The following is a 144,179-nucleotide window of genomic DNA, read 5'->3' as shown; positions in this document are numbered from 1 at the left end:
ACTTGCCTAGCACACTTTGCAAGAGCCTGGATTCCATCCCCAGCACTGCAAAAATAAATAAATAAACAAACAAACAAACAAAAGTTCTTTTTAAAAGTCAGCTATGCCCCCTAAATCTGTTGAAAAACATGACAACAACAACAACAAAAACCTACTTACTGATGATTTGAATCTATTCACATAATTTTTCCACCCCCTGGGTATCCAACTCAGGGCTTCACAAGGCAAGGCAAGCATTCTACCATTGAGCTGCACCCCCAGTCCCACCCCTGTCACTTTACAGAAGAGGAAAGGGAACGTCATCTATTCTCTCCATATACGGAGCAGGAGAAAGTGGAGAGGGCAGTCCCTGAGCCTTGTCCTGAACTCTTCACCACACGAACAAAAGAACCTTTTAACTGCAGGTCTCTGGAGCTCATTAAATGAGAGGAAGTAGGAGTGCATTTGAGGCGCAGAAACTGTTCCTTTGCAAAGAAAATGAAAGCAATAAAGCCCGGGGCAAATAGAAGACAGCCGGGTATAGGAAGAACGGAACCAGAACAATATTTGAATAAATAGCAGTAATGACCCGCTGGGAGCAATCACCACAGAGGCCCGCCAGAGGGCGCTGAAGAGTGCAGACGGCCACTAGGGAGCCCAGGCCAAGCCTGGAGGGCGCTTCGGGGAGATGGGGACAGCCAGATCATCTCATCTAATGATGATCTTGAAAAGCAAACAACTGAGCAAAGGTTCAGGTGACTCAAACGATTGAGCAAAGGTTCAGGTGACTCAAACGATTAAGCAAAGGTTCAGGTGACTCACCCACACACCTACCAGTGCAGTAAAGACAGAACGATCCTTCCCACTCCCAATGGCAGTTCAAAGTATCCTTCCCTTTCTTCTTGTGCCTAATGTCCTTGCTCCACGCCATTTCCAGGGGGCAATCTCCTTCCCCACCGTCGTGCACTGACCTCTCCAGAGGCCCAGCCCTACCTTCGGGCGGTGGAGGATCAGAGGCCACAGCAGCCTTGGGGAAACTGCCCATCTGCAACGTAGTACTTTTAAATTCTGACTCACCCAGAGGCTGAGCAGGGCTTCTCTATGTATTTTTTTTTTTTTCTACCTCACTGTGTCTACCAGACTGAGATGGGCCCTGGAGGGCTTTGTTCATCCCTCCAAAAATGAATTCTTCAGAAACGAGTTCACCAAATGACTGACTTTGCTAAAAACCAATCTGTTGGCTTATTGACGGGGGCTCACACATTATTGATTAGGACTCGCACATTATTGATTGGGACTAAGCCAGCCAAGACCAGGGGCTCCTCATAGGGTTGGTGGGGGTGCAGACATGTAGAGTCATCAACAGATTTTCCTTTGGGTCAGCACATCCTACAAGAGTAGGTGCCCCAAAAGCCCGTGGATAGAGTTGACTCCTGATTTGGGGGTTTGGGGATTCTGGTTACCCACTGTTGCCCTCTCAATCTGTTTCCCAGGAGTTGTGGTCTCCCTAGTGACTCTGGTATTATTTGTTAACAGCCTCCCAAGGCCTCTGAGTTGGAGGTCCAGGATGCTGATCACCAAGAGTCACGAAACCTCCATTTGCACAACAGCCTAAGGAGGTCATGCAAAATCCTGCTGTTCTTGACAGATTAAACCCAGACTTATTAGTTTGAAATGAGGGTAGTTTCCCTGGCTGACTTCGGCCTTTTATGACTCCCACATGTCAGATCCTTTATTGCTCCTACCTTCTCTCTCTTGCCCTCTATTATACAGTCTCAGCATCACAAGAGAGAAGTCTATATGTATATCATATAAATGATAATTCTAAAATATGTCCTTGGCTGCACTGGAAAGATATTCTGAGATTTTCTCAAGGCCTGCTCAGAACACTGCCCTTGTCTCTGGATGTTAAAAGGGAATTGGTCACTTAGCGCCATCATCACTAGATCTGACCAGTACCAAGCAAGATGGCTTCCTACAGTTTAAGCAGCATGGAGATATATCCCATCACATTCTGATTCAGGCTGTGGGACCCTCTCTGAGGACGCGCTCACACTGCCTGTACCACCTCCTTGAAGGCTTCTGTGGTCTTGAAGAAACTGTCCCGCTGATTTCTTTCCTGGCTGGTCACACATTGCTCAGAGTCCCCCCTTCCACCCACATACCCTGACTTTTTGTGACCTATCCCAGCACCAAAGCTTCCTTTATTCTCGGGTCAATTCCATTTGGGAGACACTCAACTAAATTCATTTCCCTCCCGTTTCCGTTTCCTCTAGCTACTTCCTCCCTGACACCACGGCTTGGTGTTGCTGAAGGCTGTCACCCAGAGACCAGCTTTCCTCCTTTCCTGTTCTCCTTGGGCTCCTTTCCCCTTGGAAAGGGGGAGCTGACCTTGTATTTCAAAGCTGTGCCTGTCAAAAAGCATGATGTCTCTGACTTCTCCAATTTTTTTTTTTTCCCTCGGGACTGGAGATTGAACCCAAGGGAAGCTTAACCACTGAGCCACATCCCCAACCCTTTTTTATACTTTATTTAGAGACAGCATCTCGCCGAGTGGCTTACAGTATCACTAAGTTCCTGAGGCTGGCTTTGAACTCACGATCCTCCTGCCTCAACCTCTGGGGCCGCTGGGGTTACAGGTTTGTGCCACTATACCCGGTTCCTCCAAATTTCTTACAGCAGAAAAAGAATGAACTTGGCAAGGCTGGGGCTGTAGCTCAGTGGTACATGCTTGCCTAGCGTGCGTGAGGCACAGGGTTCAATCCTCAGCACCACATAAAAACAAAAAATAAATAAAATAAAGGCATTCTGTTCATCTACAACTAAAAAAAAAAATTTAAAAAGAACGAACTTGGCAATGTATTAGAATCAGAGAAGAGTCCTACAACTTAGAGGGAAAGGATCAACTTCTCTGTTATTTCTAGAAAATGCTCCCCAGGTGTAAGCATTAGGTTTTCTTAGAAGGGACAAGAACAACTGCGGTACTTCAATCTGGGTGCCTCTGACCATTGAAAACATGGTTAAATCAGTGTGTTGAGATGTAAGTGTCTCAAAGGGCTGCTGTTTTCCTGATCTTTTAGGGTCCCTGGGAGGTTTGGAGTGGGAGAGCAAAGTTTAAGGGCACACAGAGTGGACACTGGTATTGAACTTGGTTCCCACCACAGAGATTGAGGAAGGACTTTCTTGTACTTTGTCAAATACTGGAACAAAGGGCTGAGGTCTGGCACTAAGAGTAGGTGCTCTTTCAGAGAGGCAAAAAAGTCCTAAAACAAGTGTTAATATTATTCTAATTTTCCCCAGACCATGCCATGTTGGTGCAATCAAGGACTTGAATGGCGACCCCCGCTATGACTTGTCCAGCAGCTCTCAGCCCCCTCAAGTGTGGGGACCTCAGATGTTTCTCCTTTAAACTCTTGTTGTCTTTTAGGAGTTTTGTTATCATCCCCTATACCCAGGTTCTGCCTAGCCTCTGTTATTCCTAAAAGTCAGGAAGAATTCCCTTCAATCATTTCAAGTCTGGCTGGTCTATGGGTCGCCCCTTTGCTGAGTCTCCTTGTGAGTGGACGGTGTGAAAAACCCAGGGCCTGAACCTAGGTCTGTAGGCCGTCTAGCATGCAGGACCATTTCTGCCTCTAATATCCTTAGTATTCTCAATAGGACTTAATATTTCAGATCTGTAAATCCAGCTGCTGAGAAACATCAAGGACGATGAAGTGAGAACACCACTAAATCCTTAAATGTATTCCTCGCAATGCCGACCAGCCCCCTGAGCAAGGTGACAGAGAACCCTCTCTTATTCTCCAGTGTTTATTGACTCATAGCAACTAAGTGCCCCAGAGATTAGGACAGAACATTTTCTTAGTTATAGGTGACAGAAACTTCATCTAAGCTGTTTCTTAGGAATTTAGTTATTTATGATAAATTATTTGTTAAATACTGAAGAATTTGTTGGAGGAATCTGCTTTGGTTTAGATGTGTTTGTTCCCCCAAGTTTCACATGTTGGTCCTCAGTGTGGAGATGTAAGAGGTGGGACCTGGTGGGAGGCTCTTAGGTCACTGGGGATCTGCCTTCAAAAGGAATTACCACGATTCTCATGGAACTCCATTCTTGCTGTGGCTTCCAGTGTTTCCATGTGATCTCTCCCTCTCACATATACTCCTGCCATGATACCATTCACCATGACAGAGGTATCCTTGATAGAGCCAGTGCTATGCTATTTGGATTATCAGCCTCCAAAATTTTGAATAAACTAAACCTCCTTTCTTTAGAAGTCACCCAGCCTCGGGTATTTTGTGATAGTAACAGAAAATGGACTAATTTATGATCCAACAGAAGAGTTGACCAGCAAACCATGAAAACAACAGAGATGTATTTGTGTCTCAGGAACAACCAGAATCAAAATGTGGATGCCCCAGGACTCATCATCTTCCCCTGCACCTCCCTTCAGAAGCTTCCACTTATCCTCCCTGCCAGGATAGCTTTCTCCACAAGGTAAGAGGCACAATCCAAGTCTCACATCATACTGCTCTAACCTCCAGAAAAAGACCATGTTTCACTGACAATTCATACATTCTGGTAGAGGGTTCTACAGATGCAGTACGGCAGGGTGCCCACCTGAACAATCTCTGTGGACACTTAGCCCACACATGACTCTACTTCCAAGGGGCAGGGGAGGGTTCTCCATGAATCCAGTAGCTCCCAGGAGAACCTCAGAGCTGGAGGGAAGGAGCAGCCATGGCAGGAAGAAGAGAAGGGGCAGGTGTCCCATAACACAGGTGCCCAGTGCAGGCTCCGAAAGTCCTCTCTCTTCACCTGGAAAATGCCCAGGAAACTTTCTCTGGCCCCAGTCTCGACCAGGTGCCCTGGCTGTGTGCTGTGCACCCTGTGGTACATCTCCAGTGTGTTTCTGGTCGGTGGCCTGATTTCTCCCTCTCCACTCCGGCTGTCGTTGCTGGAGAAGGCAACTGTGGCATGCACCTGTGCATTTCTCAGACCTAGCTCAGTGCCTGCCCCACGGCCTGTTCTCAATATATTCCTTGAAAGGAATGTGGAAAACCCAGGGCTCATTCACTCGTGACAGGAACGAGGCCACACACTGGGCAACCACAAAGCCACTCTAGGGCCATTTGGTACAAAAGATAAGGCCACTTGGGAAGGTCCTGAGAGCACCATCACTTGCCTGCTCCGAGCAACCAGGTATATCCACAGAGTCATCAAGAGGAGGCTGGAATCGTTCAGTCTGTGTTGTTTAAAGCAGAGAATCTGTGTATGTTTCTTAAAGCTTTTCATTGAAAGTGTGGAGAAAGGTTTTTATTTGCTCCCCATAAATATCCATTTCCTTGATTTCTGTACAACAGTGTTTTCTTGACCCTCCTTTGTTGATTTTTAATGGAGGAATACAACAAGCATTTATCACATGCTTTTTATGGGACAGAGACGGGGCTAGGCATCAGTGCTACAAAGACATTCGTGGCCTATAGAGACCTGCGGTCAGTGTAGAACTGCAGAAAGTGCATTGACACAAGCTCCCACAGACCCCTTGGGAACAGAGGACAGAGCCTTTCTGTCAGGCTAAGGGACCTGGAATCTTCCGAAGCTTCTCTGTAGAGGGTGGGATGTGCATTGACTTGGAGTTTTTGATTGCAAGCACGGTTTCTGACTGTCTTACTCCATTTTCTGGTGCTATGTCAGAACACTTGAGACATGGAACTTACAAAAAAAGAGGTTTATTTTGGCCCACAGTTCTGAAAATCCAGGAGCATGGTGCCAGTATATGCTGGCTTCTGGTAAGGGCCTTGTGGTTTACAGCATGGAAACATGGTGGATGTCATCATATAGAGGGACTACGTGCAAGAGGCGTGGAGCAGGCATGGAAGATAGGAAAGGGGACAGAACTCTCCAAACAGCTAACCCTTCCCTTGAGAAAAGTGTGAATTCATACAGCAGGGTGGATCCTCATGACCCCACCCACCCCATGAAGGCCCCACCACCTCTCAACACCATTACACCAAGGACCAAACTTCAACATGGTGGCTGCAAGCCATGTTCAAACCACACCACTTCTGGCCAAGTCAAGCAACTTGGAGCCATGTGATAAAGAATCTAATGAAAACAAACTGAGGCAAGGCAGAAGTCAAGCCAACCTGGGGATCCAGCCAGCCAGAGCTACGGTGCTGGGAGAATGAGCTCCTGGCACTTTGTACCCTGGAAAGGAGATGGGAAGCCATCTTTCCAACTCTGAGAGGAGAATCCAGGGCCTAGGCTGAGTTATATCCCTTCTCCTTGGCCAGAGGAGAGCTCTGCCCCACATTCAGCCTTCAAGTCCTAGAACTCTCCCCTTTCAGTAGCCCTTGGTCCTGCCCCAACTCACCCCATCAACTCCTGCCTGAGCCCCTAATCATCATCACCTGGGTCCTGCAAGAGCTTCTTAACAGGTACCCCCAACCCCACCACCACCACCAAGGCACTTCTGTCTCTGCCAGGGAATCTTCTAGAGACTCAAACTGCATCACGGACTTCCCTGCCTCAAGCCTCCCAGTGCTCTCCAGGCTGTTGGGACTCGGTGCAGATGGCAACAGGACTCACAAAGTTCTCTGTGGCTGGCCCAGGCCCATGGGTCTTGCTCAGTGCTGTCACTCCCCAACACTGGCCTTTTTGTTCCAATTGTGCAGTCAACTGCATCTCCACAATTTGCAAAGCTCTCCTCTTCCTCCTCAGTGAGCTAATTTCTGCTTAACTGGTCATTTCTTGTTTTATTAACAGCTCTTACTCTTTTTTTTTTCTTTAGGAGCTATTTTCTAACATCAGGGTTACTGGCTTAAGTATCTGTTGGCAGATGAGGGCAAAGACAGAGGAAGGGGTAAAAGTGAGCTCAATTTTGGACATGTCCCATGGGGTCTTAACACTCCAAATTCTACCCACCCTTCAATTATAAACAACCACACAAGTTACATTATTATTTATTCATTCATTCATCAAACATTTAACAACCACCTACAATGTGCAGGTGTTGAGAATGTAGCACTTCACCTAATTGTTCTCTTCAATGACTCACAGTCTGGTAGGGACAAGTTAACAAAGGACTATGATACAGTAAGATAAAGTGCCATTATATAAATACTAAGATTGCTAATGTTACCACAAAAGGACTGGGCTGGACATGAACTTCACCGATCATCTCAGCCTTTTATTCAGGAATGAAGTTTCATATAGGAACAGGGTAATGCTGGTGGAGACGCTTTCCTGGTGGAAAGTGAATCATCGATCAAAGGAGGGGAATGGGCTTATGTAGGTTATACCGACAGGTGACTTAATTAATAAGTGAGTCAGTTTGGGCACTCAGGAATTTGGGGTCTGTTCTATTGGACGAAATGGAAGGGAGTCTGGGGTCAGTGGTCAGTCTCTGGGATTTATCTTGCTGGACCAGATGGAGGGCCTGGGGTCAGTGGTGGGTATCTGGAAAGGATTTGTTTAGGGAAGGATTAATGCTTTGGCCTCTTCCTAGAAACTGCCTTTCTAGGTTTGATGGACACCTCCTCCCCAGGGTTTGTTTTATCACTGGAAAAGAATGTACTGGGAAAGGATCAACGCTCTCAACGTATGGCTTTCCTTCTCACTCTGCTTTTCCCAGGTCTCACTATTTTGGGGGGTTTGTCAATTTCTATATCTAAAAGCTGACATAAATTTCCTTAAACTATTTGACCTAAATCCAGGCTTAGGTGGGGAAAAATAACCAGTAGAGATGATTTTAAGTATTATGGCATTCCTGGTCATTTTCTCGTAACGACCAAGTCACAACCTTTCAACTCTCCAAATATCTTCAATTTTCAGACTATCACTACATGAATTTAAAAAAAAAGACTTTTTCCATAATTGCTTTCAGTTTGTTTCAACTGAATAAGTATATTTACATTCACATGTGGATTTGTGTCACACCAACTGGGCACAAAGCAACCAAGAAGAGTATGCGAACAGCTGTAATAAAAAAAAAAATTGGATGCTCCATTTGTGTACAATGTGTCAAAACGCATTCTACTGTCACTATAACTAATTAGAACAAATTTTTAAAAATTGGGGTGAGGGTGTCGCTCAGTGGTAGAGTTCCTGTGTGAGGCACGTGTGAGGCCCTGGGTTCAATCCCCAGCAATACAAAAACAAAACAGGTTGATGAAACCATAGTTGATAGGAAGCCCAGTGGCTTCATGAACCCAATCACTCTTCAGACTGCCCCACTCCATGAGACCAGAGAGACCAAAGACGCATCTCTCCTGTGCAAGAAGGAATTCTGCCAACAGATCCCCTTGGACCCAAATTGCAACTCTTCCCTGGATCTGAGAGGTGACTTAATTAATAAGCGAGTCAGTGTGGGCACTCAGGAATTTGGGGTCTGTTCTATTGGACGAAATGGAAGGGGGTCTGGGGTCAGCAGTCAGTCACTGGGACTTGTCTTACTGGAACAGATGGAGGGCCTGGGGTCAGTGTGCAGATTTTGCGCTTGCCAAGCCTGCACAATTTCATCAGCCGATTCCTTAAGGATTCATTCATATTCTCTGTCTCTCCATCCGGTTGGTCCTATTTCTCTAGAGATCCCTGACTTCTACATTTGGATTATTTTCAACAGTGTTGCCCAGATATTTTGTCTCCAAGACCTGCAGTCAGCTTGCTGCCTTAATTCTAACATTTCTGACCCTGCCACTTGGTGGACCAGGAAAGGTGGGAAGTGTAGACAGCTACAGTGTCACCATGTCAGGCAGGAAACCCCTCCCTCAGGCACTGAGACCCTTTTCTCCCCCAATGCCCATCTAAGTCTGCCTGGGAGAACTGGGGGTCTTCAAAGCATTTTGCATTTAATTTGATAGAGTGGCAGGGACTACCAGAAAGTTCCAATCAAACCCAGACATCCATGGAACCCCTAAAAAGGACCAATGTGTCTGACAGCCCCTTACCCTTCCACATTCATAAGCATTTATTAAGCACTTACTGCAACTGACTGGAATTGGTACAATGAACATAAGAGATTAATAAAAACACAGCCACTGCCCCAGGAAGCCAGAATTTCATGCTATTTTTCTTTTATTCTTCCTCATAACTGCAAACATCATCCAGACCTCAGGATTTTAACCTTTTTAAAAAAATTCCTTCAGAAACCAATTAAAGGAAAAGCTATAAATCACCACTGAATTCTGCCTTTCCACAGCTCCCACCTTTGGGTGACTGACTATACCCAGGGACATAAAGGAGATTCAATGCTAAAGCCCAAGAGGCCCTTTTAGATAATGTAACAGTGTTTTAAGAGAATGTATCTTTGTCTGCACCCTGAATTGTTGGCTTATCTTTTATGTTCTTCAAAGAAAAAATAAATCCCTTACAGGGAACTTCTAAAAAAGGATACGCATAAAATTTGACAAGGTTTCAAAAGCTGAAAAAGCAAATTCGATTTTAGTCAAAATGGAGCATCAGAAGAGACTTGAAGGCTTTCTTTTGGAATGTGACTCAAAACTCTTCCCCAAATACACTGTGCAACCGCATTCACACTTTTTTTCACTAGGTGGCAGCAGAGGGACCTCTCTGACTTGTGACCACTGGCTTTTGGAGGCCATGGGGATCAGAGAGTGGAATCACTTTATTTTGGTGTGTGTGGGGGGGGGGGGGGGCTGTCCCCTTTGACATCAAACATGTCAAACCATCATAGTTGACATTAATATCAAATAAGTGACCTGCAGTGTAGAATTAATGTCAATTCAATATGTGGGCAGGAATAGGGGAGGGAAGTGGGAGAAGCAGGAGCCATTGGCTAGGGCCCAAATGCACTTTGTCCCACTTGGATGGTCTTTCTTTGGTGTTCCTGAACGGCAGCCAGGAGCCAGTTTTAAAGCTGGTGTTGGCCACTTCGCAGTGGTGCACGCCTGTAATCCCAGAGGCTCAGGAGACCTAGTGGCTCAGGGTTAGGACCTAGTCTTCCCTTCTCTCTACTCGGACTGCCTTGGTACCGCCAAGTATATTGTCCCCAACTTCCTGACTGTGCCTCAAAAAGTCTTACTAAAGGAATAGAGAGCCATCCCTTAGTATCTACAGGGGGACTGGTCCCATAACCTCCCCACAAATACTAAAATCTGTGGATGCTCAAGTTCCTCATACTAAATGGTGTAGTATTTGCAAATAACATATGCACAATCTTCTGTATACTTTAAGTCATCCCTTGATTAGTTATGATACCTAATACAATAATATACATAGCTGTTATACTGTATCATTTAGAGAATAAATAAAGAAAAAAAGTCAGAGCTGGGCACAGAGGCACATGCCTGTAATCCCAGCAACTTGGAAGGCTACAGCAGAAGGATTGCAAGGTCAAGGCTAGTCTCAGCAACTTAGTGAGACCCTGTCTCAAAATAAAAAAATAAAAAGGGTTAGGGGTATAGTTCAGTGGTAAAACACCCCTGGGTTCAATTCTCAGTGCAAAATAAAAAAGTCAGTACTCTTAATTTGGTTTGAGGTGGCTAAGGGTACAAAGCACCAGGCAACCCTTGTGCAAAAGAACAACCAATCAGGTGCCGACAGACAAGCAGTGAACCACCTGTCAATCAGCGGGGTCTCCTGACCAATCCTGGAAAGACACCGGTCTCAGCAAGATCCCCCGACCAACCCCAGGAGGACAAGGAACTCTAAAAACCTCCCTTTCCTGTCCCAAGCCCTCCCTTCCTGCCCTAAATCCAATAAAATTCCAATCCGGCTGAGCCTGGGTGCAATTCCCCCAGACCCACTCTGTTGGACTGGAGGGTTTCACCCAGGAGCGAATCTCAATAAAGCCTTGATTAGCTGCTTTTAATCTGCCTCCTTTTGATCACCGGTGCCTGACCTTACATGTACCTGTTCAGTACAGATGCAATTTTTATTTTCCAAATGTTTTTTATCTATGGATCCAATGTTTTGGATATGCAGATGTGGAATCTACAGATACGGGAGAAACATAGTTTAACTCTATCCCCTGTGCTTGGTTGGAAGCAACCATATCCCCGCTCAGTTAGGGATCCGTTGAGATGTTTACTGGATGGGAAAGGATGAATAATTGAATCTAGGATTCCCTGGCTCTTGAACACTTGGCAATTACAGTAAATGAGCACTTCGCCATGATTCGCAATGAGTGTTTGTGGAAGCAGGTTCCATTCAGGCAGCAGCTACTGTTTATCCACTCAGCCTTGGGCTAGAGAAGCTGCTTCGCTGGCTCCGTTCTCTGTTCCCCACCGCTGCACGCACTCAGGGCTCCATCGCCTCCACGTTTTTACTGTTATCTGAATGCTCACTGCATCAGTGCCTATCCCTGTCCTTCACTAAAAGCTGCCAAGGGCAGAGACCAAGTCTGACTGTGCTCAGCACTCTATCTCCAGGACTTTGCACACAGAAGAAGCTCGGGATTCAATGAATGACTGCATGAATGCCCCCGCAGGTCCATTGTTTTTTACAGATTGAAGTCCTCTGTGGACTTGGATGTCTCCGTGTTCATTTCTCAGTTCAGTGAGCTGCTCCTGGCTTTTGCAGCTCAATTGAATGGCAGGCAACTGGTCCTTGAAGTAAAGTTGATGCTTTTGGACCTGCTAAAACAAAAAAACGTCTCTTGAACCTGTTCTGTCACATTGTAACTCATTGTTTCCAGATGCCACCTGTATGGAAGAGAGACTTCTTATGTCTGCAATAAACACACATACCTCTCTTCTTTTATCAAAATCTATCAAAACATTGCCACTCTTACTCAACTTCCAAAGTTCCTGAAATGGGTGAGTTTTGCCTTAAGGGACTACATCTACCTTTGTAGCCCCCAGGGGACAGCAGGACAGAGGGAAGACCAGACAGTGTAGAGGACAGAGTACCAGCGAGATTTAGGATGTCAAGTGATATGACTTTCAACAGGCTATTTCTTCACTCAGCTTTAGTCTCCTCTTCTGTAAACAGAGATTTGGTCAGATAGAGTCTCCAGTCCCCTCTGCTCCTGAAAATCTATAATGAGGGCTGGAATGTGTGCACTCAGAGAAACCTCCCCAGGTTACAGGCTGGACAACCATAAAAGGAAGCCTCGAACCAAGCCCATCCCTAGAGACACTAGTTCAAGTCCTGCTTTAGTAAATATATCTTAATTCCCAAAGAAAATAGACTATAATAAGGGCTTTTACCTAGATGCCTAGTCTTCTCCCTAACATGCCCTGGCTAAGCCTCTTGTAGACATACACTGACCAAGGCCTAGTGGAATTATTTCTCAGAATGACGCCCAAGTGGAGATTTTTCATCTTGTTAATTAACATTCATAGTTTTGAATTCTTGCAAGCATTTCAAAAGGCCTACATGACATGGAATAAGGGGTGATTTTTGTGGGGCTAGTTCCTTCAGTGAGCTGCTTAGACAGGAAAAGGCCAACTCAGCTCCACTTCTGCCTGTACAGGGGCCTAGTTTTCTTAGTATATTCAGCAACTATCCGGTAGTGATCGAAATTCCACTTATGTGATGAAAACAGCCACAAAAAAGGAGAGACTACCTGTTTATTTTGTTAATGAAAGACCCCCCCCAAAGAGGGGTTAAGTATAAGAAAATAATTATTTTTCCAGAAAGTAGGAGTTTTAGCTAATTGTGGCAGGACAGCTGCTCTGCGCTCCCAAGGCACAGAGTGGGGGGGAAAATCCCTCAGTGTTTCTACTCTCCTTTTACTCCATTTTCTAGTGTACCGACCCTCAGGCAAGTTCACAGCAGGGTTCATGCAGCATCTAGAGGCCAGCAAAAGGAGCCACAAGTCTGAGGGGAAGGAAATCTTGCCCTCAGTTCTACAGAGCTGCCCCTTCAAGATGGTGGCATCAAACACTGTTGCTTCTCTCGATATTTTCCCACTGCTGCAATGCAGTCATGGAAGTAGGTGGTTACAGGCTGGACAACCAACCGTAAAAAGAAGCCTCGAACCAAGTACTGGGTACTAGTACCTAAAACTAAGTACTAGAAAGGTGGTGGAGAAAGAGGAGCTTGAGAAGTCTGTGAATCCTGGGCTGACCCTGATATAAGCAAGGGTGGACCTGGCCCTAATTATCCTTCTAAAGACTTTGAGAACTGAACTCACAGATGGGTCTTCCCAGGTCCCAGACTGGAGCACTGGGGCAGGGGCTGCATGCAGGGACAGATCTGAGCAGCATTGAAAGTCTTTGAAAATGAAACTGGCATTGGGATCACAGCCCAGAGAAAGTAGGTTGAAACTTGAGGCCTGAATCTAAGCAACAAGTGCACAGTATGCCAAAACAGATGTCAACCTTCTCCAAAGGGGATTGAAACAAGAATCAAAAATGACTTGTAATGCCAGATTCGTGGGACCCCAATAGACCTCCAGGAGCTGAATCCGATGCAATCACACAAGAGTCTTTATTGCAAGCTCGAGCCTGGACTCACAACCGTTCCTGACGCAGCAGTCCCAGGGAGTGAGTCCTGGTCCTTTGTCCAGTGAGATTTTGTAGGTTTTGGGGGGATACTCTATGCGTCACAACATCACACAGCAAATCATTCCATACCACGGGAAAATCAAACAACTACTCTTAACATTGATTAGCACATTCATTGGCAGGAACAAGTTGGGTAGGGGTGATTCCTTTTAACTGATTGGTTTAGGCCACGAGGGGTGTTCGGACTAAACTACATGGTTTCCCAACATGTTATCAACCACCATAAACTACTGGGGGGTCATCTGGCATCCCAGGTATTTTCCTTGTCTCCTGCTGATTGGTGGTTGCTAGGGGGTGGCTATGGGTCTTCACCTAGCCTGACTGAGTCAGGGACGCCTGGCGCCATGGATCGCTCCTGTTATTTGCAGACAAACAACTCAGCAGGTGGGTAGGTGCTTTGGAGTGCTCTGTGGGTTTTTCCAAGGACAAGGGTCACGCCCCCTTCCTTAGGACAGGCCTTGAGGTAGAAGCTGGTTTCTCAAAAATGGAGTCACATCAGTTTCTCAGACTCAGCATACAAAGAACTGTGAAAATCTCAGCACACATGAACACAGTTGAAAGACACCAATAATACCATGACATAAATGTTGGAGTGACTGACAAAGCTTTTGAAATTCTTGAATGAGTAGTCATGAACACTCGTGAAACAAAAGTTAAAATACGAGGTCTCATTAAGGAAATAGAATATACAAAGGAGATCAACAGGAATTTTAAGAGTTGAAAATATGATAACCAATATAAAAGAATTTTTTAAATGACCCATTAAATGAGCTCCAAATCACAAAAGATACGATCGAAGAAAGAGTGAACTTGAAAATACATCAACACAGAGGAAGAAGTTTGAAAGAAAAAAACCTGAGTCTCAGGGACCTGTGGGACAATGGCACGAGTTCTAATATTTGTGTTGTTGGAGTTCTACAGAAGAGGAGAAAGATTTCAGTGCTGCACAAACATGTCAAGAAATAATGTCTAGGGGCTGGGGGTGTATGTAGCTCAGTGGTAGAGCACCTGCCTAGCATGTGTAAGTGTTAGGTGCAGAATAGGCTGAACTATGTTATCTGCAGGGCAGGCTGAACAAATGTTAGCTGCAGGATGGCCCACGCACTCAAAACCCCTCTGTCTGGTCCTTTATCACCTGTTTGCGTCAAAGCTGAACATTCAACCCCCACTCAAGGCTGAACACTCAATACCCCCTTGTGCCAACAAGGCAGCTTGCAGACCCAGAGGCCCCATTAGATTTGGGCTATAAAAACTCCCTCCTGCTGGGCCCCTCTCTCTCTTGCTCTCTTGTTCTCTTGCTCTGTCTCTCTCTCGATCTCTCTGTCTCCCTTGTGTGCATGCTCTCTGCTCTCTCCTCTCCCTCTCTCTCTCTCTCTTTCTCTCTCTGTCTCTCTTTCTCTCTTTTCTCCTCTGTTGCACTGCTGCGAAAATATCTCTAGGTCACTCCGAGTGTTGTGGTCACTTCAGTAAGACCCTGGGTTGCATCTCTAGCACCAAAATAATAAATAAAAACAACAAAAACTTTCCTAGTTTAGCAAAGATTTTTAAAGGTGAAACAGAATAACTGTAATAAATGCAAATAAATCTATAACAACAGTATTAAAAAACAAAGATATTTTAAAAATCTTGAAAACAGCTAGAGAAAAAAACACAGTGCCCACAGAGGATTTTCAATTCAAATAACTACGGATTTCTTTCAGATCACATGGGACCAGAAGGAAGTAGTAGAACAACATTTTAAGAGTACAAAAAAAAAAAAAAAGTAGAGCCAGAATTTGGTAAAATAAATTCATTTTTACAAGATGGGAAATGAAGAATCCATGACCACTAGACAGGCTTAAGAACATACACATGTGTTCTTTCTCACCAGACTGAGATAAGTTGATGGCCAGTGTACAATGAACTTCCTACTTAAAATGTCCCAATAACTTCCTTCTATTCTTAAAATCTAGAATCTACATAACAATCTAAAATCTAATCTCTGAATCTATAAGGTCCCAAATGATCTAGCCATTTTCTACATAATATAATACCTATAATCATTTTATTTGTCTGCCTGTTAATTTTCACCTTTACAGAACTTTTGGGATCTGGTTTGCCTCCATTTCTCTGGTGCCTAGGACAAGCCTGGCACATGGTAACTGCTCAATTAAATATGTCTTGAAGACATAAAAGAATGAACTCCAATTCTGAGCATCTGTAATTTATCAAAGAAACTAATGCTTCTCTCTGTGAAGTTTCATAGGAAAAAAGGTTAGATTAGAGCACTCAACAGTCCAAAATCTCAACATAAAATCAACTCAAAAGAATAAAGTTACCTAGAACACAATATATTTTTAAAAAAATTTTAATACTTTTTTTAGTTGTAGTTGGACATGATATCTTCATTTTATTTATTTATTTTTATGTGGTGCTGAGGATCAAACCCAGTACCTCACATGTGCTAGGGGAGTGCTCTACTACTGAGCCACAACCCCAGTTCCCACAGTATAATATTTTAAGTGGATAATAAAATCAGCAATTAGTACTTGATAGGAGTTCAAAAATATTTAACAGCAAATGAAAAGCTGATCCTGGTGTAGGTAATTAAGCTGAGTGTAAAGTTTAAGAAACCCATAGCCTACAAATCAACAATTAAACTAATTCTCCCCAGCTCCATTAAAAAGATTTATAGCCTTACTTGTATCTGCCATTACTTTATTTGAGTTGAGGGAATTTATTGCCTATTAATATCCAGCATTAATGACAGAAAAGGTGAAATAGCCCATGGATCATCTCGTATTTTATCCACTATTTCTTTTTAAAAATAGTCAACTGAGCATGCTCTCTGGGATGTTTGAGTAGAATTCTCTACCAGAGAGTCTTTATTCTAATATACCGAGTCTTTATTCTCTCAAATTTATGATAGAGTAGAATTCTCAACAGACACAGGTAACTTTGGAGCTCTCTAGATTCTATGGATTTCCTAGAGATCAATGGTGCCTACTGAAAGAATTCCCCACGCAAAGACACTTCGCCGGGAGAATTCCAATTTTATTGCAAAAAGCTGTGTGCTTATATAGAACTAAGGGGGAGATGGTAGGGCTTAGATAAATGGCAGGCAACCCGTTTATTGGCAAGTACTTTCAAATATCAGCTCCGGAGCCCAGGAATTAGTTCTCATTGGGGCTAAGTTTCCCGGCCAGCGAGATTTGAAATTGGCGCCGGCGGGAGAGTTCACACGGGCGGGAACTTTTCGCTCCACTGCAGAAAAGAAGAAGGTAGGAAGAAGAAGTCCTTAGGCGCCATGTTGGGGTTTTTCTCTGGGGTATGGTTGCCGTTTATACTTTTCCCAACACCTACTACAGTGCTCATCCTACAATATATTACATACTACTGAGCCAACAACCTGCTATTTGCAATGTAGCTTTAGCTCATCAAAGAAAGTAGATAAAATATCATCTGAAGAGAGAGCATGTCCCACAATCTTCACATATCCCGCATTCCTGAGGCCACCCCTGACCACTTCAGTCCATGATGGCAGCCCACATAGCCAACTCTTTCAAGTCTGCCTACACAAAGAGCTCCTCATTGTTTGCTGAGCCAAATGATATGCACTTTGCTCTATTACCAAATATTTATTGAGTCTCTGTGTGTACAAGACAATTGGGCCTCAGCATGTCCAGAACAAGCATAGTTGTGCAAGTCTTCATTGCCCAAGAGAACGGATGAAATGGAAAATGTGGGGCTAAAATCCAGCTAGTTCAGTTTGCAAAGCCAGGGGCTGCCCACACCTGACAGGGTCACCCTTTTCAATTCATATATGATAATGTATTAGTATTGACCCTGATCCTCTTTTTGAGGAGAGGAAATAAGTCCTGCTTCCTGTGAGTCATGCACTGAGAAGCTTCCCTCCACCATGACCATCTGCCATGAAGTTCTGCCTCACCTTAGGCCCAGGGTAATAGCGCCTGCTGAGCCTGGACTGAGAGCTCTGAAATTATGCGTAGGAGATAAGCCTGTGCTCTGGACCTCTAAACTTCATGCTCACAAGACTTAGTTGCTGAAGAAGCTGAAAGAGAAGAGCTGACAGGAACGAGAGGAAAATTGGGACTGGCAGTTCTTCCATCTGTTGGGTAAACATACAACGGCAGCAGCACCCCAGAGAAAAAACCCCAGCATGGCGTCTAATGACCCTCTTTCTCCTCTTTGTTTCTTTCACTGGCGCAAAACCTTCCTGCCAGTGCCAATGTTCAAACCCTGCTGGTGGGAAGCCTTAGCCCCAATTAGAATTAACTTCTTGGGCTCCGGAACTGACATATGGAAGAGCTTGCCAATAAACGGGCGACCTGTTATCTACCTCAGCCCTGCAACCTCTCTTAGACCTATATAAACACACAGCCTTTTGTAATAACGTGGGAAACCTCTTTGGTGATCTGTGTCTTCCAGTCTTACACCAACAGGAACATGAAAACAAGCAGATCAGCACCAGATGAATAAACTGCAATCGCTCCCAAACTCACATTCACCTTTGGAGGATTAACCTGAGTGCTACTTCTCTGGGCCATAGTTCACACCCTACGCAAAGTGCATTTGTGGCCGATTTGAACTTGGAAAACTATATGGACGAATATGAAACATGGAGTTTCAGTTAAACTAAAAGGACACACCAGAAACCCACAACATTTCATTTAATTCTGTAGTTTTAATGTAATTATGCTTATAATTATTGACTTCAGGTTAGAAGTAAAATTTTAGAAAGTTGAAAGAAAAGATTCTCCAACAAACAACAAAAAAATTCATTCCAGAAAATTTGCAGATATTAATTTACTCTCCTCATTTACTACAAACACATAGCTTATATTCTGGAAAAGCAGAAGGTATTTGGAGAAACTTGATTAAAAACAATTAACAATTGAATACATACCCAAAAGAACCCAAACCACTAGATACCTAGAGTATTCAAATTCATAGAGACAGAAATAGAATAATGGTAGCCAGTGATAGGGGAAGAGAGAAATGAAAAGTGGCTATTTAATGGTGACAGTTTTAGCTTCAAAAGCCGAAGAGTTCTGGAGATTATATGCATAAGGTATTTGGAGCTCTCTTTATTCTATGGATTTCTTAAAGATCAATGGTGCTTGTCCTACAAATAGTGCATAGTACTGAGCCAACAACCTGGTATTTGCAATATAGTTTAGCTTATCAAAGAAAGTAGATAGTATATCATCTGCAGGCATATGCAGGCCCATGAGACAGGATTTGGCTAGCACCTGGCTTTGCAAATGCACAAGTGTGAACATACTTACCACTGCTGACCTGTAAAGTTAATGTTAGACCACGACGCAAGAAAAGACCACTGACTCCAATTAAAATCAAATTAAAGCAAGCTTATTATTTCGACTGGCCGGGCTGCCTTGCCCATCAAAATCGTGGGAGCCAAGGACAGCGGCGAGGCTTCTTTGTGGCCCAGTTTTATAGCCCAAAAAGTTACACAAAGGGGGGTTACAGATAACAACACTCTGAGGAGCATAACACAAGTTTACATTTTTGCTGGCCCCGGCATCAGAATTTATGGAGATCTTAGAGACTCAGAGAGGGTCGTTATCCGGCCAGGGAAGGCCAGAATTTATGAGGCGTCACTAAGGTTTAGGAAAGGGTTGTTATCTGGTCAGGGAAAACCGGACATGGGTGAGTTCAGGGCACGGGCAGGCATTCCAATCAGCTTTACAACATCAACTAATGGCCAGGCCATACAGACATCCTGATATTTTTACAGAAAACAGAAATGAATCCTTCATAACTTGTGACAAGCTGGCTTCTGATCTAATGAGATAACTAGGCTAGGTATATCAGTTAACAATGATTAAGATGGATAATTTTATGTTATGTTATTTTTTTACAATTAAAAATATAGTGAATAATAATTTATAGTCCATTCATTCCATCTGCTTCTCTTAAAAAATTTTAAAAAGTCTCCACACAGGAATATCAGATGGTCTTTAAATACATTTTCTGAGAAATTTCCCATCACATCTCTATAATCTTTACCCATTACTATCAAATTCATCTACCCACATTCATTTTAACATTGATTAGTTTCATTCGGATCAAAAGAATAAGTGATTTGATTTTTTTTTGACACTATGTTTGTATTTTCTGAATTAAAGGATTTCTTATCTGGAAGTCTGCATGTTTTCATATAAACTTTGCTCTTAGCTCTGTTCACCCATGTGAAAAATTAACCCAACACTGTGCTTCTATAAGTTGAGCTCACAGATGAGAGAGCTACTTACTAACTCTGAGATCTGGGCAATCCCTTTAGACTCTCTGTGCTTCAATTTTATAAACATAACAAAAATAATTTTACCTATCCCCAAGATGACTTTGGATAATACATGTGGCCTGTTGTGGTTTATGACGTTGAGCTTAAGTGATGGAACTTCAGAATCGCAGAACTCGTATCAATGTTGTAAAGACACAGACTCAGGACTCTGCCTCCCCAGCATGCAGCTTCCTGGAACTGGTTCCACTGGAAACATTGTAGCATCCCTTCTTGTTCCAACAGAAAGAGCACATTCCACAGTTTGCCATTCCATAGCAAACTCATCACTCATAGGTACCCAGGCCTCTGTCAGAAAGCCTCATCTCCACTCCAACAGTGCCCTCTGCTACTGCCTGGCATATAATAGATGATTAGGAATGAATGAATGTATGCTATCAACTTTCCAGCCTTGTTAAGTGTTGCCTATACCTAAATAAAGGCAGTGACCATGGCAGTTCATGTACTGTAGATCAATCTTGTCAATAAAGTATTTTTCTTAATTTCCTGTGATTGATAGCATCCCTCTGAAACTTTAATTCTTTCTGGCCTGGCAACCTATGGAGTCTGTAAGTTATGTCATTAGATTTATAAGGATTGTCTGCAACAATGATCTGGTTTAAAATGTTGGGAGGTATGAAAAAGGCACTAAATTTTTGCTCCATGAAACTCCACAGATGCTTAGGATGTAAAGAGTTGTTCCAGAGAATAATCACCTGGTAATAAAGTAATACATTGGCTAGATTGTTACTGCAAATTTTCTACCAACGACTCCACTTTAACTCAACTCATTTTAAAAACAAAGACTGTCAGACTGGATTTGGAAGAAACAAAACTGTATGCTATCTACAAGAAACCCACTTTAAATATCAGTTATCAGGAAGCTGAGGCAAGAGGATCCAAGTATGAGGACAACCTAGACAACTAAGGGAGACCCTGTCTCAAGGTAAATAATAAAGAGGACTGGGGATATAGTTCAGTGACAGTGTTTACCTACCATGTGTGTGTCCCTGGGTTCAATCTCTGATTCTGGGAGCAGGCAGTAAAAGCAAAGATAAATAAATAAATAAATAATAAACAATACAAACAATACAAAAGTTGTTTTGTCTAAGATTCAGTTAATTAGATTCATATCAAGGAATAAGGAACAGTACATAATGATAAAAAGATCAATTAGGGGGCTGGGGTTGTGGCTCAGTGATAGAGTGCTTGCCTAGCACCTGTGAACCCTGGGTTTGATTCTCAGCACCACATATAAATAAAAACAAAAGTCCATTGACAGCTAAAAAATATATTTTTAAAAAAAAAGATCAATTCATCAAAAACACATACAACCATCAATGTGTGTCTACCTAACAACTGAGCTCCAAATACATGAAGCAAGAATTGATAGAACTGAATGGGAAATAAGAACATTTGTTCACAGTGAATGTTCACAATTACACTTGGAGACGTCAACATCCACCAAAGTAGAAGACAGAATACCAGGAAGTGCTATTTAAATTCATCCAATGAAAACAGAATACACATTTTTTGAAGGCACAGGAAATATTCACCCAGACTGACCACAAACTGGGTGGGCCACACAACACACTTTAAGAAATTTAAGACAACTGAATTCGTACAAAAATGTTCTTAGAATAAGGAAATAGAAATCACTAGGAGAAAGATGTATGAATAATCCCCCAATTCTTGGAAACAGGTTTCCTCCCTCCTCCCTCACAAGCATAACTCTGAAGCACCTGGTCCTCAGTGGCCCTCAGGGTCCCCAGCAGGACTGAATTTCAGGTGTCTACAGAAGTAACAGACTTGATAATTCACCCTTTATTTCCTGCTTTCCTTCCTTCCCCACTCTCACATGAATATGGGATCATTTTCCAAATAAATTCCTTTCTTATTTTTTTCTACTTCTGGGAGAACCCAAGCTAAGTCACCTTCATATATAGTTATGTGTCATTATTCAGGGAACCCTGCGCACCCATGGCGTGTACACAGTCAGCCCTGAACATCTATGGGTTGTACATCTGCAAACTCAACCAAGTGAGATCAAAAAACCTCTTAAGATAAATAAATAAATAGCCATATGACAAGGGAAAACAATACAGTATCACTATTTACATAGCATTGATATTAACTTAGGTAGCATAAGCAATCTAGAGATGATTTAAAATACAAAGGAGGATGTTCTTGGGTTTCTTGGGTTATATGCAAACACTATGCCATTTTATATAAGGGGCTTGAGCATCCATGGTATTAGTGAGGGGTCTTGGAACCTATTCCCCATGGATGTCAAGGGACAAACTGTACTGAACCCATAACCCTAGTGGGAATACAGGGTTAGATTCCTTTGAGTCTTCAGTTACATTTTAATCCACCAATCAATATGTGATCTTGCCTTATCATAATAGTGATACTGTATGTTTTCTATTTCAAGTCAACTTAATTAATATATGCTATGGATTTTTCAACAATGAACTCACCAACAGCACTATAAATCATGTCTAAGGCACATCATAGCCTTCTCATGGTAGGAACACTAGATACACAGCACTTTGGCTTTGTGCTTGGGGACCCTACCTTTTTTTTTTTTTTCCTAGTACTGGAGATCAAATGAAGGGAGCTCTATCACTAAGCTACATCCTCAATATTTTTTATTTATTTATTTTTTATTTTGAGACAGGGTCTCACTAAATTGCCTAGGCTGGCCTTGAACTTGAGATGCTCTTGCCTCAGCCTCCAAAGTAGCTGGGATTACAAATGTGCACCACCATGCCCAGATCGATGACCACCTTACATATCAAAATCACTGACAGAAAGCACATAAATTTGAAAAAAAAAAAAAAAAAGTGGCGCTAAATAGTCCACAATTTGTTTAGAGCTTGTTAGACATTTGTTTAGAGCTTGGCAGTTGAAACAAGAAATCAGTATATTACCTGGTAGGACCTTAGCTGTGAGCATGTACTTGCACTAAGTCAAATTTTCCACCATTCTGGACATGTTTGTGAATGACCATGAAAACCCTGTATTGATTTTGAGATTATAAATATGTTTTAGCAAGTAGGCAAGTTTGTAAATAAAGAATTTGGGAATAATGAGGAATGAATGTGTCTTCTTAATAAATTTTAGTCTTGAGCTGGCAACATTTGAACAGAATTTTCTTCTTTCAAGTACACCAGGGAGGAGGCTAGATCACCTTTGCTTAGTCAACCAGGATGTCACCTGCTCCCACCAACCACGGATGCCATACTTTATCATCTTTCTCAGTCCCTGAATGAATGAAAAATTGGATAACACTGGAATATAATACATATCTTATGATTCTCTTTGTGGCCCTCCTTGGCTGATTTTATTTTAGCTGATCTATGCATTTGGACAGACTATAAATTAAACTTTGGTGTAAACAGGAAAAAGTGGAATGTCTAGAAAAAATAGTCATTTCTTACCCAGAAATATCTATCAGTTCCAATCTTTCTCAGAGGGGAACACCTGAGGAATATTTCCTTCTTAGAGAAAAGTAATTGAAAAGTAATCTTTGAGTACCAGGTTGGATTAATGATTTTGCAATACCTAAAAAGAGCCTTAGGTGAATGAACAAATTATACAGGTATAAGCGAATCAGGCAGAAGTGATAAAAAATGAGCCAAATGTTTACTTCTGAAATATCTTTCTTTTCTGAATTATAATAATTGGAAACAAGAAAGAACACTCATAAGTAAAATTCTAGCATATTATTTTTTAAATCTCTGACATAAACATATACATTTGTGTGGGAAGATGATATCAAAATTATTTAGAAAAAAAGAGACTATTTTGTAAAGAAAGCATAACAGCAATGTCATCAAACTAAACCAGGAAATAATTATAATGCAGAACAAAGAATATGTACTGATAATATTTAATGACTCATAGAAGAAGCTATAATAGATTCTCCCCTCCTGCAGTAGACATCACACTTTTCTTGGCACCCCACTTTTCCTTATTCAATTCAACACAGGAACCTGTCAAATTCTTTGCTTCCAGCTACTACTCACTGAAAAAGAAAAACTTCAAAATACCAGAACACTCATGTTAACATTTTCTGACAGCTTAATAGAAACATAGCACTTGGCCCAGAAGCTATCATCACATGTGGAGGCATAAGCTAGACAGAAACTTTCAATGTCAAGTGTGTTGTTAAGAGACAAGAAATGGAACTTAACATAGGGTAGCAAGACCGTAGGATCTCAGAGGGAAAGAATGTAGCCAGAGGGCGGTTCAGAGACTTCCTGGATCAGCTAGTGTACACACTGAGAAAATACGGCAACGTGGAGACTCAGAAACTGAGCTACCCAGATTCATCTGAAATAGAAAGTGCACAGATGGGGTTGAAGAGAGACGACCAGGCAGGTAGGCAAGGGCCTAATCTTGGGGGCCTTATATGCCAGGCTAAGACGTTTGTCTTTGTTCAAAAGGCAAAGGGGACCCATGATGACATTTTCAGTCATGGGGGAAGATCAGAGAATCATGAGTGTGTGTCTTAGTCCATTTTATGTTGCTATAATAAAATATCACAAACTGAGTAAATTATAGACAATAGAAGGTAGGATCCAACAAACTATACATTCCCTTCTCCAAGATCTTCACAAAAGCCAGGAGAACCTAACATATAACAGAATGGAGATTAGAGTTTTGGATGAGGTCTTGACTGAGCTACTGTAGTTCATATATATATCTTTATATCTTTATTTTATTTTTATGTGTTGCTAAAGATATATATAATATATATGTATATATATACATATATATATATATATATATATATATCTTTATTTTATTTTTAACACATAAAAGTAAAATAAAGATATATCTTTATTTTATTTTTATGTGTTGCTAAGGATTGAACCCAGTGCCTCATGCATGCTAGGTGAGCACTCTGCCACTGAGCCACAACCTCAGCCCCTATAGTTCTTATTCATATATCCAGAAGCATTATATACTCTGAGAATGTACTGGGAGCCTATGGTTGTACTGAACACTGTGTAGCCAGGTATGCAAGTTGTATCTTCAGTGGCTCTCCACTGCTCTCAACACAGAATCCAAGCTCCTTAGCATGGAGCACTACCCAACTCAAAATGGGTCCTTTACACTGAGAACTGCTCCCTACTAATCCCAGCCACCGCAGCATGTTAATATGGCTTAGCATGGACTCCAGGTAAGAGTTTGGTAGACCAAAGGTGGTTCCAATGTGACCCTCTGCCAGGAATATTTATCACCTCAACCATCTCCCGTCCCTCAAATACTGAGATAAAATGAAGCTTTAGTAAATGACAGTGGGCATAGGTGCAAATGATATGTCAAAAAGGAAAAAACTGCTCCACAGGTTATGGTTTTATTGATCTGTGGCTACTAATCAGGTTTATATCTAATTTTGCAATCTATTCTAATGTTCTTTTTTACATTGAATATATAAACAGATCTTTCAAATTTTTCTTTACCATCTTATAAATCTTTGATGAGCTCTATTTTTTAAGTTATAGTTTGACAAAAAGCTAACTTCCTACATACTACATTTCTATATGAAAACATGGTAAAAATAGGCCTGAGAAGAGTTCACTAAGACAGTGCAAAGTTTTAACTCCAAAATGCTTATCAGCAAGAGACTTTTACAATGTTTCCACAAGAGATGCAGTTCTCCCTGTATCTGCAATTTCTGAGAGCATTTTCCTGACCTACCAGGGTCACTTCAGACTGGTATAAGTCAGGATCTTTGAGAGACTCAGCTCAAACAACCAACTACCACTTTATCGAATCCGAAAGAAAGTTTAGAATAAGCCCAGATTGTTCTACCTGGCTTCCAATCTTGTCCCCACTTACACTATTACTCACATCTGCCTGATGAAACTATAGGGCCATCGACTTGGAATCATAAGTTAAAGATAGGACTCTGCTCACTTGCAACCCTCAGGTCTTTGAGCAAGTCCTCAACTAGTTAATTCTTCTGGATCTCAATATCCACATCAGCACAACAAAGCGATATCATTTTACTTTTCAGGATTGTTGAAAAAAATCGCAATCAGCCGGTAGTTCACACGTGTCAGCTACAAAAATCTTAAAAACAAACAATCAAACACCAGTCTTACTTGGATCCCATAGCTTGAGCACCAGATTTAAAGGGCATTCGTGATTTTTTTTTTAATTCTTTCCCAAAGAAAATACTTTGTAAGAGCTTTGGCAGAACTCAAAAATAGGCACAGATTTGACATGAAAATGTTGATTTAAAATATTTCAGAGGCCATTCCTGATCCTCAGGCAACATTCCAGGTCTGTAAATCTCTCCTGCTTGGGGGTGAATAACGAGGTTATTTTTAACCCCTCAACTGTGACCCCCACTGCCTATATCTAAGGCTGGGACTGCCCATCAGAGCTCACGGCTGGACCACAGGGGGAAGTGGCCCCTCCTTGCGAGTCTCCGCAGGACACTCGGACTGAACCCTAGTAGGGCGCCGGGTGCCCTGGCGGTCGCAGCGTTCGCAGGGTCCGGTGTTCCGTAAACAACGTCCTCTTCTCCCGAGCGCTAGGGCGCCCGGGGACAGCGCGCGCTGCACCCATTGACGCCTCCCCGGCCTGAGCACCGTCGCCCAGTGCCCGGGGGCGCCTCTGTCACGCGCCGGGGACCCTCCAGCTGCACAGGTCAGCCAGTCCGACCCGTGCGCCCCGCGGTCCCTCCTTTCCTGGCAGCTTTCCCGCGCCTCGGCCCCGCCCCAAACCCGGACCACGCCCCCAGCCTCGGCCCCGCCCAAGTCGCGTGCTACATCCTGACTGCGCTCCTGTCCCGTCCCCGTCCCGTTCCGTCCTCGCCGGGGCTCGCGATAGCTACCATGGCAGGGAGGCTGACCCGTTCCTGGAGTCCGAGGTAAGGTTGACGCCTCGGCCGCCCGGCCCAAAGTCGCCTGCCGGACACCGCTGCCCTTGCGGGGTTGCCTCCCGCCAGTCTCGCGGGAGCCGCGCTGTTGTCTGGTCTGGGCGGCTGCAGGGTTTCACCTACGTGGTTCTCCAGCGAGAGGGTGACCTTCACAGCGTGCCTTCCTCCTCCGCTGGGCCCAGGAGAGTCAGGATGCATCCTCTGGAGGCCGGGGACTTCGGAGGACCTCTCTTTGGAGGGTCCCCCAGGCCTCCGCCTGCTTCCGCGCCTCGCGCACGCGCCCATCCGAAACTGGCTCCCGGTGGGAGGGCCGCCCCCGCTGCTCGGGTGCTTACCCGGGTGCCCGGGCCTGCCAGCTCACCCTGGGAACTTCTAGGGTGCACAGTGTCTTTTGATAAACTGAGTAGAGCGATGAAACACGGGTTTGCTTGTTTGCTGAGCGCTGTAGAAAAGCCCTTGTCACCAAAGTGGGCTGGAAACTCTGCTTCTTTTGGAGAACACACGAGTTATAATGTCAAACAAGTAATGTTACATGTCCTGACTGTAAACCACCCAAAAAGAATCTGTGTACGAAACAAAACCTGGAACTTGGTGATTGCTTTGAAGTGGTGGAATTATGAGCGATCTTATTATCTTAAATGGTCGTAATTTTGCAATATGTTTTTAAGACCCAGGCTTCATTTTAAAATAGCTAAGTTGACACCACATTTGATGGGAAGTTGCATATTTAAGCCCATTGAAGACATTTTAAATTGTTCTTGATTTTCTACTTGAAATTTTCCCCGTGCCAAATTCAGGTAAATTGAGCCCCCCCCCCCCACACACACACACACTTTTTTGTGGGGAGTGGGGGGAATTACTGTAAGCGGATTTTACAGAATTCCTGATATCCCAGGATTTAAACCTTGAGGTCATTGTACCATTTGCCAGTAACATAAATGCAAAGAAGGTGATGATGATTGCTAGGTTTGGGCTTTATTTGTATCTATTATTTTAATTATTTTTAATGCCCTTAACTTTATTATTCAGGGTCATCATTGTGAACGTCCAATTTTTTGCTTCTGGCCTCAGTACTGTGCTTTGAAGTTCACCATCTCACTTGGGTTCTTAAAAACTTAACCCCCTGCCTTGCTTGCTGTTTCTGCTCTGCGCCTGTCTGTCTTGTATCCTGACTGTGAGGATGGAGTACACTTGCTGAGCCTGCTTCACTGACTACTTTCCTGCACAGGTAGATTCCTTCCTACCTTCCTGAGAAGAGGTGTGTGGAATGCCAACTGTTCATCTGTCCTTTTGGACATTTCTTGTGTCTTCCTCCTTCCACTGTGTGTATGTTGGGACAAGTGTTTTGTCGCCTAGAATTGACCTGATAATAGTTACATATGACTAATCAGTGAGTGCAGAGGCTGTTTCAGGACCTTAGGACTCACCACTAAGTTCTGTGCATCCTAATCCCTTGTTCTGCCAGCTTCTGTCTTAAGTGCATTTCATTTATTTCTTGCCTGTAACAAAATTTACATGGACAAACTTTCCTGCTGGTGGTTTTGAATTGCATACAAATGCCTCGCTGAATTGCAGATTTTTTTTCCATTATTTTAAAATTATGGGCTGGGAATGTGGCTCAGTGTTCGAGTGCCCCTGAGTATAACACCCAGCATCACTGCCCCCCCCCAAGAAAAAAACAAACCTCCATGATCTTAAAATTACTACAATTAGCTTCTATGTTGGTTTCTCTTCCTGGGACAAGTATAAAGAAAATATTTACACAGCATTTTGGCATGTGTATGTGGTGAGAACAGTAAGATATAAGACTGCAGAAATATGACTGGAAATAAATAGAATCAGGCTATTTGTAGTCTTCTGCAGGTCCTTCGCTTCCCAGTAGTTCAGCTGCACATGAACAGAACAGCAATGAGAGCCAGTGAGAAGGACTTTGAAAATGCAAGGAATCAATTGAAACTCTTGACGAAGGATCCAGGAAATGAAGTGAAGCTAAAACTGTATGCCCTGTATAAGCAGGTAAATGCCTAAAGTCTGACATTATTTAGAGACATTTTGAGCAAGTGACTCCTTAAATACATTTGCTGTAGGTCTACTAAAATGCAATTTAATATTTTGAGTGTATGGTTGCCTTTTGTCTGAAGAGTATAGATGGGCTGTTTGTGTGTGTGTGTGTGTTTTGGGACTTGAAATACTGGTAGGGCATAACGTAACACCTCAGGGTCACTCCAAAGCATAAGAGATTTTAAAAATATAACATTCAAATGTGTAGACCTTATTTGACTCCTGATTAGAATAAATCAACTAAAAAGTTACTTTGAGACAGCTGGGGAGATTTGAATATAGACCGAGTTTTAGAAACTATATAGGATTTATTGGTTTTTTTTATTGGTTGTTCGAAACATTACAGAGCTCTTGACATATCATAATTCATACATTAGATTCAAGTGGGTTATGAACTCCCATTTTTACCCCAAATACAGATTGCAGAATCACATCAGTTACACATCCACATTTTTACATAATGCCATATTAGTGACTGTTGTATTCTGCTACCTTTCCTATCCTCAACTATCCCCCCTCCCCTCCCCTCCCATCTTCTCTCTCTACTCCATCTACTGTAATTCATTTCTCTCCTTGTTTATTTTCCCATTCCCCTCACAACCTCTTATATGTAATTTTGTATAACAATGAGGGTCTCCTTCCATTTCCATGCAATTTCCCTTTTCTCTCCCTTTCCCTCCTACCTCATGTCTCTGTTTAATGTTAATCTTATCCTCCTGCTCTTCCTCCCTGCTCTGTTCTTAGTTGCTCTCATTATATCAAAGAAGACATTTGGCATTTATTTTTTAGGGATTGGCTAGCTTCACTTAGCATAATCTGCTCTAGTGCCATCCATTTCCCTGCAAATTCCATGATTTTGTCATTTTTTAGTGCTGCGTAATACTCCATGGTGTATAAATGCCACATTTTTTTTATCCATTCATCTATTGAAGGGCATCTGGGTTGGTTCCACAGTCTAGCAATTGTGAATTGTGCTGCTATGAACATTGATGTGGCAGTATCTCTGTAGTACGCTCTTTTAAGGTCTTCAGGGAATAGTCCTAGAAGGGCAATAGCTGGGTCAAATGGTGGTTCCATTCCCAGCTTTCCCAGGAATCTCCATCTGCTTTCCAAATTGGCCGCACCAATTTGCAGTCCCACCAGCAGTGTACAAGAGTACCCTTTTCCCCACATCCTCGCCAGCACTTGTTGTTGTTTGACTTCAGAATGGCTGCCAATCTTACTGGAGTGAGATGGTATCTTAGGGTGGTTTTGATTTGCATTTCTCTGACTGCTAGAGATGGTGAGCATTTTTTCATGTACTTGTTGATTGATTGTATGTCCTCCTCTGAGAAGTGTCTGTTCAGGTCCTTGGCCCATTTGTTGATTGGGTTATTTGTTATCTTATTGTCTAATTTTTTGAGTTCTTTGTATACTCTGGATATTAGGGCTCTATCTGAAGTGTGAGGTGTAAAAATTTGTTCCCATGATGTAGGCTCCCTATTTACCTCTCTTATTGTTTCTCTTGCTGAGAAAAACCTTTTTAGTTTAAGTAAGTCCCATTTGTTGATTCTTGTTATTAATTCTTGTGCTATGGGTGTCCTATTAAGGAATTTGGAGCCTGACCCCACAATATGTAGATCGGAGCCAACTTTTTCTTCTATCAGACGCAGAGTCTCTGATTTGATATCAAGCTCCTTGATCCATTTTGAGTTAACTTTTGTGCATGGCGAGAGGAGGGGATTCAGTTTCATTTTGTTGCATATGGATTTCCAGTTTTCCCAACACCATTTGTTGAAGATGCTATCCTTCCTCCATTGCATGCTTTTAGCCCCTTTATCAAATATAAGATAGTTGTAACTTTGTGGATTAGTCTCTGTGTCCTCTATTCTGTACCATTGGTCCACCCGCCTGTTTTGGTACCAGTATCATCATGCTGTTTTTGTTACTATTGCCCTGTAGTATAGTTTGAAGTCTGGTATCGCTATACCGCCTGATTCACACTTCCTACTTAGAATTGCTTTTGCTATTCTGGGTCTTTTATTTTTCCATATGAATTTCATGATTGCTTTCTCTATTTCTACAAGAAATGCCGTTGAGATTTTGATTGGCATTGCATTAAACCTATAGAGAACTTTTGGTAATATCGCCATTTTGATGATGTTAGTTCTGCCTATCCATGAACAGGGTATATTTTTCCATCTTCTAAGATCTTCTTCTACTTCTCTCTTTAGGGTTCTGTAGTTTTCATTATATAAATCTTTCACCTCTTTTGTTAGGTTGATTCCCAAGTATTTTATTTTTTTTGAGGATATTGTGAATGGAGTGTTTTTCCTCATTTCCATTTCAGAAGTTTTGTCGCTGATATACAGAAATGCCTTTTTTTATGCGTGTTGATTTTATATCTTGCCACTTTGCTGAATTCATTTATTAGTTCTAGTAGTTTTTTTGTAGACCCTTTTGGGTCTTCTAGGTATAGAATCATGTCTACTGCAAATAGTGATAATTTAAGTTCTTCTTTTCCTATTTTTATGCCTTTAATTTCTTTCGTCTGTCTAATTGCTCTGGCCAGTGTTTCAAGAACTATATTGAATAGAAGTGGTGATAGAGGGCATCCCTGTCTTGTTCCAGATTTTAGAGGGAATGCCTTCAATTTTTCTCCATTCAGAATGATGCTAGCCTGAGGCTTAGCATAGATAGCTTTTACAATGTCGAGGTAAGTTCCTGTTATCCCTAGTTTTTCCAATGTTTTGAACATAAAGGGTTGCTGTACTTCGTCGAATGCTTTTTCTGTGTCTGTCGAGATGATCATATGGTTCTTATCTTTAAGTCTATTGATGTGGTGAATAACATTTATTGAATTCTGTATATTGAACCATCCTTGCATCCCAGGGATGAATCCTACTTGATCATGGTGCACAATTTTTTTGATGTGTTTTTGTATCCGATTCGCCAGAATTTTATTGAGGATTTTTGCATCTAGGTTCATTAGAGATATTGGTCTATAGTTTTCTTTCTTTGAGGTGTCTTTGTCTGGTTTTGGAATCAGGGTGATGTTGGCCTCATAGAATGAATTTGGAAGAGCTCCCTCTTTTTCTATTTCCTGAAATAACTTGAAAAGTATTGGTATTAATTCTTCTTTGAAGGTTTTGTAAAACTCCGCTGTATACCCATCCGGTCCTGGGCTTTTCTTGGTTGGTAGTCTTTTGATTGCTTCTTCTATTTCATCCATTGATATTGGTCTGTTCAAATTGTGTGTATCCTCCTGACTCAGTCTGGGCAAATCATATGACTTAAGAAATTTATCAATGTCTTCACTATCTTCTATTTTATTGGAATATAGGTTTTCAAAATAATTTCTAATTGTCTTCTGTATTTCTGTAGCATCTGTTGTGATATTGCCTTTTTCATCCTGTATGTTAGTAATTTGAGTTCTCTCTCTTCTTCTCTTCGTTAGCATGGCTAAGGGTCTGTCGATCTTATTTATTTTTTCGAAGAACCAACTTTTAGTTTTGTTAATTTTTTCAATAGTTTCTTTTGTTTCAATTTCGTTGATTTCCGCTCTGATTTTAATTATTTCTTGCCTTCTGCTACATTTGCTGTTGTTTTGCTCTTCCTTTTCTAGGGCTTTGAGATGAAGTGTGAGCTCATTTATTTGTTGGTTTTTTCTTTTTTTGAGGAATGACCTCCAGGCAATGAATTTCCCTCTTAAAACTGCTTTCATTGTGTCCCATAGATTCCGATATGTTGTGTCTGTATTTATCTCTAAGAATTTTTTGATTTCCTCCTTTATGTCTTCTGTAACCCATTGATCATTCAGTAACATATTGTTCATTTTCCATGTGATGTAGGATTTTTCCTTCCTTCTTTTATCATTGATTTCCAGTTTCATTCCATTATGATCAGATAAAATGCATGGTATTATCTCCACCCCTTTATATTTACTGAGGGTTGCCCTATGGCATAATATATGGTCTATTTTTGAGAAGGATCCATGTGCTGCTGAGAAAAAAGTATATCCACTTGATGATGGTTGATATATTCTATATATGTAAGTTAAGACTAGATTATTGATTAAGATATTGAGTTCTATAATTTCTTTATTCAACTTTTGTTTGGAGGATCTGTCCAATGGTGAGAGGGGTGTGTTGAAGTCACCCATAATTATTGTGTTGTGGTCTATTTGATTCTTGAACTTGAGGAGAATTTGTTTTATGTCGCAGCACCATTATTTGGTGCATAAATATTGATAATTGTTATGTCTTGTTGGTGAATGGTTCCTTTTAATAGTATATAATGTCCTTCCTTATCCCTTTTGATTAACTTAGTCTTGAAGTCGATTTTATTCGATATGAGGATGGCCACCCCTGCTTGCTTATGAGGACCGTGTGCGTGGTATATTTTTTCCCAACCTTTCACCTTCAGCTTGTGTATGTCTTTTCCAATTAGATATGTCTCCTGGAGGCAGCATATTGTTGGATTTGTTTTTTTAATCCATGTTACCAGCCTATGTCGCTTTATTGGAGAGTTTAAGCCATTAACGTTTAGAGTTACTATTGATATATGGTTTGTACTTCCAGCCATGTTTGATTATTTAGCTTTTTTTTTTTTAATTTAGTTTGTTTCTCCATGATTAGCTTTCCCCCCACCCTCTGTCTTTACTGAGGCACTTCCCACTGATGGTTTTGGTTATTGTTTTTCATTTCTTCCTCATGTAGTGTTTTGCTCAAGATGCTTTGCAATGCTGGTTTTCTGGCTGCAAATTCTTTTAACTTTTGTTTATCATGAAAGATTTTTATTTCGTTGTCGTACCTGAAGCTTAATTTTGCTGGATACAGAATTCTTGGTTGGCATCCATTGTCTTTCAGTGTTTGAAATACATTGTTCCAGGATCTTCTCACTTTCAGCGTCTGTGATGAAAAATCCGTTGTTAACCTTATTGGTTTACCCCTGAATGTAATCTGCCTCCTTTCTCTTGTAGCTTTTAATATTTTTTCTTTGTTCTGTATATTGGATATCTTCATAACAATGTGTCTTGGCGTTGGTCTACTGTGATTTTGTATGCTTGGTGTCCTGTATGCATCTACAATTTGTATATCCGTTTCCTTTTTTATTTCTGGAAAGTTTTCTGTAATTATTTCATTCAGCATGTTACTCATTCCCTTGGTTTGAATCTCTATACCTTCCTCTATCCCGATGACTCTTAAGTTTGGTTTTTTTATGTTATTCCATATCTCTTGGATGTTTTTCTCGTGATTTTTTACCAGCCTTTCTGAGTTGGCTAGACTCTTTTCAAGATGATATATTTTGTCTTCATTTTCTGACGTTCTGGCTTCTACTTGCTCCACTCTGTTAGTGATACTCTCATTTGAGTTTTTAATTTGGTTTATAGTTTCCTTCATTTCTAGAATTATTGTTTGATTTTTTTAATAATCTCTATCTCCTGATAAAGATGCTTAACTTCTTCTTTTATCTGTTTATGTAATTCAATTTCAATGTGTTCTTTCACTGTTTGAATTTGCTGTCTCATATCCTCTTTAAGGTTCCATTCCATCTGTCTAAGGTGTTCCTTGAGTTCTTTATTTGACCATTTTTCTGATGACTCTAGGTCCTCCTGAATATTTAGGCTGTCCTGCATTGTTTGTACTCCTTTTCTTCCTTGCTTTTTCATGCTGCTCATGTTACTTTTTGTTCTGTTTGACTGCTGAGTTACTGTTTACTCCTATAAATTTATTTGATGCTTGGGAGGAAAGGTATTAGAAGGGAAGGGAAGAAGTCACTAAAGAGAATGAGAGTAAGCAGGTAGAATTCAAGAAAGGGGGAATAAGAAAATTGAAAAGAAATGAAAAGACAAAAGAAAAAAATAGAAAAGAAAAAAAATTTAAAAAATAATAAAAAATTAAAATTAAAAAAGAAATTTTAAAAACAACAACAAAAAAAATGAAAATGAAAAAAAACTCAAATTTAAAAAAAATAATAATAAATGCAGTCTTAGAGTTTGATTAACTTCTCTTCCAGTAGGTGGAGCTGTGCCCACCGGGCCAAGCTTCTCCTCTCGATACGCGGGAACCAATCACTGTGCAGCAGCTCCTCCTCCCAGACTGGGCGGTGTCCAATCCTGAGTGCCTAGGGCCTTCTCTTGTGTCTAGTCACTTCCCCACTTTTCCTCAAGCCAGGCCCAGCTCACCGGTGACGCTCACCACAATACTGGCTACACGCCAGGTCTGCTGCTCCCGGGAGCCCTGTTTTCATGAACGACTGGGCACACTCTCCCTGTTTGCCATTCCCTTAGACCCTAAGTTTGTAGAGCTTGGGGCTGACAACGCTCAGCGAAATTCGCTTGCCCTCCGGTAGCCACACCCCAGGTAGCTGATGCAAGAGACCTCAGTTGTCAGCACTGGTAGGAGCGGTAGCCGGGAGTTCCGCGCTGCGGGTCCCGCGCCACTGCTGATTCCCTTGGTCTGACTATCTCGCTCACGGGAGAGCTGGGAGGGGCCCTTAAGGTTTCCCCGCTGTGTGGAGAGGGAAGGCTAGGGGGTTACACACCTGTCACCACTGGTTTCAATGAAGTTATCTCCTCCTCCACATTCTGGTGACGTCAGTTCTCTGCCATGGTGGTATCCCATGCAAATAGGATTTATTGTTAATGATGTCATGGTTATCTAAGAAAATGTAACTGTTTTATAAGAAATGTATACTCAATGTGGAGGGGTGAGGTAGCCTGATGTTTGGGATTCATTAAAAATAGCCAAAAAGAAAGAAAATAGATGAAGCAAGGAAAAATTTGAAAATCGTTCAATTTGAGCAGTGGAGTATTAGGGACTCATTTTAATATTATACTTTGGTTTGTGTGTGAAATTTTTTATAGCAAATTGAAAAAACCAAAGCTTTGAAGGTATAATGCCAAAGACTTCCCTGGCACGTCTGCCACTCTGGTCTCCTGTGTTTTTTTTTCTGTTAGATGATTGGCATGAACTTTGCCACACAAGGTTTTGCCCCCTCTGATTTGGGGAGATAATCTCTAAACCCTTGAACTATATATTCTTGATTGGCATGCCTTTGTGTGCCTGGACAGTCTCACATTGTGGTAGGGCCTCACCAGGTATAAACAATACAGGGAGGGGCTTCAGTTTGTCTGATGATGCTTGCATGATACAGACCTGGTAAAAACTCTGGACATAAAAGCTGAAATGAGCTTCTCTGGTTGGCAAGACTCTGTGAATATTGTCACACATAGATTCTGAGTTACACTGTCCTGACTCTCTGAGGAGAGGACAACAGAATTGCCACATTTGCTTCTGCTATGAATTCTGTCCTGTGTGCTTTTTCCCTTGACTGATTTTAATCTGTATCCTTTTCTGTAAAAAACTGTAACCGTGAGTGTAACAGCTTGCAGTGGGTTCTGTGACTTTTTCTAGTGAATTATTGAACCTGAGGGTAGTCTTGGGAATACCCGCCCCCCATACCTCAAAAACTGGTGTCAGAAGTGAGAGTGGTGAGCCAATAAGGTCAAACCCTTATCTTATGGATTCTGTTCCCTCCAGCTTTTCAGATGGCTCACTTGCAGGATGACTCAGTCATTATCCTTTACTCCTTTTCCTCTTTTACTGTCTTACAAAATTTAGAAATTTTTACATGGAATTTTAAATTGCAATTTCTAAGAAGTAGCTGAACAGGATGTTTTATTTATCTCAAGACACCCACTCCACCTAACCTCAAGTAAATAAACTATAATTGCTCTTTGCTTTTCACTGACATGTCCTTCAGTGAAGTTTCCTGAGAGCTAGTGGTTCCGACAGCCCACACCCCTCCCTCCACCAGCTACAATTCTGTTGTCCAGTTACCAGAAATCTGCCACCCAAGCAGTGTGGTTTTTGCTCCTATAGATGGGCTTTCAGAATGTACTGTGGGTTTCCAAATGTTTGTTGGCTAGTTCTTTTGAAAATGGTTGGCTTGAATGTTATTGTGAAATATATGATCATCAGTGTAAAAATAAGGAACTATTAGAATTTTTCAGATAGCACTTTCCGAGAGCCTTTTTCTTGCATTATTTCCATATGCAGGTAGTTATAATTTATTTTAGGGACTAATCCAATAGCACCTTTTCTCTCTCCAGTCTTTTTTTGTGTGTGTTTTAAGCAACAATGTTTAAAAAAAAAAAAAAGAGGGTGAGAGGAGAGTTCAGGTGATTCTATATAAAATATATATTTTATATTTATATGGGGGGAGACATTCATGCTATCTGTGGATTTTATGGATCTTAAATATTTAGGGCTCCAATTTTCATGGACATTTGGCCATTAATCACCCCTCTCCTCTTCATAGGCCACTGAAGGACCTTGTAACACACCCAAACCAAGCATGTTGGACTTCGTCAATAAAGCCAAATGGGATGCATGGAATGCCCTTGGCAGTCTGCCCAAGGTGAATTTACTTGTTATACTCTGTGGGGTTTTTTTGTTTTGTTTTGTTTTTGTTTTTTGAGACAGGGTCTCACAAATTGCTTAGGACCTCTATAAGTTGCTGAGGCTGGCCTTGAACTTATGATCCTCCTGCCTCAGCCTCCCAAGCCACTGAGGTTACAGACATGTGCCACCATGCCCAGTTGCCTTTTATTTTCTTTGCTAGACATCTAAAGAAGCTTGGTGCTTCTCACCAAGCCATCATCAACAGAGCCTTTGAACTCTTTTATTTATTGCAGCCTGCTAATCGTTAGCATATTATGTTTCTCAAAGTGCTTATTCATTGACTGTCAGCTGAACCTCTTTGTCATCTACTCTTCAGGAAACTGCCAGGCAGAACTATGTGGATTTGGTGTCCAGTTTGAGTCCTTCGTCCGAGTCTTCTAGCCAAGTGAAGCCTGCAGCAGCCAAAGAGAAACAACCGGGATCTGAAAACATCATAGTGACCTCTCAAGATGGCATCACAAAGATCATGTTTAACCGGCCCACCAAAAAAAATGCCATCACCACTTCGGTAATGTTCCCTGCCCTGCGAGTGTGTCCTGTTTTTCTTTTCCTCTTCTTTTCTTTGTTCCACTCAAAAAAAAAAAAAAGAAAAAGAAAAAGAAACTGTTGAGCTTCAACATTATTTCTACTTTAAAAATGTCTCTGGTTTGGTTTGTTCAAGATCATTAATAGTGGCCACTGTTTTCTTCGGATTGGCCATGTTTTGTTGAGGATTTGTGAGTTTTGGGTCGGAGCAATGTATCCAAAGGGCACTGAGATTTTCCTATGAATAGAAGCACAAATCAGTTAATATAAATGAAATATGTGTTGATACAAGAGCATATGCAGAGAGGCACTCTGAGATTAATATAAACTGCCCCCCAAAAGTGTCTGACTATCAGTTGGACTTTTCTGCTCTTACGGATTTTATTTTATAAGAGTAGAGGAGAAAAGGACAAATGACTTTATCTTCAGTAAACCAAAACCCCACTGTGCTCTACCAGGACAACTTTGAATTTGTCCCTGAACTAGAAAGATAACAAAATAAGGACTTCAGCCCCTTCCCCCATGAAATAAATTACAGGGAATTTATCCAGTGCTCAGTGGGATTATAACGATTGTGTTTCTGCAGTGTGGAACAGAGAACATACTGATCTGAAATATTCTTAAGTAAGCATTTCATGATTGTCATATAGTTGATAAGGCACTTAATTTTCAAAATTGTATTTCTGTTTACCCTAACTCGTTTCTATGTAACCCTGACACTAATAGCTAGTCTTCCCAGGTGCCTAATAAGGGTCAGCACTTTCTGCACAGAGCTGTATTTTTCACAAGAAGCCTACTACCGTTATTTAACAATTAAATAGACAAGAAGACACTTAAGTTCACATAGCTAAACAGCAAGAAAATCTAAAGTTATACTTATTCTAAATCTGGATTATGTCATTACTGTAGTAAAGGAATTATTTCTTATTCCCTCCCTCAGTGGAAATGACTACATCTTTGTTCATGCATTATGTAAAGTCTATACCTTAACTTTTTTCAGTGTTATTATATCCGTAAATATCAGCCCTCTTCATCATTCTTTCCCACATGGAAATGTCATCTACGATAGAGACTGCACCTACTTTATTTTTGTTAATATTTTTTAGTTGTTGATGTACCTTTATTTTTTTATATTTTATTTGCATATGGTGCTGAGGATCAAACCCAGTGCCTCACAAATGCTAGGCAAGTGCTCTGCCACTGAGCCACAACCCCAGCCCCCTGTACCTATTTTAAATGCATTAATAGCAATAGCAACATGTCCAAGATTTTCAGACGTGTTGCTGATTTAAAATTTAGAGGGCATTGTCCTTGAATACTATTACAGTGGTTGGACATCTCAGCCTGTGGCATTCTTTACCACTTCCCAGACTGTCCAGGACACCTATTCTTTCTTGAGGTCACAGCAGAATACTGCTTTGTGGAAAATTTTCTCTGACCATCTCCTACGTCACCCATCCTCAACAAACCTCAGCACTTCCCATGAGCTTCATGCTGTTTCATGCTTTAGACCCGTGGCTCCATTTGAGCACAGTAATCTCCTGTATTAATTCTAAAATCTTAAGGTCTGCATCCTTTTTGCTCACTTTAAAAACAAAGTGGTTTTAGCTCCTCTGCATCTATCAAAGTGCCTGGTATATTATATGCATCAAATAATTACAAAACAAATGAAAATCCTTTTAGGTATCGTGGTCCACTTTTTTTGGAGTGGGGGAACAGGTACCAGGGATTGAACTGAGGGCACTCAACCACTAAGCCACATCCCCAGCCCTTTTTTATATTTTTTAATTTAAGAGACAGGGTCTCACTGAGTTGCTTAGCACCTTGCTGTTGCTGAGGCTGGCTTTGAACTCATGATCCCCCTGCCTCAGCCTCCCTAGCCACTGGGATTACAAGGGTGCGGCACCATGCCCGGCATATTGGTCCATTTTTTGGCTGTTAAAATATAATCAATATAAAGGTTTGGTGAGAGCAGACTTGTACATTGACAGAGTGAGTCCATTGACTGATAGTTCTTATTTTCAGTGTTCTTTTCCTCATTTTCCCCTTCACATAGATGTATAAAGAAATTATTCATGCACTCAAAGCTGCAAGCACGGATAACTCAGCCATAACTGTTATTACAGGTAAGACATTTTCTTGGACTTCTTAATTAAATTTCTATTTTCGAGAGTCTTCCACTAAATAGGAAATAAAGTGAAAAAGTGTGAAGATGTTTTCCAGTATTGCAATGCTTTAATTTATAAATATATAACCATATAATAGACATGGGCTACCCACTCCTTAATAATTCAAGGATAAGCATGTATCCTAACATGGCTTGAACAAGAACCATCATGATGGCCTGATTCACAGTAGCCAAAGCAAAAGATGTCTTAAACCAGCTGGATAAATAAATCGTTGACTATTCATGCAATGGAATGCTACTCAGCAATAAAAAGTAACACATAACAGACACAAGAACATGGATGAGTCTTTAAAGCATATTTCAACAAAATAAGCCAATTACAAGAGTACATATTGTATCATTCACTTTATATAAAGGTTTGCAATAGACAAAAGTTCTAGTCTAAAGTGGTTGATGTCCTAAAGTGACTGCCTTGAGGCAGGTGGGATAGTGTAACTACAGAAAAGCCCCTGGGAACATTCTGGAATGATGGTATACCCCAAGTAATACCAAAATCTGCAGATGCTTAAGTTCCTTATATGAAATGGCACATTATATGCATAGAACGTATACACATCTGTCTGTAAACTTTAAATTATCACTTGATTATTTATAGTGCCTAATAAAATGTCAGTGCTGACATAATTGTCATACTATATATTAAGGAAAAAGAGTTGGTACGTGTTCAGTTCCTAGGCATTTTTTTCCAAATATTTTCTGTTGGTGAATCCACAGATGTGAAACCCACAGATATGGAGGGCTGACTGGGGAACAAAATATTATATACTAGTTTGGTTCTATTGCAAGGTTTGAGGCATCTGTGGAACATCTTGGAGGATAAGGAGTGGGGATCACTGTATCTTGTTTTGGATGGTGATCATGCAGGTAAATACAGTGATCAGAACTCATTAAACTGAACATTTAAAAACTGATCATTTTATTGTATGTAGATTATACTAATACTAGTGTGGTAATGTACACTTGTAATCCCAGTAACTTGGGAGGCTGAGGCAGGAGGATCACAAGTTCAAGGCCAGACTTAGCAACTTAAACCCTGTATCAAAATAAGAAATTAAAAGGGCTGGGCATGTGACTCAGTGGTGAAGCCCCTGGATTCAATACCCTGTACAAAAAAAAAAATAAAAATACACACTCAGGCACACACACACACATCTTCAATATATCTTAAAATAAAAAAGGACTTTTTAGTAGGATTTAGAAAGCCCAACAGTCTTGTCCTACTCATCTTCATTCTCTGTCTTCTTCCCCTGGCTATTTCTACGTCAGCCATGGTTATTTTTTCCAGCCCATTGTACACATGGGGTACACCCCTTTGTAGACCCTCAGCACATTAGTTCCCTCTGTATGAATTTATTTCCTATTCTCTCCCTATCTAGCCTTGCCACTCCTCCAGATCTCAATTCAATTTTCCCTTTTTTTAGGAAAGTCCCTCCATTAACTCCCTGACTAGACCAAACTCATGATCCTTATTCGTATCATCAGACACCTCTCTTTTGTCTCTTAGTTACCTTCTCTACATTTGTGGGGAGTGGTTTTGGTTTTGCCATTATTGGGAATTAAACCCAGGGGCCCTTTACCACTGAGCTACACCCTAGTCCTTGTCATTTTTTATTTCAAGACAGGATCTCACTAACTTGACCAAACTGACCTCAAACTTGAGATCCTCCTACCTCAGCCTCCCAAGCTGCTGGGATTACAGGCCTGCACCTCTGTGCCTAACTTATTATTGTGTTTTAAAACCAATGTCCAGCTAATTTGCTGGTCTGTAAATTAGGACAAGAACCATAGCTGGTTCACCAGTGTATTTTCAATGCCTAGCACCTAGAGCTTGTACATAGTAGATTCTCGGGTGTTACAGAGCGAATGCATACATAAATGAATGGTGGTTGGTTTTCTTGTTTACAGGAAATGGTGATTATTACAGTAGTGGGAATGATCTGACTAACTTCACAGATGTTCCCCCCACTTCAATAGAGGAGACAGCTAAAAATTGTAGCATTTTACTAAGGTAAGAGTGACATTTGTCTGATCATGGAGTTCATTTTTATATTTATATCTTTATTTATAATTTATTTTTATGTGATGCCAAGGATTGAACCCAGTGCCTCACACGTACAAGGCAAACGTTCAACCACTGAGCTATAGCCCAGCCCCCTGGGGTTCATTTTTATATATCAAAGTGGTATTTACTTGAGCAAAAGTGAAATGCCTACTTCTCTGCTGATACAGTTAACTGTGACTTTGAACAAGCTTATTTCTCCAAGTCTCTGATAGTAGGTGGGCATTCATTCTATCATTCTATCACCTGGACTTCTGTCCCCTGTCCATCCGGCCACTCTACATGAGATTGACTAGAAGGCAGGAAGTGAACTAGAATTGGAAATAAAATTCTCTCGTAATGAGGCAGGGGAACTTAGCACATTCTCCTCAGGTCAGGGCAGTGGATGATTTCCATGAGTGCTGGTGACAGGAGACTGAAGTAGTCTTGAAAGACACAGAAGACCTCTGTGAGAGCTTTGCTCTTCCTGTCCTCTCTGTCCCACTGAGTCTGAGTCCCACCATGCCGGGATAGCATAGCGTGTGCTCAGTCACCTGTCGTAATCTCTGAACTCACTGCCCATGGTACAGGATCTGAACGAGGTTTGGCCTGTGGGATTCGCTGCCGAGCTTCCATCAGGAGCCATACAGGGGGGTGTCCTTAGTGACTCTCGGGGGAAGACCAGGGAAGTGGCCAGGCAGGGAGCACTGCTGGCTGGTGTGTATATTTTATTTTGAGCCAGGGTCTCAAATTTATTCTCAGATTCAAACTTCCTTGCCTGCTTGGAACATTTAATGCTTTTCTGTTTCTTTTTTCATAGGGATTTTGTAGATGCTTTTATAGATTTTCCTAAGCCTCTGGTTGCAGTGGTAAATGGCCCAGCTGTGGGAATCGTGGTCACCCTTCTCGGGCTATTTGATGTCGTGTATGCATCCGACAAAGTAAGTCAGCTCCCAGAAACGTGGAGGCCAGACCACTGGAATGAAGTGAGATCCTCCGGATCGTTTTATCATTGTTGGTAGTAGCTGGTTACACGTGGCTGTAGTAGGATGGACTGTATTTAGATCGATCTCCAAAAAATTAGCTCAATTGGATAGATTTTATTTTTCCTTCATTATTAACTTGAATTTTGCTAAACACCAGTATTATGGTTGACAGTGTCAAGTGCTGATGGTTCTGTATTCTGATCAAATGATAAAGTAGTTATTCAACATTCCATTTTCATATTACTCTGAAAGACTAAGGATACACTTAAAAGCTGGTTTTCAAAAAGCAAATGGCATCATTTCAGGTTGTGCAAGTTGACTATTTGATCCCTAAATGAATCCTAGTATTTAGAATTTTAGAATAAGAATGATGATTATTATATGTGCTCATTATTGTTGTTATTACATACTCTGTACTTTGGTTTTCTTATAAGAGTACTGAATCTCTGAGAAATTCCTTCCCCAAAACACAGTATAGCCAGGGCTGGGGTTTTGGCTTAGGGGTAGAGCATTTGCCTTGCATGTGTGAGACTCTGGATTCGATCCTCAGCACCACATAAAAATAAACAAACAAAATAAAAGTATTGTGTCCTTTTGCCACTGAAAAAAAATTTTTTTTAAAAGTATAGCCATATGTTCACCACTGAATTAAATATTTTAGTTTTTGTACTTACCAGAGTTTGTTTCTATCATAGTGGAAAATAAGATTTTGAAAAATATAGAAAAGTACAAAGAAAAATGTTAAGTTAAAAATCACTCCATGCAGCTGCGTGTGATGGCACAAGTCTGTAATCCCAGCAACTCAGGCGGCTGAGGCAGCAGGATCAAAGTTTGAAGTCAGCCTCAATAGCTTAGCAAGGCTCTAAGCAACTTAGTGAGACCCTGGCTCAAAATAAAATATAAAAATGGACTGGGAATATGGCTTGATGGTTAAGTGCCCCTGGGTTCAATCCCTGGTACCCAAAAAAAAAAAAAAAAAAAGGTGTGTGTGTGTGTGTGTGTGTACTTTTCTAAATTTTTCAAAATTCCACAGGGACAGAAAATGGGAAAGTATAGGTCAAAGAATACAGAGTAGGAAATACGTAGGATCAAAAGACCCCATGTACGTGAGGACCATAGTTAATAATAGCATATTGTAATCAAGATCTTTGCTAATTGAGTAAATTATACCTGCTGTTATGTATGTGTCGGGGTGGGATAAAGGTGAGGGTGATAGATTGTTAATTTGCTCACAATAGCAACTATTTTACTACATATGTATTTTATTATAGCATGTCATATGCACCTTGCATATACACAGTCTTTTTTTAAGTAGTCTTTAATTTTACCTCTCAGAGATAAACAGTGCTAGTGTTTGGTTTATATAACTACTCTAATGTAACCAGTCCCTGACTGCTGGAGCCACAGTCCGTTTCCAGTTTTCATCATTGTAAGAAAGACACAATAACATTTATTTCAGAACTTTGACCCTAGGATATTTACTGTAGAACTGATAATGACTCTAGAGTTGTCAGATTCTTCAAATGACTTATGTACTTCAAATGTTTATGTGCTGGTAAAATTTTCTCATCTGCCACCTTGTGAGAGACATCTGATTTTTCACTACTGAAGAAATTCCTTAGGATTTATCATCATTGGCTTCATGAATAAATACCACGTTAAATCATGGGCCCATATTTAACCCACATAGTCAAATAGTGATTAGTTCACTCTAGCCATTTTTCCTTATGAGCTGTGGTGAATAATGCTTGGTAGCTTTTCTGTTAGCAAATGAGTTAATGCACAGGGAGAAGTTATGTCATAATAGTAAGGATCTGAGTGCTCACTGTGTACTAGGCACTCTGTTAGTGCACATCACACATGCACACGTTCACATATTCCACCAACAGCCTGGTGAGATAGTTACTTTCATACCATTTTACAGATGGGAAACTGGCTCAGAAAAGGGAAGGAACTATCCCAAAGGCACCAAGCAGTCTAGTTTACACCCTAACTACGTCTGCTGCTTTATCAAATAAACATTCTGATTGCTGCTGATCATCAGTTTGTTTGTATGTGTCTGTGGCCCCCTAGGTCTGGTTGGTATTTTCATTCAGTTTTCAGGTGATATTCCTTAGTCTGTGTCATCTCACTGTTTTTTCTTTTTTGTACCAGAGATTGAACCCAGGGGTGCTTAACCACTGAGCCACATCCCCAGCCTTTTTTAACATTGTATTTAGAGACAGGGTCTTGCTGAGTTGCTTGGGGCCTCTCTAAGTTGCTTAGGCTGGCCTCGGACTGGTGATCCTCCTGCCTCAGCCTCCCAAATCACTAGGATTATAGGCCTGTACCACCGTACCCGGCCTCACTTATTCTTGGAATAATACTTCTTTATGAGGGGAGAAAAAGATGAATGATATTAATAAGAACATGTTCTTTTATATTTTTCTTTATATGTTGCATACATTATACATTTATATCTTCTGAGAAATATGCATTAAAAAAGACCATGCTTGACTATAGGAAATAAAATCTAAATATTCTTTTATATCTTATCAGTTATAAATTAATTCTCCTTCATAAAGATTTATTGGTCATCAAGAATATAGAAAAAGGGGCTGGGGATGTGGCTCAAGCGGTAGCGCACTCGCCTGGCATGTGTGCAGCCCTGGTTCGATCCTCAGCACCACATACAAACAAAGATGTTGTGTCTGCCAAAAACTAAAAAAAAAATAAATAAATATTTAAAAATTCTCTCTCTCTCTCTTTAAAAAAAAAAAAGAATATAGAAAAATACTTAATACTTTAATACTTAATACTTTAATACAGTAAATCTAGAAAAATATTAAAAATGATTGTATTCCAAATAAGCAATATCAAGATTGATTTAGTATCTAATACCAGTTGGGGGTGGGGGTTGGATTAAAAACTCTTAAGTCACCAAGACAAACGAAAGATTGAGGAAATTGAAACAATTTTTCAACCCACATAAGAGGCTAATCTCTCTTAATATTTTAAGGTATATCTATATAAATTACCAACCTAATATAAAAACGGGCAGTAGAGAGGAATAAATCCTTCACAGAAAAGAAAGTAAATGACTTTTGAAACTATATGAGAAACACCCATTATGAAAATGGAGAGAGAGGGCTGGGGTTGTGGCTCAGTGGTAGAGTGCTCACCTAGCACATGTGAGGCCTTGGGTTCAAGCTCAGCACCACATTAAAATAAAGGTATTGTGTTGTGGCCAACTACAACTAAAAAATAACTTTAAAAAAAAAAAAGAAAATGGAGAGATAATCCACACCAGAATATTATTATTTGCATGAGATTTACAGTGAGACTCATAACCTGAATATAAAAGACAACTTACAAATCAATAAAAAGAAGGTTAAGAGTCTAACTTTAAAAACACCAAGAAAAATACATAAGCAGTTCTTCACCAAAGATGTGAATATAACTAATATAAGTACATGAAAAGATGTTCAACATCGTTGATAATTAGCAACATGTAAACTAGGACAAGGTGAGACTGCTCCACACCCATGAATATGGTTAAAATTAAAAGGACTTTTAATAATAAAGTATAGTGAGGAGGTGGAGCAAATGGGGCTGGTAGTAGTGTCCAGACTCTGCTATTCTCTTAAGTTCAGCGTAACTTTCCACACAACCCAGCAATTACACTGGTGGGTATTCACCAACAAGTACTGAAAACATGTTTACCCAGAGCTACCTTTTCACAACAACCTTATTTTGTTAGAATTATCTGAAAAATATTTAATTTTTCTTCAGCTTCATTGAGGAGTAATTGACAAAAAGAAATTGTGTATATCAAAACAACTTGATATTTTTCTAAACAGTTTTGTGCACAAAGTACTGGAAACAATACCAGTGGCATTTCCAATGGCAAATGGGTAAGCAAATTATACAAATTATCCCTACAGTGGATTTCTACTCAACAGTAACAAGAAGTAGGCTAATATGCAACAGTGTGGTGATTCCCAGAAGCTTTAGGCCAGGGGACAGAAGTGAGACTCAAAGGCTTTGGAACATAGGATTCCATTTATATAGCATGCTAGAAAAGCCAGACTACAGGGACAGAAAGCCAATTAGTTATTGCACAGGGATGGCAAGAAGGAAGGGATTGACCACCAAAGGCCATGTTAAAAATATACTGTGTCATTGAACAAAGACTTGAAAAGAGTGGATTTCACACTGCATAATCCTAATCTACATTTTTTTGTTAAGCATTTTGAAATTATGATTAAGTGGTGATTTTTAAAAAATGGTTTTCTTTTCTTCCCCCTCCCCAAATAGGCAACATTTCACACTCCATTTAGTGAACTTGGCCAAAGCCCAGAGGGATGTGCCTCTTACACTTTTCCGAAGATAATGGGCCCCGCCAAGGTAACTTCTGGGAAGCTTAAAAGTAATGTTTAATGTTTCATTCCTCTTCCAAATATAACCCCATACTCTCTCTTCTTTCCCTTACTGATATGTACAAAGAGATAGAAACTATTTGACCTCCAACTCTAAGGGTTTTACAAGTGGAGGAACCAAGCTTTAGGAAGTGTCTGGTCTTAAAGAAAATTGGAAATTTTCTGCAACTTCCCAAACTGGGTCACTCCTTTCAGCCAGTTGCCTGATGCTGTCTCATTGCAAGCAGCACAAGATCTTGTTCTCCACAGCTGTGGCATAGTGGGAGGACAAGGACTGTGCCCAGCCCCCTAGGTCTGCTCAGCTGAGGGCCACTTAGTTACTAAATGGATGAGCCACATCCACTGAACATGGTACACCAGCATCTTCACTTTCAGAGTCATATGAAATACTAGGAAATGTGGGGCCTCGTGGATGTTTCCAAAGCCACTCCCAATAGCAACAGCCTTTCTGTCAGCCTGTTTTGAAAGATATTAAGAGACTCCCAAGCCACTCCCAAGTGGCTGCTCAGGTCTTTCCCTGTGGTTATGGAAACCTAGTTACCCATGCTTGGTACATGACTCCAAGGGATTGTGACACAGCTGGAGAGCGTGGCGTAGGGAAAGGCTTAGCCAACATGCTTCCTGATCTCAGAGGCCGGGGGTGAGATTGTGCCTGTTCATTGGCTGCTAGGTTTTTGATGAAAATATTTCTTCTTTTAATCTCATTTTGCTGCCATATACCCCAAATCATTATACAGGTTTGGAAAGTGGAGCAGAACCAACTTGAAGGCTTAGAGCACTTGGAATAGTGTTTGCTTTTCTGGAAGACAAACTGCAAACAGAGAAAGGACATCCACTTAATCATCTCATGGACTTTTTATTTTTAGTTTTTTTTTTAAGAAATGCAATTTGAGTCATCTTTACTTCTTTAAGTCAAGTAAAATAATTTGAGTGCCTACATAGGTAAAGAAAACTGTCAAAGCTAAACCAGGTTTATCAGAGCTAAACCACGAGGTAATGGAATTTTGAAAATGTCTAGCATTTGACCCAAAACTGTGAGTTGTTGTTATTTAACCCTTTTTTGTAATCATTATAGTTTATAAAGCAGTAGGTCATCTGCCGTGGTTCAGGTCCTTTCTGCCTTTGCCCATTCTTACCTCTTCAAACCTGGGTGGACAGAAATGGTTGCCCGTCTAGCCCTTGCAGAGATGGAAGCCTGCAGTGGTCTCCAGACACAGTTTGCAAACTGTTGCCCCATTGAGGTCATCAGCTTCTCCCTCATTGAGAATATAAGCAACTTTAAAAGACCATGAACAAATCTTTGCCTTCTGAAAGCAGTCAGTTCTGCAGTTAACTTAAATTTTGTTTTTATTAAGGTAGTGTCTTAACTTTGCTTTTTATTTCAGGCAGCTGAGATGCTTATTTTGGGGAGGAAGTTAACAGCAGGAGAGGCATGTGCTCGAGGCCTCGTTACAGAAGTTTTTCCTGAAAGCACTTTCCAGAAAGAAGTTTGGACCAGGCTGAAAGCATATGCAAAACTCCCCACAAATGTAAGTCTTCACCTTTTACTTGTAGAAACCTTGAAAATAATTTCCCCAGGGGAAAAATGTGTAAACCTTAAGGGAATAAGTCATAAAGAAAAGACATTATCTTTTGTTGATTTTAAGCACATCGAAATTTGAGGTTAAAAATAATTACTGTTAGTGCTGGAGCTGGAGCTCAGTGGCAGAGGTCTTGCCTAGCATGTATGAGGCACTGGTTTCCATCCTTGGCACCACATAAAAATAAACAAATAAAATAAAGGCATGATGTCCATCTACAACTACAAAAAACAAATCTTTAAAAAAATAACTAATGATGTTGGAAATACTGATTTTTATAAAACTTATGAAATAGATATTTCGTTCCTATGGTACAGGGCCAAGGGGCAATTCTTTGTGGAGATAACTTTAGATTATAAGCAGTAGTTTCTGAGTTCTTTTACTTTGGAATTCAGATGAAAAACCAGAGAGGAGAGAGGTTTCACAATAAGGAGATTGTTACTTTTTTTTATATGGGGTAGTTAATGACTGACTGCTCTTTTATTCTTGCTATTCAAAATGTGATCCTGGAATCAGAAGTTTTAGCATTCATCTGGAACTTTTTGAAAACATATAATCATAGACCTGCCCCAGAAGTACTAAGGTGATTCATATGCACATAAAAGGTTGAGAAGCACTGTCTTATTATTACACGTGTCTTACAGGATTAGTTAAGTGAACATGGGAGAAATAAGAACCAGAATTACTGAATATCCCACTGCTGTTAGAAGAACTCTTAATCTTCCTGTTGGTTTTGTTTTATCAGTCCTTGAGGATTTCAAAGGAGTTGATCAGAAGTAATGAGAAAGAAAAGCTACATGCCATTAATGCTGAAGAATGCACTGTCCTCCAGGGAAGGTGGCTGTCAGAGGAATGCATGAATGCTCTCATGAACTTTGTATCCAGAAAATCAAAACTGTGACAACCACTTAGAGAAGAGTTAAGACCATCAAAGGAAGGGTATGCGGTTAGTGCTGATTTTAACTAAATAAACTTCACTGGGCCTTTTTCCAGTGCTATATGTCAATTATGATGAGAATATTTTACTTACAGCCCTAATGAATAAAAACTTATGAAACAAGCTTTAAGAATTCACGTAGGTTATTGGAACTAGAAAGTCTTACATCTTTCGACATGAATCGATGCTGCCAGGAACAGTGGAACATTGTGCCTGGGATCCTGCTTTGGAAAGCGTTCACGGCTTTACACGCTGAAGTTACATTCTTGAACACCACTACAGCACTTTGATGTCCACACGCGGTGACTGACTGAATCGGGCCAAACATTGACATCCTTTGAATTACTGACTTGAGATCCTCGGTGGGTTGCATGTCCTTTTTCAGCCATCTAGCAAGGGAGCAAATGCAAGGAGCGAGTTACTAGAAAACAAATAAGAATCTTAGTTTCTTTTTTTCCCCCAATTTAATAAAGAGGCATGGAGGGGAAATGGGTTGTGTCATTGGAGAGCAGTGCTCCTTATTGGTATGGAGCCCTCCTTCTTGTTCAATGTGGTATTTTATAAGAGACACCTGACAAGGACTGGAGATGCAGTTCCAAGGGCTACAAAATTGGCATGGAATATTTTGCTTTTTTAAATACTTTTTTTTTTTTTTTCCTTTTTGACCTTTCCTTCCAGAATCAGCTTCCAGGTAAATAACCCACCAAACCTGTAACTTTTTATTTCTAATTTTTCTTTTTTGTTTCACTAATCATACATAAAATGTCCAGTCCTATAGAAAATATATGACTAGAAATAACCATTATGTCTGTTGGGCACTTACTAGTGCTTAATGCTCATCATTATATTTAATCACCCCCTACCAAAAAAAAAAAAAAAAAAAGATGCCAGAAATCTAACATGAGGTAAGCACTGTTGCTTTTATAATTGTCGATCTTAAGACCTAGAGATTGAAGAGATGGCTTGGATCTGGAAAGCCCCCCGAAGACTGATGTGTTGAAGGCTTAGTCCCCAACATAGCAGTTTTTAGAGATGGGGTTACCTTAAAATTGGGAATGTGATTAGATCGTGAGGGCTCTGACCTCATCAGTGGATTTATCCATTGATGGATAGTTTGATGGCATTATCGGGAGGCAATGGAAACTCCACAAGGTGGAGCTTGGTTGAAGGAAGCAAGTCACTTGGGGCATGCCTAGAAAGGCAAGTATTGTCCTCGGCTCATTTCTGACTCTTTGCTTCCTGAGTGCCATGAGATGAGCAACCTCCTCTGCCACATGCTCCCGTCACCTTGATATTCTTTATGCCTTGCTTCAAGCCCGGAAGCAGTGGAACCAGTCAACCTTGGACTGAAACCTCTGAAACAGTGACCCCGAATAAATCTTTCCTTCTCTGTGTTGATTTTCTCAGGTACCTGTCACAATGATGAAAAGCTAACTAACATACTTTCTGAGGTAAACTCCCAGTAAATACCAAATATGCAGACAAAAACCCAGAAAAAAGATAAAGTATGTTTAAGCCTATGTAAACGTTATACAATATATTCATTGTGATGAAACATGACATTATCCCATTAATATGTACAATTTTATGTTTTCATATACCAGTGAAAAAATTAAAAACCCAGGCAGAGTTCCAATACCACTGTGACAGTATGTGTTAACTATTATCTGCCCACTAATTACAACTAAACCTGGGGAAAATATGGAAAATAACTACTTAAGGATGCTGAGATTAAGCAAAAGTAGGTGGATTGTGAAAAGCACCAAAATTCAGAAAAGCCACTGCATAGAGATGATCTTCCCAGATTGTAGGAAGTAAATAGTTGGCTGAGTTTTCTCCTGAGTATGAGAATGCTACGTCCAAGGCAGAACCTCATTGTGAAGTGGAACTATAGTAACCATGGAATGGCCAACTAAGCAGAGGTTGAGGGAAACAAAAACAACTTTCTGGCCAAGAAGAGAACTCCTTGGGAGCTCAAGAGTGAAAGAAGAGAGTCACAGAGCAAAGAGAAAGAACTTCCCCCAGTTCTCTGTATGAACCAGTCCCAATCTTACGTTGAGGAATGAGACACACAAATCAACAAAGCAAAAGCTTTGAGAACCAAACTGGGATTTGAACGACCACCCAGAGGAAATCAAGACCATTTGTCCAAAGCAAACCAAGTTGCTAAAACACCCAGAAAGAGGAAACATGCCCACAAAAGACCTGGGAAATCCTGGACTAATCTTAAGGGCTCATGGTCCCATGAACTAGCAAAGGTCTTGCAGTCTACAAAGACTGGGAGAGGGGCTATTTTTTCAAATGCCCAGTTTTTAATAAAATGTCATAAGGAATATAAAGAAGTAGGAAAAATAAACAAAATAATTATACAGATATTATCTTAAACAAGTATCAGGCACTCTAGACTTTTAAAAGACTTTCAAACAACTGTCTTAACTATGCTCAGAGATTAAAGGAAAATGCAGAGAATTAAGAAAACCAGGAAATCAATACATGGACAAAAAAATAGAAATTATAAAAAAATTGAAATTCTTGGCCTGAAAACATAACAACTGATACCACAGGGATTCAGTATAGTTTATAAAAGCAAACTCAAGCAGAAGAAAGAACTAACAAACTTGAAGACAGGTCATTTGAAATTCAAAAGGAAGGAAGAAAGGAAAAAGAGAACAGAGCTAAGGGACACTATTAAACAACCAATAAATGCTTAATGGGGGTCCCTGAATAAGGAGAGAAAGGAGCAGGAAAATCTATTTGATGACAAAATAATGGTTGAAAACTTAACCAAATTTGAAGAAAGGCATGAATATACAAACCCAAAACCTAAGGGAACTCTGTGAATAACCCAAAGACTCACACCAATATACATAAGACCTGAGAAAGGATAGAAGCAAAGATCATGAAAGTAGCAAGAGAAAAGTAACTCATCATTCATGAGGCCTCAATAAAACTGTCATGGATTTTTATCAGCAAAAGGCTTGCAGGCCAAAAGCAACAGGATAGTATGTTTAAAATGCTGTTTAAAGGGGGAAAAACTGTCAACTGAGAATTTTATATCTTTGAACTGTCCTTCAAAGATGAGGGAAAAATTAAGATTTTCCCAGACAAAAGCGGGGGCGTTTAGTACACTACAACTGCCCTATAAGAAATACTAAAAAAAGGGAGATCCAAGATGGCAGAATAGAGGAGGTCATGTATAACAAATTAGAATAATAATTTAAAGAAAAGTTCCCCAAAGTTATTGCTCATAAAACCCTAAAAATGACAGAGCACTGCTGATGAGTCCTAGTATTCTGAGCTCACTATTTTTACATGACTATATATCTATTAATTGTATACATCTTTCAGTCAGTATAAGAATAATTTTTCTTCTTGATAATTAAAGCATCTAGTGTTAAATGTTTCATATTTATTATCTCATTTAATTCTTACAGTAACCACCCCATTTAGCACTGATTTTGCATTTTATAGATGAAGAAATTAAGGCTTATAAAGCTTATGTCACATACTAGCACAGGTGGAGCTGGGATTTAAGTTCACTTCTGGAATAGTGTAATAAAAAAATGTGGGGAGGTTCTAAACAGACACTTCTCATAAGAAGATATACATTCAATCAACAAATATATGAAAAAATTCAACATCTCCAGTAATTAGAGAAATGCAAATCAAAACTAACATTTCATCTCATGTCAGTCAGAATGGCAGTTATCAAAAATACAGACAACAATAAATGTTGGTGAGGATATGGGGGGAAAGGCACTCTCATACATTGCTGGTGGGACTGCAAATTAGTCCAACCAATCTGTAAAGCAGTATGGAGATTCCTTAGAAAACTTGGAATGGAACCAACATTTGACCCAGCTATCTCACTCCTCAGTCTATACCCCAAAGACTTAAAATCAGCATACTACAGTAACACAGCCACATCAATATTCATAGCAGCTCAATTTACAATAGCTAAACTGTGGAAGCAACCTAGATGCCCTTCAATAGATGAATGGATAAAGAAAGTGTGGCATATATACCAAATGGAATATTACTCAGCATTAAAAGAGAATAGAGTCATGGCATAAGCAGGTAAATGGGTGGAGTTAAAGAATCTCATGCTAGGTGAAGTAAGCCAATGCCAAAAATCCAAAGGTTGAACGTTTTCTCTGATAAGTGGATGCTGATCCAAAATGGAGAGGGGGAAAATATGGGAAAAATGGAGGAACTTTGGGCAAAGAGGAGGGTGGGTGGATAGGGTGCATGAGGGCAGGAAAGATGGTGTAATGAGATGGATACCATTACCCTAGATACATGTAAGACTGCACAAAGGGTGTGACGCTACATCGTGTACAGCTAGAGAAATTAAAAGTTGTGCTGCAATTGTTAATAATGAATCAAAGTGCATTTTGCTGTCATATATACCTAATTAAAATAAATAAATTTTTAAAAAGATATACACTGGAAGATTGGATTAAAAAACAAGATTCAACAGGGGCTAGGGTTGTGGCTCAGTGATAAGAGTGCTCACCTCGCACATGCAAGGCACTGGGTTTGATCCTCAGCCCCACATATAAATACATAAAATAAAGGTAGTGTCCAACTACAGCTAAAAAATATTTTTTTAAAAATAAAAGACTCAACAATATGCTGTCTCCAGTAGACTCACCTCATAGGCAAAGACTTCCACAGACTGAAGGTGAAAGGATGGGAAAAAACATCACTCACATGGATTGCATAAACAAGCAGGGGTTTCTCTCCTCATATCACATAAAGTAGACTTCAAGCCAAAGTTAATCAGAAGGGAGAAAGCCAGCCATTTCATACTGCTTAAGGGAATTATACATCAATAAGACATAACAATCATAAATATATATGCCCCAAACAGTGGAGCAGATGCATACATCAAACAAACTCTTCTCAACTTCAAGAATCAAATAAACCACAACACAATAATACTTAGTGACTTTGACACACCTCTGACACTACTGGACAGGTCTTCCAACCAAAACTAAACAAAGAAACTACAGAACTCAATAATACAATTAATAATTTAGACTTAACAGACATATATAGTATATTTCACCCATCAATGAGCAAATACACTTTCTTTTCAGCAGCACAAGGATCCTTCTCTAAAATAGACCATATCTGATGCCATAAAGCAGCTCTTAACAAATACAAAAAAAATAGAGATAATACCCTGCATCCTATCAGATCATAATGGAATGGAATTAGAAATAGACAATAGAATTAAAAATAGAAGCTACTCTAACACCTGGAGACTAAATAATATGCTATTGAATGACGAGTGGATACCAGAAGAAATAAAAAATGAAATTAAAAAATACTTAGAGGTAAATGAGTATAGTGATACAACATATAAAAATCTCTGGGATACCATGAAGGCCGTGCTAAGAGGAAAGATCATTGCATCGATCTCATTCATTAAAACAACAGAAAGTCTGCTGAGTGCGATGATGAGCACCTGTAATCCCAGAAGCTTTGGAGGCTGAGGCAGGAGGCTCACGATTTCAAAGCCAGCCTCAGCAAAAGCAAGATGCTCAGCAACTCAGTGAGACCCGTCTCTAAATAAAATACAAAATAGGGTTGGGGATGTGGCTCAGTGGCTGAGTGCCCCTGAGTTCAGTCCCAGGTACCCGAAACAAAACAAAATAATAAGTCAATGAATAAAACATTGTATCTCAGCCCTAGAAAAAGAAGAAGTTAACACCAAAGCCAGTAGAAAGACAGAAAATAATTAAAATTAGAGCTGAAATCAAGGAAAATGAAACAAGAAACAATCCAAAAAACTGACAAAACAAAAAGTTGGTTCTTTGAAAAAAATAAATAAAATTGATAAACCCTTAGCCACACCTAATGAAGAGAAAGCCAAAAAGACTCAAATTACTAAAATTCATGATGAAAAAGGAAATATCAAGACAGAGACTACTGAAATACAGATGATAATTAGAAACTATTTCAAAAATTTGTATTACAATAAAATAGAAAATCTTGAAGACATCAACAAACTTCTCAAGACATGACCTACCCATCTGACCCAGGGGGCATACACAGTATGAACAGGTCAATCTCAAGCAATGAAACAGAACACCATCAAAGGCCTACCAACTAAGGAAAGCCCAGGACCAGACAGATTCTCAGTCAGGTTCTACAAGACCTTCAAAGAAGAATTAACACCAATAGTTCTCAAATTATACCACAGGATAGAAAAGGAAGGAACCCTTCCAAACTCTATGAAGCTAGTATCACTCTAATACCTTAACCAAAGGCACATCAAGGAAAGGAAACTTCAGACCAATATCACTGATGAACATATATGAGAAAATTCTCAATAAAATTATGGCAAATCGCATACAAAAACATTAAAAAGATAGTGTGCCGAGGTCCAGCCCCGGCGGGGGGTGGGGGGAGTGGAGTTCCAGGGGTCCTGAAGGAGGAGTGGTGTCCTGAAGAAGATTTGGGACAACAGGTTGCTAGTTAGGAGCAACCTCTAGAAGAAATCTCTCTGGCCCTAGAGGGATCTTTATTTTTATACCTTTTTACGGGTGTTTTTTCAGGTAGTTAATGGATAGCTTCAAAGCCAGAAACTTTTTTGATTTACATAATTTTCAAGAGTTACAATCTTTTCTGACCTATATTGATTACCTAAGATACTGAGTACATTGTTCAAAGTATTTTTCTGTAACCTTAGTCAATCATGATTAAGCTTTTAGATTTTTACCTCAATCACTAGGTGCTAGGCGATGCAACTAGACTACATGACTCCTGACCTATTATTTGCATCTAACTTTAAAGCATACCTATAATTATTTCATTAACCTTTAACTTTAAAGCATACTTATGATTATTGGTAAGCTTTCTTACTTCTAAACTAAAATCCCAGTAAAACACACTTAAAGTAGTGAAAGTCTATTATTTAAAAGCCTACTATTCTGAAGTGCCTCTAAAATATATCTATGTTAATTTTACATTATTCTATTTTAATTTCCAAGGTAATTCCCTTTTTTTTTCATATGACCTATTCAGCTACTTTCTTAAAGAACTTCCTTGATCCTTGGTCAAAGCACACCAATTCTTATGTCTTTGTAATCTTTAACTAAAGGGCAGGCTTTACACCTCAACCCATTTGTCATTTATATTAACTATGTGTTTTCCATTTTCATCATAAGTTTCTGCGTAAAGCAAAGGAGGGTCTATTGGTTGGGGAATGTATTTTTATTTTAGCCTCTTGTCCTTGAGGGGATACCATAAGCTACATACAGTGGTCCTTGTACAGTTGTCACAGCAATTGTTTTTCTGTACCTGGGCTGTTTTACAGGTTGTGGCTTTAGGATGGGGTTGAGGGGGTCTAGTATAAATTGTTAACCATGGGATAAATATTTCTTGTTGTTTAAGCTTGAGGAATAACAGCATTGTTTGTATCCTGAGAGATATTGAAACGCATCTTATGGCATGTCTCAACTGTATCCTTAGTCTCATTCTGGGAATTTTCCTGCAATTTCAGGCAATATGTACTTTTATTATTGATTGATATATGCCCTGTTATCTATATCATGAGTATCACAAACAAAACACTTAACATTCCTAATGGTTCCGGTTTCCAGATGGAGCGGCCCTGCCACAGCATCCTCCACACCATGACCCTGTCAGACAGCAGGTGCAGGAACACCTTCATCAATAGTGCACCATAATTGCTCATTGATGGGTGAAATATACTATATATGTCTGTTAAGACTAAATTATTAATTGTATTATTGAGTTCTATAGTTTCTTTGTTTAGTTTTTGTTTGGAAGACCTATCCAGTAGTGTTAGAGGTGTGTCAAAGGCACTAAGTATTATTGTGTTGTGGTTTATTTGATTCTTGAAGTTGAGAAGAGTTTGTTTGATGTATGCATCAAATGGGGTTCATCCCAGGGATGAAAGGTTGGTTCAACATACAGAAATCCATTAATTTAATTCGTCACATCAATAGGCTTAAAGACAAGAATCACATGATCTTCTCAATAGATGCAGAAAGCATTTGACAAAGTAGAGCACCACTTCATGTTCAAAACACTGGAAACAATAGGGATAGTAGGAACATATCTCAATGTTGTAAAAAGCTACCTATACTAAACCCAAGGCCTACATCATTCTAAATGAAGAAAAATTGAAAGCATTCCATCTAAGAACTGGAACAAGATAAGGATACCCTCTTTCACCACTTTTATTAAACATCATCCTTGAAACTTGTAGGGATTCTGACTGTGGAAATATACAGGGAAGTGTTCCTCTGGTGAGCAAACTCCCAGGGAGTAACAGGCACCCTGTATCTCACGCTTAGGATGCTCTGCAGTTTCTCCTAGAAACTAGCAAGATAACTAATACATGTGCAATGTCTAGCTGCTATGGCAGTGCCCTGCATGAGGAAGCGCTATGCTAAAGTCTTAGCCTCAACCTTGATCTCCGGCACATCGCTCCTGGGAATAAAGGAACTTGCTTGCCAGATAACTATAATGTTTCACCAAGCCCCAGTGCTCCTGGACCTGACCACCTAATGCCTAATGGTAATTTCAGACAATGGATTTTCTTGAGAACTACACAAAGCTCCTAACATGAGACACTGTAGCTACAGTATGTAACTGAGGAATAAGCTGCATAATGTTGCTAACTCTGTAACCTGCCTCATGACACAATGAACAATAATGTACTACTGATGCCAATGACTTAATGTAACCTATTGCTATAAATAAAGCTAGCAGCTTGGCCATTCTACCATTCTGCAATCTTTCCTGCCTCTGCATCTTGTCTCTGTGTCTCTTTTTATTTTTCCTACAGAAACTCTAGCCAGAGCACAATTAGAAGAAAGAAATTTAAAGAACACAAATAGGAAAAGAGCCGGGCATGGTGGCGCATGCCTGTGATCCCAGGGGCTTGGGAGTCTGAGACAGGAGAATCATGAGTTCAAAGCCAGCTTCAGCAACTCAGTGAGACCCTGTCTCTAAATACAATGCAAAATAGGGCTGGGGATGTGGCTCAGTGGTCAAGCACCCCTGAGTTCAATCCCCAGTACCAAACAAACACACACAAAAAAAAAAAAAATAGGAAAAGAACTCAAACTATCAACAAATGGTGCTGGCAAAACTGGAAACCCATATGTAGCAATATAAAATTAAATCCTATCTCTCACCCTGCACAAAACTTAACTCAAAGTGGATCAAAAACAGGCTAGAACAGAGACCCTGCACCAAAGAAGAAACAGTAGACCCAAATCTCTACCAGGTCGGCTTAGAAACTGACTTCCTTAACCAGACTCCTAAAGTGCAAGAAACAAAATCAAGAATCAATAAATGGGATGGAACCAAACTAAAAATCTTTTTCACAGCAAAGGAAACAATAATGTGAAGAGAGACCCTACAGAATGGGAGAAAATCTTTACACCATGCATCTCAGAGCATTAATCTCCACGATATATAAAGATCTCAAAAAAAACAAATAACCCTATCAATAAATGGACTAGGGAATTGAACAGACACTTCTCAGAAGAAGATATACAATCCATCAACAAATATATAAAAAAATATTCAACATAATTATAACATCATCAAAAATAATTTAACCAAGGAGTCAAAGACTTGTACAATCTGGGCACGGTGGCACAGGCCTGTAATCCCAGTGACTCATTAGGCTGAGGCAGGAGGATTGTGAGATCAAAGCCAGCCTCAGCAATTTAGCAAGGCCCTAAGCAACTTAGTGAGACCCTGTAAAGTTCCCCTGGGTTCAATCCCTGGTACAAAAAAAAAAAAAAGTACAGTAAAAACTACAAAATATTGCTTAAAGAAACCACAGAAGACATAATATAAAGTTATTCCATATTCATGGATCATAAGATGAATTGGTATAAAAAATGTAGTCTATACATAGAATGGAAAATATCACCCTTGAAAAAGAAGGAAATTCAGACTCATTCTGTGACATGGATGAACCTTGAAGACATTATGTCAAGTGAAATAGGCACAAAAGGACAAATATGGTCCCACTTATTTAAATAGACATAATAGGCAAGTTCTTAGAATCATAAAATGAAGCCAGAATTAGAAAGGCAGTTGGTATAAAGAGGTAAATCGAGTCAGGTAAGATCAAGGAGGCCAATTTGAGTGAGTCGGGGAAATTGAAGACTGCCCCTTTTGGGGGTGAAATTCTTCAGAGCCCTTCCTCCACCCTATCAAGAATCTGCCCCTGAGCCAACCTGTTGCTAAGGTAACCTGTTGCAGGAATTGCCCCTTCCCTACATTGAGTTGTGAAAGTTGTTAATTAATGATGGATGCTCCATCCTGCCCTTTCCCCTCAGTACACCTGTTTCCCACCCTTTTGGTCATCCCTGGCATTTCCTGGGCCTAGTCACAAATGCAGGGAGAAAGATAATGGGGAAGAGAACAGGAAAACAAAGAAAGCTTAGGACATATAAAAAGGCAGGACACCTCACTTCTTGGGATATCAGGACACCAGCTATGGCCCCCTTCTCCCTCCTGGGAGAAGTTATGTTACCCCTTTTTAAGTAAACCCTGTTTTATATGCTTGCCTTAGCGTGCTGCTCTAATGTTATACTTCAACATGTGAGGGAGCAGGACTCCTCACCCATAAGGCCGCATCCAGAGTGGAATAGCAATCACCAGGTGCTGTAGGGATATGGGAATGGAGTTGTTTGATGGGTACAGAGTTTCAGTTGGGAATAATACAAAATTCTAAAGATAGCTAGTGATGATGGTGACACAACAGTGTGAATGTACTTAATGACACGGAACTGTGACCTTTAAAATGCCTTATATGGCAAATTTTGTGCTATATACATTTTATGTGGTTCACCAATAAGCAAGATGAAGAATTAGTATTTTTCAACAGATTCAGAAAAAGCAATTGACAGGGCTAGGGATATAGCTCAGTTGTGGTAGAATGCTTGCCTTGCATGCACAAGGCCCTGGGTTCTAATCCCCAGCACCACCAAAAAAAAAAAATAAAGAAAAAGAAAAAAGCAATTGACAAAGTTCAACATCTATTCATGATAAAACTCAATCCACACTAGCAACAGTAGGAACTTCCTCAAACTGATAGAGGGATTCTACATTGTACTGACTTGTTCTCTGCCTGGGATTGAGAACAAATCAAGATGCCTGCTTTTATCACTTCTGTTCAACATTGCGCTGGAAATTCGAGCCATTGAATAAGACAAAGAAAATAAAAGGAGTAAAGATTGGAAAGGAAGATGTAAAAACATCCTTTTATTTGCAGATTATATAATTACTTGCATAGAAAAATCCCAGGGAGTCATATAATCCTGCAATCTCACTCGTATTTTTCCAAAAAAATTAAAATCAGGATCTCAAAGAGATACTAGCACACCTTTATTCATTGCTGCACAAGTCACAATAGACAAGATTTAGAAAAAAATATAAAAGTCCACTGGCAGATGAATGGTTAAAGGAATACAATATACAGTCTTTAGAAAGATGGAATTGGGCATGTGTGACATGGACAAATCTTAAGGACATTATGCTAAGTGAAATGAGCCAGTCAGAAAGAGTACATGATTCCACTTATAAGAGGCATCTAAAATAGTCTAATTCATAGATCAGAGTAGAACGGTAGTTATCAGGAGCTGGCAGAAGGATGAATTGGGAAATCAGTGGGCAACCAGTTCAGTCAAGCAAGGTGAATAAGCGCAATACAGGAGGTATACAACATTGTACCTGTTCATCAATAATAATGTACTATGCACCTAAAATTTGTCAAGAGGGTAGACCTCATGTTAATTGTCTTAGCACAATAAAAGAAAAAGGACCTGGGCACAGTGGTGTACACCAGCAGCTTGAGAGGCTGAGGCAGGCAGATCACAAGTTCAAAGCCAGCCTCAGCAACCTAGTGAGACCCTAAGCAACTTAGCGAGAGACCCTGTTTCTGAATAAAATAAAAAAAGGGCTGGGAAGGTTGGTCAGAGGTTGAGTGCCCCTGGGTTCAATTCCTGGTACCCCAAAAGAAAAAGCCCCCTCAAAAAATCTAAAAATAGCTACTAGAACTAATAATTTACAAGTTTGCAGTATACAATAGTAATAAAAATCAATTGTAAACAAACAATAAATGCTGGTGAGGCTGTGGGGATAAAGGACCACTTGTACATTGTTGGTGGGACTGTAAACTAGTATAACCACTCTGGAAAGTAATTTGGAAATTCTCAAAAAACTAGGGATGGAACTATCATATGACCCAGCTATCCCATTCCTACACATTTTCTTTTAAAGATCTAAAATTGGCATACTATAGCAATACATCCACTTCAGAATAATTCACAATAACTAAATTATGGAATCAAGCCAGATGCCCATCAATAGATGAATGGATGAAGAAATTGTTACACACACACACACACAATGGAGCTGTTAAAAATAATAAAATCATGATCACTGGGCATGGTGGCACAGGCCTGTGATCCCAGTGGCTCAAGAGGCTGAAGCAGGAGGATCATGAGTTCAAGGCCAGCCCCAGCAAAAGCAAGGCACCAGGCAAATCAGTGAAACCCTGTCTCTAAATAAAATACAAAATAGGACTGGGGATGTGGCTCAGTGTGTAAGTGCCCTGAGTTCAATCCCCAATACCCCCCCCCAAAAAAAAGGAATGAAATTATGGCATTTGCTGGTAAATGGTTGGAAATGGATAATATTGTGCTAAGTGAATTTAATCAAACCCCAAAACACAAAGGTCTAAAGTCTTCTCTCATATGTGGAAGCTAGAGTGAAATAAAGAAAAGGGGGAGGGAAGGTTAAGATTACATAAAGAACCAATTAAATATAAATTACTAGACAAGCTAAAGGAAATCTAGTAAAGAAAGGAGACAAGGGGCAGGAGGAGGGGGGGAAAGCGGGGATCGTGAACTGAAACCCATATCCGTGCACGTATGAGTTTTTCACGATGAACACAACCACATGTATAACCATGAAGCTCTAATAAAGATCTTATTTTTTTAATTTCCATGTATAGTAGTGTTATAAGACATAAAAACCTAGTAATAAATATATTAATAGATGTCCAAGATGTCTACTTTGAAAAAAACTACAAAGCTTTGTTTAAAGCAATCAAAGACCTAAATGAATGGACAGATATATTCTATCCATGAATTGGAAGACTCTCATTAAGGGGACAATCTCCTCTGTTGATCTACAGATTCAACTCAATTCCAACCAAATCCTAGGTAGACTTTCTAGAAATTGACAGGCTGACTCCACATTTTTATGGAAACACACAGGACCTAGAATATTATCAAAGCCAGTTTTTAAAGCACAAGATCAAAGTTGGATGACTTGCCCTACTTTATTTCAGGACATACTATAAATAAATGTAAGATAGTTTGGTTTTGGCAAAGACATATAGATAAGTGGAGCAAAATAGGGTCCAGAAATATACTCAGATGTGCACATTTTTTTACAAAATTGCCAAGGGAAAGAAAGAAAAAAAAACCTTTTCAAACTAACAGCAGTGAGTGAAAATAACAAACAAAATTTAAAAAGAGCAGCAAGCCATAACAATCAAAGTAAACTCAAAATGGCTAATCAAATTTAAAATGATCGAAGTTCTGAAAGAAAATATAGGAAATCTTTGTGACCTTGGGCCTAGGTGAAGGATTCTCGGAAAATGTACAAACTATAAAAGAAAATGAATTGGTGAGTTGGTCTTCAACAAATTTAACCGTTGTTCTTCAAAAGATACCATGAAAAAGGCAAGAGCAGCCGCCGTGAGGGAGAAAACATTGGCAGTGATTCCATCAGACATAGGGTTTGTATTGAGAATACGTAAAGGACTCCTGCAACTCAGTCATAAGACATAGAAACTTCAAAATAAGTGGATTTCAACCAGCCATTTCACAAAAGATATGAATGGCTGGTAGGAACATGGCGTGTGACTCAACATTTTCAGGAGATGCTGATGTCTCATTTGTGGGCAGGTGTGCAAAGTCTCAGGCATTAACCCAGGACCTGTCTCTAAATTCCAAAAATAATGGCACACTTCCCTGATCAGCCAAATCAGATCCATCCATTCATAAGACCACGTGCAAATTCCTTAGAAGGGCTTCCCAGTACCAGGAGCATCCCTCTCCATACCTGCCTTAATTGCCTGTCACATGGTCACCCAAGGGCCATTTTCTTGCCTCTCCATGTAGAGTGGTTTGCAGTTTCTGCTCCAGGCTTTCTATCCCATCTCTGGAGACAGCATTATTTTTTCAGGTCTTAGTCAGAGAGTCCTTTATTGCTTGTAAAGTTTGTTTCCCTAGAAATTATGACACAACAGGTGCCTTCGTGCACACCTACAGTCCCAGAAACTTGGAGGATGAGGCAGGAGGATCTCGAGTTCAAAGCCAGCCCCAGCAACTTGTGAGGCCCCAAGCAACTCAGCAAGACCCTGTCTCTAAATACAATATTAAAAAGGGCTGGGAATGTGGCCCAGTGGTTAAGTGGCAGTGAGTTCAATTCTCAGTACCTAAAAAAAGCAAACAAAAACCAAACAACAACAACAATACTCTATGACACTAAATTCTAGGGTTTTTTTCTTTGGGTTGGGTTGTTTTTCCCCACTGTGGGTGACCCCTTTTTTCTCATTAATCACTTCAGACTGAAAAACATTTTTTCAAGACTTACTTTCCCTGCAAGCAGTCAGGCAGCTGGCATCTGGCAGATACCTGGTGATTGTCCTTGGAATAATGAAAATGGCAGGCTCTACCCATCACAGGAGAATGACTTTGTCCTCACCTCCTGTTTTGGAAAGCTTCACTTACTCTCATTCCTGGCTGAACACTATCATCACCTGGGAACATTCTAAAATTAGCAGGATCTGGCCTCCACTCCTCAGATGATGGCTCAGGTGGTCTGGGATGGGCCCAGCAGGCACCGGGCAATTCCAATCTGCAGTAAGGCTTCAGAGCCGCTGGAAGGTTAATGGTGAGAATGGCTGCCTCCTCTCAGAGCTCTGAGTGCATCTCCCAAATCAGGTCAGTACCATCTCATCACAAAATTCTTATCCTGAGGCTTCTACTTACTTTGCATCCCAGCATCATTCCCACAGACTGCAGCTGTTTCCAGGAGAACAAGGAAGGGGACAGAAGAGGGAGGTGTGACAGCCGAGGATTGCCCTCTTCCCTCAGGAAATGCACAGTCCCCTGCCGCAGTCTGGCTGCAGCAAAATAACGGGGGGGGCGGGGGGGGGGGTGACGAACAACTTGTGTACATTGATACAGCAGGAGTGGGAGCCGTTTATTGTAGGACAGGAGCAGTATTTATACATTCCACTCGCTGGCGTTACTTCACAAACCACTCCCTCTGGCATTTTGCCAGGCGCCATCCAGACTTGTTTACAGACTCTAACATTTGCCAGGCGCCATCCTGACTTGTTTACAGACTCTAACATTTCTCTGGCAAAATGCCAGGCGCCACCCTGACTTGTTTACAGACTCTAACATTTGCCGGGCGCCATCCTGACTTGTTTGCAGACTCTAACAGTCCCCAATCCTCAGACTTCCCTAGACATTTCTGCTTATGCTATTAATTGCAACCGTGAGCCCATTCTTAGACTGTGCAAAAACAAACAAACAAACAAAAATCCTACTACTTAAGCCCCATTGGAATTCCAAATGCCGAATATGTGGAATATGGTATCCAAGAGGATATGTCTCTATCTGTGTACGTGTATGTACATAGAAACAGTCACCCACCATATGATGACATTTCAGTATGGATGGATGACATATATAATAATGGTCCCAGAAGATGATAATGGAGCTGGGAACTTCCTAGTGATGTTGTACCATTCTAATATTGTAGGGTTTGTGTAAAAGTATAATATATGTAATTATGTGCAGCACATAATAGTTGATAATGTTGCTGGTCTATGTATTTACCTTTATCATTATTTTAGAATGCACTCCTTATTAATAACGTTTGCTGTGAAGCAGTCTCACACATCCTGTGTTTATCACCTATCTTGATGGCATCACATGGAGTGATTGACAAGATCACGTAGGTTTTGGGGGGCACATTCCAGGATGTGTACACAATGACCAGATTGCCTGTGACCTGACACACAATCCTCAGAAGGTATGCCTGTAGTTGAATGACACATGACCATAAATAAAAACAGAATGTGCCAATAAAGATACATATATGGAAAGAAAGGGGAGAAAGGTTTTAAGGAATTGTCTCATGTAACTGTTGGGGCTGTTCATTTGGACAGTTTTAGGATTGGCCAACAGACTGGAAATTCCGGTAGGACTGTATCTTGCAGTATGAAACCCAAAGGCAGCCAGGGGGCACAATCCTTCCCTTCAAGAGGTCTTGGTCTTTTCTCTTAAGGCTCTCAACTGATTGAATGAGGCCTACCCCATTATGCAGGGGCATCTCAAAGCATGCTGATTGAAATGTCAATTTCATCTGAAAAATACCCAAGGCAGGAAAAATCACTTGAGCCCAGAAGTTTGAGCCAGCCTGGTGAGACGCTGTCTCAAAAATAAATAAATAAGCAGCATTTTGTCAGTGAGGTGTACAGATGAACCAAGGGACATTGATGTACATGCCCACATGGGCGAATCAGAGTAAACAGAAATTTAACATGTGCAAATGTGGCTTAGTCCTTGCTCTTGCTCTTCTATATTAGCTGTGCCTCTCCTAGATTCAGTTTCCTTACCATCTCTCAAGGACCAGATAGCTATGCTTTAGAGAATTTACAGCTTTAACAGCCTATGGGTCCTGTCTGGGTTGGAGGAACAAGTAATAAAGGGAGGGGGAGAGAGATATGGGAACCTTTCATTTAGCTACATTAATCAATTGTATTTTAAATTTATCTTGGCAGGGTGTGGTGGCCACATTTGTAATCTCAGTGACACAGGAGGCTGAGGCAGGAGGATCCCAAGTTCAAGGTCATCCTCAGCAACTTAACAAGATCCTGTCTAAAAACAAAAAATTAAAAGGACTGGGGATGTAGCTGAGTGGTGAAGTGCTCCTGGATTCAATCCCCAGTGCAAAAAAAAAAGAAAGAAAGAAAATTCACCTTGTATTAGTTTACAGTAGACTACTTTCAATGTTTTTTTTTTAAAGAGAGAGGGAGAGAGAGAGAGTTTTTTAATATTTATTTTTTAGTTTTCGGCGGACACATCATCTTTGTATGTGGTCCTGAGGATCGAACCTGGGCTGCACGCATACCAGGAGAGCGCGCTACCGCTTGAGCCACATCCCCAGCCCTCAATGTTTTTTTCTTTCTTGAATGTCTACCATGCATCCAGGTGCAGAGCTTAGATGGGGTAGCAAACAATCGTGTCTACACCACAACATGGTAAATGCAATCAAGCTGACTAGTGGTGGGGATGACTAGGAAGGGATGACTGGCTTCAGAGCTGGCTCTAAGTCAGGCTTAATGGCAAGTGTCTATGATGGGCAGAGGGTGGGCAGAATGAATCCTATTGACTACTAACCCTTATCTTCAGTTGCTACCACATTGACTTAATAAAAAAATTGGGGATCTAAACTGAATCCTTTCATGAAACATCCAGTCTTCTCCTGGTCAAGTCTGCATTTGTCACACTTTCCAAAAAAGAAAAAAGAAAAATGAAGCCCTAGAGCCCATAAATATGACATATTGAGCCAATAAATACAGTTTACAAGTAATTATGATTTACATGCAGTATCCAGTAGGGATTTTATAGTATTATAAAACTGAAAGTTGGGATCCCACCAAGTTCTCCAACAGGGATAAATATACCACTGTGTGCAACTCTAGATGCTCAGAAAATCTGTTTACCAGTTGGTGTCCCAGGACTGCCGGCCTTTGTGCCTGCTGATTTATTATTTATCTACAAGGCATAGAATTGAAGGAACTTTGCCAGAAGCCTCCAAGCCTCATGTAGGGTTTGACCCTAAAATTGAAATTGCCAGGAGTTGTGGTCTGAATATGTCCCCCACAGTTCATGTACCGGAACCGTAATTCCCAGTGCAATGGTGTTGAGAGGTGGTGAGAGCTTTAGGAGGTGTTTAGGTAATTAAGAGGAATCAACGCCATTCTGATAGGACTTGCTCAAGTCACATTCTTGCAAGACTGAATTAGTTACTTCAACAGTAAATTGTAGCCAGGAATGGTGGCACATGCCTGTAATCCCAGCATCTTGGGAGGCTAAGACAGGAGGCTGAACTCAGCCTCAGCAACCTAGCAAGTCTCTTGGCAACTTAGTGAGACCCTTGTTGAGAGGCACAGCCGAGTCAGAATGGCCCCCTGGCATTTTGGCATAAGTAATGGTTGCGAGGCGAGCCATTAAGGTGATGCTGGATTGATTCAATTGTATATAGACCCCTGCTGTCCGCCTTGGGCGCCCACTACTTTGGAGTTCTCGCGGGGATCTCCTGGGGAGTTCGTGTTGGTTGGTGAAGTTCCGGTGGAGGGAGTTCCAGTTGGTGTGGTGTGTCGGAGAGGGGCCGCGTGGGTGGTGTTCGGGAGAGTTCCCGGGGAGTGTGCGTGGAGTGCTGTTGGAGTTCAGGCAATAAAGTTTCCTGTTTGAACATACAAGTGCTTTGTGGCGGCTCCGTGATTTGTGCCCAGCCAGACTGCGGCAAATTACATAGAATATTCTATGTCTTATCAACATTAATTCTGAGTATCTCTAAATAAGTCTGCATATTTAGACAAAAAGTGCCCAGCACCTACCTGACAACCACAGTGCTCATCGGAGGCTCTTTTATGTTCCTCCTCCATAAGCAGCACTTCTTCCACCCGTCACTCACATTGTTCATGGCTTTTCTTTGCCATGAGTGCATTCTGCTTGGCTTAGGAGTCAGACTAATCTCTTTCGGCAATTCATGTCTTGCCAAGATCCTTTCTAAACAGGAAAATTCAGATATCTCACCTGGTGATAAGATAAGCATTATTACAACTCCATGTTCCTTTCCATCTTTGCATAGCAAGAGTAACTTAGCATTAAAGTAAGAACGGACACTCATGCCTTCTCATAATCCTTTTCAGCTGTGTCATTTCTTTATTCCAACAATATTGCTGGTGCCATTTAGACCTTAACCTGGTCCTGGACATCAAATGGAAGCACTGTAAATGCAGGAATGAATGACCAAAGCATGAAGGGACTACCATGAATATTGTTGGTTACTTGTGCATGATTCTCAAACTTATGGCAAGTTACCCTACAATTATTATTATCAGAATTCTCATCTTCACTTTTTTTATATTTTTAATTTTTAATATTTATTTTTCAGTTTTCGGCGGATACAACATCTTTGTTTGTATGTGGTGCTGAGGATCGAACCCAGGCCGCACGCATGCCAGGCGAGCGCGCTACCGCTTGAGCCACATCCCCAGCCCTCTCATCTTCACTTTTATTGCATACTTAGAGATGTACATTTTGAAGCCTCTCAGAAGAAATGGGATGAATGCTGACAATACTGTCCAGCTCTTAATTTGGGGCTTCAGATTACTGGTGACTTTGCCTGAGCAAGGGCTACAACATAAGAAATCAACTTAAGGGGCTGGGGATGTGGCTCAAGAGGTAGCACGCTCGCCTGGCATGCGTGTAGCCCGGGTTCGATCCTCATTACCACATACAAACAAAGATGTTGTGTCCGCCGAAAACTAAAAAATAAATATAAAAAAATTCTCTCCTCTCTCTCTCTCTCTCTCTCTCTCTCTTTAAAAAAAAAAAAATAGAAATCAACTTAATAGCATGCCTCATCAGGAAGAACGTGGGAGTGTATTTTATCAATCATTTCTGTTTCTATAAAATTTATTTCTGGCCAAAGATAGACTGGCTTTTCTCACTTTGTTCTAAGCTTGTCATTTTTTGGGTAGGCCAGTGGGAACTGTCTTCCTTCTTGAGACTCAAGGTTTGGACCTTTGCAGCCTACTGCCAGAAATCTCTGGGTGGCCAGAGGTGCAATCATGATGACAGCATGGTAGAACTGCTTTGAGAAGATGAGATCAACACCAGGGGTGTTCGCATCCTATTTGTCAGAAATGGAACAGCACCCTTCCCAGGTCACCCTTCCCAGCTCCACAAGAGGTAGGTGCTCCGGGATGTTCTTCTAGATGATGGTGGATGAACCTAGTGCTTCCCCATTGCTCACTTAGTTTTCAAGAACAATGGCAGAATGGGCTGAGAATGTCACATCCTGAGATAAAGGAGAGCTGGTTGGAACACCCTGGTCTGGCCCAGTCTCCTGTCTATAAACCGGATGTCCTTTAATGCTCTCACCCAATGACTCAAATAGCCAGGGTTATAACACCCAGGGTAGACTGCTTTCCAAGATTCCTCAGCTCTGGTGAGAGTGATAATCACACACAGATAAGACTTTATCCAAATGAGCAGCTTTTCTGAGCTGTCACACCTTATAAGAAATGGGGATCCAGGGAGTGTCTCTGAGAGTTGGGAAGATGTTCCATCAAACATTATAGCTCAGGACCTGTAAGCAAGGGGCTGAAAGAAGCAGCCACAACTACTACTATGGAAATCTGAACACTGTAGGAAGCTATTCATAAGGCTTTGGGATGGACACACTGAAATCCAAGAGAAAAAGACCAGTGTTTTGGTATCTGAGACAGGTGATAATTGGTAGTATAGGATTCCATATTCCCAATGTCACTCCTATCTATCCAGGTGTAATTCAGCTTTCTAGAATTATTTTCTATCTTGCACCAGAATATAATTAAGCATACTGCTTCTTTATCAAGGCAGACTTCCTGAATGAAAAGAAAAAAGAAAAGAAAAGGAAGGGGAAGAGAAGACCAGCTAAGCTGACTACATAGTGTTTTTATTGATAAAAGTTGTCTTATATTGTAGGGTAAACTTCTTATCTCTTCTTCAACTGTAACAATTTGAGAACTAACATCCACTTTGAAGATCACACCTTGAGTAACTCAACGGTCCATTGGAGCAAATTAGAAAATGAGAGAACACTCAAAAATGTTATGCTGGAAGAGAAGCAGACCTCACAGAGATTCAAAGTGAGCCTGCCTAGGAATACGATCAAACTGGTCCAGTTCTCTTTTCTCCGGCTGAACCATGATGGTCCCTCCCATAGCATGATAGTAAGCAGAACCCCACAGTACCATGAATTGGCTCAAAGGATCTTAACTTGGCAGTCTGACTAAATGGTATATTGCTGGGTGAATAGGTTGATCAGTAGAGGCCTCAGAACCACTTCAAATGGGTCAAGCACAGGACAGGAAACTGAGGCTCCTGCTTGGTGGTTTAAGGCCTGGGGGCTAGATAGCCTCTACCTACTGCCTTTAGTGGCAGTACCAGTATCAGGATTTCTTAGTTGAGTTTGATATTTAATTTAATTAATTCAATTCAGGTATTTGATAACATCCACTTAAAATCTATATCTATATACTTTTATATATTTTTTTTTCCTCAAACAAAAATTTTAAATGATTTTCATACATATTCCTATGGTTTTACTGAGCGTTCCCCCAAAGGACCATTTGCAAAGTCTTAGTCCCCAGGGTGGCACTATTGGATGCTGCATATCTTTAAGAGGTCCTTAGGTCATTGGTGGTGTGCCCTTGAAGCCAATTGTGGAACGATGGTCTTTGTCTCTCCCTCTCTTTCTCTCTCCCTCTCCCTCCCCCCTCTCCAGTTGAAAATGTAATAATTTGCTTGCTTCTACATGCACTGCCACCATGATATATTACCATCCACTACCCTCACCAAAACTGAAAAAGTGCAAGTGTCATGTCTTTGAAACTCCAAAACTGTGAGCTTAATAAATCTTTTCTCTTTATTATTTGCCTCAGGTATTTTGTTGTAGTCACATGAAGCTAATACACATATACATATTTTGATATTTTAAAACATCTCAGATACTCTGTAAGTAACTAGGGATAAATGAGAGAAAATGAAAGAGAAGAATATTCAACAAAAATGATAAATTATCATGTTCTCTAGTATGAGTGATTATATTTTAGTACTGTATACCATGATAAGATAAAAACTCAGAACTCACTTTGAACATTTAATTGGGCCATAAGGAAGTGTTCTAGTTTTTCAAATAAAATACAATAAGTATATGATGCTTCAAGAAATTATTTAAAACTGAGGGCACATCTCAATGGTAAAGCCCTTGCCTAGCACGTGTGAGGTCCTGGTTTGATTCTTCACACTACAAAAGACATTATTTGAAGTAGAATAATATTGATCATAAATTTATAGGTGAAGATTTGGAGATATTAGATTATACACTGCTTGAAGGTTTTATTTTTATTTTAAAGCATGAAATTAAGTGCGTGTTGGATGGCTGGATGGATGGGTGGATGGATGGATAATGGATGGATGAAGGATGGTGGATAGATTAGAATCACATTGAATACAAATCAACATTGACAAAGTATATAACCAGTTTACCAAGCCACCATGTAGATATTTATATGTGTTTGTACCAGAAAGTTACTTTGGCACCTAATTGTATTTTCCCATGTACCTAAAATCACAGATTTGACAGTTGCCCCAGGACTACTAGTATCTGAACTGCATATACTTCTGGTAGTCGCCCTGTAGGTCTCCACCAAGGCCACCTACTCTATGGGAACAGCTCTTCCCTACTGCCTCACCTCTCCTAGTATATCCCCACCAACTAGCTAAACAGCTCAGAAAGTATTTGGGGGCAAAAGCAATAAATTAACCAAGAGAAGTAACTTCTTTGGAATTGAAAGCAATGAACAAGCAAAAGCTTAAACTTCCACTTACCTACTTTTCAGTTTGGTACAAGTAAGATATACAAGGAACTGAGTTGCAGAATATATCACACACCATCAAACCAGTAACCATCAATATTGCTCCCCTGTGTGTGGGGTGGGGGGCATCAGGAGGAAGAGCACCACTTGAGGAGACTGTGGATGCAGATGGAAGCTGTTTATGTTTTGGAGACAATTATCTAAACAGCAGTATAACTGAATCCATATAGTATAAAGGACCTTCATTTCTCATTGTTATGATCCAAGTCATTATTTAAAACATAAAAGAAAAACTTGGGTGTTGTGATAGACATTTTCCTCCCTCCCTCCCTTACTCCCTCCCTCCCTCCCTTCCTTCCTTCCTTCCTTCATTTTTGAGTAAGCAGTATAGTCTAATACAGTCATAGCTTCCTTGTGGATGAGGAGGGCTTTGGCAGGGGAAGTAACAAAATCTATTTTTAAGTTTAAAAGAAATTTTTCCCAGAAGCTTTATACACAGTAGCAGTGAGATATCAGAATTCATTACCACATTCATAATATGATGAAGAAGAATATGAGAGATAGGATCATCTCCTTAGAATTGTCTTTCGAGGCAATCATGATACATTTGGAAACTGCATTTTGAAAGTGAAGCAGCCTTGTATAAAGAATTCAGGGCCTCCAAGGCCAATGTGCCCCTGATGGCTGGACCTTGCCTTAGGCCAGATCTTGAAGACACAGAAGTAGAACTCAGAAGAAACCCCTCTTCCCTCAGTGCCAACAACCTCAGCTGTGTCATGCACTTCTTCAAATGGGCTTCCAACCAGAACAAAGGATCAAGATATCAGAACACCTCTGACACGAGGGCACCTCTCAGCAAAATGCCGACCATTTTTACCTGGGAGGAACTACAAGGTGCTAATCACACCAGTGTTGACAGCATCTAAGCTGGGAGACTAACAAAACATAAACATCAGCATACACCTGGAGGATCACTAGAAAATGGAAACCTGCTTGTCCAACCTGACGTAACCACCCACAGCCTTTTCAATGCTAAGTTTCATTTTCTGCCAGGCACGGTAGAGCACACCTGTAATCCCAGTGGCTTGGGAGTCTAACACAGGAAGATTGCAAGTTTGAAGCCAGCCTCAGCAACTTAGTGAGGCCCTAAGGAACAATAGCAAGACCCTAAATAAAATATAGAAATGGGCTGAGGATGTGGCTCATTGGTTAAGGGCCCCTGGGTTTAATCCCTGGTATCAAAAACAAACAAACAAACAAATAAGCAAGCTTCTTTTCACTGCAAATTTACACATGAAAAGACTTCCATCAAAAAAAAAGACTTCCATCAAAATAAATAAAATTAAACAACTTCAAGATGTCTACAGAGTGAAAAGAAAATCCTACTTCATCTTGTCCTGAATTTGATGTCACCTTCCAAAACTTTTTTATTCATTGACATATGTTTTTGTATGTACAAAGTCCAGTTTTATTTTGGCATAAACAGACTCCTGTTGTGCTTCTTTTGCAGCTTGTTTATCAAAACTCTACGTTTTGTAGATGTCTGCCAATCTTTGTTGTGGTTTGAATCTAAAACGTTCCCCTAAAAGCCCATATGTTGAAGGCTTGGTTCCCATTCTGTGGTGCAAATGGGAGGTGGTGGACTCTTTAGAAAGCAGGACCTAGCGGGAGGAAGTTAGGTCACTGGAGGCATGCCCTTGAAAGGGACATTGGGAGCAGGTCCCTTCCTCTCTCCTTCCCTCTTTCTCTCTCTTTCTTCATCTGGCCACCAAGCTCTTCTCCCCACTGCTCTCTTGTGATGCTCTGCCTTACCACAGGACCAAAAACAACAGAACTAACTGACCATGGACTGAAACCTCCAAAACCAAAAGCCAAAATAAACCTTTCTTCCTTATGTTGATTTAGTTAAGGTATTTGTCATAACAACAGAAAGTTAACATAATTTTTTTATCATAGCAACCCTCAGTTTGGATATATTCATTTAATCATTCTGCTACTTAATGAAATTAGGCTGCTCACAAGTTTTCACTGTTATAACAATGGATCAGAGCATATCCATGTCCATGCAGCTGTCTGCACAGGTGTGAACGTGTGTGTGGAACAGTAAGTGGAAGAGGAATGGCTGATTTAAAGAACAAGTCTATGTAACAGAATAGTGTGAATTTTTTTCTGTTATCTCAGTTGTGTCCCAAGGCTCTAAAAAACAAAAAACAAACAACAACAACAAAAAAAATTCACCAGGTGCCAGATATCCTGTACATAAAATGCTTACCTGTCTCCTAAGCATTCTTAAGACACTTGAGGATTTGGTTAGCACTGAGTAGTTGGGTCTTATGAACTACAGCATTTTCCCTTCTCTCCCTGGCTTTAAGAGGTAATTTAAGAGAACTGGGTTGGACTAACTCCCCTAACTCCTGGTGAATTAGTTTTCTAGGACTGTCATAAACTGGGTGCACAAATTGGGTGGCTTAAAACCACAAATTTGTTATCTCACAGTTCAGGAGGCTGGAAATCAGAAACCCAGGTGTCCGAAGGGTCGTGCTTCCTCTGAAACCTCAAGGGGAGATTTTTCTTTGCCTCTTCCTCAATCCTGCTGTTCCCCAGGGATCTTTGGCTTTCCTTGACTATAGATGTTTCACTTTCATCTCTGCCACCACTGTCACATGGCCACCTTCTCCTTGTGAATCTCTTCTCATAGAGACATCAATCATATTGGATTAAGAACCCACTCTGTTCCAAGTTTGACCTCATCTGAACTTAATTAATTACACTTGCACCCTATAAAGACCCCACTTCCAAATGTGGTAATGTTATGGAGTACTCAGGGTTAGGTCTTCAATATATATTCAGCAGGGTAGCGGGGTGTGGCCACAGTTCAACCCCTAACACTTGGAAACATGCGTTGGGGAATGGCTGGGGCCATTTGTGAGCAGCCTAATTTCATTTCATTCAGTAGCAGAATGATTAAATGAATGTATCCAAACAGAGGGCTGCTATGATTAAAAAAAATAATTATTTCTCATTTCCTCTGAGACCAGAGGAAAGGGGGCAGCGTTGGAAGTCAGTTGTATTTTCATCAACTGGATGAAGACATGGGGAAAGGGGGCTTAATTTTTTTTTTAAAGAGAGAGAGAATTTTTAAAATATTTATTTATGTATTTATTTTTAGTTTTTGGTGGACATAACATCTTTATTTCATTTTTATGTGGTGCTGAGGATCGAACCCAGCGCCCTGCGCAGGCCTGGCCTGCGCGCTACCGCTTGAGCCACATCCCCAGCCTAAGGGCTTAAATTTTTTACAAGCCAAATGTAAACCTCCTGGAAAGTAGTTGGCTTGAAACCATGTTGACCAGGATCACAAGAGGGATTCTGTGCAAGGATGAGGAAATCTTAGTTGAAATAGGAGAGACCAGTGCCATAAAAAAGCTGGGAAGGGGGTGGAGCTCTGATTGAGTGTTTGTGCGCCTCCAATGCATGTTGGTATCCTACCCCCAAGTGACTGGTCTTGGGGCTGGGACCTTCCTGATGGGATTAGTGCCCTTAGAAACTAGTTCCTGGAGAGACCCACTGCTTCTACCACTAGGCAAGGGCAGGGCAAGAAGCTGTGGTCTCTTAGCCAGAAAATCCTCAGCAGACACTGAATCTGCTTTGACCTTGGAGGACCCCAGCCTCCAGAATCGTGAGAAATGAATTTCTGTTGTTTAGAAGTCGCCTGGTCTGTGGTATTTTGTTACAAGGGCTGGAACTAGGGCAGGTGGAGATAAAGGAAGGGAAATACTGGCAGAGGCTGTGCAAATAGAACCCAGCAATAGCAACTCACCAAAGAACCCACCCAGATGCCCCAGGAGAGAAAGGAACAGCTTTTCATAGCTGCCACTCAGAGGGCATACATACCAGATCACATCTCTCTCTCTCTCTCTCTCTCTCTCTCTCTCTCTCTCTCTCTCACACACACACACACACACACACACACAGGCACTTAACCACTGAGCCACATCCCCAGGCTCTCTTATTTTTGATTTTGAGACAGGATCTCACTAAGCTGCTCAGAGCCTCACGGAATTGCTAAGAATTTGCAATCCTCCTGCCTCAGCCTCCTGAGCTGCTGGGATCACTACCCCTGGCAGTGATCTGATATTTTGCCAGTCAAGAAAAAGCTTTTTAGTTCCTCTCCTCTCCTACCTTCCACTCTCATTTGTGTCTCCTAACAGAAGCCAGCAAGGGAAGAGTTGGAGCAACAAAAAGAAAAGAAGCCCCCGTACTGCCTCCTCCTGGTTTCCAAACAGGCGCAGACAGGTTTTTAACTGGATGAGAATTTAGTCCTTTGATATTAGAGAAGACTTTTCATTATCAACACGACCAGAAAATCTATGAGATTTTCCTGTAATTTTACCCAAGGCTAAGGGACAAGAAGTTAACACAATGGGTCAAAACAAGTTATGAGAAAGACAATCACCTTCTACCAAGTTCAGTTTCAATAAGCTAATGACATACATTTGAACTTTTGACAAAGACTTTCAAATTATCCTTCAAAAAGCCTGAATCAATTCATAGTATGTGAGGATATTAATTTACCCACAAGTTCATTATGATTTATCATTTTAAATTTGAAAAGTAGGATGCCTAAAACGATCTCCTTGTTATATCTTTTACTTCCTTAAGGACCAGAGAGTTCAAACTTCTTTTCATCTTATTGATTTATGGCTAATCATGCGGATTGCCGATGCAAACATTTATCTATTCTATTAGGATGTTTTTGTTTTTCTTGATGATTTATGTGTTCTTAATGTAATCTGTAATGTGGCCTAGATACCTGGACTGAGGGACTAGAGATTAATCAGAATACAAATAATACAGAATGCCATGTAGTTTAAAAATCATTATGCCAATATCTACCTTACTTCTCTGGTTTGTGTTTGAATCACTGTGGCACCTTCTAATTTTGTCTTCTAAGACTGTAAGGGTTCGGCAAAGCGTCGGAGGAAGAGACCACCAAGGGACCGCGATTCATGCAACAGCAAGTGGGGTTTATTGAGATTCCAGCATGCTGGGGCTCTGTGCTCACTCAAGAAGGGAGAACAGCCCAGAGCCCAGAGCAGGGGCTGAGCACTGCTTAAGTACACTTCTTGGGGAGGGCGGGGACTTTACATACATCACAGTCTCCTTTAACAAATCATCATACACCACGGGAAAATCAAACAATTCCTAAACATGATTAGTTCATTCATTGGCGGGAACAGGTCGGGCGGGGGTGATTGGTTACTCCTAAAGCGGGGTACGCATTCAAACTGATTGGTCCAGGCCCTGCGATGCCTACGTGCAAGGCTACACAGAGCCCTTAAGTTATTAAACAACCAGGCAGTCAGGGGAAATATTTACTGGGCGGTTCCAAGCATTGTCTTAACAGCTACAGGAATTTCAGGTTTTACATGTAGCCTAGGAACTTAACAATACCTGGTCCTTTACATTTTAACTCAGGCCTTGCAGCTTAGAAACTTTACAATGCCCGGTCTTTTATACTTTAACTTCAATTTCTTTTACCCTTACAAGATCATAGGCGGGGCTGGGGATGTGGCTCAAGCGGTGGCGCGCTCGCCTGGCATGCGTGCGGCCCGGGTTCGATTCTCAGCACCACATACAAACAAAGATGTTGTGTCCGCCAAAAACTAAAAAATAAATATTAAAAAAAAAAAAAGATCATAGGCGCAGGTGGCTGCCACCTACCTGTGTCCTCCACTTAGTCATGAGAAATTCAGGAGGTAGACTCCACTCAATTCTCCAAATCAATCAAATTAGCAATGTCCCTGACCAAATTTCAGGAATAGCAGGTCACTCCAAACTGCAAAAAGTCACAGTTAGTAGCTAGGCATGGTGGCACATGCCTATAATCCAAAGTACTCAAGAAGCTGAGGCAGAAGGATTAAGTGAGTTCAGGAATTTAAGGTCAGCCTGGGCAATATAGCCAAGTCCCCATCTCAAAAATAATAATAATGATAAGAAATTGAAGGTTACTTATAATTCCCAGGGGGGAATATCCAGCTTCTTCCATGGCAAGAAGAGGAGAAGGAGGAAACAGAGCAAAGGAACAAAGTTTAAACTCTAACCTTCAACTTGGAAGTTCTCTCACTATTGTAAAGCAAAATCTAAAACATATTTTGTAAATTCAGTGTACTTCCCACCTTGGTCCAATTCCATCTTTCAAACAGATATTCTTTGCCTAAAGTAGAGTGATAAACCAAGTGCCTGTAATCCTAGCAGCTCAGGAGGCTGAGGCAGGAGGATCACAAGTTCAAGGCCAGTCTCAGCAACTTAGCTCAAAATAAAAAATAAAAAGGGCTGGGGATGGGGTTCAGAACCCAGGGGTTCAATCCATAGTACCAAAAAAAAAAAAAAATTGGACAAAACAAAAGGAACTGATCACACCTGCAATGTCAAGGATAAATTCTTACTTGTGGCTAAAAGAAGAGGCAGTTTTACCAAGATGAAGTATGTGCTTACTAATAGAGTTCATGAACACCCTCTACCCACATACATTTTTTTTTATCCTCTTCGCTCTGGTAGGATTGAAGCAGCTCCACAAGATGGTTTGGAAGCAGTTTGTGAAGGTTAGAAAGAGTCTCAAAGGTATGACACAGGACATCAGGCTGGGTATAGTCCTTATGCTCCAGTTTCTCAGGGATGATGATGTTCAAGTCAGAAGGGTTGTTGCTGGCTGTTCCCATGATGGCCCGTGGAGTTACAGAGAAGGACAAATACAAATTGTCAGAGCGTCTGACAATGGTTCTTCCTCCCAGCTTCCCTCCATTCCCAAGAAGAGATGATGGAACTTACTTTTTGCTGATTACTTCACATTCTGAGAGTCACAATGGTCCAGGGACTGACCTAGAACCCTGAGTGCTCATCCTGTACCTTCAAAGCAGAGAAAAGCAGTCAAGTGTCTCAGGGATTTTCTACACAAATGCTAATTTACTTTCTGGATATGGACAAGATCTAAGGGGAAAAAATAGAACCTTCCTAAAGGAAGGGAGGAAAAAGCCAATGTGCATCTCTGTCTGAGGTAATTTTCCCCTCTGGCACTTAGAAGAGGCCTTTCACCCTGTGCAAGGATAATTAAGACTCCACAGACAATCGGAAGGGGGCCCTAAGGAGTGTGATTACATCATCACAATCCTGAGCAGATCTGAGAAAAGAACTTCATGGTCCCAAACCAAGGAAATGTCCAGATTAACACAGGTAAGAGGCCAAACTGTGTCTTATTTTCTGATCCAAATGAACACTGAGGAAGCAAAGTAAACAAATAAAAGTGCTCAACTTTACTGATAAGAAGCCATGGTAGGCCAAAGAGTAAAGGACAGTAGAGAGATTAAATAATCTTGAACACACCACACTTGATTGTGAGCCCTAAGGAAACAGACTCCTTCTGAAGTGAAGGGCAACTTCCTTATGTTGAAAATTAAAAGCTCCGCATTGTTTTAACTTCTAAACTTCTTCATAATAAGACTGAAGGTGGAAGGGCTGCCCACTCTGGCCTAACAGATGCCAAGGGATTGACTGACAGGTTCTCTGCTAACTAAATCTACATCTGTCTCCTGCCTTTTGTCCCATTTGGCTTTCCGTCCCTTGTAAGTTCTCCTGGCCCCTGAGATCTCTGCAGATGTTGGTATGAAACAGAAAAAGTTTCCTCTCTCCTCCTTCAAAGCTGGCTTTGAGTACAACCTATTTTCCTGCCAATTTGACTGACTCCCCAGTATAAAAGCCTAGCCTTTCTTCCCTTACCTGACACAGTAACAGTTTTGTACCATGACACTAAGCAAGTTAGAAGCTTCTAAGAGCTACTCCCCAGTTTGGGACAAAAATGCAAATAACAGGGTTTCTTGGAGCTACTCCCTGATTTCAGGCATGTTCCACCTACAGTGAAGATCCCTGTCATTATGAATCGGCCAAGGAACCACAGTGCAACAGGGTTAGAGTTGGGGAAGATGAGCAGAAATGCCATGGGGAAGCTGCTAATATTGGCCAGCTTTTTACCAAACTTGAAAACCTTCAGCCAGGACTCTAAAATTATCCTGATTGTACCATTCACCATTCACATCCAGAGCGTATATGCCTGTAGTCCCAGCTGCTCAGGAGGCTGAGGCAGGAAAGATCACATGAGCTCAAGAGTTTGAGACCAGCCTGGGCTGTAACACAGTAAGACCTTCATCTCAAAAAAAAAAAAAAAAATCGATTTCTTAATTTCCAAAGACAAGTAAAACTTTTAAAATAAACTAGTTATATTTAAAATATAAACATATTTAATATTTCTTATAGAACTAACAAGAACCACTTGAATGCAATGTGATTCATAATTGTTTGGGTGTTTTGGGACAGAAAAGGGAATTGATGGGGGTAAGAAAGGTAGAATATTCTAGGAGCTGAAAGACATATTGCCATGGTTTTTCTTCCAAGCAAGTTGAGTGTGTTACTCTGGCCCTTATTTTTATAGATATATAAGAACAAAACCATTCAATGTGCTAGGAAATGATCCATTAAAATGTGATCTTTTTACATACCATGTCAATGTTCTTAATCATTGCTGTAAGTCGTTATGGATGGAATGTTTGCAGCTTTCTGGAGCGTGTTGACTGATGCAAAATCATAAGAGCACAATTATTATTTTTTTGAGTGACTTATCAAAACGAAACAAAATAAATGCTGTCAAGGATGCTGAGAAAAGGGTATACATTGTTGGTGGGAGTGTAAATTAGCTCAGTCATTATGGAAAACAGTGAGAGGGTCTCACAAGAAATTAAAAATAGAACTACCATAGAGCCAGCAATTCTACTACTGGGTATATACTGAAAGAAATTAAATCGGTACATTGAAGAGTCACTTGCCCTGACATGGGTATTGCAACTCTATAAATGACAACAGGGATATGGAATCAACCTAAATGCCCATCAATGGATGAATGGATGAAAAAAACAAATGTGGTATAAATATACTCTGGAATACTATTCAGCCATAAATCTACTTATTTGTGTATTTTGTGGTACTGGGGATTGACCTCAGAGTGCTCTACCACTGAGCTATAGTCCCAAGGCTTTTTATTATTTATTTTTTAAAATTTTGATTCAGGGTTTCACTAAATTGTCGAGGCTGGCTTCAAACTTGTTATCCTCCTTCCTCAGCCACTTAAGTAGCTGGGATGACTGGTGTGTGTCACCACCTCTGGCATAAATTTTATTTTTAAATGAATTGTCAGATGGGTACATTTTGCTTTTTACAATGAGAAAGACTTCTAGTAAACGGCTCTGTTTTCTAATTGTAGTGATGAGTGTTGGGTGCAGAGCAGGCTGAACTGTGTTGTCTGCAGGGCAGGCTGAACAGATGTTGGCTGCAAGATAGCCCACGCACTCAAACCCCCCTCTATCTAGTCCTTTATCACCTGTTTGTGTCAAGTCCCGCTTAAGGCTGAGCACTCAACCCCCCTTGGGCCAACAAGGCAGCTTGCAGACCCAGAGGCCCCATTAGATTTGGGCTATAAAAACTCCCTCCTGCCAGGCCCCCCTCCCTCTTGCTCCCTCTCTCTCTTGCTCTCTCTCTTGCTCTCTCTCTCTTGCTCTTTATCTTTCTTACGCGCGCTCTCTCTCTTTTGCTCTTGCTCTCTCCCTGTTCATCTCTTCTCTTTTCTCTCTCTTTCTTTCCTTCTTTCTTTTCTCTTTGTTGCACTGCTGCAATAAAGATCTCTTGGTCACTCCGGGTGTTGTGGTCACTTTCCTTTCAATGAGAAGCACATTTTTTAGGGTGGGAGTGACAGTCACTGTAGCCAACCAGGTCTCAGCCTTGGGTAATAAAGAGTCTGATAAAACACATGCTTCTATTTTCTATCTTGTTTTGTGAATCTCTTATTTGCAATCCTATTCTCCAAAGGCCAATATATTTACCTTTGTCAAAACCAAATTTTTAATGTATAATTATTTTGTGCCAAGAACAGATTCGAGAGCATTCTCCTAAGCCAGGGCAGGCACCTCTCCTTGCTGTGAGGTTCAGTTGCTATGACACAGCAGCAGGCTGCTTAGGCGATTAGCAGCACATTATTAACTAAATTAATCCCGCAGTGTAGCCGCAGCAGTGGGAGCAGAACTCTGGGTTGTTTGTCTATTCGGGCTCTTTTATTCATGAATTTTAGGTAAACAGCAATTCCTTTTTTTTGTTTCAAAGAGGGTTGTTGTGTCTCCTGAATACCTTTCCCTTCCCTCGGGCCACAGTGGAGGAGGTGACAAGGTCAGCTGGCTTCCGGAAGGCAAAGTGTTCAGTACTGTTCAGAGAAAGAAGATCATTTCCAAATTTCTCAAAGGAAACGTTCTGAAGCGAGTACTCCTATCAAAGCAGATGCAGAGAGAGGATACCGACTCCCAGAAAGAGGATCCCAGCTACACCTTTACTGGCATCAGAAAGTAAGTTCTGATATAACTTAGACCAAAATTGAAAGCGAGCCCAGCCTGGTGCCACACACCTATAATGCTAGTGATTGGGGAGGTGGAGGCAGGAGGGTGGTAAGTTCGAGGCCAGCCTGAGCAACTTAACCCTGTCTTTTTTTTTTTTTTTTTTTAAGGGAAGGGGACTGGGAATGTGGCTCAGTGGTAAAGCGCCCAAGGTTCAATCCCAGTATTGGGGGAGGGAGTGGGAGAGGAGTGAGTTTTTCCTGTGAGGCTAGGAACATATAACTCCAGAGGATAGGAAGACTGTAGCATCTGAAAGATAGGAAGACTTTGGAAGCAAGGTAAATTCAGAAAATCATATTGCAGTAAAATCAAAATAAAGGAGGAAACACATGATTGAAAATTTACTTCAAAGTACTAGCTACAACATATGCAGATGTAGAAAGTACTGATGTGCATGCTTATCTTTCTTCCTTTTGGATGTATGTACAGAAACATCACTATCACCTTCATTCTAGGAATAAAGAGATTTTAAAAAAAAGATTTAAGTAGATTTTAAACAAGATTTCTTATATTTTTGCAAGAAAAGGTTGGCCTCCCAAATAACACCTAAGGAAGCAAAGCATTGAAGGTTAATATTTAAAATGAAACTTCAAAGTAGAAAAGAAAAACTAAAACAACTTCGAAGCAGGGGAAAAAATGTACATACATCTTTAAAAGTAATTATATAAACACAAGAAAGTCAGGATATTTAAGATAAATTCTCTTAGAAACAGGGTCCTAAATCTGGATAAATAGAATCTACCATTCCTAAAAGATACAGCAGTTGCTAGGAATAAATAAATAGATAAATAAGGATTATTTATCTAAACCATATGCTAAATACAAATTGTCCATAATTCATTTGAAATGTTTCACACTGGTTGAGCATCTTATTTGAGAATGATAACAACAAAGTATAATTCTAATTAACTATTGCTCATTAGAAAATATTGTCCTGACTTTCTGAAAATAACTACACAGAAGAAGATTCTGCTGTAGTACTTGCCAACCATGATCGTAGTAAACTGAAAGGGAAGTAAAGGTGGGTAGGGCAATTGCATGGGCAATATCAAAACATGGAAGGCACTGCAGGAGGCAGACTGAAATGGAATTCTTTTCCTGAAGGATAAATAGAAACTAAGAAAACCTGCTACTGACATTTGTTGCATGATCTAGGACATTAAAAGGCATATGTGTCCAGGTGCCTTGCACCCCATAGTTATCTGGTAGTCAATTCCCTGGGTCATGGAATTTGGTGGCAAGGCAGGCTTTTTGGAGCCCTCTGAAGTGATTGGTCCAAGGCTTGCCTTCTTTCCCTCTGATTTAGACCATCTCATGGTCAATAATGCAGGAGTGAGCTAAATGCCAAGAGACAGCATATACCTTGTCCCACTTTGTTTATGAAAGATTGGTTTCACTCCAAACTAAAGAAGTACATATGTCAATTAAGGTATGCTTGAGGCTACCACTAGGAACTAAGTGCTGGGTGTGGCCTTGAGATGTCATTGAAGGGAGGTACATTCTGTTGGGCCAAGGACTGAAGCTAAACCTGAGCCTAAACTATTGTGGTCAGAGCTGTATTAAAGCCAAACCAGACCCAAAAGGGCTCCGGGAAGGTACCATTCTCTTAGTTTTAACACCACCCAAAACCTTTCATATTTAGTGATGACAGAAGACGCAGCCACAATTTCGATACTGATGTCGAATCATGAAGAAGTCTCCCAGAGAAAGAAAGCACAGTTAATTAGGAATGATGATAGGAGAAAAAGGCTTTTAAGAATAATTTCTGTCGAGGGAAAAAAGAATTGTGGAAGATCGTATTGATGGATGACAAATCTTAGAGGTGCTCGAAGGGAACAGGAATCAGTTCAAGTCTTGAAAATCAAAAGGAGAAGGCAGAAAAAGAAATAGAAAGAAAGGGAGATGGCCGAGGATAAGCCCGAACTGGGAAATTTGCACACGCTGATGAACCTGCACTCATGTGTGCACAAAGAGCTTCTGTCTGGGGTGGTAGTGATAATTTTCCAGATACATATACTTGTAGAAAGTATCAGCTGGGACTACATGGACCCCAATGTTGACCTCAATTCACTACTTTTCAAGTAATTGTAAGTTGGAAAAAGTTACTTAATATATCTGAAGTTCAGGTTACTTGTTTTAAAATAATAACTAGTAGACTTGCTTCATGGGGTGGTTAGTAGTATTTGATTGACTAATCAATCTAGAATATGCAATAATATGTTGGCACCTTGTAACCACAACATATATTCTAGCAAATACTATTTTTTTCAGTAATTGAATTAATTCAAATTTTACTGAGTACCCACTATATGCCAGGCAACTTGCTAAATATAAAAAGAGTAGGTCTCACCTTCATGTTGCTAAGATAGTGACCTGTTGCAAATGAATAATTATAATGTCACATGAGCAAGAAATTGTAAGTAAATCATTTTATCAGAACCCAAAAGAAGGGGTTTTGATAGAAGTCTTGCAGGGGATAGTAGTTTATTCTTCCTGAGAAGTCAGGAAAGATTACTTCTGAGCTAGAACTATGACTAGAGTTAACTACGCAGACTAAAAATAAAATCATTTCTTTTTTCAAAGGAGGCCTTATTGCAGGAAAAGTAAAAATGATGTACATCCTGGAGGACAGAGAAGTTTGGGAAATTGTAAAATGTCTGAAATAGGTGCTGTAGTAGGCACTGGGAAGGAAAGGTGATTCACAGATACTTCAAGGCTGGCTGCAGAATTTTTTTTTGTTATTATTATTTTTTAATTGCTTTTATTTTTTAAATACATGACAGCAGAATGCATCACAATTCTTATTACACATATAGAACACAATTTTTCATATCTCTGTATAATAAAGTATGTTCACACCAATTCATGTCTTCATATATGTACTTTGGATAATTGATGTCCATCACATTCCACCATCATTGCTAACCCCCGGCGCCCTCCCTTCACCTCCCCCACCCCTCTGCCCTATCTAGAGTTCGTCTATTCCTCCCATGCTCCCTCTCCCTACCCCACAATGAGTCAGACACCTTATATCAGAGAAAACATTCACCATTTGTTTTGGGGGGATTGGCTAACTTCACTTAGCATTATCTTCTCTAACTCCATCCATTTACCTGCAAATACCATAATTTATTTTTTTCTTTATTGCTGAGTAATATTCCATGGTGTATATATGCCACATTTTAAAAATCCAAAATTCATCTACTGAAGGCATCTAGGTTGGTTCCACAGTTTAGCTATTGTGAATTGTGCTGCTATAAACATTGATGTGGCTGTGTCCCTGTAGTATGCTGTTTTTAAGTCCTTTGGGTATAGACCGAGGAGAGGAAGAGCTGGGTCAAATGGTGGTTCCATTACAAGTTTTCCCAGGAATCTCCATACTGCTTTCCATATTGGCTGCACCAATTTGCAGTCCCACCAGCAGTTGTATGAGTGTACCTTTTCTCCCACATCCTCGCCAACAGTTATTATTGTTTGTCTTCATAATAGCTGCCATTCTGACTGGAGTGAGAATGGTATCTTAGGGTAGTTTTGATTTGTATTTCTTTAATTGCTAGAGATGATGAACATTTTTTCATATATTTGTTGATTGATTGAATATCCTCTTCTGAGAAGTGTTTGTTCATGTCGTTGGCCCATTTATTGATTGGGTTATTTGTTTTTTTGGTGTTTAGCTTTTTGAGTTCTTTATATACCCCAGAGATTAGTGCTCTATCTGATGTGTGAAGGGTAAAAATTTGCTCCCAAGATGTAGGCTCTCTATTCACCACAGATTGTTTCTTTTGCCGAGAAGAAAACTTTTAGTTTGAGTCCATCCCATTTATTGATTCTTGGTTTTAATTCTTGCGCTATAGGAGTCTTATTAAGGAAGTTGGAGTCTAATCCCACCTGATGAAGATTAGGGCCTACTTTTTATTCTATTAGACGCAGAGTCTCTGGTTTAATTCCTAGGTCCTTGATGTACTTTGAGTTGTGTTTAGTGCGTGGTGAGAGATAGGGGTTTAATTTCATTTTGTTGCAGATGGATTTCCAGTTTTCCCAGCACCATTTGTTGAAGAGGCTATCTTTTTTCCAATGTATGTTTTTGGTGCCTTTGTCTAATATAAGATAATTATAATTTTGTGGGTTTTATCTGTGTTCTCTATTCTGTACCATTGGTCTACCAGTCTGTTTTGGTGACAATACCATGCTGTTTTTGTTACTATTACTCTATAGTATAGTTTAAGGTCTGGTATAGTGATACCACCTGCTTCACTCTTCCTGCGAAAGACTGCTTTAGCTATTCTGGGTCTCTTAAATTTTCCAGATGAATTTCATGATCGCTTTTTCTATTTCTATGAAGAATGCCATTGGTATTTTGATCTTAATTGCATTAAATCTGTATAGTGTTTTTGGTAGTATGGTCATTTTGATAATATTAATTCTGCCTATCCAAGAGCAAGGTAGATCTTTCCATCTTCTAAGGTCTTCTTTGATTTTTTTCTTTAGGGTTCTGTAGTTTTCATTGTATAGATCTTTCACCTCTTTCGTTAAATTGATTCCCAAAAAGTATTTTAATTTTTTTGAGGCTATTGTAAATGGGGTAGTTTTCCTCATTTCCCTCTCAGAGGATTTGTCATTGATATACAGAAATGCCTTTGATTTATGGGTGTTGATTTTATATCCTGCTACTTTGCTGAATTCATTTACTATTTCTAGAAGTTTTCTGGTGGTTCATCACATCAATAGTTTCAAAGATAAGAATCATATGATTATCTCAATAGACGCAGAAAAGGCATTTGACAAAATACAGCACCCCTTCATGTTCAAAACACTAGAAAAACTAGGGATAACAGGAACATGATCTCAACATCCTAAAGGCTATCCACACTAAGCCCCAGGCCAACATCATTCTAAATGGAGAAAAATTTAAGGCATTCCCTTTAAAAACTGGAACAAAACAGGGATGCCCTCTGTCACCACTTCTATTTAACATAGTCCTTGAAATACTGGCCAGAGCAATTAGACGAAAGAAATTAAAGGGATACAGATAGAAAAAGAAGAACTTAAATTAGCACTAATTGCTGATGATATGATTCCATACCTAGAAGACCCAGAATTTGTTTTTTAATATTGATGAATTAGGAGAGCATTTGAGGTCCATGTGTTAGAGCTGTGGGATGGAAAAGAGACTAGAGAGGGGACAGCCTGGTAGGGAGACCTCCAAGGAAGCTGCAGGGAATGAGGCCTCTGTTGCTCTTATTCATTGGCCTTCACTGATTTGGCCCAGCCCAGTTTTAAAGTCGGGGGATACCCCACAGAATGCAGGCAAGTCTCTCCTTTTCTACTAGGGGTAAACAGATAACAAAAAAGCAAACAAATCAAGGAATTAACAAATAAAATTGAGGAGCCAGGCATAGTGGCACACACCTGTAATCCCAGCCACTCTGGAGGCTCAGGCCAGCGGATCATGAGCTAACAGCCAGCCTCAGCATCTTAGTGAGGCCCTAAGCAACTTAGTGAGATCCTGTCTCAAATAATAAAAATAAAAAATAAAAAGTTCTGGGGATGTGACTCAGTGACCCTGGGTTCAATCCCTAGTACCCCAAACAAACAAAAACAAATAAAATTGAGGAATACAAATGATTAAATAAAGGTAGAATAAAGCAGGTAGGAAGGCCTGAGAGGAAAATGGAGATGCAGAGGGAGACACCTGTGAGCTGGGATCAGAGATCCAAGAGACCCTGGAATCTGTGGTCAACATTTGTTATATACCTGTGTGTGCATTATTCTAAGAAGATTCCATCCTCCTCAGTATATTAAGATGCTTATTGAACTATCTGGGGGATTGAATTTAGAGCCTGTTTTTCAACCCAACAGAACACAATAGTATCATTGGCAAAGTAGTGCAAAAAAATTCTCAAATATAAATTCTTTATTATAAAGAATAAGACTTAACAAACATTTTTTAGTAGTCAGATATGTTTTGTTTCAATTTTTTCTTCTATATTAACCTGTTGTGGAAAAGTGTGTGTGTGTGTGTGTGTGTGTGTGTGTGTGTGGTGTGGTGTGTGTATTCATTCATTCCTTCTTTCCTCCTCTCTCATTTCATGGAGCTTGGTAGGAGATACGCATTTGTGGGTACAAAATTGGGCTCAATCTAAACGTATCCCAGACAGAAAGAAAAACATGGACTTTTGTTCTTCCTGTCCCAAGACAGATGACCGACCTGAAGCGGACCATCCCGCTTGCTCTCAGCGGGATACTGTTCTTCCATTTTAATCACTTAACGTGTGCGCAGAACAGACATGGCCACATAAATCCAGTCTCTAGGAGTGAGGGGCAACGCTCCGGGAGGCCTGTGCCCAGGCGATCGGCCCGGAGCCTACTGGCCGCCACGCGGAGTCCTCAGCCCCGGGCCGCGGAAAGCCGGAGGAAGCCCGGGGAAGAACCCCGAGGACCCGGGGAAAGGCAGGGGAGGTCCGGGAGGCCTCGGGGAGGGTCCCGGAAGGTTCAGGGAGGCCGCGGAGGCCCTGGAAGGGACAGGGAAGGCCGGGGGAGGCGCAGGCCGCCTCGAGGGCCGGTGGGTCGGCAGTGGCTGCGACCTTGCCGGAGGGGTGCCCTGGGAGCACTCTGCGCCCCGATGGACGAGTGGGCAGCGACGCCCCTGCCGGAGCCGGGGGCCGCGCAGGGGTCGCACCCGAGGCCCGGCGGCCGGCGGCATGGCGCTCCCGACACGCCGGGCGGCCTGGAGACCCCCGAGCGGCTCCCCCTCCGGCCAGCCCCCAACAGACCCGCGGCCCCCGAGTCCCTGTGCCCCTGGTGGAACGCAGCGACGCCTAGGGCGCCCCGGCCGCTGGGGCAGGCCCCGGAGCCGCAGCCCCTGCCACGGCTGGCCTCCTGGAGCCCGGCCTGGGCCCTGGGCCTGAGCTCCGTGCCGGCGCCGGCCTGCGGGCCCCGCCGGCCCTTCACGGCCGAGGGCCAGGCCCCCCGCTGCCCGCTGCCCTCCTTGTCCTCCCGCTACAGGAAGGCCGAGGCGGAAGGGGCGCTGGGCAAGCCGTTCGCACTGCGCGCGGAGCGGCCGGGGCCTCGGGGCGGCTTCGCCCTCGGAGAGGACACCGGGGAGGACACGTGGGCCTGCGGCCCTGTGGGGTAAGAGCCCGAGCCCCGGGCGACCGCGAGCCCCACCTGCCGCCCTGGCCCGAGCTCCCCGCTGAGACCAGCCACAGCCTGGGAGCGAAAGGGAGCCGCCCGCCCAGGGCCCGGAGCCCCCTTCAGACACCTGCCTTCCCGCTCTGGGACTCCAGAAGCTCCCTTTCCTTGTCTGAAGCTCCTCCTGCTGGTACCTTTTCGGGTGCCTGGTGCCAGGGCTCTCCCCCAGGAGAGGACCCTGCGTGGCCCCGGGCGGGCCTCTACTCCAGAGCCTCCTTCCATCCGCATTCTTCCCCAGCAGTGGCCGCAGGTGGACCAACCCCTGGGTTCACTACCCGATCTGTGTCTCCCGTTTCTCCAAAGCCCACCTTTACGTCTAGGAGACATAAACTGAAACCAATTAGCTGATGTGTTTAGTATTACGTGGCTTTAATTTATAATTCTTTCCAAATAGTTATATCTTAACCCGGTGATTGGTTTGTTATCTTCTATTTTTCCAATACTCTTACCTTAAATTATAGTGGGCTTTTTGGACACCATGAAAGTTTAGTGTGGAAAATATCGCCCCGTCCTGGGGGCCTTTTAATGTCTCTGAAATATGCACAGGATTCTTGTTCTGCTTATATGTAAAGTTGACCTGGCTTCCAAATTGAGCACTTTTTTATTTATTTATTTTTTATTTTTTTTAGTTGTAGTTGGACACAACACCTTTATTTGTTAGTATGTGGTGCTGAGGATCGAACCCAGGGCCTTGCACTTGCTAGGAGAGCGCGCTACCACTGACCCACAACGCCAGCCCCAAATGGAGCACTTTTTGTTTTGAATGATTCAAAACAGACATCATGGCCCTATTTGTTAAATTCCAGATAACTCACCCCCGCCTTTTTTTTTCCAATTTGTATTTCATTTTTCTTATCTGCTATCTCCTTTCTCACCTCTGTCTTAATTTTGTAATCATCTGTCAATTAAAAATTCTAGTTTGCTTTTGTTTGTGCCCTTTCTTGTCCTGGTTTGCCCCGCATTTTTTTTTTTTTAATCCTGGTTGATTTCATATGGTTACTCCAACCTCACAGTCCACTCTGCTTTCTAAACATTTTCTTTTTTTGTGGGGGTGTGTGTGGGGGGTGGGGGGGGAGGGGTCAAACCCAGGGCCTCATGTATACCAGTTAAGTGCCCTAAGCTCCCACTTTCTTTTTATATGAATGTTGAATCTTACCCATAAATGTGCCTGTCCCACAACCTGTATAGGATTTTAAGGAAACAGAGGAGCAGCTACAACAAAATGGGCAGAAGAAACGGTGAGAACTGTGGCACCGCGGTCCATCTGTCAAGCATTTCTCAGGAGGTATGGCAGATGCTACTGAACTTGAGCCTTTGGGCAGGAGCTCTCATTGCTAAAACAATTCCCACTGACTTTTACTACAGAGATAACCTTACTGCTTTCAGTTTGTAAGCTGTTTGTACTGTTTTTCCCTCTGCACATTTGAGATATCAAACCTTAGCTCCTCTCCAAATCTCAGAAGATTTCGTTAAAGATACTATTTATCAGTTATCAGGCAATTCTCACCATTTTACTTTCTCACGTGTACTTCATGGAAAATATCAGCAAGGCAATAACCAAGTCTGAGGCCTTAAGAAACTTGCAAACTAACTGATTTCATGTTTAGCTGACCAGCCTTCCTTACCCATGTCACATTTGATTGTTAATTTGTTTGTATAAACAGCAGTTTTTATCAACTTCTTTTTACCATTTGAATGTAAGGATGTTTCTCACATGTACATTTGAGACACTAACTAGTGTCCTGGGATTATATAGCTGAAAGAAATTTGTGAATCCATTGGGGAAGTTTTTAAAACGCAAATATCTGACTTCACCCTCATTCTACTGAATTAGAATCTGTATTTTTTATCAACTTTTTTCTTTTTAGTGCTGAGGATGGAACACAGGGCCTCACGCATGCTAGGCAAGCATTGTACCACTAAACTACAATCCCAGCCCTCAACCATCATTTTTAAAAAGTTCCCTAGGTGGTTCTCATATAGCAACTAGACCTCACATATGTTATATCAGAAACAGAAGTTTATTAATTTTATTTTCAAAAGTTTCCAAATAAAAATAATCGGCACCCTCCTTTCCCATATCCCACTATCTTTCCCATCAGGAGATACCCTGCTGTGGATAAATTAAATCCTTGTGTGTATTGAAGCTTATTTCTCCCCGTTCCTCCTTAGGGTAGAGCTGATACCTAATAATACCTAACATTTCATTCATTTAGAGATTCATTTATAAAATATTTTTTTGTCTGAGATAGAAAACAACTAGGTTCACTCCTCAAGTTACTTTCGTAACTTATCACTTCCCCTTTCTAGAATAGAGTATTACAATCATTCCCTGCCCACACACACAGGTTTCCCCTATAGCACTCTGCACAACATCTGGAATAGAAATACTTAGTAGATATTAGTACCTTTCCCTTTTCAATCATTTTTTTGTTTTCTTTTTGAGTATTTCCTGAGTGTTTCTCAACATCTGAAATCTAGATTGAGAGTTATAGACTTGTCAGCATTGGATATAATGCAAGGATTTGTGGAAGGGTTTTGTAGGCTTTCCGATCTGGTGCTCAGACACAGAAAACCTGATGAACATGCCATTGTGTACCTTTTATTATATTTTAAAATCAATTTTGAGAACCTGTGTGTCATTTTAATAAAATGAGAAGGGAATCATAAATTATGGTAAGAGTGTTTCCATTTCCTGGATGTCAGGTGTTATCAAGCTGGTAAAGGTTTGATTAAAGGAATTGTCTTCATCAAAGATACTGAATGCATCCATCCTGGAGGCAGAGGGGTCATAGGACTTTGGGCCTTGTGTCATACTTTAACCAAAGAACGTGTAAAATTGTGTACTTGGGCTTTTAAAAATCTTCTTAATTTTAAGTATATCCTAACCAAATATTATTTTAGAATGTATCTTCCTGGAGTTTGGATTCCGAAGTACCTGTTCTTGAAAATAAAAACCTCCCACCTGGAAGGGATAGTGCGGCAGGTGGTAAGAAATCCTAGATGTGTATATTAATACTGGAATAATTACTTATGTTAAAGGGGGTTTGTTTGAATGCAACCTGTTTTATGTAACTATTAATTGTCATTTTTTCATATACATTCTTTCAGGCAAAATTAATAAGGTAAGGATGTTTGGTTTTAAATAATTCAAAAACATATTGTTTGAAAATGATAAGCATATTTGAAATTTTTTTCTTCTTCAAAATTAAACTTTAAATTTTATTTCTGTAGAGTTCTTCAACCAAGGCAACGTGTTTCTGTTTTACAGGGCTGCAAATTGTTCATTTAATTAATATTTTGTTATTTTAACTATTTTTAATAAAACAATACTAGACATGGAAATTGACATGTAGTAAATATAGTGTTTTTTAGTCATTGCCAAAAGGGAAGTAGTCTCAGCCCTTACAATGTATCAAAGTGTTTGAAATGGTAAATATCCTGTTTTGAAATGGCATAAAATTAATCTTTCACTTACAATTTTTGATCAAAATATTAAATGCTTCACTGTAAAATAATGATACTGAAGGTTCATTAACAATGTTTAGTTGGTATTGATAATAGATTTCTGATGAAATCAGTAAAAACAAAATGATTTTTGTATGCATAAATGGAATACATTGGATCTTATGATAGATCCTGTGGTTAGAACAAGAACTATACCTTCTTAGAACATGAACAGGAAACACAGACATGTTGTGTTTAAGTCTTCTGCTGCTTCATAGAACCATTTGGAAATCCCAGTAGAGCAACTGATGCTAGAACTTAATAAGTCAGAGCGTGCTCACAGGAGAACACAGGTGGTATTTTATTCATCGTATCATACTCTTAAATTATCATTCAAAAAATTCATGTATTTTCTAAGACACTGTCATGATTTTTCTATTATCAGAATAGTAAACAAAAGCTGTTTCAGTTATGGAGTTACCCTCTTAATGAAGGAAGTACCATGGAGAACAGGTAAGAAGATATTTTTGTAATACTCTAAATTACTGAAATAATTTTAAATACAGATGAATTAGCTGCTTGAAATACAAGAGCCAAAAACAACCAGCAGAAAGAAAAATTGTGTGGAAATTACAGAAACCCACCCTGAAATAGGAAGTGGTAGTGGACACCACAAACTAGCCAGCAAGCAGGTAAGAGGTGAGTTCACTCTGCCCTTGCTATGAAGGCTTAGATGACACTAGGGTTCTCTTCAAGTTGTAGAAATTTTCATCTCTTACAGTGGAGGCTTAGATGGATAGAGTTGGACTTGTCGTTGAAAGGAAAATGAAATATAATAGGGAAGTACTATTCTAGGAACTCTTTGAATTCTCTATACATATTAACTCATTTAATCTGAGCCCAGTGTTACAAGGTACATGCTGTTAGCATTATCCCTGTTTTACAAATGAGGACACTGAGGCATGGTGACCAGTTCTGTAACTTGTCAAAGTGACACAATTAATGGATGGTGGAGCTGGGATTTGAAGGTAGCATAGTCACATCATATTTCCCTGGGTTTGCATTCTCATGTTTTGTGCTTAGATTTTACTATAGATTAGAACCAGCTAGACTGCCCCTTAAAAACATAGGTGTTTGGAAATTTCCTCTTCTTGAACACGGCTCGGTATCACTTTTACACATAGTGAAGGGCATCCCAAGTCCCATTCATCTCATCTGCTGTAACAATAGAGTGCGTCACTTGACAGTAACTCTCTTCTGGTCAGAGGATTTCAACTCCATGAGGCCCAGAGGAAAGCTGCCCTTATGTAAAATTCAAGGGAGAACCAAGAAGTGCCAGGAGAATTGTGTGTGCTAACAAGGGAATGTTGGTGCTGCTGGATAGGCTAACTTTGTGAGAAAGCACTCAGCTAGGGACAAGGATGTCAAGGTAAGAGGTCAAACACAGTGAACTGACTTTTATCACAGTAACAGAGAAGTAAACATTAAAGGAGGGAGCAGAAGGCAGTGGTTGGGATCACAGCCATGATCTCTACCACCTGAGTTCAAGTCCCAGCCCCACCAGTTACTAGATATGTGACCTTAGCCACGGTGTATCTCAGTGTGCTTATCTATAAAAGGAGGAAAGGGAGAGAGCCCATCTCATGGGGATGTTGTGAGGACTAAACAGAAGCATGTGTTTGATAGGGATTTGCTCTTCATGCTGATTAGGCCTAAGGATGATACAGAGATGGAAGTTGGGTGTCAATGAAATAGTTCATTACAATTTTTCTCCTCAGTGTACCATCAACAAGTAAGGAGGATGAAAATTACTTGCATTTAGTGTTTAACATTTCACAAAGTACAGTGATATAACATGTTCTCCTCAGAACTCCCCTGAGGTGGATATTGACCTTTGCATTTTGCTTATTCACTGCTGCTGGTACGGGGTCACACCTTGGCCTTCCTCAGCCTGCCTGCTCTTTTTACTATACCGAAGGGGGCTCCTGTCTTTGAGCAACTGAAGATTTAAAGGGATTTTCCTGTAGTTTTTCAAAGGCAAGGCAGCATTCCTAGTGCTTAGCTATAGTGCTTAGCTAAATGAATAAATCTTTTATCACCTTCTGTAGTAATTAAAGTATTTTTCAAAATTCTAGATTACCTTTACTATAAACTGGCCACTTATAGAAACAAGACCAATGTTAAGACCACATGTCAACTTAAATGCATCTGATCTTTCAATCCCAGTATTTCTAGCTATCTTAAAAAAAAAATCTAGTAACTCAGTATTTTATGGCCTAGTGTTTTTACAGTTTTCAGTATTATTGTTGTAGTTTTACAGTATTATGTTAATATAATACCTAGAAGAATCAATCCTAAAGTAAAAAGGCACCATTAGAAGAAAATTACTAGGGACTATATCTGGAATAATTTTGGTTTGATAGATATTTCTTACTTTTTTGTTAGAATAATTTTTTAAAACTACAGTGATTAACATAGAAGTCTTTGTTAAGTAATCTAAGTACATTCGTTAAGTTTCCTTTTATCTGATTCTAAGTCATTTCACTATAATTTCAGTTTGAGTTGGATATCCTAATTTTCAGACATCATAATTTCATGTACAATATAGGTAAATGAATATAATTAGCCACTTTCAACCTTGTGGCTTCATAGCCACAGTTAGCTGTTTTTAGGTCTCATTTCAGGTATCTTGCTACCAGCTGGATAAGCTAACTTTGTGAGAAAGCACTTGTGCAAAGGGATATCTAATTAATATTTTAATCTGTATAGTTTATATAATTAAAGCATATTTTTAAATTAATATATTTTTGTTGCAGATAGCTAGATACACATATACATATGTGCCATTGGGAACTAAATGTTAATCAATCTTTGACAAAGGTTATTTATTTGTATCATTTAATAGCATTTTAATTATAGTCAACAAATCACTCATTAATTAAATTATTTTTTAAAGGGAATTCAAACAATCTACAATGGAAACTGGCTTTAATGTAGTCAATAATCCCATAAGGCTCTTTACCCTAAACCACTCATTAACAAGTACTCCAGCTGATCAGCAAGCTGGTTCTAAACTGGGACTGCCGATGCCGATAAGTCTCTACTGGCCCTATGCTGACGGAGACTTTTTAAAGGACAGAAGTGAGTTTCAAATTGATTCATGTTCACCTATAGAAACCAGCAATGGAGAAACTTTATCTGCTCCAAACTGCAACCTTAAACATGGAAACAGCAGTGTGGAAGAAATTTTAACTGATGAAAGTGACTTATCAGAAAACGAGAACACTAATGATACTTTACTCAGCTATTTTAAAAAGATGGACTTGAAGTTAAAGCCAGAAACAATAGAAAATGTTGAGGAATCTTTTACTGAGGAACCAAGTGAAGTATTTCTATATCCTGATTTTCTTCCCCCTCCTTTCAATACTCTGGATTTGCACAAATTTGCCTTTTCAAGATGTGAAAATTGGAAAGCAACATTGGACTCTCCAGAAAGCTCCATTGAACAGCTGATAACTCGTTTACTAGAACTGGAACGATTACAACATATGACTATACAAAAGGAGCGGTCTAGGCTACCAAGTGCTTTCTGTTCTCCAGCAATTTCTGAGCGACCCTCTTCCTCCAAAAGTACATTGAAAGCGAGGCAGCCCAAACTTCCTGACGCTTTGAGTCTTCTGACATCTTGTGTAGATAAAAGCCGAGAAAAGAGAAAAAACAGTTCTGGTTGTGGTAAGCTTGAACAAAATGCTTCAAAGTGGAATTGGAGTGGTGATGGAAAATATAAATGGAATTCTAGATCACCATCTCTAAAAAGTTCACCAACCACAAAACAATATATTGCAACTTATGATGATTTTAAGAATCCCAAAAGTTTCACTTCAAATTCATGCCAAGAACTCTCACCCAAGCCTTCCACCACCCAAACTACTCAATCACTTAAAATAGGCTCAACAAGATGCCTGCCACCAAGGTCTCCAATACTAGTTTCACCTATACCCCTGTCTTTTCCTGAAAATCACAGGGAAGAAATTAAATCACAAAGGACCAAAAGGAAACCTTACCAAAAAAGTATACTAATGAATAGACCATTCTATATTCAGAAACTAAACTGTTTTTCACCTTCTTTTATGGATAAGGGTAAATGCTCACCCATTGACCAAAAATAACTCTTTTCTTTCATACATCCCAATGTGAGCAAATGTATTCCAAGAAGTTCAGCTAACATATGGTTTGTCATTCTGAGATGCAGGCATAAAAACAAAAACAAAACAAAAATAAATTAACAAGAAAACCCACACAAATTGATTGCCTGGTAAGATACGGAGTGCAGCCTGTGCGTCACAGCTAAGCCATCTGTATACAGATCCAAGGGCTTACACATTGCTGCATCTGACAATTCTTCACGTTATGTTTCAAAGAAACGTTTTACTTAGTAAACCTAAGTATTCTATTCAGCAGCTTGTTCTTTTGTTGTGATTGTTTTCCAGTATAACTCTATCATCAATAAATGGTATAATTGATAGATTGCTGTTGTAGTTATTCTTGGATCGTGCTGTGTTATAATCATGTAAGACTTGCAGTTACTTCTCGGTGACATTCTTCAGAGATCTTCCCACTCTGTATCAATCTTTTTCTTCTCCCTCTTAACCTCCACAAATCATCTATCATTCTGATCTTTGGACACTGATTGGCCCTTAAAAGTTAAAGAAGTTGCTGTTCTCTTAATTGAATATCTGAGATCCTCCAGATTTTCCCCAATCCTTAGAAACTTGCCATTTGTTCAGGCCCTTCTTTGTCATATACATGAAAGTAATTATCAATTCTCTTTTGAACCCAACTACAAGTTTAGGAATACAATAACCCTTTTCCACTTCAACCTGATAGTTGAAGAAAAAAATCTAATAAGGTCATAGTCCGCAGTCAGAATCTCATTACTGGATTTTTTTTTTCCTTCAAAGATCTACATTGTTGTAAGTCTTACCCTGAAGCTTAATTCATTAACAAGTGAAAAACTTTGACAAACTTTATTGCTAGGAATCAGGGAAACAAACAATAGAATTCTGGCTTCTACCTCTGGCTGACTGAAACAAAATTTTGGGGAGGGGGATCCATAGACACATACTATGAACAAGCATCCTGAGTGATTTTTAGTGCAGGTGATTCTTGGATCACACTTTGGAAAACATGAAGAAAAGCCTTAACATGCATAAATCAAACATCTGGGTATTCTGGGCTATAGTGTGCTTCAGTTTAAGCAGATGATTGATGAATTCAAATGAGTTTTTCTTTTCTTTCTTTTTTTGGTACTGGGGATTGATCCCAGGAAAGCTTTACCACTAAGGCATATCCCCAGCCCTTTTTGTTTTTTGAGATTACAGGGTCTCACTAAATTGCTTTGGGCCTCACTAAATTACTGAGGCTGTCCTAGAACTTGTGATCCTCTGCTTCAGCCTCTGAGCTGCTAGGATTACAATCATGAGCCACTTGCCTGGCTAGTTTTTCTTCCACATTAAAAAATAACAAATGATTATAATTTAAAACATTACCCAAATGTACCAAATGAAATAAAAGTCCTCTTCCTTCCCACCAATGCGAGGCACAAACCCAGATATTATTAAGTTTCTGTGTATCATCCTCCCAAATGATACAGAATATTTGAATTAGGAATGGGGAGATGCATTAATGAGTAATTCAAATAAATGTTAACGAGAGCAAATGTAGTTTGCTTTCTCTGTTACCTTTAGTTTAAAAAAAAGGCTCAAATAGTTTTCTAAGAGGCAGGGATCATAGGGAGCATGCTTAGCTTTTAGTTAACATCAAATAATTTTCCACAATAGAAAATAATTGGTCAGTTTCCCTAAATGTAATGGAATTTTGCCTGTATTCCATCCAATAATTCTCATTATCAAAACTGGTATAATATTCTTTTCACAGAACTGTAATGCAAAAGTGGACTTTTATTTTCATTCACTTCAATTCTCAGTGACCTTCCTTGGTTCCTGTCAATTATCTTTACTCTCAGTTCCCTCAATTTGAGAACTGAACCTTATAACAAGTGCTTTGTGTCCATTCTCATCACTTAACTACTTAACTGGATTTTATTCCTTCATCTTTAGGGTCATAATGATGTGAAGTTTTACAAGACTTTAGAAAGAAAAATATATATTTTCATATTATATATAATTGCATATGTATAATATATATGTGATTAAACCCAGGGGTCCTTAACCACTGAGCCACATCCCCATCCCTTTTTTATTTATTTTTTTTGAGACAGTGTCTCACTAAGTTGCTTAGGGCCTCACTAAGTTGCTGAGGCTTTTAACTCATGATCTTCCTGCCTCAGCCTCCTGAGTTGCTGGGATTATAGGCATGTGCCACCATCATTGGGATTGTTATTCATGAATGGTTAAAAGCACTGATTGATCTATAACCTGAAATGGAAACCAGCCTCTGTCACTTAACAGCTCTAGTCTACATAAGCAGTTTCTTTAACCTCTCTGTGCTTCATTATCTGATTTGTAAAATGAATGAAATGCCTTTTATTTCATATAATCACAAGGATTAAATGAATAGGATTAAAAGTGTTTGGCATACAGCAAATTGTCAGAAGCCATTCATGAACCAAATCGGCATGGAAGCCTTTGAGTAAGAAAGTCTGGTGTCTGGGAACTCCCAGCAGCACTCCTGCTGGTGAGACTGCCCCAATACATGTGACATTCTACCTAGTTCTGCCAGGTTCCACACAGCACTGGCGATGGGGTTACGTGCTGGAGCCACAAAGCAACACAGCCTTTCAGAGATGGGTGTGGCTTGCTAAGATGACAACCTGTTGAGGACAAGACACCATGAGGCAAGAGTCCTCCTGCTGAAACTTTATCCTTCCCTTTGATGTACCCCCTCAAATAAATGACTGGAGCCATTTTCCAGTTGTCCAGCTCCAGCTCCTGTGTGGACTGGATCTATCAGGCGCTCCATCCCTTAAAACCTATTTTTCTTGACTCTGCCCCATATTCAGACTTTTATTTCCTCAGGTGGCTTACCCTCTTTTAAGAAGGAAAAATTACCCTGGTGAGATGCTGGCTGCCTGGTGATAACAAATATTCAAAAAATGTAACAGGGAAATAAGAATGACTCAGGAAGGCAGACCTAGTGCAAGAATAAACTGACTTAGCATAAACTGACTTTACTGCCAGCAGAGGAATGAGAGTTCTTAACAAATTAATGTTCTCCTTCTTGCAAGGAATGTTCCAGGCAAGCTCAGGAACATGGTATGTGGGAACAGACACAAACCCTTTCAGTGAGGCCAAGGTTTGCAGTGGCCTGGGAGATGGAAGTAGATGGCAGGGAAGAGCATGTGGAAGTAGAGGTCACAAAGGTTAAGACTGTCAGGGAAACACGGAACTGATTCCTGTATTGGAGGGCTGCTTTGGCCCCTTACAGTGTGGGGGAAAAAACTGATTCTGAGCTTTGACGTCCTCTATGAAGGATGATTTTCTTTTATGGACATGAATTTGCCTGCTAGATCATCGGATGAAAATATGTGGCAAAAAGTGAAGCAAGGTTCCTAAGGGTGATTTCTTTCTTTCTTTCTTTCTTTTTAGTACTTAGATTGAATTTGGGGGCACAACCACTGAGCTACATCCCCAGTCCTTTTTTTTTTTTTTTTAATTGAACCCAGGGCCTGGTGCATGCGAGGCAAGCACTGTACCAACTGAGCCATATCCCCAACCCCTCCAGTGCTTTTTGAGATAGGGTCTTGCTAAGTTCACCACACTGGCCTCTAACTTGTTATCCTCCTGAGTAGCTGGCATTACAAGCAAGTGCCACTGCATCTGGCAAAGGGTGAATTTTTTTATTGTAAACAACCGGGCTACTTTATTTAGGATGCTATTAGACCTAAATAAAGGAGCTACTGAAATACCTATCAGATGGTTTTCCAACACTGCTTTATTAAATATAAATATCAAATCTGGACAAGAAGTATTGCCATTTTCCATTACGGGGCAAAGGTATCAATAATTTTAAAGTCAACATCACTTATTAAAAATACAGGTGCTGCTCCTACCCCCACCCTCCCTAAGGCTTGAGTCCCTTGAACAAGACCAGAAGTGGCAAGTTTGTAGAAACCATACATGCAGTCATCTCAAGTTTATCCCATTGATTAACAAAGGGAAATTCTTGTATCAAACAGGTAATACATGTCAATAAGTGAAAAGGAAAATTCACCACCGGGGAAACTGTAGAAACTAGCAACTATGAAACATTTGGCTATTTTTTTCAGATGTGTTCAAAGCCAACTTCTACCATCATTAATTTTGCTTAACTGGGGATTGAATTTAGGGGTAATCTACCACTGAGCTACATCCCTTTGTAACGCAGGGTTCTTAACTTGTTCAGGCTGACCTCCAATTTGTGAACCTCCTGCCTCAGCCTCCCAAGTGGCTGGGATTATCAGGGTGTGCCACTGCACCTGCTCTACCACTGTTTTTTGGTACTAGGTATGGAACCCAGGGGCACTTAACCACTGAGTCACACCCCAATCCTTTTTGTTTTGAGACAGGATCTACCTAAGTTGCTTAGGGCCAAGGTTGCTAAAGTTGGCTTTGAACTTGTAATGTTCCTCCTGCCTCAGCCTTCAGTCGCTAGGATTACAGGCATGAGCGACCACTCCACCCAGCTATCTCTGCCATTATTATTACTTTTCATGGTGAACCTTGTTTTAATTTTTTATAATTGTTTTTAAATTAAGTTATACATGACAGTAGAATATTTATGCACTTTGATATATCATACTTAAATGGGATATAATTTCTCATTTTTCTGAGTGTGCATGTTGCAGAATTACATTGGTCATGCATTAGCCATTATTTTGGATGGAAGTATTTGGCAAAATTTATTGTTGAAAGTAATCCTGTTCAAGGGCAGCAGAACAGACAATATGATTGATGTATGTACATTCCATGTATGTATTATATATCAAAATGCATTCTACTGTCATGTATGACTAAAAAAATTAAATAAAAATTAAAAAAAGTAATCCTGTTCAAGAAAATTTAACTTGCTCAGAAATCCCTGTTTTTTTGCTCTCCATTATTCACTTTTTTCCTCAGCTCATTGGATCTTAGCGAGGTTGACTTGGCTTTTTTAATGAGCCACAGATGGACATATGAAAGATCTGGTTTCCACCTTAATACATTCTGCATAATTCTCTCAAATGCACCAGAAACAATGACCTCATGACCACTTGTGGTATACAATTATGTAGCTCTATCCTGACAGCCCAAGCAAATTAGAATGTGGTCCTTTAAGACACTAACATTCATCCCATTTCTTATAAAGGATGCAACCAGAATCAGTCTTTACCTGCCACTTGGAGATGATTAGCTCCAGCTGGGGTGGATGTATTCTACAAAGCCAGACACTTCTACCCTGCCCACATAACCTAATCCTACTTTGCATGCACTAGGGATTTACACATCCTCTTTGGTCCTTCTTATTATGTTTGGTAACGGGGATTGAACCCAGGAGCACTTAACTGAGCAATATCCCTAGCATTTTTTTTTTTTTTTAAAGACAGAGTCTAATATGCTTAGGGCCTCGTTAAATAGCTGAGGCTGATTTTGAACTTCCCACCTTCCTGCCTTTGAGTTACTGAGGTTAACAAGCATGCTCCACTGTGCCTGGCCTTATTTTATTCTTAAAAGCTGAAAACATTTCCTTAAAGGAAGAAAGGAGTGAATAGGCTAGGGCTAAGAGCCTGATATGTCAGGGTTCTAAATGGGCAGTGAACTGATTTACTTGTTATTTGAAAAAAAGGAAGTTAGTTCATTACTTTGTATTGCTGTTTGTGAGGAAAATCTTACCACATTGGTTGTTTTCAAGGTACAGGTTCCAGAATCTACTGAGGTTGTATGCCACATTTATCCCCATACCTTTTCGAGTCATTGAAATGCACATCAAAATCTTTGAGATTTTTCTAGGATTTCTATATAGCTTCAGCCCACCCGTCCCTAATTATATTTGAGCACAGAATACATTTTTTTTTTGGGGGGGGGGGGGTCCAGGGTTGAACCCACGGTCGCTTCACCAATGAGCCACATCCCCAGCCATTTCTGTTTTTTCACTTTGAAATAGAGTCTCACTAAGTTACTTAGGGCCTGCTAAGCTGCTGAGGCTACCTTTGAACTTGTAATTCTCCTACCTCAGCTAACTGAGTCACTGGGATTGCAGGTGTGCAACACCACACCTAGCCAGAATACTTTTCAAATCATATCTATCCTTAATGAAATGGCAGCTAAGAAACCTCAGGTAAGAATGTTTGTAACTTTAAAGTAAATGTAAAATGCCAAACCTAAGCTAAGGGGGGGAAAAAAATCAGCAGACAATATGCTACCAAGAGGCATTATTTTATTAAGTTTTCCAATAAGTCAATTGGGGACATATGCTGCTAAAATGCAAGTTACAAATCAAATAATACCATGAACAATTAGGATACACATTGAGTATTTTCAGAGATCAGCTTCCATATCTTGATTGCTAAATGGAAAGGTTCTTCAGAACTGTCCCTTACCCTATATACAGAAGGAGAAGAAAAATTAAGGATGCTACAATGGTATCTCAAAATAACTGGAAAATATCTTAAAGTCAAATTAGTGTACATCGTTTGACATGTAAAAAATAAAAACAAAAATCACAAATGAATTTGCTGGGGGACATTTTTATAAAGAATATAAAATATATGTTGAATATATTTTGGAACTAGCATACTATTAAAAAAACATACTTATGGAGCCCACTGTTAATGATGTCATTTTAACTGAAGAAGGTGTATTACATATTTGATTATGTGACTTTTTTTGTATCTCCAACACTTAAGAGGACACTCCCTAATTACTTAACCTAAATTTTAATGTACATGATTCCTGTTTCATTTCAGAGATTTTATTTCTACCTATATAGCTGGGAGTTCTGCTTATGAATGATGATGAAGTATGGGTAAAGCAGAAAAGAGGAATGCAAGTCTGGAACAAAACTGAGAACATTTCAATACCTCTATCACATACTATAAAACATTACATATTTTGTATTGTAAAAAATGTCCTTAGTGTTTATTTTTGTTAGGAAAAATGTGGTAGTTATAATGTCAAGATAAATATTACTTATGTTAAAAATACAACAAAATAGTCCAGCAAATAGAGTGAGATAGCCATTGGGGAATGAAGAAACAGTTTTTAATACAGATTTACAGATAAACACAAATATCAGGAGGATCTTATTTATGACAAGATGTTCCCCTTGCTCAAGATCCACTTATTTCTGATGATCTTTGAGAATAATCTACCCAGAGACAATGTACCTAAACTTCATATGCTTTCCAGTTCTCCTCCAGCTCTAGAAAGAACTACGACATCTTTGGAACTATGCTTAAGACTTTCACGAACTCTCAAGTATTTGATATTATTTTTGCCATAAAGTATAAGAAAGCTGAAACTTCATAACAGATACTTCTATTTGAAAATTATAAAGCTATTCTGAAACACGAATGCAGGTTTGTTAAATAAGATCATTAACTAAATGACTTCAATGTTACAGAGGTCTTAAAAAGTTCCAAATTTCTGCCTCAGCAAAATTACAAATTCAAATAAAACCATGTATATGTATGTAAGATGTTTTTTACAGGGTTTCTTTCAAGTAGATAAAAATAGGAATGCTAAATTTGCGAACATGAAAAACTAGTTATAACCTTTTTCATTTCCCTTAAGAAAAACTGACAATGGCTCTGAGTAATCTATTTTAAGACCATGACTGGAGAACTTGTTAAAACAAGGTTATTAAAGGTTAAGTAAGAGAATAGATTAACTAAAGGAGTTAAACACATTCTTAAAATTCCTGCTTCTACTCTTCTGTACCTGCTTAAAGCTGAAGATTACTTTTAGATGTATGCTACTTGGTGGCTGCTGTTTTTCTAATAATCCTTAGCATCTAATTTTTACAACCATGTGTTATGTGGGATCTTAAGCACCCAAGAGCCTTTTATATCACTAAACTTAAGTACTATTTTTATTTTAGAGGAGGGGTATAGGAGAGGAAGAGGCAGGAAGTATGAGAAAACAAGCACTTTACAAGATGAACACCACGATAGCACTACTATTCTAAATACCAAACACCAATGAAACCCAAATCATAATGCTGAAAACTAAAAAATTAGACAAAAACTAAATGGAGCCTTTTTTTTTTTTTTTAATCTTTTATAGGACAGAAACCTTAGCTCATGTCTTCTGGTTGTCATCATCTTCCACTGAGCTGCACCTAAAACACAAAGAACAAGTAACAAGCAACTTTGTTTTTTAAAGAACAGGTAATAGTTTTGAAGGTAAAAGATGAACTGTTTCTAGTGGAAATTAACTTACTTATTAAATAATTATATAAAATGAAGTCATGAAAATCACCAGAAGCATCAAAATGTCAACTATTTTGAGTGAAAATAACTACAAAAGACTTGAATATGCAGCATACTGTCACCAAAATAAAGTACATAATGGTGGGAAAATTACTATCCATATTATTAAGGTAGAAAAGCTGCATGTGATGCCTTATTTAAAAGGCTTCACTCTACCTGAAGATGAAAAAATCACCTTGCTTTTATTTTAGTAAGTCTAAACCATGAAGAGTCGGGGTGTAGATTCAGAGTTGGCTTATTATATCATCTATCACCTTCCTGGCTGTGCAGTTCATTTCATGTCTTTAATTGGAGCAAAACCCACCAGAAGAATGCTGCTATTCTGATTTTCCATTCTTGAATGCACCAAAATGTGCATGCTTGTTGTAATTAGGTGCCTGGGTGAATAAAAAAATCCCATTTACAATTTTAAAATACTATTTAAATCCCTAAAATCTGATTGTTTTCCATATTCCTCAGGGAGACAAGCATTAATTTTACCCCCCAAACAGAAAAAGATTACATATGCTTTTGAAAATCGTATCAAGTTACAAATACGAATTCCTCTGTTTTGCAAAACCAAGCTGATTTACATGATTTTGTTTTAAATCGTTGCTAAATGTTTATCTACACATGCTGTCAGAAATAACCTTGTTAAGAAGGTGAAGCTGGTGTCTCAGCAAATCAGACCCCTTGCAGAAGGCGTTGAATGGCCTGTGCCCCGTTTTCCTTTTTCTCTTTCCGCACCATCAAAAGGAAAAGTGAGAAAATAGCAAAAACATTAGTTAAATCCTGCATTATACCCCATAACCTACAGGAATAATCTCACTACACTGAAAGCTGACAATATTGTGGGCTTTTGGGGGGTGGGGGATAAAAATAATTAGAATCCTAATTATTAATAAATTGATAAACTTTTGGCTAGATTTACTTCTTTCAACAATACTCTCAATTAAAGACTTCAGGATAAAAAGAAAGGTTGCTTTTAGCTATTTATGGTTTACCTGACTTACCAGCACTGAAGACAAAAACTTTTAAAAATGGCTACAAATGCCTTGTTCACAAAAGACTTTATTATCTAGTGATGCATACTGAGAACATACAGAAATCTGCATGGTCCACTTCACATGCAGTAGAACAATCTTCACTTTACAATAAGTGAGTGTCAACTGTTTATGCAATAGACAACACTTTAAAGTCACAATCTTAAAGAAAAGCTTCATTTACAAAAGAAATAAAAGGTAAAGAAGCAATTACCGCTTTTAAAAAGCAGCTGCTTTGTTCAAGAGTGGAAGGTTTATGCCTGTATTGAAAGACAACATGATCACAAATAATGAAAACAATGAACAAATGAAAAAACACTTTTACCATAAAGCAGTACACTTTCAAAATGACATACAAATAGTTAAAAATTTCATTATGTTGTCTATCTAACCTTTAAATATGAGGACTTTGAGAATTAGGCCTCAACATTTGTAATTAGTAAATGAAAACTATGCATCGTTTCTATGTCACTAGGAACTGTATTTAACAAAATGTATATAAAGTCTATAGCAAGTTGATTTTAAAAAAGTAAAGTTAATAAGAAACAGTACACTGAAGGCGCTCTATCCATCAAGCGCGTACTCTTCAAATTTTAAATGTGATGAACAGAACAGAAATTGTAACTATGCCACAGTTGCAATGCCAAAAAATAAAACAAGATCAGTTATCACACATGCAGGGAATTCTGCCACAAAGCTATTATCCCTCATTTGTCAATTATTCCAATAAAATAACATCTTAAAACACCAGTGATGTTGATGGTTTAGCTTACCTTCAGTGTACTGAATGTTGTACACAACCTGCTTTAAAAGAGGAGACCGTCCCTGCAGGCAGGCTCAAGAAGGAACAGACCCCTTTCGGCACTGACTACACCAAGGGCATGCTGCTGTGGCCTGCACACACACACCTAGGAAAACGTGAATATAAACAGCATTTATGCTGGCCATTTTATCTGAAGACCAAAATGAAGCCAATTCTGCTAAAAACGAATCAACCACCCAGTATTACTACTCATTTTATAACAGATGCTTTTTGTCTTTTATGTGAACTGCAACCATATACATTAGCACTGTAATTTTGTGCAGTCTTGGCAATTAAAACAGTTCTACAGTGAAATTTCACATAAGACACAAAACAGATTAACTAACATTTCTAAAAGAAATATCACCCTTGGTGTTAATTCAAATATATCATGCTTCCTCAAATTTGCTGGAGAAATATTTATAAGTTTATATACATTAATAATAAACTGCTGTGAAATTTCTTCAGTCTTTGTATTTAATTACTCAAACCCTTGGAGTTTCTTCATCTCGTTTAAATTTTTTCCTGGATGAAAGCATGCTGTAGGGCCTGGTTGATGCTAATTCGCTTAGCTGGGTCCAACATTAGGATCTGGTCCAACAAGTCCTTTAGCTGGTGTACTTTTTTACGTTGGTCTTCAGGAAGTCGCTGGCACCCAATCAAGTCAGCCAACAGGTCCTTAGTTGGATTAATGGTGCTCATGACAGTAACTTTCTCCTAAAAATAATTTTTACAATGCGTATCTCTAAATAAATTACTAAACAAAAACGACTTACATCAGACTGTTTTTTTGTCTACAAAAATATTTAGAATATGTATATCAATCACAATCAACTGCTCTTTTACAATTTATGTGGCTTTCTTTATCCTCTATATCTTTTCAATAAGTAATAAAAAAAACTCAGACATGTGGGTGGTTCACATCTATAACCCCAGCAATTCAGGAGACTGAGGCAGGAGGATCTCAAGTTCAAAGCCAGCCTCAGCAACATAGCAAAGCACTAGGTAACTTAGTAAGACATTGTCTCAAACAAAACAAACACCCCCATCAAAAACAAAAGAACAACAACAAAAAAACCCCAACCAAACAAAATTCCCCCCAAACCAACCAAACAAAAACCCCAAATAAACAAGCCGACCAAAAACAAAACAAACCCAAACAAACAAAAAACCCCAAAAAATCTTAGATGGAAAAGCTCCCCAAGTTAGCAATGAAGACAAAGAGTAAAAACTGGTCAAACTGTACTTTCCCTACTCTTAAGTGGCAGGAAACAGACATGTAAACAAGCTGATAACAAACATGTGCTTTGACAAAGTTATGCACACAGTACATGTATACAACATGTACTTTTGCTAAGGCTTGAATAAATTTTTTTCTAGGAGATGAGGAGGCAAATTGGCTCAGGGAAGTCTGAACCAATGTCCCTATCATTCAAGTGTAAAATGGTGGGGATAAAAGAAACTGCTGAAGGTGGAGTTCATACCAAAAAGAACTTTGTCATTCTGAAGAACTCAAATATCATAGATAGTAGGGAGCCAACAAAGTATTTTAAGCAATAAGAATTAGCACAATCAGATTTGTTTTCAGAAAGATCACTCTAGAAGCAGAACACAAGCTGAATGGGAAGCGAGACCTAGGAAGTGATCCAAGAGATAGGTGATGAAGGCCTGAATATGACCTATCATAAAAAGAAACTCATGATGATACTGAAAATCATCCTTTCATAACCTGACATATTTTATTGAGAAACTGTTTGACAGGAAAAAGGAAATTAAAAAATATTTTATTTTATTTTTTTAAATTCACAGCTCCATGTACCACAGAGTACTCAATTCATTTAATGTAGCACACTTAAAAACACTTACCCTCTCTGTTACTTTATCAACTTCTACATACATGAAGTTCAGATTTTGATCAAAATGTTGGTCTTTGAATACACCTTTCCGAATCATCTATAAAACAAGACAGAAAAATCTGGATTTTAAACTTAAAATTATAAAGCAGCCTTGGCCTACTAACAATATTTACATAAGTTTATTGTGTAGTCTCTCTTGGTATTAGGTATTAGTTTCTTGCTTTCAGAACTTATTAACATCTTTGGAAAAACTAATCCAAATGCTATACCTAAATTACTAATAATATGAAATGACATTTTCACAGTTACTGACAAACAATTGCTATGATACAGGTAAGATTTCATTAAAACAAGTGTCAACGTAACTAATTTGTGCAACTTATTCTAAACAAGTTCGATGTAATACAATTTGAACAATTCTAAAAATAATAATGGATTCTGATCCATAAGAAAAATCTGTTAAAATGTTTCAGGAATTCAATAAACAAGCTGAAATCTTAGACAGCTAAGATACAGAAAGCCCTCTCATATTTTCATAAATATCTTTCTCATAAATAAAGTTGGTTCCTTCATGTTAAACAGAAAACTAGTAGGATAGCTGAAGCACTAAGGGTGAGCTTTATGTTCAAAAGATATCCTAATAAGTGAATTTTCTTGGTATCCTCCTTTCCCAATGACTTCTAATCTTTAAAAGCTAATTATCAAGCTCAAAGTTCATCTATTCTTTCTCTGACCACCAAGCACTTCTTTCATTTTAACTAAACCAGTCTACATCTTTTTTCATTTTATCTCCCAAACATGTAACAAGACTGAGCTCCTTCTCTCCCCATCACTGAAAATGTTCTTTTGATAGGGCTGGGGATATAGCTCAGTTGCATGCACAAAGTCCTGGCTTCAATCTCCATCCAGCACCACACACACACACAAAAGTTCATTTAATAGCGCTTGGGTGATTAGAGCCACTAATTTGAACATCAGAAACTTGAAAAGAGCTAAGGAATGAAGGTAGACATCTATCTGCCTCTCTAAAATCTTTTATTTCACAGCTATAATGGTAAATGTCACAAGTCCATCAGTCTATACAAAAACTTGAAAAATTAAGCTGATGTCCTACCTTATTTGGCATCTTTCCTTTGAGATCCATGGCGAGTTTCAACATATGGTTGTTGGTTTTGCCAGGAAATAAAATTTTTCCAGTGTAGAGTTCATATAAGGTACAACCTACAGACCACATATCTATACCATAGTCATAGCTTTTACCTATAACTGAAAACAAAATGCAAGTTTTTAATATATCAATGACTGACTTCAATTAATTTTTTTATTTCCATTAATAGGGGACTATCTTGACTTTGATTATAATCATAACTTGAACACATCAGTTTGGCAATTAATTTTGTGTTCTTCCCAACTAATTCTTAATGAAGACTCTTAAAACTTCAAAAGTAGGGGTATGGGAGAAGTGAAGGGTCAAAAAGAAAATATATATTCTTTTTTTCACTTCACCTTTGGTGGAGGTGCTAACCAACCTCAACCAAGGCAATAGGAAGAGAAAAAACAAAGGTCCCATACAATCCATAAATGTAATAATCAGACCTTGAATAACCAAGAGCAGTCTTCTAAAGTCGAGGATTTTCCACACCTGTTTTGCTACTCTTGCTTGACATGATCAAGACTCCTGCCACAACTACTTTCATTCCACCTGAGGAGGATGAACTTGCTATGGTTCCCTTCCTCATGAATGAACTCGAGCAGCTGCTGAAGTGTGATGGAAAACAGTGCTTAGACATTACATATGCTGTTTCCACCGCATATGATGGCCCAGGTCAAAGAACATTTTTGAGAAACTTACTGATCTCAGGAGCACGATAAAATCTACTGACAAGATAAGGTGTTATGTCATTATCTGCAACATGTGAAGCCGATCCAAAATCACAAAGCTTTAAAATCGTTTTTGATTCATTAACCTGCAAGACATTTTTTTAAGGAAATTTAGTTCGTGTCAGGAAAAACAAACACAAATGAATAATTAAAATGGCTTTAAGAAGTTTTATTAATTCCAATACTGTGAACAAGAGCCATTTATAAAAATTCCTATTCTATTTATAACTTAATTTTCCTAAATATGAAAAATTAAGCTCTCCCAAATATTTTATTATGATTAGTAAAAAACTTTTTTCAATGAGGAATCATGGGATAACACTAAATATATTTAATTTTAACAAAGAGCATTTAAAAAAGGGTAGGATTGAGAGAAAAAAAATCTAATTTCAGGAGACAAAGTATCTTCTAGAAATCGCCTGAATACCTGAGTAGTCAAGTTGCTCTCTAAAGAAACATGAAAACATTTGTTAATAACTTAGATTTCAGTTAACTTTCAGCTGCCACAAAATTACAATGGCAATGAAAGCAAAAGGGTGATTCAGGTTAAATTTGGACTGGAAAAAAAAAATTTTTTTCCATATGAAGCTGGTCTAGATTTAGCAATCTAGCAATCATGTCAAGTTTAAAAATATCAAATCCCTTAAAATATAAAGAAGATATTAGTCAAGAAATGTTAAACATTTGGCAAAACTGATAAACACGAACTCTATATTAGTCATTTGTTCTTGTTTCCTTTGTAAATACTTTCACATACACAGTAACAGTGACATCTGCTGAGAAAGGCTGGAGCTGCTCCCATGACTGCTGCCACTCATGAGTCAGAAGCATGTGCAGGATTAACAAGTGAAGATAATTCATATTCCAGAGTCCCTTCCCCCCTTCAAAAGAGACACACACAAATTCCGAGTTGGGACTTGAACTTGGCCCTATTGTTCCCACCCCAAAGAAACATAACACTTTAGCCCTAGGGACTTTATAGGAAGGTATCATAAAATGTTTGGTTTACAGACTTGGCTATTGTAAGCAATATCCTCAGAACTAAACTATAACAAATGATTATTTTAAATTGCCATCAATTACAATTTTCTTTATTTTGGGAATCAGGAAAATAGATATCTTAAAAATGGAAAAATTCTTTTAAGAAGCTTTTTTAATATTGTGGGCTTGCTTTGTGCTAGGGAATGAACCCAGGGCTTTAGCATGCTAACTAAGCACTGGCTCTACCAACAGCCCCTCATATGAACATAAGTGAGCTATACAACTTCTACTCCCTCCAGGAGGAATATGGTAGTTTCCCACACTGACCACTAAAACCACAGGCTAAAACATTGAGATTTTCATTAACAAACATGAGCTCCATGTGTTTTCTGGGTCTATTTTTTCTTCCTCAGAAAAAAGGAAAAGTACTCAGTTTCTAAAACCCTATACTAGTTTAGTACTAATTCAAGGAAAAACTAAGCACTAAAACCGAGAGCATTTAAGACATTGACAAGTGTCTTAATCTTTAGTCTCCACGGGTGTTCACTGTATAATTATCTTCTAAATTACATGTTTTGATGTGGATACTACATTTCACAATTAAACAGAAAGAAACATTTAAAGAAAACAACTATGAAGCTGGCTATGCAATTCAATTTTACAATCTGCTTAAAAAATGTACGTTCCATCTCACTGTAATTATTCAGCAACTCTAACCCCACGTTAAATTAGATAGAGTATTATTAACACAATGTAAGCTCAGACCACATGTGAAAAAGGAATAAATATTAACAATCTGGAAGGAATAATCAAGATATTAAAAAAGAAGAAAAAGAAGCCTAAACTAAAGAGCCTAAGGAGTTCTGAAACTTTAATGTTAAAGTCATATTTTTTAAGAGTTTACTGTGTCATAGTTTAAACAGTTCCCAGTAAAGGACACCTTACATGTTTGGCCTTTTCTAGGGCTCTCTTGGATGCATTTAAGGTGTGCATTAAAATAAGAAAGAAAGAAAAAGAAAGAGAGGCAGAAAAGCAGAACATGTTGCTGGCAGAGAATACAGGAATTCTCCAAGTTGTGAATATGCTTACAACTGTGAACACCACAGAGCAAGGTGAAAAAGGGGCCAAGGACAGGTGTGTGAAAGTATTAATCACAGTACCATGAGGATGTATTTTCAAATTTCAAAAACACTACAAACACTGTGAAACCCATGTTGTTAAAACAGAAGTCACTAATAGTGAAAGTCAAACCTTCAAGAGATGCCTCTCAATATTACACCTAAAACCATAACTGAGCTTTTCTGTTTGGGCTCCAGGAGCCAGTTTCTAGAGCAATAAATAATAAAAAAGCGGGGAGGGGGATTACTTCTAGGTACCTTTTCAACTCAGAACCATATATCTGCTCAAGAGAGGGTAATTCCCTTAAATATCCCTAACTCCATCCATTTATAAAAACTAAAGAACAAAGAAGTGAAAATTTCTTATTTCAAAACAGCAACATGTGTAGCAATTTTTAAAGATACCAGAAGAAACACACTATTACTACAAAAGCATTCTCGGGGTTATTGTATACTCTGAATCAATGAATCAGAAGAGGTGGTGGTGGGGGGACGGACAAAGACCCATTTCCTCTTTCTTCATAATTTTCTGTAAAACTTCAGGGCCCAATTTCCAAAAAAGGTACCATTTGGTCAAGTCATTCATAATTGGTGTTATTAATACTCTGACTTACATTTCAAAGATGTCTTTTCTGAAATAGTAATAATCATATTTCTATTTTAAAAAATGGATGTAAAAATTAGCCTGGTTGTTTTGACTTACCAGGATATTGTCTGGCTTGATATCTGCATGTAGGATATTGCACCTTTTAAGGAGTTTCAGTGCCAGGAACAATTGCTGACTATAGGATCTTACAGCTTTAATATGAAGACCAACATCCTTACCATATTTTTTTAATACCTCTCGTAAATTCATACTTTTAGGAGAGAAAAAACAAAAACAAAAGGAATTAAAATGCAAACTGGAAATATAAAAGGTAAAACATTTTCAAGTATAAGTTAAAATGAAGTACAAAACACGATTTACATTTAAAATATTCTGTTCCAGAATCCCCCTCCCAATCCTTGACAAAAATTATTTTACATTGAAATGAGAGCATGTCACACTGTGCATACACAACACAATTTCTCAAAGTCAACTTTCAAAATAAATAGAAGCTGGGCATGGTGGCACACATGCCTATAATACCAGTGATGCGGGAGGCTGAGGCCTAAGGATGGCAAGTTTGAGGTCAGCCCCAACAACTTGCAAGACCCTGTCTCACAAAAATGAAAAAGGAGTGGGGATTCAGCTCAGTGGTAGAGCGCCCCTGGATTCAATCCCTAGCACTACAAACGGAAAGATGCATGATAAAATTCATATTTTTAGAATGAGCTTTTACCTTTGAAATCTCTACAATGAAACCACAGTTGAAGATAAAAACTGTATTTCTACCCAATCACTTTCACTATTTAGTTTTCAAAGACGACCTACAGACTACCTGAGATTAGTGCCAGGTACACAGTATATAGTCAACTATTAGTTTACATATTAATTATTGTCAAGAAGTTAACCAAAGCTAAAAAAACAAAAACAAGAAATGACTGAAAAACACTAATCAAATACCCAGAAAATTGTCACAGCACTGATCTAAAATGAGTTTGGTAGAAGCTACATTTTTTTAAATTTAATATATAGGCTCTGACATTGTACCTGAGAGGCTCAAATACGAGACAGAGATGCTGCTTGTGATAAAAGTGCCTGAAGAGTCGCAAACAGTGAAATTTGTCATCTGGATCAGCATCATTAAGTTTTTTCAAGAACTCTAATTCTTTTAAACCAGTCTTTTGCCTGCAATGAAAAAGAAAGTTAGGCCTAAACTAAACATACACAGAATTTATGAGAATAACATTTGCTAGACCCAATCTGATGTACCATGTGCAACCATTGGTGATGTGGATAAGTAGTGTTTTTTTTTTTTGATGGTGCTGAGCCACCAAACTGAGCCATACCCCCAGCCCAGTAGTTTTGTATTTTTTAAGTACAAATAAATCTAAGTTTCTGTATCATTTACATAATAGTTTATTATTATTTCCATGAGTAGAGTGAATTTCCAGAGTAATCAATGGATAAACAGAAACATTCCCACTCTGCTTGAAGGGAATCAATATTGCACGTTTTAGCTCAAAATGTCTTGATATAATTTTTTAAATCAAACTACCCTATAGACTAGTCTTCTCTGTTGTACACAGAAGAAGCTGGGACTTCCCAACAAAACACCCTCTAAGACATCAGTAAAAATCCACAACTCTTGTAATATTTCAAAACCAGAAAGCTGACATTAATCCCAGCTCAGAGTGTGGTATAGATTATGTACTGAAACACAAGTAAGGCAATTATCTATTCTATTAAAGGAAAAACATAAGATACAATAATGCCCACCATTTGCTAATAAATCAGTTTTTATTTTGTCACCATATATTCAGTGACACTTGATATGATCTTTTCATTTCTCACCTCTGGTCTTGAGTTAAGATAGTCATAGCAAAAGATGTTGTATAAAGTAAGCAGTAGAAGGTATGTGCCTACGATTGTACTAGTGCACATAGTAGGTACTGAAAAATTAATTATTATAATTATTACATAGTAGACGGTACTGAAAAATTAATTATTACTATGGTTCTAGTACTTTACACATAACAAATTTAAAAATCCAGTAAAAGAGAACTGTTTCCATTACTTTAAAAAGGCAATACTTTATTTTAAATTGTGTCACATTTTAAAAAATATTAGAAAAAAATGCTCATTCATAAATATCTGTGTTAATATTAAAGGCTCCAACTCATTTGTCTCCTGAACTTACATGAGCTCATTGTTTCTGATGATCTTAACAGCCACTTCTTGGTTGGCTCTTGCATTATCTCTGGCTCGTACAACATTACTGAATACACCTTGCCCAGTGTAGCCGTACACATTGTAACGCTTATCTAGGACTTCACCTATGTTCACACCTAAGAAAACAAATTAAAAATTTAGAGGTCTTACCATAATAACGAACATAAAACTGGAAACACAAAACAATCACTTAAAAATTGTGTAAAAACTGTACTATGCGGTTTTCTACAAGAGGGAAAATCAGGATTTGAAAGTCATTCTTTCAAAAATGTGGTTAGAAGTTATATGCCCATTTAGATAACTACAAGAAGAGTTTCTGTTCTAACACTGAGTAGGGAAGAAATGTTCCATGAAACATTTTCAATTGTATTCTTGCCTATCAAATACTGCACTACTGGCATTCAAAGTTCCTTCTATGTCATTTTTCTTGGTTTCAGATCAAGAAAAGCAAGTGATGGACCCCTTCCCTTCTAAGGCATTATCTTGTGGACAAAAATTATTTTGATTAGATTTAGGTTGTATATCAAGTCTTTATATCTCACCTCAATTTGCGATGCTTCTTGGCTGCTTACTAGAACACAATAGGGATTCATGCAATAGGTGCATGTGCCATACTTTTAAGTGATGGTACTGTGATGGGATTTTTTGAAGTTCTCCAACAATATGTGACTACATCAGGCAAAGTGTTTGGTTACAATAAACTCCTAAGTTAATAAGAAATGTGAACTTACGATAATAGCCTTCTGCATCAGTCCAGTTATCTCTGAGGTTGGGATTCTCTTTGAAATCTTTTCCAATGCCAGCAGCCCTAAGTCGAGCACTCTGAAATTAAGGAGACATACATTATTTACTCACGTAATCACACATTCAAAGCACTTTCTTTATAACTAACAACAAAACTAGCATTTTATCGCAAATTAAATAAATACAATATAGCTAAAATAGGATTACCAAATTGTCTTATATTACAACAAAACTCTGGGGAGAAAAAAATAACAAAGAATCCTCAAAAACTAATGAGTATGATTAGTTCATTATTTAAAAAAAAAAACCTCAAAAACCAGATCTGCCTTTCTTTAGCTGATGTTATAATGTCCAACTCTTTCCTACCAACTTTAACCATTTCTTTCACTGCCCTCTCCATGAAGACACTGTGTTCTTTTCACTTATGCATGAAATGTATGACAGTTGTTGGCTGCACCAGTTGAGCCTATCTGGAAAATTAATCTACTACTTGGGATCAATCTTCTTTTGAACTTTGCTTCAATAATAATAAAACAAATAAAAGCAATAGCTTTTGGCATATGAACAAATATCCAGAAGATTCTTTAATACTGCTATAGTTTGGATCTTCAGTGTCCCCTAAAAGGCTCATGTGTTGAAGGCTTAGTCCCCAGGGCAGCACTATTAGGAAGTCTTTAGGTCACTGATGACAGGACTCCGAAGGGAAATGTGGAATCCCAGGCCCTCTTCACTCCCTTCCATCCTTCCTGACCATGAGGTGAGTGGATCTGTTCCACCATGTATGTGTACATGCTGTATCGCCTAACCACACACAGGGCCATAGCAATGAGGCCATGTGACCTTGGACTCTCCAAAAGTGGCAACAAAATAAACATTTTCTAAGTTGGTTATCTCAGGTATTTCATTATAGTAACAGAAAGCTGAATGACACAAGTAACACCTAGGCAAATGAAGGGTAACAATACTTCAGTTGGTTCAATACTTCATTTGATCCTCTCTTAATCCATTTTTTGGTATCTCTTATAGTTTATACATCACAGATTACTGGAGGCAATTGCCAATGAGTTCATACACTAATTCTACACCATTAATTTTCCCTATTGTGTTTATCCTCCCTACTTCCTCTTACAAAGACCTCATATTTCTCATATCCTTTTAAATTTATATTGAAAATGGCCTCACACTTTTGAGTGCATTGATAGTTGTTCTCAACTGCATACAACACAGAAGTCTAAAAGTAGACAAACAAAAGGCCTGGGAAATACTGACATCACTTTATCTCACCTAATCACCACATGTAGTTGTTTGATGCATGACTTTCATGAAGCTCTCAAATTACTCTGTTGTGCTTGCTTTAAAATTTTGATACAAATTCAGATTTAGAGGAAAGGTACTAAACTAGGTACCCTTCACTCAGATATTAACATTTATTATATTAGTGTTATACTCATTTCTGTGTGTATGTAAACAGACACACACATATTTTTACTTTGTGGCACTGGAGATCGAACCCAGGAGTACCCTACCACTGAGCTACACACCTTCTTTCTTTCTTTAAAGATGGTCTTGCTAGGCTGCTGAGGATGGCCTCAAACTTGTAATCGTTCTGCCTCAGCCTCCTGAGTCACTGGAATTACAGTTATGTCCTGCTTCATACATACATGTATTTCTTATATATATTTTACTGTAGTTGATTTAAAAATTACTTACATCAAAATATGCAGCAAACATATCGTCAGATTCTGTAAACATATCAGGTGCTAAAAGTTTTTTCTGAGATGAACCTTTAAAAAAAAAAAAAAAAAAAAGAAGCCTTAGTATTTGAAAGATGAAAACATACAAATTGAAATATGAGTCAATGGAAAGTCAGTTAATAGTAGTTAACTTTGGCCACTGTTAAGTTTAAGTAAGCAAGAGCTGAACAATTTTGTATTAAAGTGAAAGTATTCTTTTAAAAACAAACACCTTCCCACCCCACCCCCGCCAAACAAAAACTATTTTAAGGGGCTGGGTTGTAGGTCAGTGTAAAGCACTTGCCTAGCATGTGTGAGGCACTGGGTTTGATTCTCAGCATCACGTTAAAAAAAAAAAAAAAAGTAAATAAATCCAATAAACATCTATCAACAACTAAAAAAATTAAAAAAAAAATATTTTAAATTTGTACTTTAATAAATCCTCAAGGATTAATATCCCCACTACAGACAACATATCAATATCAATCTGTATATATTTGTTTCCTAAAAACATCCACAGAAAACTGCACAAAAATAAACCCCATGACCTCAGGAGGCTGAGGCAGGAGGATTATAAGTTCAAAGCCAACCTCAGCAACTTAGCAAGGCCCTAACCAACTTAGTGAGAACCTGGCCAAAATAAAAAATAAAAAAAGGGCTGGGGTGGCTCAGTGAAGTGCCTCTAGGTTCAATCCACAGTATTTAAAAAAATAATAAAATAAATAAAAGCAATAGCTTTTGGCATATGAACATATACCTAATTTCAATTACTATACAGAAATGTGAATTAATTAAAACTACAATGTGATATAAGTTCTCACCTATAATACTGGCCCAAAATCAAGAAGTATTAAAATAATTTGCCAAAAGGCTCTGGATAAATAAGCACTCAGACACTGCTTACGGGATGGCAAAACTGTACAACTCTTAAGAGCAGAGTTTGACAATAAATTGCAAAAGTACTCATGCACTCTTGTAACCTGCAATCCCACTTCTGGTGAACTAATGGAAAACAGTGGTCAAGCATTAAAAATGATTTAATGCACAATATTATTTTTTTTTAATTTTTTATTGTTGGTTGTTCAAAATATTACAAATTTCTTGATATATCATATTTCACACTTTGATTGCACAATATTATTAATTAGTATCCACTGACAGCCAACTAGACACAAATATCCAGTGTTAGAAGACTGAATAAACTATGAAACATGCTCTAGAAAGAAATAAGGAAGACCATACAGATGTGTAGTTAGTATGCTTTTTTGTATGCGCAGACAGGATATAAAACACTCAAAGGTCTTAATAACTTAAAAAACAAAAAACAAACGTACTTTCTAAAGATCAAAAGCAAAAAGACAAAACCTAAACCTAAAAAATTCCTAAACCTACCAAATTGGTGGCATAGCTATAAAGAGGAGAATTATTTTAAGTGATTTTAAAAACAAAGAATTATGACTATATACCTTAGGATATGGTATAAGGACAGAAAGAATAATTATTTAATAATGATAGTTCATACTCATGTCTCTAAAATTTAAATATAATAACCTATAAGTAACTATGCTATGCAAAACAAGGTTTTCATTGTAAGAGAAAAAAGAATACTAAAATCAAAAAGTTACCACATAAAGACTGGGTTAAATCAAACCCACTGTGGTTTCTGTATGGCCTGTTTTTACACTTTTGGGAGGGAAAGAGAAAAATCAAGAAGACTATTTTTGGGCAAATTTAAATTAAACAAAATTCAAATGTCACTGTACATAACAATATTTTTGCTTGTTTTGAACACAGCATGTCCACTGATCAGTGCATTGTCTGTGGCTGCTTTTTGCACTCCAAGAGCATAATTCAGAATATGGAAAAAAGAGGGCAGAGAAGTTTACAATGATGTATCTACTACTTGACTCCTTATACAAAGTTTGCTGGCCCTTGTTCTAGAAAGTAAGAAAGCTCTTTTAAATACTAAAACAGTTGATTCAGAAGGACATTTGAAATCTACTAAAAAGGGCTGCCTCCATACTCTGACTGAAGAGAAAATAACTTGAGCTTAAACAAATGAAAACCAAAGGGGGAAAACGGCTAAAGACTCAAACATATCAACAACAAAAACCAAAATGGTACTAACAATAAAAACCCATCAAAACTGACTGAATAGGGCTGGGGATGTGGCTCAAGTGGTAGCGTGCTCACCTAGCATGCGTGAGGCACTGGGTTCGATTCTCAGCACCACATAAAAAGAAAATAAAGATATTGTGTCCACCTAAAACTAAAAAATAAATATTAAAAAAAAAAACTGAATAAATACTAATGAATTTTCTCTGGAGGTTGCCAGGGCACTGTTTTTTATTATAAAAATTGGTCAATACACAGAAATAACCATACATTCATCCTGCTTTTCCTATACAAACTGTATTCTGGAATAACCAAAAGTGGAAGTTTCTTTCATAGAAGAACTAAAATTTAACAATTAAAAAGAATGATAGAAAAAAAAAATCACCATATTGGAACCCCCGATGAAATAATGTACCTAAGTAATGATCAAGGACTGCTAAAATCATTAGGTAAACATCCAAAGGCAAACTATATTAAATAGATGTGGTTCAGTTCTCATTATCCTAACACATTCTTTCAATGGCAATAAAACAGGACAACTGTACACCACATGTGATACAACAGTACAACACTACTAATATAATATTTTTGCCAAAAAAAAATTAAACCTAAATCTACTGGTTTCTAATGTCAGCTATTAATTTTCAAGAAATACTGGCGTTAGAGGAGAAAAACAAAACAGGATTAGAAAGAAAGAACTACTAAAGCTGAAGAAAGGTTTAAGAGATATCTATCCCATATAATTGGATTTTGAGTCAAACCATCCAACTGTCAATAGTCACTGATAATAAATATTAAAAGATTATCCATTTCATTACATATACATATTCACCTGAAAATCAGCAAGCAGAACAGAAGGTGGCGAAAATGTGGGAGTTCAGTATACTATTTTTTGGGACGTGAATGAATAAAGAAGCATATATACAAAACATTCATTACAATATATCTAATATATTACTGTGATATAGTTAGCAGGAGCAACAATTCTATTCCTTTTCACTTTTCCTCAATCCCAAATCTCATTGAAAGTATGGTCTCTCTAAAAAGTTATACAGCTGAAAATTCAGAGAAATGCATGGCCAGGACAAAAATCTATTTTACTCACCATTATTCTGTTCAACAGTCATTAAATTATGCTTGGCTTTTACTGATGCCTCAAATGTATCAACGTTTTCCCGTTCATACTCTTTAACATCAGCAGCTACTCGCTCTAGGATGTCATCTGGAGAAGGTGATCGTGTTCTAGTACTGCTCTGGGGGCTGCTTGGTTCAGATGGTACAGACATATTGCTATCTTCAGCAAGGTATTTATATTTCTGTAATTAACAATATGATATATTTTCATGAAATTGGATGCTAAATGAATTTATTACTTAATTTGTTAAGAGTTGTTGCACTGAAAAGTTAACAGTGTCCATGTAAAACAACAATATTTATACCTTGGTTTAATCAGATCCACGATCCCTTATGTAATTTCAAAATTCAAAAGAATTCTCAAGTTTGCCCCCTGCCTCTGTTTGGTGCACATTAATCATGTGGCAAAACCTGACCTGACCAGACCAGATGAGATGCTGTTTATCATCTTATTTATTCCCTCAGTGTAACCATCAGTACATCTCATTTTAGAAATACTAATGTAATAATCATGGGTCACTTCAGATGTCACTGAGGTGCTAAATGATATACACAGATGCACCATATTACCTTCCTAAAATGCAAAAATTTCTAAGTTCTGAAGCACCTCTGGCCCCAAGGACTGGAGATAAGGGCTATCATAGTAGCTCTCTTTTTGTCATCTGTCATGAGAGAAGGCATTGTAGAAGGACTGAAGCCCACAAATGACCTACTGTACATAGCTTTATCTAAGGCTAGCCAACAAGAAACTAAGAGTTTTCTATGGTAGCAAATCTCATCAATGAAGGACTTTATCACGATCTGTGAATAACACCCTTTTCCCATTTAATTTTCTCCATCCCTCCAGTCTTCCTCCATTTATTTTTTTGTTTGTTTGTTTTGCTTTGTGGTGCAGGGGATTGAATTCAGGGCCTTGTGTGTGCAAGGCAAGCACTGTACCAACTGAGCTATATCCCCAACCCTATATCACTCTAGTCTTAAAATTATTTTTCAAATGTTTCATAAACAACCACATTTGCACTAGAAAGCTTGCCATTACTTTATAGACATTAAAATGTTTGCTTTTACAGTTAAAGGCATTTATTTTTGCTAAATAAAATTCCTCTAATCTATTTAGAATTTATGTTCATTTTTAGAAAATGAAACCTCAAATTCTCATGTCTTACAAAGGAAGTTTATATCAAAATTCCATGTATAATAAAGAGAAACATCTATTTTAATAACTAAAGTAACTCCTTCAAGTCTCAATAAGTTTGTGTGCTTCTTTTCTGAAGACCTCTTCAGATGTCATTTCTTTATTAAAGTAAAAAATCTGCACTAGAGCAGTGACTACTCAAGAGAACTGATTAAAAATAAATAAATAAATAAATAAAAATCACATACCTGGACAATTGCCTGCCTTTGTATTCTTCTCTGTTCTATTAGAGCTTCTTCATCTTCTTCCTCTACATCAAAATCTTCGAGGCTTAAAAAAAAAAAAAAAAAAAAAACACCAAAAACGTTTTTCAAACATCCTTAAGATATTCTATAACTATAACTCTTTTACGTCTTAATATTATAGCTGGAAAATGTCATTAAGAGCAAAAAAAGCCATAAGCCACATTACTTGTTTTTCAACTGTGTCAGTTTTCTGATATGGAATGCTAGTAATATACCTTTCCTGTCTATTTTCTTCTCACTTATTTCATGGTACCCAAACTGGGAACAAGAAAGATCCCTAATTTAGAAAAAGCACCACTGGCTCTTTCAACGCTTATGAAAGGTATTGGTCCCTTTCATATAAAAAATACACATGCAAACACTTGTTTGTAATCTGAAAGGTAATGTGACTCAATTATTGAATACTGTCCCTGGCCCTCCCTCCCTTCTTGTCCCTCCAAAGACCTCCTCCTCAGCTTTTTGATCCTTTTCAATGCAACTTTTCCATTATCCTAACTGCTAAATGTGCTGTGCAGACACAAAAGCCAACTGTTATGATGATATCAGGATCTATGTTGAGCACGCATTCCCTACCCAACTTTCTTAATTATCAAACTTTCATCAAGGTCTCTCAACCTTAGTGCTATTGTTTTTGGTATGGACAATTAATTTGTGGAGGATTAGCATGTGCACTGGAGGATGCAGTATCCCTGGCCTTCTGCCATTAGATAGCAATTGCCAAAATGTCTCCAAGGAAGTAAATAGCCCCTTTTGAAAACTACTGCACTAAATTGGTTTTATGTTTACGGTATTCCATTTAGACAACCAAGTGTGTGTTTTAAAACTTAGTTTCTGTTATTTTATTAGTCATTGAAAAGTTTCTCCATCTTTACATTGTAAAAGGTTGTTACCTGCCACCAGCTATCTCCAAATACCAAGCAGGCAACACTTAACATAAAATGAAATGTCATAAATTTCGTATAGCAATTTCTTCCCCAAAACTGGTAACTCAGATTGGCAGGACAAATATGTCTATTATTCCCAATAAAAATAAAGGGAAGACTCACAATAAAATGATGGCCCAGAATTCACAACAGCCAAAGTGGACATTTCTAAATTTGGAAAACCATCACCTCCACCATAAATTTGCCCAATCATCACAAAAGGTTAACTTTTAACTCAGGAAAAAATGACTGATTCACTTAAAATAATCAAGTGGCCACTTAAATTTTCTAGTCAAACAGTTTCTCTAAACAGGAAAAATAAAATTATGGTTAAATTTTATTCTTACTTATCATCAGATGAAGACTCCTGCTCAACCTTCATTCCTTCAGAAAGACTTCCTTTAAATTTATCTTCCTTTACTTTGCTTCTGCTTCTTCGTCTGCGACCACCTCGTGATCGAGACCTCCTTCTCAAGCGTGATCTGCTCCTACGACCTCTGTCTCTATTTGAAGGTAAAGAAGATATATACATATTTTGAAAATGTCAAAATGGGGGAAGGCACATGTGTGGGGAGAAGAAATAAGAGAACTTTACTTTCTGCTCAATTTTATCATGAACCCCAAACTCCTTTATAACCTACTTAAAAAAAAAGGTAATTTAAGAAAAATAACAGTATCACAACATCAGTGTAACTAAACAGAACTAGCTACTGTTTCAGCAAACATTTTAAACTAAATTTTTTTTTTCTCATGAACAAAGACTTGTATGTTAAGCTCTATGAGGAATAAATATGTTTCTTTGCATTCCTCCCCCCGACCCCCGTGCTAGGAATTGAACCCAGGACCTTTTGCATGCTAAGCAAGCACTTTAGCACTGAACTACATCCCCAGCCCCTCTTTGCATTCTTTTTTTTTGATGTTGAGAAACATAATATTTTAAAAGATGAAATACTCTAATACATACAAAATAAAAACTTGAAACTGACATTGGGGTAACAACACTCTGTGGTGTAAACTAAAAAGTTAGAGGAAAATAATAATTAAAAAGAATTAATATAAAATATGCTCACAGTAGCTTTCCCCCATTTTTAAATCACCCAGCAAAGTAATATTCTTTCCACACTGAATATACTCCTAATTTAACGAGACTGCTTAAAAAAAAATTAACAAAAAAGGAATAAGAAAAAAAGAAATGAATCCATGACCTCCCTCCTGCCCAATTAATAACAAAATTCAGTTGATGAACGGAGGTGGGGTGTAGGGGTTAAACCACAATCAGCAGATTACCAGTTTTCTGTTCCCCACTCCTATGTAGGCCTTCTGGGTTTGTGAGCTGTGTGCATGGCTCTGACTTCTGGAAGATTCCTCTTGGGCATTTAACATTGGGGCAGGGATGGGTGTTCACCTATGATTTCTTAGGTATAAATGGAGAGGGGCAGAAAATAAGTTTCTTCCTTTTAGCCTGGTGGTGGAAGAAGGGATGTGGGGGGTGGATTTGCTAATTCATAGAATTGGAATTCACTGGCAGTAAAGTCCTGAGCAAAGACTCTCTCTTAAAACCTGAGACAGCAGGGTACAGCCTTCAGACACGGTGCAGGCCAAAGTCCTCAGCCTCACACTGTGGTCCCACATCTTAGCACCCCGTTGGGGTATTAGTGTCAGATCCCTGAGGCACTGGATTGGAAGCACTCAGGTCAATATCAAGCTCATGGAACCACCCAAGATGGCAGTCTGCCCCACCTTGGCCTCCGTGCTTACATCGGCCACGGACCCAGGAACTACAGCTCACTGGTAAAGCCCACCAGTGTTCTCCGGGCCTACACCAGGGGCCCACTGAAGAGCGCACAACGACTGCCTAGTAGTTAACTGGGTGCCACCTTCCCCTTGCGTACACAGGCCAGCAGTGCTAATGCGCTAGTGCTCATGCACTTGACGCCCACCTTGAAGGTGAACAGTAGTACTGTGAATTGTCACTAGCCACTGCCATGGAGCACGAGCCCATCAGGAATTTGAGGTTGAGTGACAGGCCCTGTGACACCTCCAGCAGCAGCTTTAGTAATACCTGCTCCACCCCATGGCAACAGTGTGTCATTATTCGGTAGCGGTCCACCAGGCCTGGCTGAGCAGACTGCTGTGGCCATCACAGCCAGATAGGTTGTGTGGGCTGACCATTCGGTCAGCAACACTAACAGGTTGACCAGCTCTACTTGACTGTCTTGGTCTTTTCCAAAGTGGCCCATGTTAAGCTGTTTCTGCACCACATGGGTAAAAATGGACAGCCCTTCACACATGCAATAGTGTCCTGGCACTACTCAAAGGACTTGCACCGGCACAAGAGGCAGGGCCCTAGAAAAGTACTGTATTAGCCTTGCTTGACAGCAGAAGCAGGTCAGCTACCAGTCGTAACTTGCCCTCATAGTAGTAGCAGTCACCAGCTGCTTCTGTGGCTGTGAGCTGGCCCTAATGAAGGTGCTCTCAGGTGCTGGAGAGACAGCCTGGTTGGTGGGTTTTCCGGTGCTGGCGCTAGCCATCACGTGGGGATGAGGATGGGGTTGCACTGGCATGCCACTGGGGAATCTGCTACTACCAACTCTGCAACTCAGCTGGCCCTAGTGCCTTCCCCACACCATAAGGCCATCACCATCAAGGGCAGAAGGCACTATGCTATGGCAGCTGGAGCCTGGGCAGTGTGGGAGCAAACCTATGAGCCAGAGAACACTGGAGGCTCCTCTGGTCCTGAGGAAAGGCTGCGGCATAAGGCCTCCTAGAAAGCTTGTAGGAAGCATGAACCCCAGCAGAACAAACTCAGTCCATGATCCTCACTGTGGAGCTGCCAGGAAAAGTCTCTTCTTCTGGACATTGCCACCTTCTTGGTCATGGCATGGCCTGGCCGTCTAAGAAGAGAGGGCGGAACAGGGAAGCTGGGAATTGTCCTCCCTTCCCTCCTTCCTTTCTTTCAAATGAAAATCCTTTGGTCCAGGAGGTGCTCCGTCAGTGGCCAGTGGGTTGGGCTGTCAGCTGCTGTGACCCCGACAGGAGACACTTCTCCAGGAAGGCTCTGGAACACACAGCAGAACTGGGCACATCTTCTAACTCACTCTGTGGAAGAGGCGCCAGCAGTGGCTGCATGGTTGAGGGTGTGGCAGCGCTGTCCTGGCTGCATGGTGGGAGCGTGTACTGACTACACACAGTGGCTGCCCAGCTTGCACCTTTGCCTGCCTCACGCTGGCTTCTGGCGCAAGTCCATCCTGGCGCTCCACCTTCTTAGGCCCTGCAGCTTTTGATCTCTCTGGAAGCTGTGTGCATTGTGTCTACCCAATCAGAGGGTCCCTGTGTTGCTGTGGCCATCAGTAGGGTGCCAGGCTCCTGCCAACCACCAACTTCACCTGCTTTTCTCTCTGCGTCCCACTGAGTACCAGCCCGCTAGGACCACCGGAGGCTTCCCCTGCCTTTCTTTGTATTCTTATAGTACCAAGGTTGTGTGGTACACAGAAAGCTAATGATCCATACCAATGAATACAGTAAAAATGTTTTCCTCTGGTCTCATCAGTTGAATTGTATGATTACCAAAAGTCAACCCCATTCTCTAAGCTGTTTGCGCTATTAATCATACTCATTTTTAACTACCTGATTAATTATGTAAGCTTATGAAAAATATAAAAAAGGTTTTCTAGGAAAACCAAGTTGAAACTATAGGAACAGAAAACACACAGCTGGTTACCCAGAGCTAGAATGAAGGAAGAGACTGACTACTAAGGGAGATGTTCTCTACCCTGTGACTGTATGTGCCTGCCAATACTCAACCTACACAAAAGAAGGTGACTTTTATTTTATACAAATTATGTTTTGGGGATGGGGTTGTGGCTCAGCAGTAGAGCACTCGCCTAGCACGTGTGAGGCAATGGGTTTGATCCTCAGCACCACATAAAAATAAATTAAATAAAGGTATTGTGACCAACTACACTTAAAAAATACATATTAAAAAATTGCATGTTTCAATAAACACAATATAAAGAGAATGTGAATACATGATTGCAGAGATGACAAGAAAAATCATCAAATGTGCAAATTAGGTATTATTATTACCATCATTACTATTTTGGAGATAGAATCCCACTATGTTGCCCAGGTTACCCTGGAACTCTTGATCCTTCCTTTTCAGCCTCCTGAGTAGCTGATATTATAGGTATGTGTCATCATGCCCAGCTTTGAAATGTGCAAACTGAATGGAAGAGTAACAAATCAAATAAAGCTGACCATGAGTTCAAACACACAAAGTAGGACAGAGACAAATCTGAGCATAACACTCTAAAGAGGCCAGGAACTCCGTAGACTCTAAAGGATGGAGTATGAGGTAAAAGTTGGAAATAATTGGTTGAAAGCCTATAGAAACAAGATTCTTGTATATTCCCCTCCCCACTTCAGTGGAAAATGCCAAACACTCCCTTCATAATGTGACAGAATACTTAAGATACCTGCTGGGCACAGTGGCATGTACCTTTAATTCCAGTGATTGGGGAGGTTAAAGCAGAAGATTGCGAGTATGAGATCAGTTATCAACAACTTAGCAAGACCATGTCTCAAACAAACAACAGCAATAACAAGAACAACAACAAAAGGGCTGGGGGTATAGCTTATTAGTACAGTGTCCCTGGGTTCACTCCTTGGTACCAAAGCAGGGGTGGGAGATTTATTTTCTTGGGGCTGGTAATAGGGTTAGGGTTAGGGTTAGGTATACTCAGTGGTAGAGCACTTGCCTAGTACACAAAAGGCCTGGATTCAATCCCCACCACTAAAAAATAAAGAAACTTTTAAAAAGTTTACTTTGAGGTTGTTATAAAAATTGACACAAGACACTTGGTGGTGCTTTACCAAAAACAGAGGTGAAGAGAAAGTTTACATCATGAAGAACCAGAACTCTACTGTACCAGGTTTATATGTAGGATGTCAGAGAATTCTGAAAAACTTACTAGGCCCAGAAAAAAGACTGGTATTTAAAAAGTCTCTAGTTCCTAAAGTGATACCATGAAGTGGTACTCTCCAGTTGAAGACAATTTCCATTCAGCTTTTTAAGTGTCTAACTATGAAATTAGAACAGAAAACGCTGACTGATGCAGCTTTCTGAGAAAAGTCTTCAAATGAAAATGTGAACAAATAGCAAGAAAAGAGAGAAAGAGAGAGAGCCAGGCACAGTGGTGCATGCCTGTAATCCCAAGGCTGAGGCAGGAGGATTGCCAGCCTCAGCTACTTAGCAAGGCCCCAAAGCAACTTAGTGTGACCCTGTCTCAAAATATTAAAAAGGGCTGGGAATATGGTGTGGGAGACCAACCCTGCAAGTGACTGAGTCACCTCCCCTGCTGGGTGCTGAGGCGCTCAGTCACAGAAATGTGGTAGAGCTTTCCCTACCCTTCTTGGGTTCGAGGGTCGATGTCTCATGCATGGGTGTGTCTTGCTACAGCCCCATGGGTGGCTATGCTCACCTGTTCCTTTGTATGTAATATAATCCCTTGCCCTGTTTAGGATAGAATCTTCCATGGAAGTGCCTTGTGTATGTCCCCTTCTCTTAATGTGCCCTTGGGTGTGACCTACCCAGGTGTCAGTCAACCTGCTGACAGTGGACATCATGAAGATAGACTCAGCCCCCTGAAAACTGACCCCTTGCCTCATTTGAATAGCTTCTCCTCAATAAAAGGGGTCAGCGCGTGCTCTCGCTCTCTCTCTTCCTGCGGACCCGTAAGGTCAGAGGAGCCGTCACAGCGACCCAAAAGAAAAAGGTATTTGTGTCTCTTGTGTGGTTATTTTGCACAGCTCAATTAGCCCAGTTTATCTGGAGTGACCCCTGAGCCTTTTAGTCACGAGAACAGAAACCTGGCAATATGGCTTAATGGTTAAATGCCAGGTTAAAAAACAAAAACAAACCCCAAACAAACAAAAAACAAGACATTTATTATAAATTTAAAGATGAAGAAAGAAAAAAAGCACCCAGGAATCAGAATTAGGCTCTAAAGGGCAATACTGAAAACTAGAGATCAATAGAATGATTTAAAGATTCTCAAAGAATGACTTCAACCAGGAATTCTATTCCTTTCTAAATCAGCAATGAGAATAAAAGGTACTTTTTAGAGATAAAGGCTCCAAAAAATGTCCCTTCTATGTGCTCACAAAGCTATTAAAGATGGGTTATCAAAACACAGGAATGATTAGAAAAAGATCACACGGGAGTCACATGAAATAAAGAGGGAATACCAAGAGGATGGCAGAAGGAAAGCAATACAAGGATAACTGTATTAGCAGTCATAGAGAATGATGTGGAGAAGTCAACAACGAGAATTAGAAGAAAGGTCCCCTCTTCTCTCCTCCCACCACTATTTGCTCAGCAGGGAACAATCAACACAGGATAATGCTTACACTGACTCTTTTTTTTTTTTTAATATTTACTTTTAGTTTTTCGGTGGACACAACATCTTTGTTTGTATGTGGTGCTGAGGATCGAACCCGGGCTGCACGCATGCCAGGCGAGCGCGCTACCGCTTGAGCCACATCCCCAGCCCCTACACTGACTCTTAAAGCATACAAAATACAATAAAATTGGGTGGAAGATAATTAATTATGCGTAAGGGTGGTATTAAAAAGCCCTCACTGTCCGAAAGTACTCTCAGACCATGTATTTCTACATCCAGGAATATAGTATACAAAAATTTTCAGAGATATGTAAATACAAGCCTTGGATATGTTGTCTTTAAATCATATTCAATCAAAAATATTATAAGATTGGCAAGTGAATGTTCATCTATGGTTTAATGTACATATGCATTTAAAAACATGATTCCCTACTTTAAAAACATTCTTTTTGATTAACTACATGTATGTTAGAAAAAAAATGGTTTTCTAACAGTGAATTACATAGGTTTTTGACCAAGACTCCTCAGGAGTCAATTATACATAATAATTATAAAAAGAAACTTCAGGTACTTATTTACCACCCCCTGAGCCTGTCAGCTAAAACACCAAGATCTTTAAACCTAGCTCATTTAGTATTTAGCTCTCTTTAAAAAAAGGAAAGTCCTACTTTTAAAAAAAAAATATATATATATTTTTTGGTGGTGCTGGGGATTGAGCCCAGGACATTGTGCATGCAAGGCAAGCACTTTACCAACCAAGCTATATCCTCAGCCCTTAAAAGACTGAATTTTTAATGAACAATGATTTGATGGGAAACTATATTAAAGACAAAATTAATGTTTATGAAACATCACATTCTGGCAAACACAAAATATGGGATCTCAGCTAAAAATTTTCAGAGAAAAATGCTCTATAGGAAAACTTAACTGAGCTAAATGGAGCTTCAAAACATTCAAAGGTTAATTGATCAGTAATAACGTATGTAATTAATTATATTTACCTTCTCCGAGGAGACCTGCTTCTTCTTCTCGGAGATCTGCTACGTCTAAGTGGGGAGCGCGACCTTCGTCTAATGGGAGATCTACTTGTTCTTCTTCGGGTTGGAGACCACCTATTAATAGGGCTGGCATCTTTTGATCTTTCACGTCTACTGAGGATATCATCTCGAGGTCGTGTTCTTAAGGGGAAAAAATGCAAGTTAACAGAATAACAAATCGACCTAAAAGAATCTGTTCTACATATAAAGAATATTTTAAGACATCAATCTAATGATAATGATACAAACTGATGTGTTTTAAATAAAAACTTAAATTCAATTGAGGACCACAATGACATTTTGGTATTATGAAACATTCAATAAAAGTCTGTTTGCTAGGCCTCACAATTTGAAGAATGTTAAAGCCTATCCATACTCATAAAGCCATTGATTACAATTTCAAATTAACAACTCAAACAAAAGTTTCCTAAATGGGTAATATCATTCCATTTCCTCAGTTGGAAGTTTATTTCTATAACGTGACATTTCTGCAGTTAAAAATTTTACCTTTAATTTCAATTTTGTATAATAGTATCTTACAATGGTAAACCTCAAAATTGAGGAAATACCTCAGCCTCTCCTATGCAAAATCAACTTTCTCGTAAGTTTTAGTCTGTTCAACATGATATCAATGTTATTATAAGCCTTTCTGCAACTTCATTTTTTTGGGTTTTGAACATTTCTTTCAGATTTGCATAGAACTAGTCAATCCAAACAATCAGGACAACTTGTAAATAGGTTTGTCTTCACAAGTAATAACATTATAGTATTTCCCCCTGGATAAAAACATGAAAACACAACCTGCCTTACGTGTTTGGACATGGTATACAGAACCTAAAAGAATCTTTTTTTGATCTAGCCAAAACAAGCAAAGTAGACTTTGATTCAGAAATGCAGTACTTCTTGATAGGGCCATCTGTGAAAAATTGTTTTTCATATATATTCTGTTTACACACTCTTTTCAAAGACCAGTTAAAAACTGTAAATGATAGGATAAGAATATAGCAGTCAGGGAGAATTATTTGCTTAAATGCAATGAAAATAAAAATGCTTAACCTCTATTGATAGGGCATTCAAATTTAAAATGTCCCCTCCCCTTTTTAAGGTGACAAACTGGTAATTATATGATTTCTTAGTTAATAAGGGTTTGGAGAAAAGGACTGTCTGCATAGTCTTGGAAGCAGAAGGCGGTTTAACTTTCCTGAAAGGAAATTTGGCAGTAAGACTTTCTAAAATGTAAATGCACACACCAGGAGACTTTGCAAGTCAACTTCTCAGAATCATTTGCTGAAGCTTCACACATAAGCCATGAAGATCTTTGCACACAACAGTGAAAAACGTGAATCAATCTAAATTTTCATCAGTTTCAACAAAACTGGATACTTTGGGTACATATACCCTGTGAAATACATACCATGTTGTTATAAAGAATTAAAAAGATTCTATATGTAATGTCACTGAAGTATTCATAAAAGAATACTATGTTAATGTAAATAATTACTCCATTTTTATAAGAAAACACTTATATTTGCATAGAAAACGGGTTAGAAGGCACAAAATTGTTGGAGTGGTTATAGAAGGATGGAGGAGAGAACTTATGGGTTTCTGCATTATTTGAATTTCTCTTTAGCACATATAACTTTTGTAATTAAAAGCATTTTGTCTGTTTCAAATACACAGGTCTGGTATTGAATTGCCTCTTCAAACTGAAAGACTATCAGGATAACTAAGAAACACTTTCAATACGACAACCGACAATCAACAAGACTAATACGTGCTTCAACACAAAAAGTTAAAGGGAGGCTATTTCATTAAAACATACCACTTAGAAGTGAAGAGCAAAGAATCAAAAGTATCTCTAAAAGCACTGTGAAAACAACACTTGAAATTTCTGAGAATGTGATGACTTAAACTCTAAAATTATACTGATACCCATACAATAAAAAACTAATATGAATATAGTAAATGGCTAGGAATTAATATTCTTATAAGCTAACATTTTCCTAATAAGCAAACCTTTGCCAGCAAGTGTATACAGTTACTGAATATATAGCAGATAATAATAAAACCAGTTTCTAAAGTAGTTCAGAATGGTCTGAATCTCCCTACACACATCCCCAAATTTAGTTCTGTGATCCTATAATCACATAGCTTCTGATTCTACCTCATTTAAAAATTTGATCTAATCTTCCATCCCCACCAAATGAGTTTTAGATAATCTCATGAAGATTCAGTAGTTAAATTACGTGGATTTAAATGAATGACCTAGCAAATTAGATACTAAATTAAACCAAGAATTTGGAAAAAAAAATACCCAATCTCACTGTCAAAAGCATAAATGTTAATGACAGGACTAGATTATAAAATCATGAACTCACGATTTCCTCATTTTTAACTATCCTTAAGTTCTACTTTCCATTTAAGATACAGCATATCGGTAAAAAGCATCAATATTTTGTAAAGACATTACCTCGGAGAAGAAAGTCGTCTTCTTTCGGGTTCTCTTCGTTTTCTTTCTAAGGATCGGCTCTTGGCTCTTCTACCCGGAGACAGAGTTCGAGAAGGTGATTTGCTTTGCTTAGATCTTCTATCATTTAGAAGTGGAGATCTACTTCTTCTTGATTTTTCACGTTGTTTTGGAGTCAAACTTCTTCTTTTAGGACTACGACCAGGTCTTCTACTGGGTGACCTATTTTCTTTCCCAGAAGAAGCATCTTTAGAGGGAGATTTAATTGGCTTCTTTTCTTTATCAGTTTCAGACCTTTTTGATTTTCTGTCTTTGGATCGCGACCTTCTGTCTTTGGATTTACCTCGTAAGTCAACTGGGGATCTGGATTTTTTACCTCGATCACGACTTCTACTTTCATTTATAATTGGGGATTTTTTCCTATCTTTTGTCTTACTTTTATCTTCAATTTTAATCTTCTCATCATTAGGAGATCTGGCCTTCCCAATTTTCTCTTGAGATCGCCTTCTAAGGGTAGGGGATTTTGATTTTCTTGCTTGATCTTGAGACTTACTTCTCTTGGATGGACTTTTGGACTTCTTCCTTTCCTTTGACTTGCTCCTAGTTATTTTCTCTTTAATTATTTCAATACCTCCCTTACTTTTCTTTTTATCTGACCTATGTCTAGTCCGTTCTTTGGATCTGCTTTTACTTCTTTTTTTTGTACTATTTTTATTGTCCACAAGTTCAAGTTTACCTTTTGCACTTGAAGATCTAGTACTAGATCTATTTCCATTTCTTGCCTTTTCATGAATCTCCCCTTCTTCTTCAGAGCCAGACTCATAACCTTGTAAAATGAGCCCCATCCCAGACTGGACCTTTCCTTCCATTAACTCATTGTCAAGTTCAGCTTTAATCAAGGCTCTCTGTTTTTCCAAGTCTTCAAGCAAAGCTAAATCATCAAGTTTAGTTCTTTTTGCTGGGGACATACCTTCTTTGTCAGAAGCATCAATAACTTCTTTTCTTTTGTGTTTCTTATGTTTATGTTTATGTTTATGTTTTTTATCCTTGTCTTCTTCTGAGGAATGTTTATGTTTCTTATGTTTACTTCTGTGTTTATGTTTCTTTTTTTTGTGACGACTGTGCTTATTTTGAGATTGGTCTTCTGATACTTCTCCATTTTCTTCATTTATACTCTTTTCAGAATTATCAGCATCTTCCAGCCTGTAAATGCAGGAAACACATTTTATTTCTCTATTTTTTCTTTAACTTGTTGCTCATGGTTGCATCCACAAAGTATTAGAGCAAACAAATAATGGGGTAGATTGGGAGACAAATCTCCTTTTCCAACTTTAAGTTCAGAAAACTTACTCTATAATAAATCTAGCAGGTCATTTGTTTTGAGCATATTTCACCCAATCAACCCTTGCACATCCTGAAAAAAATATCTCGAGCCAATAATGAGCTGGTCCCAAAATAAACAATCAATGTACACTGCTGATGTTGGCAGTATAATATCCCCAAGGGTTAAAACTTCAAAGAAAACTAACCAGGAGTGAGGACTCTTGACCTTAGCTGCCACAAAGCAACTATGTGACATTAAAGAACATTTTACAAATCAACTACACTTTAGTTTAAGCAATTTTATATGGTTTGACTCAATATTTGTTCAAATTATTTAATCTTTCTGATTTCCAAATGAGACATTGGTTTCTCAAACTATGTTCATATTATCAGGTGCTATGCAAAACCAAAACAAAGCCAAGGGAAATTTTGTGCTTACATGTTTGAATTGTACTGGGTTTAAGAGTTTGATTCTAAATTTATTATGCCCACAGTGCTTAGTAATTCCAGGTTAACTACATGGTTCAACAGTATTACAGATGCTCTTTGACTTATGATGGGGTTATGCCCTGATAAGCCCACCCTAAATTCAAAACATTCTTTTTATAAAATATAACTAACACACCAACCCTACTAAATGCTATACTAAACTTTCCCCTTTAAAGTGATTCCATAATAAATCATATCCTAAAATAAGATCCAAAACAAAACTTTAAACTGGATTCAGGACATCACACTATTTTTAGAGGAAGATATGGATTATTTTGTCAAGGCTTCAAATGATATATTCTGTTATAGTTTGAATTGGCAATATCTTCCAAGGGCTCACATGTTGAAGATTTGGTTCCCAGCTGCTGGTGCTACTGGGAGGTAGGGGAAACTTTGGGAGGTAGGCTGAGTTGGAGGAATTAGATCACTGGGGGAATGCCTTTGAAGGGTTTATTTTGTCCCGAGCAACTCTCTGTCCCTCCTGGCAGCCTCAAGGTAAGCAGGTTTGTCCACCTCACCCTCCACCCCAAGTCACAGGGAGGGGCCAAGTGATCCCAGACTGAAAACTCTGTACCAATGAGCCAAAATTGTTTTAAGAGCTCACAAGCTTATTCAGCAATCCTTGAGTTTTTTTTTTTTTTTTTTGGCAGGGGGTGGGAGGTGATACTGGGGATTTGAACCCAGTGGCAAGCTATATCCCTGTCTCAAGAAAATTTAGGCAGCGTCTAAGTTGCCCACTCTGGCTTTGAACTTGTGATCCTTTTAACTCAGACAGCTGAGAAGCTGGGATTACAAGGTATGCACTACTGAGCCAACTTGTAGTAAAAAAAAAAAAAAAGATCACCACAGTAGGCATTAAGCTAGGTATCAGGTAAACAATAATATACAAAACAATAATATACAAAACCATAATACACTGAGGGACTGCAATGATGAAGGCACAAATAAAGGCATTAGTGGGGAAACACTGAAGGATCACTTAAACTCATTTTTAGAAATAGTCAGGGGTGTATTTTGTAGATCACAGAAAAGAAACCCAAAGTGATTTATTAAGTAGGGACTTTGAAGAAAGAGAAAAGCTGTTAACTGAGAAGAAATGTGGATTTAAAAATAAAAGCTAAGTATCACTGTTCTAAAAAAAAGTGAATTAAAAAGAATTTCAGAGAAAAGTTGCAAAAAACTTAATCATACACAGCAAACTATAAACAGATCAGTGTGACTAGGACATCAGACTTGTGGAAGAACATGGTCTAAGAGAAGCCAAGATCTCCAAGTTGATCAATTCCAGGAGACAAAATAAGTTGATTTTGGGAGTGAGAGGTTGAGACAGAACTAAAGGCTCTCTAGAGTCGCAGAGGCCCAGGAACTGCAAGACTAGGCAGCTGGTGGGATTGTTTATTAAGGCACTGACATTTCTGAGAATTACAGCAGGAGTTAGGTATAGAGTGTGGTTCTCCAGTCAGGTCTCAGTCTTCAATAAACATGGGGTGGCTGTAAAGGTGTGGAAAATAGAGATATGACTGAGAAGTTATTAGATGACAATGGGGGAGTGCAGTGGAGAACACACAGCCACCACCAGACATCAAATGCAAAGAACTTTTATTCTTTGCCAATCTCCATCTTTGGTACCAGAATATAGGAAAGCAAACAGTAGTGACAGATATGCAGAGGAAGCTGTGTCCTATGATAAAACATCAGGTTTTAACCTGGGCCAACTCTAATGGAGTATGAGAAAATAAAGGAGAAATACTAGTGTTCTCTGGATCATCATTTTTTCCTCAAAGACCTGGAAAAAGAAAATGCAGTACACACAACAACAAAACGCCAACACTGCTCTTTTACAGAAGAAAAAAGAATCAAAGATATGAGTAGAAGATCCAGAAACATTTCAACTTTGTTCCTGATACAGGATACACAGCCATCCATCTCCTTTCCCCAGAAATCTCTTATCCTACAATCCAGAAGATGGGGTATATGTCTTTTTTCCTAAACCTTGACTTACAGGGGAAATGTCTGAAAATATTAGACTAATTCAAATTATGGAGAAACTTTTTAGAGATCAAGAATGGTTGTCAGGCACATAATTCTAGTCACTAAGCTTGAAATCAAACTACCTAGATACTCTCCAAATGTCCTCCAGATAAAAGATAGCTGAGAAGATTAAACAGTCTCTAGAGCCAAAATGCCTAGGTTAAAATCTTAGTTCTACAACTTACTAATTGTGAGGCTTTGGTAAGGATCAATCCTTAGGTATCTCATTTATGAATTGCAGAAAATAACAGTATCTATCTAAAATGGTATTGTGAGGTTTACAATCCTACTTAATATGAACTCCAAAGTGTTACAAAAGCAAGCTGATATAAGTGAGTAGACACTGGATACATACATTTATTTATTCACATAACTATGTGGAGCAGACAAGGCAGTTTCTCTGAATGTTATAAGTTATCAAAGAACATGGATTCTATAGTCAAACTACCTGGTTAAAAATGTTCTAACATGACATAACTGTTGTAACCTTAGGTAAGTTGCTTCTCTATGATTCATTGTCCTCAATTGTGAAAACTGGGGAAATAATACTACAGATAAATCAATTTTGCTGCAACAAGAAACATTCACACTATAAAAGGTTGTCAAACTAAGTACTCAAGAAATGTCTTTTCACATGACAGATATGACTTTGAGGTTTTGAGAAGGTTTAAGGGACTTGTCTAAGGTCACACATACAACAACCCAGTTAGAAGGCTTATTCTGCCAGTCAGAAGCTCCACCAATTGATTGAAAATGCTTTTAAAATGTCAGATTATGTTGCTACTCTTCATATAACTTAATGCTTATCTTATTCACAGTAAAACTAAAATCCTTTGTGAGGCCTTATCCTACTGCCCCACCTCCCCAAGTCTTGAATCTACTACTCCCCTCATGCATTCATCCTGTCAAACTGCTTTACTTGAACAATAAGTATTTTCTCACCTCAGGGCCTTGGTACTTGTACTTGCCGTTGTCTCCTTCCAGCAATGCTTTCCTCAGATACAAGTATGACCTGTTCCTTTTGTCTACCCAGGTATCTGCTGAAATGTTACTTTCTCAGTTAAGTCTGCCCAACTCCATTTTGGTTGCAGTTCCCATCCCACACATACTCCCTTTCTGTGCTTAAATTTTCTCTACAATAACCACCACCATTCCTAATCTACTTCTTGATGGATACTCTTTTCTTCAGAATTTTTGATCTACTTAGTTCATTGCTCTATCCCTAGAACCTAGAAGATGATTTAACCTACAGCAGGTACTCTAGAACAACCTGCAAAAGCTATATTCACCAAACTAAAGCTGTTTTTTACTTTAACAAACTCCTTGAAAGCTAAGATTTTGCTCTTGTTAAGTTATATCAGCAGTTTCTCAGGTCTGCCCAACCCCAACCTCAGAATGCACAGATATAATACATGTTCACCTATTTAATGTAGAATACTAAACTGATTTATATAGTCACCCCTTCCCCAAAGAAAAGTTTGCTTTTTGATCTTTTTTTTAATGCTTTCTACAGTTAATTTACAAAAGTCTTAGTTGATTTCAATTCAAAATTCTTAAAAAGTTTGCCCATAGAGAGAAAGGTAGAAATTTAGTTCCTAGTGCTTCTGGGAATCAGGATTTATATCATGATGCCCCTCTCCATAAGAACAATTTCCATCAGTGACCTCAGTTTCTACTGTAATTTATTGAATATTATTATGTCAAAAAATAATGAAATGTCTCTCCATGTGATAGATGAGGTTTCCAAGTTCCAGGAGGTTGAAGGACTACCTTTGTTAACCATAATAATCAATCCTAGCATTCTCTTGTATTGGCCTATGCATATGACAAACTGTCGCCCTCCTCATTTGATCTCTCAAAGCAAATTTCATAGAAAACAAGAATTACACTCTGTGTTTAAGTGCTTGCTTGCCTAGAATGCACAATGCCCTGGTTTCCATTCCTTTTTCCAGTTCCACAAAAAAGGTAGTCTGAATTCAGCATGACAGTGGCATGGCATATTATATACAATGAGCTTGTGCTAAGGCAGCTGAATCAGGCTCATTATCAACAATTTTCTTCTAAAGTCTTGGGAAAAGTTCCCTTGTTAAGAAAACTGATGGTCTTGGACATTAACACTGACAATATCCACTATATAAATTCCACAAAATAAATTTATGCTTTGTATTTACATTTTCCAATTAAACTTTAAACACTTAGCAGGTGGATATGCATACCAACCTGTCCACAACAGGTCTGGCATAAAACAAATACTTATTGAGAACTTATTAAGTTCTAGGTAACATACTTTGAATCACATCATTTGAGAGTAAAGATGAATTGGAAGTGCAGACAATATTGGGGTATTTTAACAGTATTTAAGCTTTATCCAATAAAAACAGTGATGGAACAATTTCAAAATAACATAAAGTACTAACTACCAAATCACTGTTTTTATTTTTACTTCCCCTTTCACATGTATTTTCTAGAGATTAGTGTTAATGAATTATCTGGGAAGCATTCAATTCAGCTTTGGAAACACACAGAACTCATTAATTCTGTGCATAAATGGAACAGTTTTTAAGCTTGAAAATTTTTCTTAAAAATGTTTTTAATGGTAAACAAAGTGAAGGCCACAGTTTAAAAAAAAAAGAAAAAACAAGTAATTAAATCTGTTTCTCTGACAAAATGAAACACCTCTGATTCAGAATTAATACTGATGTAATCCCAAAGACCAGTCTTAACACAAACACCTCTTGCAAATCAAGTTTCGGAATCTAAGTTTCATTAAGTTAGAAATGTCACAGCAAAAAATCATTTTTGGCTTGGGATGCAGGTCAGTAGAGGAGGATATTGTTTAATAGGCACTAAGACCCTGTTTTTAATGCCCAGCACCACCTGCCACCTTTCCTATGGATCTTTCTGAGACACTGACAAGAAGTAAAAATGATGTGAAAACCTTAAAGGTAATTTTAAAAGGAGCCACAATGTATAATGATAGGCCAGACAATACAATAACTAGGAACAGTGTTTTAGAACCAGACTGCCAAGGTTTAAATGAGTTTGTTGCTTGGTGTGACTTAGGGCAAGTTACTCTGTGCTCCAGTTTCATCATCTGTAAAAACATGGAAAATAACAGTATCTACTCTCATTTAGGTTTTACATGAATTAAATAAGTTTGTTCAATGCTTTGAGGAACATCTTATCTTTGGTTTATGCAAATAAGTTTAAAAAGCTTGAATTTAAGAGTCTAACAATGTAAAAGCCACTACTTAAAAAACCTTTGAGTTAACCCCTTCTTTGTATTTATTCATTCTAAATTTTCCATTTTGAATACATTTCATTAACTATAAAACTGTTTAGATGCTATACCTGAACACTCACCATGATCACCAAGCATAGTAGGTGCTTTCACATCAAAATGTTATTTTAACTATTTTCAAATTAGTGAAAGTAGGACACATATAGACTAAATATTTCATTTACACAAAGCATTATGTATAGAAGGTAGGGGAAACCCAAAACTATCTCAGCTTATTTACAGTGCAAGGGACTAAACAAAGGGTATATATTATTAAAATCAAGTATTATTCAAATATGTAAATGAAATATAGCTGACTCACTCCTCAAAATGCTATACAGCATAAGATTTGTATTCTAATTGTGCCACAGTTTACTCGTTGAAAAACAACAAGAAGCTGTAAGTCTAGTTAAAACTTTTAGAGTCCGTTTTTTCTCTGCTAAGTCATATTATGGGGGCAAAATGTAATTTTCAAATGCCTGGAATAAAATAGTTCAATTCTCCATCTAGCTGAGAAAATCAAGTGACTAAGGAGCCCAGAACTGGCTGCACAGCAAAGAAGTGTCAGATTGTTTGGTGGCAAAACTTTCCCCCTTCGCAAGTTGCTGGAAGGGTATACCTACCTCTTTCCTAAGATGGATGGAAACAAATAATATAGATGCAAAAGAGGGTTGCTACAGGAATATTGTTCTAAAATCCACTCTTTTAGGTTCTTGTTTTAAGTTTTCCCAGTATAAACATGAAAAACAAAATACTGCTTTTAGTTAAGCAACGATTTTCTTAAGTATGTTTTCACACGGTTGCAAGGATTCTTACACTAGCTTAACTACAGAAGTACAGTTCAGTTTGTAAGCAGTTAGCTGCAAATCCCACTCTTCTTTCATTCGTCCTCCTAAAGAGAGGCTCTAAAATCCGGCAAAAACAAAAACAAAAAACAAACCCCCAAACCAAAAAGCAGGCCTCGATCTTACTTTGCCTCAAGTTTGCAAGTTGCCAATAGGCAGGGGAAGAAAAAAACAAAACCGAGGTGGCTGCTGCAATAAAAGTTCTGGGTAGAGAGAGAAGGTTTAAGGCTAGCCAGGGCCAGTTCTGGGACGGTCAAAGAGTGCGACCCTAGCACCCCTTTCTCGATCCTTTTAGGTCCTAAAACTGACAGAAGTAGGACGAGGCGAGGAACTATATGCGGAAGAAAAGACTGAAGGTTTGCCCCGCCTGACTCCACTGCCCCTCGAGTCCCCAACACCATGCCGCCGAGTGCTCAGACAGGAGACCTAGGCTCTGTCCCCGGGAGAGGAGTCGGAAGGCGCGACCTCAGAGCCTTGGCAGCCGCCACACGCACCGGACCTGTAGAGGCCGCTCGCGCCTTCGCCTCCCGGGGCAACGACGCGCGACAGGCCGCGGCCGCCTTTGCCCCAACAGCCGCGGCCTCTGGGAAAGCGAAGCTCGAAGGCCGCCAGCCTTGCTCTCCACGCCTCCCGCCCCACAACGAATCACTCGCAGAAACGCAAAGTTTGGCTCTCGCCGTTTAGGCCTGAACTTTCCCGCCGGTCCGTGCAGGTCTCCACGGTTTCCCACTCCGCGGCTCCCCGGGTTCCGGCCTCCAGCCCACTAACAGAGACTACTTACTCTGGCTGCTCCCGCAGCAACTGAGTCTCCGCGGCAGCCATCTTGAACTTCCTGACTCCTCGGCGGCACTAGCGGCGGTTCCCCGGACGGTGGAAGCTAGTGGAAGTGGAAATGGGGGGGTGAAAAAAAGCCGTAGCGCATGTGCAACGCGCGAAGGGGAAAGCGGTACTCTTAACTCCGCGCTAAGAATCCGGATATAAAACCCTACATCCGGGGACGGAGTACGGAGCGTCGTGACGTAACTTCCGGGCCCGTGGGGGCGGTGCCCGTTGAAACTAAAGGCGAGTGATATGCTGGGCTTGATCTGCGGTCAATGTTGTAACGGAGCAGTTCTGGGAACTTGCTGGCGAGGGAAACAAAGGGAGTGGGTTATTCTTTTCGTGTGCGCGGTTCCGAGAGCTGGTTCACTATGGGCCCAAAGTTGGGTGAATAAATAATATTTTTGTCTCTTCCTTGTTGCTGTTTGATTAGTGGAGGGCTCATAGGCCGGTTTTACTTTTCTCAACCATGATGTGAATTATCTCCCAGGTCCCCTTTTGGTCTTAGAAATGTTTAATTTGGAGACTAAGCATCCTGATAGGACAGGATAAGTGGGGGACAAGAACAAGCACACAAGTTTATATTTGATGCTAGATTGTGATTTTGAAGCCAGTTCCAGACTTCCTCAAACCAAATTTTTAAAGAAGAAAAAACATGTAAGAACATACTGGCTAAAAACTTTAAAACTTCCTCACCAACTATAGTTGCTTGGTAATACCACTTGGGCGAGTGAAATGCGAAGATTTCAGG

General features: G+C 39.4%; 4 protein-coding genes and 1 pseudogene across 17 annotated transcripts; 2 read left to right on the top strand and 3 right to left on the bottom strand.

Moving 5' to 3' along the window:
• The first annotated feature begins 26,529 nt into the window (after positions 1-26,529).
• Positions 26,530-49,954, top strand: Eci2 (enoyl-CoA delta isomerase 2). 3 transcript variants are annotated; one of them, XM_027948312.3, is made up of 10 exons: positions 26,530-26,642; positions 28,505-28,667; positions 37,017-37,115; positions 37,476-37,667; positions 39,741-39,810; positions 41,778-41,880; positions 42,731-42,851; positions 47,193-47,282; positions 48,700-48,843; positions 49,640-49,954. In XM_027948312.3, exons 1-10 carry the CDS (start codon positions 26,608-26,610, stop codon positions 49,793-49,795), a joined length of 1,173 nt encoding a protein of 390 aa, XP_027804113.2. In that variant the 5' UTR covers positions 26,530-26,607; the 3' UTR covers positions 49,796-49,954. The 3 variants fall into 3 exon arrangements, with proteins under 3 accessions (XP_027804113.2, XP_071469753.1, XP_027804114.2); XM_071613652.1 differs by having other exon boundaries at positions 28,494-28,667; XM_027948313.3 differs by having other exon boundaries at positions 26,560-26,642; positions 28,515-28,667.
• LOC114102627 (testis expressed protein 56) lies at positions 49,944-79,303 on the bottom strand. The gene is made up of 3 exons (XM_027948089.3): positions 79,114-79,303; positions 68,550-68,748; positions 49,944-50,220 (listed from the first exon to the last, which is right to left on the bottom strand). Exons 1-3 carry the CDS (start codon positions 79,301-79,303, stop codon positions 49,944-49,946), a joined length of 666 nt encoding a protein of 221 aa, XP_027803890.2.
• Positions 79,304-81,895: 2,592 nt separating this feature from the next.
• Fam217a (family with sequence similarity 217 member A) lies at positions 81,896-98,231 on the top strand. Its single transcript, XM_071613651.1, has 8 exons — positions 81,896-82,397; positions 82,785-83,020; positions 91,448-91,544; positions 93,164-93,248; positions 93,371-93,384; positions 93,985-94,059; positions 94,152-94,219; positions 96,663-98,231. Exons 1-8 carry the CDS (start codon positions 82,347-82,349, stop codon positions 97,873-97,875), a joined length of 1,839 nt encoding a protein of 612 aa, XP_071469752.1. The 5' UTR covers positions 81,896-82,346; the 3' UTR covers positions 97,876-98,231.
• Positions 98,232-104,102: 5,871 nt separating this feature from the next.
• Prp4k (pre-mRNA processing factor kinase PRP4K) lies at positions 104,103-143,578 on the bottom strand. 12 transcript variants are annotated; one of them, XM_027948112.3, is made up of 18 exons: positions 143,391-143,576; positions 134,645-135,844; positions 132,139-132,315; positions 125,084-125,239; positions 123,757-123,838; positions 122,345-122,555; positions 119,102-119,175; positions 117,379-117,469; positions 116,616-116,763; positions 115,466-115,603; positions 114,536-114,689; positions 111,705-111,819; positions 110,967-111,118; positions 109,863-109,949; positions 106,802-108,713; positions 106,477-106,549; positions 105,976-106,021; positions 104,103-104,283 (listed from the first exon to the last, which is right to left on the bottom strand). In XM_027948112.3, the coding sequence occupies exons 1-15, from the start codon at positions 143,429-143,431 to the stop codon at positions 108,510-108,512; spliced, it is 3,030 nt and encodes a 1,009-aa protein (XP_027803913.1). In that variant the 5' UTR covers positions 143,432-143,576; the 3' UTR covers positions 104,103-104,283; positions 105,976-106,021; positions 106,477-106,549; positions 106,802-108,509. The 12 variants fall into 12 exon arrangements, with proteins under 12 accessions (XP_027803913.1, XP_071469750.1, XP_071469747.1 ...); XM_071613649.1 differs by having other exon boundaries at positions 105,976-106,888; positions 107,409-107,454; positions 107,968-108,713; XM_071613646.1 differs by having other exon boundaries at positions 106,348-108,713.
• Positions 125,890-127,267, bottom strand: LOC114102652 (talin rod domain-containing protein 1-like; annotated as a pseudogene).
• Positions 143,579-144,179: the final 601 nt, after the last annotated feature.

Source organism: Marmota flaviventris, chromosome 6, assembly GCF_047511675.1.
Source record: "Marmota flaviventris isolate mMarFla1 chromosome 6, mMarFla1.hap1, whole genome shotgun sequence".
Taxonomy (NCBI): Eukaryota; Metazoa; Chordata; class Mammalia; order Rodentia; family Sciuridae; genus Marmota; species Marmota flaviventris.
Note: the sequence above shows the minus strand (reverse complement) of the source record. Positions and strands in the feature narration are given on the sequence as shown.

What these genes read in the sequence shown, in the direction of transcription:
- Eci2 (XM_027948312.3), top strand. Translation starts at nt 26,608, where the DNA reads ATGGCAGGGAGGCTGACCCGTTCCTGGAGTCCGAG. An exon ending in AAAATGCCATCACCACTTCG is followed by an intron (nt 37,668 to 39,740) that starts GTAATGTTCCCT and finishes CCCTTCACATAG; the next exon opens with ATGTATAAAGAAATTATTCA. An exon ending in TCGTGTATGCATCCGACAAA is followed by an intron (nt 42,852 to 47,192) that starts GTAAGTCAGCTC and finishes CTCCCCAAATAG; the next exon opens with GCAACATTTCACACTCCATT.
- LOC114102627 (XM_027948089.3), bottom strand. Translation starts at nt 79,303, where the DNA reads ATGGGAACAGCCAGCAACAACCCTTCTGACTTGAACATCATCATCCCT. An exon ending in CGAAGAGGATAAAAAAAAAT is followed by an intron (nt 68,749 to 79,113) that starts GTATGTGGGTAG and finishes TCTTATCACCAG; the next exon opens with GTGAGATATCTGAATTTTCC. An exon ending in ATGAGCACTGTGGTTGTCAG is followed by an intron (nt 50,221 to 68,549) that starts GTAGGTGCTGGG and finishes CTCCCTTGCTAG; the next exon opens with ATGGCTGAAAAAGGACATGC.
- Fam217a (XM_071613651.1), top strand. Translation starts at nt 82,347, where the DNA reads ATGAGAAGCACATTTTTTAGGGTGGGAGTGACAGTCACTGTAGCCAAC. An exon ending in CAGTCACTGTAGCCAACCAG is followed by an intron (nt 82,398 to 82,784) that starts GTCTCAGCCTTG and finishes TTTGTTTCAAAG; the next exon opens with AGGGTTGTTGTGTCTCCTGA. An exon ending in ACCTTTACTGGCATCAGAAA is followed by an intron (nt 83,021 to 91,447) that starts GTAAGTTCTGAT and finishes CAACCTGTATAG; the next exon opens with GATTTTAAGGAAACAGAGGA.
- Prp4k (XM_071613644.1), bottom strand. Translation starts at nt 143,431, where the DNA reads ATGGCTGCCGCGGAGACTCAGTTGCTGCGGGAGCAGCCAGA. An exon ending in AAAGGCAGGCAATTGTCCAG is followed by an intron (nt 122,556 to 123,756) that starts GTATGTGATTTT and finishes TGTTAATTACAG; the next exon opens with AAATATAAATACCTTGCTGA. An exon ending in CTCGTATTTGAGCCTCTCAG is followed by an intron (nt 114,690 to 115,465) that starts GTACAATGTCAG and finishes CTCTCCTAAAAG; the next exon opens with TATGAATTTACGAGAGGTAT.